This window comes from Dendrobates tinctorius, unplaced genomic scaffold (assembly GCF_039654945.1).
Source record: "Dendrobates tinctorius isolate UK_male_01 unplaced genomic scaffold, ASM3965494v1 ptg000214l, whole genome shotgun sequence".
Lineage (NCBI taxonomy): Eukaryota > Metazoa > Chordata > Amphibia > Anura > Dendrobatidae > Dendrobates > Dendrobates tinctorius.
Window position 1 is genome coordinate 5069267 of NW_027361881.1, and position 126169 is coordinate 5195435.

The 126169-nt window shown below is 45.8% G+C and overlaps 3 protein-coding genes and 1 pseudogene across 7 annotated transcripts in view; all 4 read left to right on the forward strand.

Annotated features, from left to right (window-relative positions):
- LOC141058733 (fatty acyl-CoA hydrolase precursor, medium chain-like) overlaps positions 1-6757 on the forward strand; it is a 51675-nt gene extending 44918 nt beyond the window's left edge. Inside the window, exons 11-13 of the mRNA XM_073554938.1 lie at positions 5697-5846; positions 6260-6332; positions 6432-6757. Of these exons, the coding sequence (XP_073411039.1) occupies positions 5697-5846; positions 6260-6332; positions 6432-6618 (410 nt within the window). The 3' untranslated portion in view covers positions 6619-6757. The remainder of the gene's footprint in view (positions 1-5696; positions 5847-6259; positions 6333-6431) is intronic.
- A 7195-nt stretch (positions 6758-13952) lies between these two features.
- Positions 13953-37454, forward strand: LOC141058753 (fatty acyl-CoA hydrolase precursor, medium chain-like; annotated as a pseudogene).
- Positions 37455-52292: 14838 nt separating this feature from the next.
- Positions 52293-76863, forward strand: LOC141058748 (fatty acyl-CoA hydrolase precursor, medium chain-like). 4 transcript variants are annotated; one of them, XM_073554953.1, is made up of 13 exons: positions 52314-52421; positions 66034-66238; positions 70968-71106; positions 71438-71571; positions 72586-72739; positions 72931-73044; positions 73300-73395; positions 74288-74428; positions 74539-74616; positions 74719-74866; positions 75825-75974; positions 76363-76435; positions 76532-76863. In XM_073554953.1, coding segments are annotated over exons 2-13 (1419 nt in total). In that variant the 5' UTR covers positions 52314-52421; positions 66034-66236; the 3' UTR covers positions 76722-76863. The 4 variants fall into 4 exon arrangements, with proteins under 4 accessions (XP_073411056.1, XP_073411054.1, XP_073411053.1 ...); XM_073554952.1 differs by lacking the exon at positions 52314-52421 and adding an exon at positions 52428-54400; XM_073554955.1 differs by lacking the exon at positions 66034-66238 and having other exon boundaries at positions 52293-52421.
- A 7917-nt stretch (positions 76864-84780) lies between these two features.
- Positions 84781-111451, forward strand: LOC141058747 (fatty acyl-CoA hydrolase precursor, medium chain-like). Of its 2 annotated transcripts, XM_073554950.1 has the most exons (13): positions 84781-84920; positions 85800-86004; positions 93042-93174; positions 93979-94112; positions 106231-106384; positions 106656-106769; positions 106913-107008; positions 108958-109098; positions 109192-109269; positions 109361-109508; positions 110424-110573; positions 110955-111027; positions 111127-111451. In XM_073554950.1, the coding sequence occupies exons 1-13, from the start codon at positions 84860-84862 to the stop codon at positions 111311-111313; spliced, it is 1674 nt and encodes a 557-aa protein (XP_073411051.1). In that variant the 5' UTR covers positions 84781-84859; the 3' UTR covers positions 111314-111451. The 2 variants fall into 2 exon arrangements, with proteins under 2 accessions (XP_073411051.1, XP_073411052.1); XM_073554951.1 differs by lacking the exon at positions 84781-84920 and having other exon boundaries at positions 85833-86004; positions 93032-93174.
- The last annotated feature ends 14718 nt before the right edge of the window (positions 111452-126169 follow it).

Below are 126169 nucleotides of genomic sequence, written 5' to 3' on the forward strand. Positions count from 1 at the left end.
ATGCGGTCTAGCGGTCCCCCGGCGTTTTCATCCTAAGGCGGTCGCCAGGGGACCACGGTAGGGCCTGCGCGCTCGCTTCTCCCCACGGTCGCCGCATCCATGAAGGCCCCTGTTCTTTCGGGCCTTGTTCTGCGCCCCCCCCCCCCCCCCCCCGTTTTTTCTTCATCCCGGCAGGGGTATACAGGGGTTGGGCTGTGGGAAGCAGGGACGCGGCCCGGGGTTGCGGCGCGTCTTCCGCGCCGACCCCCTGCTGACAGGCGGCCGGCGCTATTAATTTAGGTCCCGGCTTCATCTCGGGCCTACCGCTGCGTCGCGGCCACGCCCCCTGCCCCTTTCTTCTAAGCGGGCTTCTCTCCCGCCCGTCCTAGGCCTTCCCAGCCCCCTTGCCTCACACCAGCCTGCTATTGGACAGCGGGCGGTGCTAAGGGGATCTCTGCGGCGAGCTCCACCCTTCTTCTCCCTCTGGCAGCGCGCCCTTTCCCTGGTGGTCGCCATCTTCTCAGCCTGCCAGCCGGACCTCATTCCCTGCCGGATTTCGGTCGCTGGGCCTTTTTTCAGCCGGATTGGCCTGGCCTCATCCTGCAGCCAGATCAGAGAGCGTCGCCCTTGGGGACACCGGACCGTGAGTAGCTCTGCACCTGCAGACTGACACCCTTCTCTGCCTTCTGTCCCCCAATCGGCCGGCACTGCCTCTCTTTTCACTATGTCCAACGCTAAGTCTGATCGTACCCGCTCTGCGTCCAGCCCGACGCCGCTCAGGAGCCATCCATGGCCCCAGGGGCGAGTGAGCCCCCCATGCCGGGTTGGGCCTCCTCTCAATCACAGTCAGTGGCAGACCTCATCAAGGTGTCTCAGTCCCTAGTAGCCGTTCTGGACAAGTTGCCCTTGGGAGCTTCGGCGGGACCCAGCACGTCTCAGGACGTCCCATCTGAGCCAGCAAGAGGCCCAGGCAGGACCTCCAGGCGGAGTCCTCCCCTCGTCCTACCTCACCCCATAGTCCCCAGCAGTCTCCCTCTCGGGCCTCCTCCCCGAGTCAGGCGAAGCGCTTTCGGAATCGGAAGGGGTCTTAGAGCTGGATTCGGACCAGGATGCGAACATGAAGGTTACGGTGCAAAACCTCATTGCCGCGATTCACCATACCTTTGACATCGCTGACGCACCTGCGAAATCCTCAGATCAGGAGGTTTCGTCCAGACGGGCGGAAACACCATCCAGGGTGTTTCCCTTCCATTCTGAGTTTGGAAAGATTTTTACAAAGGAGAGAGAAGATCCGACCAGACGCTTTCAAAGAGGAAAACGTCTCGGCGTGCTGTACCCGTTTGCTAAAGAGCTCACGGACAACTGGGCCGCTTCTCCCTCGGTGGACCCTCCCGTGTCCAGACTTTCTAATAATACGGTCCTTCCGCTGTCAGGTGTGGCGTCGCTAAAAGATTCTAATGATAGGATCATAGAATCTCTAGCAAAATCTGCCTTCGAAGCGGCATCAGCAGCGGTATGTCCAGTCTTTGTTTCTTCTTGGGCAGCAAAGGCCATATCCACTTGGGCAGATGACCTTCGGCAGGGCATTCTGGATAAGGCACGACCAGAGCATTTGGCCGATCTCGCCAATCAGATTTCCCATGCGGGGGATTATCTGCTTTCTGCCTCCTTGGATGCCGCATCTTGCGCAGTTCAGGCGTCAAGTAACATCGTGGCAATCCGACGTACAATTTGGCTCAAGGCCTGGCAGGCGGACTTGTCCTCTAAAAAGTCTCTGACCAATCTGCCTTTTCAGGGAGTGCGTCTCTTCGGATCACAATTGGATCAGATTATTAAGGACGCTACCGGAGGTACGAGTTCTCTTCTCCCCTCCAAGCCTCGCAGACCACCTCCAAGGCGTCAGTTTCGGCCCTTTCGGACTTTCCGCCGTTTCAATACGGCGGAAAACCCTTCCAACCAGCAAAGGCCACAGGCACGTCAGGAAAGAAAGGAGGTTTCCTTCAGGCCCACTCCGTCCTGGCGGTCCCACTCTTCCCAGGGAAGACCGTCCAGATCTAGATCTGGACGGTCTACGTCCGCATGACTACCATCGGTCTCCCGTGGGTCCCTTCCAATTGGCAGGTTGACTTCTCTTCTTCAGCGACGTCTGGCTCGCCTCAGTAGAGGACGCTTGGGTCAGAGAGGTTGTATCAACAGGATACAAAATAGAGTTCATTTCTCTTCCACGGGATCGTTTCTTACAATCCCGTCCGCCGAGGGATCCGGCCTTGGTCCCGGGGTTCGGTTCGGCCATCGCCTCTCTTCTCAGTTCCGGGGTGATTGTGCCCGTTCCCGAATCGGAACGCTTCACAGGGTTTTATCCAGACCTGTTTGTGGTGCCGAAAAAGGACGGGACAGTTCGACCCATCTTGGATCTCAAGTTACTCAACAAGAGAGTTCGCCTTCGCCACTTCCGGATGGAGTCAGTTCGCTCGGTAATTGCTTCCATGGAGGAGCAGGAAATCATGGGTTCCATAGACATCCAAGATGCCTATCTACATGTGCCCATATTTCCCGGACATCAGAAGTTCCTGCGGTTTGCGATTCTTCACGAACATTACCAGTTCGTCGCGCTTCCTTTCGGGCTCGCCACCGCTCCCAGAGTCTTCACGAAGATTATGGCGGCGTTGATGGCCTTGTTGAGGATCAGAGGTCTCGTTCTTTTTCCGTACCTCGACGATATCCTGATCAAGGCCCCCTCCTTTCAACAGGCCCGCCTAAGTGTGGCGATCGTTCTAGACACCCTGTCCAGTTTTGGGTGGATCGTCAACCGGGAAAAGTCCTGTCTGGTCCCTACTCAACGCCTTGTGTTTCTGGGCCTTCTGTTCGACACTCGTCGGTCAAGGGTATTTCTCCCACAAGACAAGATTCTTTCCCTGCAGCAGGGCGTGCGATCATTACAGATCACACGATTTCCATCCCTCAGGACAGCCATGAGGGTCATGGGGAAGATGGTGGCGGCGATAGAGGCAGTTCCCTTTGCCCAATTTCACGCCAGGCCACTCCAGCAGGCCATTTTGTCCAGGTGGAACAGGTCGGCTCTGTCTCTGGATCGTCCGGTTCGCCTTTCCTGCCGGATCAGGCGGTCTCTCAACTGGTGGTTGACGTCTCCCCTCATTCTCTTGGGGCGGTCTTTTCTTCCCGTTCACTGGCAGATTGTCACTACGGACGCCAGCCTCATCGGCAATCACACTGTTCAGGGTCGATGGTCGACTCAGGAATCAGCTCTGCAGATCAATGTCCTAGAGATACGGGCGATCCATCTAGCTCTCGTCCACTGGGAAAGGCGCCTCAAGGGCCTGCCTGTTAGGATTCAGACAGACAATGCCACAGCGGTGGCGTATATCAACCGCCAAGGGGGGACACGGAGTGTCTCAGCCCTGGCGGAAGTGTCCAGAATTCTTCAATGGGCAGAGACCTTTGTTCCAACGATTTCCGCGGTTCACATTCCCGGCGTGGACAACTGGGCCGCCGATTTCCTCAGCTGCGAGGGTCTCGCGGCAGGGGAATGGTCCCTACATCCGGAGGTGTTTCATCTGCTCTGCCGTCGGTGGGGAACCCCGGATGTAGACCTCATGGCATCTCGCCTCAACAGGAAAGTCCCACAATTCGTGTCCAGGTCTCGGGACCCCCTGGCAGTGGGCGCCGACGCTCTGGCCGTCCCTTGGTCACAGTTCGTGCTCCCCTACCTGTTCCCTCCTCTGCCTCTTCTTCCCAAGTTGTTGAAGAAAATCAAAGCAGAGGGGATTCCAGTCATCCTCATCGCTCCGAATTGGCCCAGAAGGTCTTGATTCGCAGACATTGTCAACCTTCTCGCGGACGCCCCCTGGAAGCTTCCCGACGGGCAGATCTGCTGTCTCAAGACCCCAATTCTCGGTCGCTCAATTTAACGGCGTGGCTGTTGAGACCGAGGTTTTGAGACGGGCAGGATTCTCTGATTGGGTAATTCATACCATGATCCGCGCCAGAAAGCCTTCTTCTTCGAAGATGTATTACCGTACTTGGAAAAGCCTATTTCTCCTGGTGTGAGGCCAATGACATCGCGCCCTTGGTTTTTTCGCTCCCTTCTATTCTGGCGTTTCTTCAGGCAGGGCTGGATGCGGGGCTTGCTCTCAGTTCCTTGAAGGGTCAAGTTTCGGCACTGTCCATTTTATTTCAGAAAACGCTGGCCTCCCGGCCCCAGGTCAAAACCTTCCTCCAGGGTGTGGCTCACACGGTTCCTCCGTACCGAGCTCCCGTGGATCCTTGGGATCTTAATTTGGTTCTTCAGGTTCTGCAGGGTCCTCCTTTTGAACCTCTCAGGGACGTTTCCCTTTCCCTCCTTTCTTGGAAAGTGGCCTTTCTGGTGGCCATTACCTCCATCCGGCGCGTGTCGGAATTAGCGGTACTTTCTTGCCTCTCTCCTTTTTTGGTCCTTCATCAGGACAAGGTAGTTCTGCGGCCTCCGCCCTCTTTTCTTCCGAAGGTGGTATCTTCGTTTCACCTCAATGAGGACATTGTTCTGCCATCCTTCTGCCCGAGCCCAGCTCACCCTCGGGAGCGGTCTTTGAACAAGCTGGACCTAGTCAGGGCATTGAGAGTCTATCTAGCCCGGACGACTTCCTTGCGGAAGTCAGACTCTCTGTTCATCACCCAGCCTCAAAGGCCACTATTGCGCGCTGAATCAGATCGGCAATTTTGGAGGCATACCGGGTCAAGCATCGAGTGGCCCCTCCAGGGATCAGAGCGCACTCTACCCGGGCGGTGGGTGCCTCCTGGGCGGTGCGCCACAGAGCTTCCGCACTGCAGCTTTGCAAGGCTGCAACGTGGTCATCGGTTCACACCTTTGTGAAATCCTACAGGGTCCACACCTACGCTTCGGCGGACGCCAGCCTAGGTAGAAGGATTCTGCAGGCTGCGGTGGCGAGTCCACTGGCCTGATGGAAGTTTGTTTCCCACCCCAGGGACTGCTTTGGGACGTCCCATGGTCTCTGTGTCCCCCAATAAGGCGAACGAGAAAACAGGATTTTTTGGGTTGCTTACCGTAAAATCTGTTTCTCGGAGCCTTCATTGGGGGACACAGCACCCTCCCATGTTCTACAACTCCTGTTCTTATGTTTGTCGGTTTGTTACAGTTGAGTTGGTTGTTCTGTTTTCAATCTATTCTGTTACTTCTCCTACTGCTTTCTCACTAACTGAGGAACTTCCTGCCGGTCGGTGGGGTGTACACTGCGGAGGAGGAGCTAACCTTTTTTTGTGCATAGTGTCAGCCTCCTAGTGGCAGCAGCATACACCCATGGTCTCTGTGTCCCCCAATGAAGGCTCCGAGAAACAGATTTTACGGTAAGCAACCCAAAAAATCCTGTTTTAATTGATATGCAGGGGAGGTTGAAGAGCTATCTGTAGATCTGAAGGCTACGTTGCTCCAGCTCTGTTCCCCTTCCAGCGCTGCCGCCTCCTATTTGATTGACATAACTTTTGCCTAAAATCATACAACATAGAGAGGCGGCGGTGCTGGATAAATACCTGCCATTTTGCTCACTGCCTCAAAACCTTCAAGAGGTCCTGGAGATGACTGTCCCAATCTCAGGACACAGCACAGCAGCAGCTCATGGATGAGCATTATCCTTAGTAACATCTCAGAATGTACAATGTCATGGTGCAGACACACCACTCTTGGTCTTCTTATTTCTCAATAGATATGGGGCTCCCTGTGTATCTGTATGAGTTCCAGCACCCGCCAAGCATACTAGAACACTTAAGACCACGTTTTGTGAAGGCCGATCACGGCGACGAGCTGTTTTTTGTGTCTGGAGGAGCCTTCCAAAGAGATGGCGTCTTATATGCTGGTGAGTCAATGAGAATAAGTACCATACATTGCATTTCTGACCTAGATACAATGTATACGCGGGGAAAAGCACCTGAAGTGACATGATTGTTTCAAGTGACATGATTGTTTCCATAAGCCCCCTATGACCATACGGGTGTCTGCATACGGATATTCCACTACATAAGGAATTACAGCAGCTTTCATTGACAGTGGACCCATGCAAAAATGGTATGGTGCTCTTAAGTTTTTTTTTTTTCTTTCCATCATGGCCCTGTGTTGGTCCAATACCACAGTGTCCACCAAGTCAGCTCCACTATGAAATTTGTATCGCTGCTGGACCCATTATTATATTTTTGGGGCCAGTGTGTGAATGAAGTCTTTATACCCTCATGATCCTAGTCTCATTCACTGATGCTGTTTTTTCTTTCTCAGGTCCTGCAACCCAGGAAGAGAAACGCCTCGCCAGAACTACAATGAAATACTGGGCAAACTTCGCTCGCACTGGGTAAGACGATACCCAATACAAGAATGACCGCACATTCGCTGTACTGACATAACAACATAATTATCCTGCTCAATAATAATGTCACGTTGTGTTCTGCAGGAACCCCAATAGTCCTGGTCTGACAACGTGGCCGGAGTACGGCGCTGATGAGCTGTATCTGGAGATCAATTTGAAGCAGAAATCGTCTTCGAAGCTGAAAGAGGAAAAATTTAAGTTCTGGACCGAGATGCTTCCAAAGAAAATCCTCTCCAAGACCTTGGATGGCGGCGATCGAACAGAGCTGTAGAAGCTTACAAAGAAGTTTCTACACGTGAGAGAAGAAACGCACAACGTGAGGAGGCCAAGGCCCGGTATTCCCAGAATCAAAACCACGCAGTCGTTTTATTCCACTTTTTAATAAATTTTTACTTTTATCAAACTTTAAATCTTTTCATGTAGTTATTTTTTGCACATTTAGCCTTTGTACTCTAGATTATAATTGTCTGAGTCGACAGATCAGCGGTTCACAAATCTCACTATCCCTATATCTCCCTAATGGCTCAGCCTCATGGCTCGGATTCCTGCCTCATGGCTAAGCCTCCTCTATCTTGGCTTGGCTTTGGCTTCCTACCTCTTGGCTTGATTTTGGTCTCCTGCCTCTTTACTTTGGTCTACTGCCTCTTGGCTTGTCTTTTGCCTCCTGCAGCTTGGCTTGGCTTCGGCCTCCTGCATCTTGGATTGGCTTTGGCCTACTGAATCTTGGCTTGGCTTTGTCCTCCTGCCTTTTGGCTTGATTTTGGCCTCCCACCTCTTGGCTTGGCTTTGGGCCTCCTGCCTCTTGGCTTTACTTTGGCTTAGCCTTGGCCTCCTGCCTTTTGGCTTGTTTGGCCTCCAGCCTCTTGGCTTTGGCCTTCCACCTCTTGTCTTGACTTTGGCCTCCTGCATCCTGGCTTTGGTGTCCTGCCTTGTGGCTTGGCTTTGGCCTCCTGCTTCTCTGTGCCCGATTATTGCATCCTAGTGGATGAGCATACCAGGGTAGGATTATATGCAGAAAATCATTGCATCTGATGAACAATCATTTTGCTCTCTTGTCCGTTGCATATTTTAGAAGGGTCGATAGCCAGGATTGGGGCATAGCTATTGTTGCATGCAAGCCACTCCGTATATGAGGGTGATACAAAGGAAACATGTTTTTGTTGGAATCCTGGGGAAATCTTACTCAAGGAAACCAATAATTATAATTCTTCACAGTAAATGGTAAGTAACGGTTTACTGGCACACAGCTATGACACAGTTCTGAGCTGAAGTTGATCACAGGGATTTTATTCAAGCTTCCTTTCATCACACAGAATCCTTTCCCTTCATGCAATACTTCATCAACATATATGACAGTTCTTTACAAATCTCTTCACAAATAACGTTTCTTCACACACACTGTCTTAACCTAAGCAGAAGTATACTTGGGTGTGGGGGTGAGTCCGGTGCTGTACCGCTCTCACTTCTATCTCTTGAGGTCATGAAGATGATGCTCCTGACTGTCCTGACTGCTTCTATGATTGCAGCAATCGCTTCTCAGGAAGAACTGGTCTGATTTCAGTCTGACAGTAGACTCTCTGGCACGCACCTTGCTCTTGGATGTACAGGACACAATAGTCACTTTCCCAGCATACCATGAGGCTGAGCTCACCCCTCCCTGTTTGATATAACCATTTTAACCCATATAGATAATTGATTCCAAATCAACTGTGCAGCTTCTTTCTGTTACACTATGATAAATATTATCTTGCTTGCCCACTGTCCCCTCTGTAGCTGTGTACATGGATATCTGTCTGTCATTGAATATATTTTTGGGTTTGGTACCAGATGTAGAAGAGAACCGGAGCTCACGAAGGTCCTAATACATTACAACAAGAAGAGGAGATGGTCGGAAAGTTTCCTGGAGAGATGGAGACACATCAGAGAGCTGACTCTGCCCCCCATCTGAAACATGCTTTCATGTCCATGTCAGTAATTCCTGGCTCTTCAGTGGTTAATAAGCGACAATACAGATTGTTTTATATTGTGGGTTGTGGGGTGCACTCTATTGACCACATGACAAGTTCCATGGATGATGTTATCCAGATTCCGGAATAGCAGATTTTACCAACTCCTTTACCTCTGAATCACATTGCAGATTGTGGTAGAAATATTGTAATCTAATTGATCATGTCTTAGGAGGACGGCGGCATTTGTGACATCCTCTGGCAGACAGACAATGGACAGAAGAGCTATCGAGAGCTCTGCAGATACTGTGCTTACATAGGTATCAGTCAGATCCATCGATAAAGGTTCAGAGTGCTACATCTGCCCTGTGAGCGATGCATAGTTAATAAGGATTGTTCATTCCTTTCAGATCACCGAGATGACGATTTCTCAAATTGCCAAAGTGATGTCAAGGAGGAAGAATAATTGCTTATCTGTTTAATAATATACATATAGTTTTCACTCTTATCACACACGGAAATTGCACAGTACCACTCCTGTCCTGTATATATACACTGCACAGTACCACGTCTCCTGTCCTGTATATATACACTGCACAGTACCACTTCTGCCCTGTATATATACACTGCACAGTACCACTCCTCCTGTCCTGTATATATACACTGCACAGTACCACTTCTACTGCCCTGTATATACACACTGCACAGTACCACCACTCCTGTATATATACAGTGCACAGTACCACTTTTCCTGCCCTGTATATATACGCTGCACAGTACCACTCCTCCTGTATATATACACTGCACAGTACCGCTCCTGCTGTCCTGTATATATACACTGCACAGTACCACTCCTCCTGTATATATACCCTGCACAGTACCAGGTCTCCTGTCCTGTATATATACACTGCACAGTACCACTTCTGCCCTGTATATGTACACTGCACAGTACCACTCCTCCTGTCCTGTATATATACACTGCACAGTACCACGTCTCCTGTATATATACACTGCACAGTACCACTTCTACTGCCCTGTATATACACACTGCACAGTACCACCACTCCTGTATATATACAGTGCACAGTACCACTTTTCCTGCCCTGTATATATACGCTGCACAGTACCACTCCTCCTGTATATATACCCTGCACAGTACCACGTCTCCTGTCCTGTATATATACACTGCACAGTACCACTTCTCCTGCCCTGTATATGTACACTGCACAGTACCACTTATCCTGCCCTGTATATACACACTGCACAGTACCACTCCTCCTGTATATATACACTGCACAGTACCGCTCCTGCTGTCCTGTATATATACACTACACAGTACCACTTCTGCCCAGTATACACACTGCACAGTACCATTCCTCCTATCCTGTATATATACACTAAACAGTACCACTCCTCCTGTATATATACACTGCACAGTACCACTTCTGTATATATACAGTGCACAGTACCACTTTTCCTGCCCTGTATATATACGCTGCACAGTACCACTCCTCCTGTCCTGTATATATACACTGCAAAGTACCACTCCTCCTGTATATATACCCTGCACAGTACCATATCTTCTGTCCTGTATATATACACTGCACAGTACCACTTCTGCCCTGTATATATTCACTGCACAGTACCACGCCTGCCCTGTATATATACACTGCACAGTACCACTTCTGCCCTGTATATACACTGCACAGTACCACTTCTGCCCTGTATATATACACTGCACAGTACCACGCCTGCCCTGTATATATACACTGCACAGTACCACTTCTGCCCTGTATATATACACTGCACAGTACCACTTCTGCCCTGTATATATACACTGCACAGTACCACGTCTGCCCTGTATATATACACTGCACAGTACCACTTCTGCCCTGTATATATACACTGCACAGTACCACTTCTGCCCTGTGTATATACACTGCACAGTACCACTTTTCCTGCCCTGTATATATACACTGCACAGTACCACTCCTCCTGTCTTGTATATATACACTGCAAAGTACCACTCCTCCTGTATATATACCCTGCACAGTACCACGTCTTCTGCCCTGTATATATACACTGCACAGTACCACTTCTGCCCTGTATGTATACACTGCACAATACCACTTCTGCCCTGTATATATACACTACACAGTACCACTTCTGTGTATATATACAGTGCACAGTACCACTTTTCCTGCCCTGTATATATACACTGCACAGTACCACTCCTCCTGTCCTGTATATATACACTGCACAGTACCACTCCTCCTGTATTAATACCCTGCACAGTACCACATCTTCAGTCCTGTATATATACACTGCACAGTACAACTTCTGCCCTGTATATATACACTGCACAGTGCCACTTCTGCCCTGTATATATACTGCACAGTGCCACTTCTGCCCTGTATATATACACTGCACAGTACCACTTCTGCCCTGTGTATATACACTGCTCAGTACCACTCCTGTATATATACACTGCACAGTATCGCTCCTGCTGTCCTGTATATATACACTGCACAGTACCACTTCTGCCCTGTATATATACTGCACAGTACCACTCCTCCTGTATATATACACTGCACAGTACCGCTCCTGTATATATACACTGCACAGTACCACTCCTCCTATATATATATACACTGCACAGTACCACTCCTGTATATATACTGCACAGTACCACTCCTGTATATATACACTGCACAGTACCACTCCTCCTGTATATATACACTGCACAGTACCACTCCTGTATATATACCCTGCACAGTACCACTCCTGTATATATACCCTGCACAGTACCACTCCTCCTGTATATATACACTGTACAGTAAAAATAATAATAATCTTTATATAGCGCCAACATATTCCGCAGCGCTTTACAGTTGAACAGTTTCAAACACAACAGTCATAAGTAACAACGTTAACAGTACAATAATTAAAGCGAAATAAGACGACCCTGCTCGTGGGAGCTTACAATCTACAATGAGGTGGGGGAGATACAAAGCACAGGTTTGTGTTACAGTGATGTATTTGCAATGATGGTCCAGCCATCTTCAGAGGGTGGGGGATAGATGGAGATAGTAAATGGGCTACACACACACACAAGCATAACATGACTTTGATTACTGAATGTGATAGGCCGCTCTGAACAAATGTGTTTTGAGCGAGCGCCTAAAACTATGCAAATTGTGGATGGTCCTAATATCTTGGGGTAGAGCATTCCAGAGGATTGGCGCAGCACGGGAGAAGTCTTGGAGTCGGGAGTGGGAGGTACGGATTAGGGCAGAGGTTAGTCGAAAGTCATTTGCAGAGCGCAGCGGTCGGTTAGGCCGATAGACAGAAATGAGGGAGGAGATGTAAGGGGGTGCCGCACTGTGGAGAGCTTTGTGGGTGAGAACAAGTACTTTGAATTGTGTCCTGTAATGAATGGGCAGCCAGTGTAACGACTGGCAAAGAGTAACGATTAGCCAGATAGACAACCCTGGCTGCTGCATTAAGGATGGACTGGAGAGGGGAGAGTCGAGAGAGGGGGAGGCCAATTAATAGAGCGTTACAGTAGTCCAGGCGGGAGTGGATCAGGGCAACAGTGAGGGTTTTTGTTGTTTCCATGGTGAGAAAAGGGCAGATTCTAGAGATGTTCTTTAGGTGTAAGCGGCACGAGCGGGCAAGAGATTGTATATGGGAGGTGAAGGAGAGATCGGAGTCAAACATAACACCCAGACAGCGCGCCTGCTGTCGGGGTGTAATTATGGTGCCACCCACGGAGAGGGAGATGTCAGATTTAGGGAGGTTAGTAGATGGCGGGAGCAGAAGAAGTTCAGTTTTGGAGAGGTTGAGTTTCAGATAGAGAGCAGACATGATGTTGGAGACTGCAGACAGACAGTGGCGTTCTGTAGTACAGCGGGGGTAAGGTCAGGGCATAATGTGTATAGTTGTGTGTCATCAGCATAAAGATGGTACTGAAAGCCAAATCTGCTGATGGTTTGTCCAATTGGGGCCGTGTAGAGAGAGAAGAGAAGGGGGCCAAGGACTGAGCCCTGAGGTACCCCGACAGTGAGAGGAAGAGGAGATGAAGTGGAGCCAGAGAACAGAACACTGAAGGAGCGGTCAGAAAGATAGGAGGAGAACCAGGAGAGAGCAGTGTCCTTAATGCCTAGTGACTGGAGCCTAGAGAGTAGGAGATGGTGGTCAACTGTGTCGAACGCTGCAGAAAGGTCGAGAAGAATGAGCAGAGAGTGGTCACCGTTACGTTTTGCTGTCAGAAGGTCATTGGTCACTTTGATGAGTGCAGTACCACTCCTCCTGTATACTGTATATACACTGCACAGTACCACATCTCCTGCCCTGTGTACTGGGTGTAATTCTCAGTATTTGCTCTTACTTTGTATTTTATTTCTGTATATTCTGTTTTTAGCTTTCATTAACCATCCTTAATAATATTTGACAACAATACATGACTCTGCAGTATAACATTTGTTTCGGTCGTGATGCTATTTTGGTTTTATTACAGGCAGTAGCATTCATGTACTGTGACAATAAACAATAGATGGTAAAAATATATCAACTACTATCTTTAGCAAAAATCTCAGTCTACTTCAAATAAAATATTAGAGAATAACTGTAGTATCAGTTTCCTAACCTAACAATAATATCTATGGTTGTGTGAATTTTTGTGACTGTTTTCCTCTCTGCAGGCTCTCTAATTTTTAGTTGTCTCAGAGCTAGTGGGTAGGAATTAACTGCTGTTATGTCTCCATACATGGCAGACATAGACATAAGGGACTTCTACTTTCCTGTCTCTACACATTGCATGCTTAGAAGCCGCGGCAGCATGGAGAGCATTATCCAGCATTACTCATCAGTGCATCAGTAAATTCAACTCTGAGATGAGAAAATACCAGTATCGAAGATACAGAGTACTGAGCAATGTAGCTGTTAATGCAGCCCTGAAGGTGTGAGAGTCACTTTTTGGGAATCAGCAGCTTTAAAGGATGTTCTACATTCTAGCAGTACTAAGCAATGTAGTTGTGAATCCCTATCTGGGCCTGGAGACACACTGACTAGAAAGCAGCATCATGAGGGATGTTATATAGCAATATAGAGAAATGTAACTGTGAATCCAGCTCCAGGATGTAATAATAAATACAAAACAGAAGTAAAGAATGTCTTCTACTTGTCTCCATATTAGCTTTGGAAAAACAAATTCTATCCATGTCCTCTTCTCTCCTGTTAAAGAGAGAGGAGATAACGTGGAATTGTAATAACCCTGGCACAGGTTTATCCCACCATGAGTTGAGGTACGGTTCTCCGCTCTGGTTTATTGTTGTTTTACTGATACTTAAAAGCACAGAAAAAAAATCAGAATGACGTGAAACGTTCCTTCCAAAATAAGCAAAGGAAGAAATCTGCGGCTAGATAAGGGACGAAACAAAAAGGGAGGTAAAACTATTTCTGCAATGTTACTTTCATGCTAGAAAAATCATAAGCAAATGTTATAATGCAGAATTACAGAACTTTGCCCGTGGTTACCTTTACTCTCAAAACAAATGCTTATCCGCTCAGGGGTTAAAGAGCTGGTACTTTAGACTTACAGAATATGAGGCAGGTACCATCAGATCGGATTATAGACATGGGTGTTTCCTGGCTAATAATGCCAACTCTGGCAGAAAAACAATTATATCGTGATTTGTTAAACAGTAATGAGAAAGTTCTAATCTGCGGTCACTGCAACAAAAGACCCTGCGAGAGAAGCCGTGTCCACCTGTGACTGCAGCGTACGGGAGTCGGGACATGGAGAATCTGCCACAAATTCTGCTACTGATCCCTTTGATTCTAACAGCAATCGAAACAGGTGAGAATGAGGGAGCAGGATTCTGTAACAGAAATGGAGGAGGAATATAGAGATCTCAAATAACAGTGCGTATACACATGGAATTTCTTCTAATCATATCTATTATTTCTGTTGGCGTCAATCAAATATTATTTATAGGAAACAATCAATATTCATGCATCGCATCGAAAAAACTCCCCTGTAACCTCTTTAGCAACATGTCCTCCTCCGTAAAATATATTCTTGTATGTAAGAGGCAGTATTATAGTATGTTCTTGTATATAGGGGCAGTATTATAGTAGTTCTTGTAAATAGGAGCAGCATTATAGTAGTTATATTCTTGTACATAGGGGCAGTATTATAGTAGTTATATTCTTGTACATAGGAGGCAGTATTATAGTAGTTATATTCTTGTACATAGGGGCAGTATTATAGTAGTTATATTCTTGTACATAGGAGGCAGTATTATAGTAGTTATATTCTTGTACATAGGGGCAGTATTATAGTAGATATATTCTTGTACATAGGGGCAGTGTTATAGTAGTTATATTCTTGTACATAGGGGGCAGTATTATAGTAGTTATATTCTTGTACATAGGGGCAGTATTATAGTAGATATATTCTTGTACATAGGGGCAGTATTATAGTAGATATATTCTTGTACATAGGGGGCAGTATTATAGTAGTTATATTCTTGTACATAGGGGCAGTGTTATAGTAGTTATATTCTTGTACATAGGGGGCAGTATTATAGTAGTTATATTCTTGTACATAGGGGCAGTATTATAGTAGATATATTCTTGTACATAGGGGCAGTATTATAGTAGATATATTATTGTACATAGGGGGCAGTATTATAGTAGTTATATTCTTGTACATAGGGGCAGTGTTATAGTAGTTATATTCTTGTACATAGGGGGCAGTATTATAGTAGTTATATTCTTGTACATACGGGCAGTATTGTAGTTATATTCTTGTACATAGGAGGCAGTATTATAGTAGTTATATTCTTGTACATACGGGCAGTATTATAGTAGTTATATTCTTGTACATAGGGGCAGTATTATAGTAGTTATATTCTTGTTTATAGGGACAGTATTATAGTAGTTATATTCTTGTACATACGGGCAGTGTTATAGTAGTTATATTCTTGTTTATAGGGACAGTATTATAGTAGTTATATTTTTGTGCATAGGAGCAGTATTATAGTAGTTATATTCTTGTACATACGGGCAGTATTGTAGTTATATTCTTGTACATAGGAGGCAGTATTATAGTAGTTATATTCTTGCACATAGGGGGCGGTATTATAGTAGTTATATTCTTGTACATAGGGGGCAGTATTATAGTAGTTATATTCTTGTACATACGGGCAGTGTTATAGTAGTTATATTCTTGTTTATAGGGACAGTATTATAGTAGTTATATTTTTGTGCATAGGAGCAGTATTATAGTAGTTATATTCTTGTACATACGGGCAGTATTGTAGTTATATTCTTGTACATAGGAGGCAGTATTATAGTAGTTATATTCTTGTACATACGGGCAGTATTATAGTAGTTATATTCTTGTACATAGGAGGCAGTATTATAGTAGTTATATTCTTGTACATACGGGCAGTGTTATAGTAGTTATATTCTTGTTTATAGGGGCAGTATTATAGTAGTTATATTCTTGTGCATAGGAGCAGTATTATAGTAATTATATTCTTGTATATAGGGGGCAGTATTATAGTAGTTATATTCTTGTACATAGGAGCAGTAGTAGAGTAGTTATATTCTTGTACATAGGGGCAGTATTATAGTAATTATATTCTTGTACATAGGGGTCAGTATTGTAGTAGTTATATTCTTGTACATAGGAGCAGTATTATAGTAGTTATATTCTTGTACATAGGAGCAGTATTATAGTAGTTATATTCTTGTAGATAGGGGCCAGTATTATAGTAGTTATTTTCTTGTACATAGGGGGCAGTATTATAGTAGTTATATTCTTGTATATAGGGAGCAGTATTATAGTAGTTATATTCTTGTACATAAGGGACAGTATTGTAGTAGTTATATTCTTGTACGTAGGGGCAGTATTATAGTAGTTATATTCTTGCACATAGAAGCAGTATTATAGTAGTTATATTCTTGTACATAGGGGCAGTATTATAGTAGTTATATTCTTGTACATAGGAGCAGTATTATAGTAGTTATATTCTTGTACATAGGGACAGTATTATAGTAGTTATATTCTTGTACATAGGAAGCAGTATTATAGTAGTTACAGTATATTCTTGTACATAATGACAGTATTATAGCCAGGGCTGTGGAGTCGGTAAGCCAAACCTGCGACTCCGACTCCTCAATTTCCCTTACACCGACTCCAACTCCGACTCCGACTCCCACACATATTGCTTATATTTAAGTGAAAAATTTATTGTAGTACAATGTGAACCTCAGACATTTAATCATTTTTATGATCCAATAATCAAGATATTTAGATAGAACAGAATATATATTGGTGTACTACCCGGTTTTCATTCTTTTTGGTACAGATACGATATGGATAGACAGATATGGATAAATGGATAGAGCAGATTTCTAATCTGCTTTTGCTATTGAAAACATTATCTATGAGCTCAAAAACCTTTCAGGTGATGCAGTTTTTTAAAAAGATGATCAGCTTTTGCATCTGAAAAACGTATCGTCAAAAAACACAGGAAAAACGCTGTGTGTGAATGTAGCCTTAAATCAGGAATATAACAGCCATTTATAGGACATTTCATAACTTTGCCAAACTCCTATGAAAAAATATTCAGCACATCCTGCATTGAATTACTGTACCCAATTTATTATATATTTTAGGAGTCGGAGTCGGTCCATTTTATACCGACTCCACGACTCCGACTCCACAGCCCTGATTATAGCTGTGTGTAATATCAGGAGGAGCCACTAATGAGAATATAAAACATTAATACTATCATTAATTGTCTACAATAATATCTTTGATTATAGGTGTGAAAGCTGAAAGACCATTGGTATCCACTAAGTATGGAGACCTGCGGGGCGTCACGGTGCCAGTGAAGTAGACATCTAGAGTCATTGATGCATTTTTTGGAGTTCCTTTTGCGAGACCTCCTGTGGGACCACTGAGATTTGGTAACCCCGAACCTCCGGAGCCCTGGAAATCTGTAAGAGACGCCTCCGATCCTCCTCCCATGTGAGTCTCATGTATTTGTGGTGAGGCTGTAGTGACATTTTGTGTACATATATATGTATATAATATATTTTGTAGAGATTCCCGCTATCAAGTTATTGTTAGGTAGCGTTCCCAACAGCCACTGAATTTTTGGGGCATAACAATGTGACATTTATTTCCGTAGGTTGCACAGCAACGTAATAAAACCATAAACACAAAATTCCTAGCCTTGTCCATGTGCCTTGGTTGTGATTTTTTTAAATTGTATTTCTGGCTCGAAAAGGGTATGTTAGGGCCGAAACGTTGCAGTGTCTACCTTATTTTTGTAATTTCACAATGTGATTTTAAGGACGGAATAAAAGTTACATTTTATTCAAACTTTCTCCAGTGCCTTGGAATCTTAGGAACCCTCTAGGTCCTTGCCACTGGGTAAGGGGCTTGCTCTCTCCTGTGGGCACTAATACAAGTCCCCGATCACCAGGCTTAAATTGTCTCCCTCTATTCTACTGTCATACCACCTGGGATTTTCCTCTTGGACCTTGAGGAGGTGCTCTTTTACCAGTCACTTCACTTTGGTCTCATGACACAACAGATCATTATACCGGGCCAATTTCGGAAAGCAATTATTTGCTCCCAACTCCTGGGGAACACCATTTAGTACACGTTTTCAAAATTATCTTCTACCTTTAACTCCCTGACATGGGTAATTCGAAAGTTATCCTGGGACTTCTCGAGGTCAGGTATATTGGCTTCATGGGATGCTTCTTCCTCCTCTGTAAACAGAAATTTATCTTTACATCATGTGCCTTCGTTACCATAGCCGACTCCTGGCGGCATACTGGACTACTGGGTGCTACAGCTTCAGCCCATAAGTCCAAGAACAAAGGAAAATCTTGGCCGATAACAATAGCATGCAACAAGTCCTTGACCAAACCCACTTCTTGAGACACAGAACTGCAAGGTACGCATATGTCAGCTTGGGCAATGGGATAGTTCTTAGCCTCTCCATGGTTTCACCTTACCCCCACCCTCTTCCCAGAGACTGCCACATGCGGAAGTGGGGTCCATGCCAGGATCATCAAACTCCCTGAGTCCAAAAGTCCTTTCACTTGGACACTGTTCACAATCCCCTGGCACTCTTGAGGCCTCCTGCCAGGATGAGGAACGCAGGTAAAAAAAAAAAAAAAAAAAAAATTATATTATTGAGTCCGTATATTTCAGGTGTTTACAGGTAGAAGACGCCATGAAGGAGGCAGCAGAATATTACCAATCCTCTTTACAGCTGCCCCGTTCCTCAGAAGATTGCCTGTACCTGAATGTGTTTACTCCGGCCGACAGAAACAAGAAATCTAAGTTACCTGTAAGTAACATAGTAAGGCCAAAAAAGACATTAGTTCAGCCTATAAAATTCTGTCAGAATAAATCCCCAGATCTACGTCCTTCTAAAGAACCTAACAATAACTCTAAGATACAATATTGTTACGCTCCAGGAAGACATCCAGGCCTCTCTTGAACCTTTCGACTGAGTTCGCCATCACCACCTCCTCAGGCAGGGAATTCCAGATTCTCACTGCCCTAACAGTATAGAATCCTCTTCTATGTTGGTGGAAAAACCTTTTCTCCTCCAGACGCAGAGAATGCCCCCTTGTGACCGTCACCTTCCTTGGTATAAACAGATCCTCAGAGATATTTGTATTGTCCCCTTATATACTTATACATGGTCATTAGATCGCCCCTCAGTCGTCTTTTTTTCTAGACTAAATAATCCTAATTTTGTTAATCTCTCTGGGTATTGTAGTTCCCCCATCCCCTTTATTAATTTTGTTGCCCTCCTTTGTACCCGCTCTAGTTCCATTATATCCTTCTTGAGCACCGGTGCCCAAAACTGTACACAGTACTCCATGTGCGGTCTAACCAGGGATTTGTACAGAGGCAGTATAATGCTCTCATCATGTGTATCCAGACCTCTTTTAATGCACACTATGATCCTGTTTGCCTTGGCAGCCGCTGCCTGGCACTGGCTGCTCCAGGTAAGTTTATCATTAGCTAGGATCCCCAAGTCCTTCTCCATGTCAGATTTACCCAGTGGTTTACCGTTCAGTGTGTAATGGTGATATTGATTCCTTCTTCCCATGTGTATAACCTTACATTTATCATTGTTAAACTGCATCTGCCACTTTTCGGCCCAAGTTCCCAACTTATCCAGATCCATCTGTAGCAGAATACTGTCTTCTCTTGTATTGACTGCTTTACATAGTTTTGTATCATCTGCAAATATCGATATTTTACTGTGCAAACCTTCTACCAGGTCGTTAATAAATATGTTGAAGAGAAGAGGTCCCAACACCGACCCCTGTGGTCCCCACTGGTCACAGCCACCCAGTTAAAGAAAATACCATTTATAACCACCCTCTGCTTTCTATCACTAAGCCAGTTACTTACCCATTTACACACATTTTCCCCCAGACCCAGCATTCTTATTTTGTGTACCAACCTCTTGTGTGGCACGGTATCGAACGCTTTGGAAAAATCAAGATATACCACATCCAATGACTCACCTTGGTCCAGTCTATACCTTACCTCTTCATAAAAACTGATTAGATTGGTTTGACAGGAGCGATTCCTCATAAACCCATGCTGATATGGTGTTAAACAGTTATTCTCATTGAGATAATCCAGAATAACATCCCTCAGAAACCCTTCAAATATTTTACCAACAATAGAGGTTAGACTTACTGGCCTATAATTAACAGGTTCACTTTTAGAGCCCTTTTTGAATATTGGTACCACATTTGCTATGCGCCAGTCCTGTGGAACAGACCCCGTCGCTATAGAGTCTCTAAATATAAGAAATAATGGTTTGTCGATTACATTACTTAGTTCTCTTAGTACTCGTGGGTGTATGCCATCCGGACCCGGAGATATATCTATTTTAATCTTATTTAGCCGGTTTTGCACCTCTTCTTGGGTTAGATTGCTACCTGCAGTGTTTACCTACACTAATGCCCCGAGTGTCCTCACAACTGCGAGCGCCCTGCTGGGAGTATCGTTATGTTGTATGTTTGTTCTTAATGATAATGTTTCAGTCTTTGTTACTGTTAAATATTACAGTTTCATTCTGTGCTTTTCCATTAGTTTTCTACTTTTATTCTTTGTTGCATTTCTCCAGTAATATTAAGTATGTGTGCCATATCTACTGCACCATATAACACTATGTGCTGTTTTCTGAGAAGGGTACTAGTGGTAGGCCTGGAACAACAATGACTTTTACCATAAATTTTATTCTGTTCCCTTTTTCCTAGGTCATGGTTTTTATACATGGTGGAGGGCTGCTGTTAGGCCTTGCCAGTATGTATGATGGCTCTGCACTTAGTGCCTATGAGGACGTAGTGGTGGTGAGCATCCAGTACAGGCTGGGGATCCTGGGGTTCTTCAGGTAAATTTATTCTCAGTTATATCCTCCATTATTCATCATTTGCCATAAGAACAGGATCACCAATGTAATACATGTACACAGTGACTTCACCAGCAAAATAGTGAGTGCAGCTCTGGGGTATAATACAGGATGTAACTCAGGATCAGTAATGTATGTACACAGTGACTTCACCAGCAAAATAGTGAGTGCAGCTCTGGGGTATAATACAGGATGTAACTCAGGATCAGTAATGTAATGTATGTACACAGTGACTGCACCAGCAGAATAGTGAGTGCAGCTCTGGAGTATAATACAGGATGTATCTCAGGATCAGTAATGTATGTACACAGTGACTGCACCAGCAGAATAGTGAGTGCAGCTCTGGAGTATAATACCGGATGTAACTCAGGATCAGTAATGTATGTACACAGTGACTGCACCAGCAAAATAGTAAGTGCAGCTCTGGAGTATAATACAGGATGTAACTCAGGATCAGTAATGTATGTACACAGTGACTGCACCAGCAGAATAGTGAGTGCAGCTCTGGAGTATAATACAGGATGTAACTCAGGATCAGTAATGTAATGTATGTACACAGTGACTGCACCAGCAGAATAGTGAGTGCAGCTCTGAAGTATAATACAGGATGTAACTCGGGATCAGTAATGTAATGTATGTACACAGTGACTGCACCAGCAGAATAGTGAGTGTGGCTCTGGGGTATAATACAGGAAGTAACAATGAAAACAGGATTTTTAGTTGCTTGCTGTAAAATCTGTTTCTCTCAGCCTTCATTGGGTGACACAGAAACCATGGGTGTATGCTGCTGCCACTAGGAGGCGGACACTATGCAGAAAAAAAGTTAGCTCCTCTTCCGCAATGTACACCCCACCAACAGGACGTAGGATGTTCAGTTAGTGAGAAAGCAGTAGGAGAAGCAATCTGTAAATGAGATAAAAACCACAGAAACACAAATCCAAACTGTAACAATATTACACAGTAAACCGAGCTGTTCAACTTGGGAGGGTGCTATTACCCCCAATGAAGGCTCAGAGAAACAGATTTTACGGTAAGCAACTAAAAATCCTGTTTTCTCTATCGCTTTGTTGGGGGACACAGAAACCATGGGACGTCCCAAAGCAGTCCTCAAGGGGAGGGAACAGCAAATAACCTGTGAGGTCTTTTTTACCCCGATCGGCACTTGCTGAAGCTAGGCATGGGCTTTGAAAACCTTATGGACCTGTGGATGACACACCATCGCACTGCAAAGGTGCCCAGCGAAGGCCCCAAGAGTACCGTCAGGAGGACACACACTGTTCGGGCAGAGTGCATCGTACTCAAGGAATGCAGTCCTTCCTGAGCCGGCAACCCTACTAATGCCGACCAGTTTCCTCGAACAGAACTCTATCCTGAAGGCCAGAGGAACTCTACACTTCAAGCCTGAGCTTGAGAAGTACCGTTGCCGTGGCCAAGTAGCCTGATGAGAGGGCGTCACGAAGGAAAAGTCCGAGGCGGATGAAGGAAAGGGAATTCAGAATGATGGAGAGTGGACCGTTGATCCACAGGAAGTGCACCACAGCTGCTACAGACTCTGTAAGACCCCAGGAGTGGTTGAGAGTCTGAAAGAGAAAGATACCAACTAAAAAGGGAAATGAACCCGTTCGTTGCCGAAGCAGACATCGCCAAAGCCGTGAAGAATCAGGACCTGGATACGAGCTTCATTGAACAAGGAAAAAATCATGCGATTCACAGAAGGTAAACGTTGAACGAAGAGATTTCCTTCCTGAAAAAAAAACAAAGATGGACTCAAACCTAGATCCCCAAACGTCATGCTGAGTAAGAAGTCTTGAAGAACAACGAGGCTGAGCCTGAGGAAGGGGAGCGCTTGTCCTTCCTGTGAGCTCTTAATAATTTGGCCTATTGGAGCCATACGGAAGGAACGGAAAGTTGGTGAGGGACCTCGTTGTGCATAATTCCGCTCGTGAAACAGAAAGCCAAATGGACCTGTAGATGGGAACGATTAGGCGAAAATCCATGTCTTCCTACAAGAAAAATTTTTGGACGGTCAAAACTTCCGACCGGTCTCCAGAAGGAATGCTCTGAGAAAGCTAGGCCACACATCTATAGAACTTCACAACACGAGTGGGGGCTAAGGCAGGACACGCTATAGTGGCGGGTGCTTTGAAGGTTGACCCTGCTAACTACTGTGTGACTTCGACGTTGGTATCCTTGAGGGTTGAACGTCTGGCCGAGGAAAGACCATAGCGGAGAACTTGGAACCGGAGGGCAGCCGTTTCTGTGTTGCGGTGCGGTCTAGGCCTGGATACCTGACGACATTAGGCAGCATAACGGCTTCTGTGTTGCGGTCTGCGTCTGGATACCTGAAGACATTATGTAGAATAACGGCTTCACGTGTCGTAAGCCGTACCACGCAGTCTGTATTAAAGATCATTCTGACCAGTCAATTGTTTTGACAGTAGAACAGTAGGCCTGGAATCAGAGGCAGACTAAACTCTACTCTCTGTTGTGAGACAGGGTTGCAACTACTGGATCTGCGAGTTGTGGTCAGCTTCTTTATCCACTGAGCCACAGCAGAAAATTGTCGGGTCACACAGACTTGACTTCTATCCAGCTGGAAATCAGGCCCAAACACTGCAGACGGGAAGGGACAGAAGCAGCTCATTATTCTGCTTAGAGCAGTGTGATGCCAGCGTCCGGAGGGAGACTGCAGCAAAATGAAGGGCGAGTGCTTGTGAGCAGGAGATATGGAAGCATTTGCTATGCCGAGGTTCCCGCATCATTATGTGTCGAGTCCTGCACCGCCTAGAATCAAGGTACAGATCTGCGATAGCAGAAACCACAACCGCCGTGTGACAAAATCAGATATCCGAGGCAAATGTGCAAGTGAAAACTTCTACCAGGCAAACGCCATATGGCAAGTTTTATCATGTCCAATGTACGTGGGAAGACGTAGAGTGGATCTGTCACAGAAGACAGCCGCAAGGGGTAACTATTACATCATCGCCTGCATGGCTCTTGTGTGCTATGACACCGGACGTACTATTCCACTAGAGACTGAGCGGCAGAACCTTAGTATTACGCCAGTGAATGGACGGCTGTAGGTTACATTGCACTAGGTCTGCACGGCTCTAGAGTACTACCTGCTGTAAGTCACTATAACACCAGTGACTACACGGCGCCCAGGTACATTACGTTAGCGACTGTACGGCTCTGGAGCACTGTTGCGTTGGGGAACGCACGTTTCCACAGCACCCTTATGCCAGTGACTGCCCGGTCATATTGCCACTAATGATTGTGCGGCTGAGGAGTACTTATTACACTAATGACTGCGCTGCCTGCATGCGAGACTGCACTGCTATAGCGCAATTTCCATCAGTCTCCATAGGAAAGGTGGGTTCAATGCCCCATCACTGGACCTGCGGATAGTGTGGCCCTGCTTGATTTTACTATACGTGGAATATACTCCTCACCGTACCTGTTTAGGTCGAGCGGAGATGGGCAGGAAAAGGCTGGTCCTGCCAGGTGAAGGCACTAACAGGTCCCACGCTGGGAGCAAACGACCACCCCTTAAGCAGTGCCGGTCGGGGGACTGAGAAAATGGAGGCAGCCTGAGGGGAGCAGGGCAGAAAAACGTGCGCTTTCACTGGGAGGCCGAGGGCGGAGGAATGGTCGGAATTAACCGCACTGTTAGAAGGCCCAAGATGGCGCTGTCCGAAGACAATAGGCAGGCTAGGGGGAGTGGGCGGGGCTGTGCGCCGTCTCAGGGGCGCATAACGTAGAGGGAGAGAGCGGTAGGCTGGCCTGAAATGGGCGGGAGAGAAGCCCGCCTGAGGATGAAGGCGGGGGGCGTGGCCGCGACGCCGAACAAGGCCCAAATTGAAGCCGGGGCCTGGAGTAAATGTGGCGGCCGCCTGGAACGTGAGGCGGCGCGGAGGCGTCGCTGTACCGCCGCGGCGTCCACTCCCGACATGGATCTCTGCAGGAAGCCCGGCTACAGAGATGAATAAGATAGGTGACGCCGGGCTGGGGGAAGAAGCCCTTATTAAGGAAAGGCGTGGGGAGAGGAGGGGGGAGCCAGCTTGGAGGCCTTACACCTAAAGGGAGGCTTCCACAGGGAGCTGAATATTGATCCGTGATTCCTCTCCCTTTTCTGAAGAGGGAACCTGTGGAAAGAGAGGTACCTCATCGTCCAGGTGAAGTAAAGACGTCCGTGAATTTTCGTTGGACGTCCGCGCCTCCTGCAAACAGACAGGCTCTGGAGGGCGAGTGGGTGGGAGACGGGGGACCAGGACCATTCTGGAACGCCTGACACACATCCGTGTTAGGGGCTCTTGGTCCTGCTGAGGAGAACTATGAGGATACGGGGTGGCAGTACACGCCGTACTCAGTCTCTTTGTGGGACTACAGATGTGACTATTCACTCTGTATCCCTCCGGAAAACCTAAAAGGAAACGACACACACTGAGGTAGATATGGGTCTAATGAAAGACCCGTGTCCACCTCCTACTGACACTAAGCTAAACTGAACATCCTACTTCCTGTCGGTGAGGTGTACACTGTGGAGGAGGAGCTAACTTTTTTTTCTGCACAGTGTCAGCCTCCTAGTGGCAGCAGAATACTCCCATGGGTTCTGTGTCCCCCAATGAAGCGATAGAGAAATGTATGTACACAGTGACTGCACCAGCAGAATAGTGAGTGCAGCTCTGGGGTATAATACAGGATATTACTCAGGATCAGTTATGTAATGTATGTACACAGTGACTGCACCAGCAGAATAGTGAGTGCAGCTCTGGAGTATAATACAGGATGTAACTGAGGATCAGTAATGTATGTACACAGTGACTGCACCAGCAGAATAGTGAGTGCAGCTCTGGAGTATAATACAGGATGTAACTCAGGATCAGTAATGTAATGTATGTACACAGTGACTGCACCAGCAGAATAGTGAGTGCAGCTCTGGGGTATAATACAGGAGGTAACTCAGGATCAGTAATGTACACTCACTGGCCACTTTATTAGGTACGCCATGCTAGTAACGGGTTGGACCCCCTTTTGCCTTCAGAACTGCCTCAATTCTTCGTGGCAGAGATTCAACAAGGTGCTGGAAGCATTCCTCAGAGATTTTGGACCATATTGACATGATGGCATCACACAGTTGGCGCAGATTTGTCGGCTGCACATCCCTGATGCGAATCTCCCGTTCCACCACATCCCAAAGATGCTCTATTGGATTGAGATCTGGTGACTGAGGAGGCCATTTGAGTACAGTGAACTCATTGTCATGTTCAAGAAACCAATCTGAGATGATTCGAGCTTTATGACATGGCGCATTATCCTGCTGAAAGTAGCCATCAGATGTTGGGTACATTGTGGTCATAAAGGGATGGACATGGTCAGCAACAATACTCAGGTAGGCTGTGGCGTTGCAACGATGCTCAATTGGTACCAAGGGGCCCAAAGAGTGCCCAGAAAAAATTCCCCACACCATGACACCACCACCACCAGCCTGAACCGTTGATACAAGGCAGGATGGATCCATGCTTTCATGTTGTTTACGCCAAATTCTGACCCTACCATCCGAATGTCGCAGCAGAAATCGAGACTCATCAGACCAGGCAACGTTTTTCCAATCTTCTACTGTCCAATTTCGATGAGCTTGTGCAAATTGTAGCCTCAGTTTCCTGTTCTTAGCTGAGAGGAGTGGTACCCAGTGTGCTCTTCTGCTGCTGTAGCCCATCTGCCTCAAAGTTCGACGCACTGTGCGTTCAGAGATGCTCTTCTGCCTACCTTGGTTGTAACGGGTGGCAATTTGAGTCACTGTTGCCTTTCTATCAGCTCGAACCAGTCTGCCCATTCTCCTCTGACCTCTGGCATCAACATGGCATTTCCGGCCACAGAACTGCCGCTCACTGGATTTTTTTTCTTTTTCGGACCATTCTCTGTAAACCCTAGAGATGGTTGTGCGTGAAAATCCCAGTAGATCAGCAGTTTCTGAAATTCTCAGACCAGCCCTTCTGGCACCAACAATCATGCCACGTTCAAAGGCTCTCAAATCACCTTTCTTCCCCATACTGATGCTCGGTTTGAACTGCAGGAGATTGTCTTGACCATGTCTACATGCCTAAATGCACTGAGTTGCCGCCATGTGATTGGCTGATTAGAAATTAAGTCTTAACACACAGTTGGACAGGTGTACCTAATAAAGTGGCCAGTGAGTGTATGTACACAGTCACTGCACCAGCAGAATAGTGAGTGCAGCTCTGGAGTTTAATGAAGGATGTAATTCAGTATAGGTGATTTTTACTTACATTTATTTGATGTTTTCTGGTTTTCAGACTTTACTTTCCTATCAATTTATGTTTTTCTTTTTTTCAGTACTGGAGACGACGGATTACGTGGCAATTATGGGTTTCTGGACCAAGTTGCCGCTCTCCAATGGATACAGGAAAATATTGCAGATTTTGGGGGTGATCCCTCCTCTGTCACTATATTTGGTGTATCTGCTGGAGGAATCAGTGTTTCCGCTCTTGTAAGTTATGTCCAGTAATTGTGAACTTGTCATCCCTGGGAAATAACTTCTATTTCTGCTCTATGACTTCATGAACTTATTTTCTTCTTTATTTTTACAAATGCATGAGATAATGCTTACAGAGCCATTCACATTCAGTTCACACATTTTATTTACCATGATAATAAAGTACAGGTCGATGTTCAAAAATTGTCCAAAAAATATTTTGAAAAACTAACAAATGTGTTGAATCCATGGGATAAAGACCACGGTAACCCGGATAGTCTCTCCCCTTCTAGGTGGTGTCTCCTTTAGCAAAAGGTCTGTTCCACCGCGCTATCTCCGAAAGCGGAACCGTAGCTATGTCAGCCTTTGTGGTCAGCACGTCTGAAGAGCTCATCTACTTCCAAAATGTAATTATTGTCCCTCTATTTACCCCAATAGAAATAATACCTGTATCTGAGCAGTTGCATATTAATAGAGGTTGGCGAGGGGAGTGCTACCGAATAAAATTTACTCTTTGTGATTCTTGCCTCTGCCCCTTATTTTGCTGCTGCTTTCACCCCACCAAAAAAAAAACAAGAAAAAAAAAGTTAACAATAAAATGAGAAAAAAAGCAGTCCTAAAATGTCTGTATGCGATATCTGAATATAAGACCAACTTTCATTGCAGAAAGTATCAGAGTCATCGGGCTGTGATCTCGCCTCCATAGCAGACTGTCTGATGAAGAAATCTGAGAATGAAATGTACACAATTACCAAAAAAATGGTAGGTGCCATGTCACACTACAGCAGTCCTGCCACCCGAGGAACTACTTGGACAATGTTTAAGATCCAAATTCCATGAATTGATTGATTTCTTTAGTTTTCTATTTTTTTTCTGCTTATTAATGCTTTTTCTTTTGTTTTTGTTTTTTTTTTTGCTTTTAAATCTGTAAAAAAAATTTAAGTTTTGGAACAAACAAAAAAATAACATTACAAAATGACAAAAGTACAAATTTTTCATTATAAGAAAAAAATAACCATGCAAGAGAAAGGTTTAGGGGGGATAGCTAAAGAAAGAAGGGGAGGGGGAAATAGGGGGGTGAGTGGGAAGAGTGCCCAAAGTGTAAAGGAATCCTAGATAGCAGAAAAAGGATAATCGGAGGCTGTGGAAGCCTTTGTGCTTAGTGGTGGTAAAGGAAAGGGAGTGCGATTACGGTCGTCTGCCCAGGGAGCCCAAATTTATCAAGGCCTCCCAGAGATTTTATTTAAGATTTTGGCCTGGGACTGAGAGGATAAGGAAGTATACTGTGATTCAGAGTCTGCGCACTTTGGAGCAAAGCCACCATATGTGATAAATGTTGCACTCAGACTGGCATCCTCAGAAGTACCTAGGGGAATAGTTAGGGACCGCTCTGAAACCATTTTGGCTGGAGTCAAATACCATCTCATCATTTACATTATATATGGTTTCCAGAATCCGAATATTAAGCTCATACATGGGCTTCCATTCATATATTTACCAAGGTCTACAGGGTTCACACTCATGCTTGGTCTGATGTGAACCTTGGTAGGAAGGTCCTGCAAGCCGCAGTGGCCTGAGCTCAAACTTGAGGATATTATTTACAGTATTTTCCCACCCTTGGGACTGCTTTTGGACGTCCCATGGTTTCCTGTGTTCCCCAATGAAGCGAGAGAGAAATGAATATTTTGGGTACTCACTGTAAAATCTTTTACTCTGTCGCCTCATTGGGGGACACAGAACCATGGTGTTATGCTGCTGTCCACTAGGAGGCGACACTATGCATAATCTTAAAAAGATTAACTATGGCTACTCCTCTGCAGTATACACCCCTGGACGACGTCAGCCTTCTCCAGTTTTTGCTTAGTGTCGCAGGGAGGCACACCTGAAGATTTTTTTTTTTTTTATTTTCAACGAATACAGATGAAGAAAAGTGGGTCTCCAGCGAGACTCCCGGCATGGCTCCTTCCTTGGCCCCCCTATTATGGGGTGCCCAGTTGAAGTGGAGATGGCTATTCCCCATGTCGCTCCTTCCCCAGTCCCTCGGGTACTGGTTCGAAGTCGAGACCCCCCCCTCCTTCCCCAACCCCTTTGGGGTCTGGGTTGAGGTCGAGGCAAGGGTGAAGACCCCCTGATGGTGACAGATGCACCCTCCTTAATCCCCCTCTGGGGGCATTAAGTTGAGACACCTCAGGTAGGGTCTATATATGGCAGCATTCTGCAGCTTAACCAGCCGGGGACCCCAGCCCCGCTGCAGGCTCCTGTTGGGGCCTGGGGAGAGTGCAGGCAGATATGGCACATACAGAGACATGGCTCCCTGCGCCACTGTCTCTGCGACAGCACCGGCTCCATGGCGCCTCGGGGACCTCCCATACGTACACCGCTATAGCTACTGACCCCACCGCTATTCTGTATCTCAATCCAGGGGGGTCGGTTTCAGATCAGACCCCCTCCCGGACATTCGCGCCGCCCTAGAGCCCTCCTGGGCATCAGGACTCTAATTTATACCGCGGCTTCGGCCTAGCTGAAGCCGCCGCCTTCTCCCCGCCCCCCGGCCCGCCCCCCCGGATGATAGCCCTGCGCGCCCTTTTCAGCTCTCCGTCCCCTTCTTCTCCTCCTCAGCGTCCCAGTGGCCATCTTTGGACGCAAGCCATCTCTGTCAGGACGCCCACAGCAACGTCAGCAGTCTGCGGGGGGCACAGGACTGTGATTTGTCGGCGCTGGACCTAGGGGCACACTGGTGGGGTAAGGTCACAGCTGGGTTCTCTTTACTCAGCTGTGAATCCATATTACCTATAAGGCGCTCCTATAGGTTTCCTATGCGTAGCCACCCCTGTAGGGTCTGTGCACTATGCCGGGCTCAAGAAAGAGAACCAGGCAGGACTGTTTTTATGCATTGTGCACAGCCTGCAAAACCACCCTCCCCAGTGGCAGCACGTGCCCGCATTGCCGGGATTGCATCCAAAACACTGGGTCAGAAACCCAGGAATCCCCTACCAACGCTTCAGCGTCTGCTACTACGCCGGAATGGTCTACTCAGATGTCGCAGTCTATGACACAGTCCATAGATAACCTAACCTCCACACTGCTGCAGGCTCTACAGGGTCATGTCTCGGCTATGAACGTTACCCAGCAAAAGGACAGCTTGTCTCGGGAACATGCCGTTTCTGACACTCAGATGAAAGCGGACCCACAGGTCGCGATCACCTGCGTCATCCCATAGCACACGGTCATCCCCCTCCAGGGGGAGACACCATGATTCCAGGTCACCTAGACCGTCCCCTAGCAGAGACAGACAACGCAGATCCCCACAGCAATCTCCAAACACAGTCCTCCACCCCAGTTCGCCCACCAGGGAATGCCTTAGTGACACGCATGATTCGGAAGGCGTCTGTGACTCCGACTCAGACAACGAAACGGAGAGGTCTGCGGTACCTTGCCCCCCTAGCAATACAGCGCTAGTTGAGGACATAGTCTCTTCCATCCATCGGGTGCTGGAAATCTCTGATCCAGCCCCAGAAGTCCCAGAACACAAGATTTCCTTTGAAAGTGTCCTGAAACCACCTAAGGTCTTCCCTAATCACCCGGAGTTTCAGACGATACTTACTAAGCATTTTTCCCAGCCTGAGAAGAAATTTACCAATCGCAAATATTTGGAAGCGAGGTACCCCTTCCCACAGAAGGACACCAAGGGGTGGACAGATCCACCGAAGTGGACCCCCCAGTCTCTAGGCTAGCAGCACAGACCCTACTCTCACTATCAGATAGCTCGACCCTCAGGGACGCAGCAGACCGTCAGGTAGAACGCATGGCTCGTTCAGTTTTCGAAGCGGCAGGGGCCTCTCTGGCTCCCGCGTTCGCTTCAGTCTGGGCGGCCAAAGCCATTCTGGCCTGGGCCAAAACATTGCAAGATGGTCTTCAAGCTTCAATTCCTGGGCTTTTGGACCAAGCGGTTCAAATATCAGTGGTAGCAGATTACATGCTTCATGCAGCCCTGGACTCTGCAAGAGGGGTAGCGGGGATAGCAGCAAATGCTATCACGATCCGGTGTATCCTCTGGCTGAGGGAATGGAAAGCGGATGCAGCCTCAAAGAAGTCCCTCACGCATCTCCCGTACCTTGGTGGACGGCTTTTTGCTGAAAAGTTGGACACGATGATATCCAACGCCACCGGGGGTAAGACTACCTCTCTCCCTCAGCTGAAACCTAAACGCACGTTTAAATGTCGGAACCAAACACGATTCCGGTCGTTTCGGAATTCTTCGGGCTGGTCCGTCTCGCGCCCAGCACAAAATCATAACCGCTCTCCACGCAGGGACAACCCACGAGCGGCGCAGAGGCCGGACAGGACCTAGCAGTCGAAAGCAGGCCAAGCAAAACCCAAGGGAGTAAAACCTCAGAACTTCGCTTCATCATGACTCACGAACTCCGGGAGACACCCCACCAGTAGGCGGGTGACTTCTACTCTTTCAGCAAGTCTGGCTGCCTATTACAGAAGACAGGTGGGTCAGGGAAATAGTGTCTTCCGGATACAAGATAGAGTTCACTTCCAGTCCACCGAACCAGTTCTTCCTCTCTGTTCCACCAAAGCCACCAGACAAGGCTCGTACCTTCCACCAAGCGGTCTCCTCTCTCCTTCAAGCAGGAGTCGTAGTACCGGTTCTCGTGGACGAACGCTTCAGGGGGTTTTACTCCAATCTATTCGTAGTCCCCAAGAAAGGAGGCAGCGTCTTGCCCATACTAGACCTGAAACAGCTCAACAAATATGTTCAGGTCCGCCATTTTCGCATGGAGTCCCTTCGGTCCATCATTGCGTCCATGGAGCAGGGAGAATATCTCGCCTCCATAGATATACAAGACACATACCTGCACATACCAATTGCTTCCGCCCATCAACTGTTTCTCAGGTTCGCGATCAACCAGGACCACTACTAGTTCGTGGCTCTCCCGTTCGGACTTGCCACGGCCCCAAGAACGTTTACCAAGATCATGGCAGCTACCATGGACGTTCTACATTCCAGAGGCATTATTGTTCCATACCTGGACGACCTTCTCATCAAGGCTTCCCCCTTCAAGGACTGCGAAATCAGTGTCTCAATCACAATCGACACTCTGAGTCGCCTGGGCTGGTTAGTCAACCTACAAAAGTCATCTACTACCCAGAGTCAGACCCTGACCTACCTGGGGATGCTATTCAACACTTCCAGGGGTCTAGTGCTCCTCCCCAGGGACAAGACACCGGCTCTCCGTCTGGGAGTTCGCATACTCCTCCGCAATCCTCCCCGATCTCTCTGGTTTGCCATGAGAGTCCTCGGAAGGATGGCAGCAGCAATGGAGGCGGTACCATTTCCCCATTTTCACCTCAGGCCTCTTCAACTAGTCATCCTCAAGTCTTGGGACAGGAATCCCTTCTCCCTCGACAGGGAGTTCCGGCTGACATCGTCAACCAGGAGGTCCCTACACTGGTGGCTCAAGCCAACTTCACTTGCAAGGGGAAAATCCTTTCTGTCAGGTCAATGGAAGGTCCTGACCACCGATGCAAGCCTGACTGGTTGGGGTGCGGTGCACCTACATCACAGAGCACAAGGCAAGTGGTCACCAGTGGAAACGTCCTTGCCCATCAATATCCTGGAAATTCGGGCCATCTTCCTGGCACTGAGAACCTTTCAACACTTGCTGGCAGCCTCTCATATCAGGATACAGTCGGACAATGCCACGGCGGTGGCATATGTGAATCACCAAGGTGGGACCCGCAGCACCCAAGCGATGAGAGAAGTGGCACATATCCTCCACTGGGCGGAAGACACGAGGTCGGTACTCTCTGCGGTCGACATCCCAGGTGTGGACAACTGGGAAGCCGACTTCCTAAGCAGACAAGGAATGGACTCGGGAGAGTGGTCTCTCCATCCCGAAATCTTTCGACAGATCTGTCGTCGCTGGGGGACCCTGGACGTGGACCTAATGGCATCCCATCTCAATGCCAAGGTCTCCAATTTCATGGCCAGGACACGCGACCCGAGGTCGCTCGGAGCGGATGCCATGGTTCAGGACAGGACCCAGTTCTAGCTTCTGTACATTTTCCCACCCCTCCCCCTGATCTCCAGAGTCGTGGGGAAGATCAAACAAGAGGGAGTTCCAACCATCCTGATCGCGCCGGACTGACCCAGACGTACATGGTACGCCGATGTCGTACAACTTTCAGCAGACGCCCCCTGGCGTCTCCTCGACCGTCACGACCTTCTGTCACAAGGTCCGTTCTACCATCAGAACTCAGGGGCTCTCAATTTGATGGCGTGGCCCTTGAAACCTGGGTTCTAACCCAGGCAGGGCTCTCACCGGATGTCATTACCACCATGATCAGGGCAAGGAAGCCAGCCTCAGCCAAGATTTATTACCGTACCTGGAGAGCTTTCTTTATCTGGTGCGAATCTCGCGGACAGGTCCCACTCCCTTATTCATTCCCGAAGGTACTCGGTTTTCTTCAATCGGGCCTGGACGCCAGGCTATCCCTAGGCTCGCTTAAGAGCCAGGTGTCGGCGCTTTCAGTGCTCTTCCAAAGGCGTATTGCTAACAAGCCGCAAGTAAGGACCTTTCTGCAGGGAGTTTCCCGATTAGCTCCCCCCTACAGATGTCCACTGGAAACGTGGGACCTCAACCTGGTCCTGACAGCATTGCAGGCACCACCTTTCGAACCCCTTAAGGAAGTCCCACTCCGCGTTCTGTCACAGAAGGTGGATTTTCTGGTGGCAATCACCTCGCTACGCAGGGTGTCTGAATTGTCAGCGCTCTCATGCAGACGGACTTTCCTAGCCTTTCACCAGGACAAGGTGGTTTTCCGTACAGTACCATCCTTCCTTCCGAAGGTGGTGTCCAACTTCCACCTCAATGAGGAAATCTCACTGCCATCCCTTTGCCCGGTTCCGGTTCATAGAGTGGAGAAGGCTCTGCATACGCTTGACCTCGTCAGGGCATTGCGTATATACGTGTCTAGGACTGCACCATTCCGGAAGGCGTTCGCAAGGGTCTGCCGGCTTCCAAAGCTACCCTTGCCAGGTGGATCAAGTCCACCATACAAGACGCTTACCGACTTAACAATTCTCCCCTTCCGGCCGGTATCACGGCACACTCTACGCGGGCAGCATTCGGCACCAGGCTTCGGCACAACAAGTGTGTAAGGCGGCCACTTGGACTAGCCTACACACGTTTACGAAACACTACAGTGTCCATACCCAGTCCTCAGCGGATGCGAGCCTGGGTAGACGGGTTCTGCAAGTGGCAGTGCCCCAAGTTTAGGGACCCGCTAGCACAATATTCGTCCATTGCTTACCACCCAGGGACTGCTTTGGGACGTCCCATGGTTCTGTGTCCCCCAATGAGGCGACAGAGTAAAGGAGATTTTTGTGTACTCACCATAAAAAATCTCTTAGCCTCTAATTGGGGGACACAGCTCCCACCCTGGTGCCCTTACGGGCCATTGTTACGGTTGAGTTCTCATATTGTTCTTTGAGCTTGTACATAGTGGCCTGCTTACAGGCATGGTTATGTTAATTCTGTTATGTTCCTCCTAATGCTTTTGCACAAACTGGAGAAGGCTGACGCCGTCCAGGGGTGTATACTGCAGAGGAGGAGCCATAGTTAATCTTTTTCAGATAATGCATAGTGTCGCCTCCTAGTGGACAGCAGCATAACACCATGGTTCTGTGTCCCCCAATTAGAGGCTAAGAGAGATTTTACGGTGAGTACACAAAAATCTCCTTTTCTCAGAGCCTTCTTTGGGGAACACAGCACCCGTCCTTGTTTCCTGTTGTATTGGGTTCTGTTGTTTTATCTGTTACATTCATGTTGTTTATGTTCTTTGCTTCTCCTACTGCTTTCTCACTAACTGATTAGCTTTCTGCCAGTTGGTGGGTATATGCTGCTGGGGAGGAGCCAACCTGTTTTTGCATAGTGTCAACCTCCTAGTGGCAGCAGCATACACCCATGGTTTCCTGTGTCCCCCAATGAAGACTCCGAGAAAAAGGTTTTACGGTGAGTATCCAAGATCTTCATATTTCTTGTAACTCAGAAGAGGTGATTCATTTGAGGTGCAGCTATGAGACTCCACAAGATGGAAGCAAAGTACAAACAGTTTTGGCTTGTATGGTTGTCTGAGGGTTACAGCGCTAGGCGTGCTGGAAGATAACTGACCCTAATGGAGGATGGAGTCCAGGATGGTGACAGAAGCGGGCCACAGTAAGACCTCTCGCAGAGCAGAAGATCATCTCACAGGACAGCAGGAAAACCCACTATGTGAGGAAGCTCTGCTGGACTGCAATCCACCAAGGGGCTGGGAGTTGATAGGCAGAATACTGCGAGTACAGCTGTAAGGCTGGCAGGGGTTACGGTGAGGAGGCATAGGAAGCCTTGCTAGGGGTGAACACTAGGGTCAAAGGCACGTAAAGCCTCAGCTATGTTTCCGGCAGGATCATTTTGGAGATAATCCGGGCCATGTTGATTCGGTATAATGTATATTTTAAGTCCTGGCGGTCATGCAAGTGCATAGAGCAGACAGATGCCGGTTATGTTGTTCAGCCAGCATCTTCATCTAACAGCACAGATCAGAGCTCGCTCCGATCACTGCTGTTTAACTACTTAAATGCAGCGGCTAATTTCCGACAGTTGACATTTATGTCTTTGTGATCCTAGTGAGGAGCCTGACTTGGCGCTTGTTGACCCAATTCTTGCTAAATAATTTTCGGATGGATTGCCATAACAGCCTTGGGGTCTTCTGGCGGCCACGTCGCCCCCATGTTTATGCTCCTGTGAATCTGAGCAACAGGCGGGCTTCATAGGAGACCAAGATTTTCACTAAATACTGCTATACTGAAATCACTGCAATACATATACAAGTTCAAGACCCTCGTGGGAATCAAAAAAACATAGTGTAAACTACAAATAAAAAGTTTAAAAAGAATAAAACCTGAAAATTCAGATCGCCCACTTACCCCTTTTCCTAGTTAAAAATTAAAGAAATTAAACAACTATAATAAATATTGTCATCATTACATCTGCAAATGTCTGATTATATCAAAATATTTAATAAGTATTTTACCAGTTAAAAAAAAATCAATTGTAGATTTTTATTGCTGCTTCTCTTTAAAAAAAATTCAATAAAAAGTGATTAAAAGATTGTATGTACCAATAAAAGTACAGCTCACTATACACAAAAACCACAAGTTCTTACACGGCTCCATTGATTAAAAAATTAAAGAATTAAAAAATTATTGTTCTCTGAAATGGCGGCACAAACCAATTTTTTTTTCTTTACAAAGTTTAGAATTTTGTTCACTACTTAATTGAAAAAAACACTACAAGTTGGTATCGCTGTAATCTTACCAAACTGGAGAATAACATTATCAGGTCATTTCTACTGAACCGTGAACACCATAAAAATAGCAAAAGAATTAGGTTTTTTTTTACCACTTTTTAAACTTTTTTTCTCATTATTTTATATGATAAAATGAATGATGCCATTCAAAGCTACAACTTGTCCCACAAAAAAACGAGCCCTCATATGGCTATGGAGAAGGAGAAATAAAAAATTAAGGCTGTTGGAAGATGACGAGGAAAAGCAAAAGTGCAAGATTGTGAAGCGTAAAGGCAGTGTATGAGAGTACCAGCGATCCACTGTCAAATATTCTGTTCTGCTTTCATATAACCGGTATTTATCTGTTGTATATCAGGGTGCACATACCCACTGATCCATCACAATATTCTGTCTCTGCAGGGCATGGTGTTTCTTCCTGGTTGTGTGGACGGCGTTTTTCTACCGAAACCAGCAGTGACGATGTTTGCTAGCAAGGAGAGTAACAAGGTCCCATTCCTCCTGGGAATAAACAATCAGGAGTTGGGCTGGGCGTCTCTATCGGTAAGTGGCAGCTCATTCATGAACGTTTCTGGTGGCGTCTAGAAAGCGATTTCCATGTTATGATAAATGATATAAATTTGTATTTAGTCATTAAACTTATCAGACGTAACAGCCGGAATGACGCGGGCAACTGCGATCACGAAGCTTCAAAATCTTCCTTTACTGGTGAGATAAGTTGAACGCGATGCATTTATGTTCTTATTATCCAATTAGTTTTCTATGAAAAATTATTATTTTTTTGTATCTACACTGTCAATTTAGTCCATAACAAGAGAAACTGGAGTACGCGGTGACAGAAAAATACTTTTTTGTATAAAAATATAAATGTTTATTATGCATACAAAATATATAAATAATCATACATGGTAAGATAGTGCACCAAGGAGCATACAAGCAAAACACGAGGGCCACCCCTCTGGCAAAGCAATCCTATTGTAAGCAAATACTCAGGTCAAGTGACCAAAAGAGAAAATGTATAAAAAGCAGGTCAGGGAGTTCCCATCGTGGATCGCAATAGTACCGTGATATATCCTGAACAGCCAGGTTTAACAAATAAACAGTGCAGCTTACCGGGATCTGAGAAGCCAGAAGGGGAGCCCCAGATGCCTGATGTCCACCCCCTGACGCGCGTTTCGCGGGCTCTAAAGCCTGCTTTCTCAAGGGGATAGTGAGTGGTGAGGAATAGGACCTTAAAATAGCTCATGTGATGGGTCACGTGATGCAGAAGAGCCAATGGCGGTGGTTTGTAACGGCGCATGCGCGGTGTGCGCGCCAGGTCCTCCACACAGCCCGGGCGTCATGCCATCTCATGCACAGACGGGACAGAAACTATCCCGTTGCGCATGGAGGCATAAAGACGCCCTGCAGCCAGAGAACACAGGCGCCCACCACCGCGGACGCGCACAGCCACCTTGGCTCAGCAAAATCTGCCACCATAAATATAATAATAAATATGGGTGAACCCAAAGGTACATAATGCATATAAAGGCGGATAATCCGCCCCAATAATAATATAACAAAATAAACACCCAAAAATAAGAAAAAGGTACAAAAGAAACAAAGCAGAATAAAAGACAAATGTGAATAAATACACCAATCATGACAACAATACAATATAGACAATAGACAAATAATACAAAGTGATATAAAGCTCAAAAAATATATATAAATAAATAAAACAGGCTGCAGAGAAGGTAAGGAAGGAGTCATCACAATATATCCATCTGTTTTGGTTTTTTTCAAAATTTCTGCAGCCGTTTCAGGTTTTGAGAGTTCTAAATATATCACAAGAAGGGAGGTAAGGAATCCTATAATCACACAAAAAATTCAAGAAGTTTAAAAACAATAATAATAAAAACAAAAAATAAAAGGGACATATGGCAGTGATAGAACCAGCAGATGACAAGCATAGGCCATTTATACAGAAACTAGAACTCATAGGAAAGGTGCGAAACTGAGATGTTCATTTAGGCCCTTAGGGGCCATAGTGTCCAACAGAACAATCCAACGAGTCTCCATCTGGGCCAAAATCTTTTTATAATTACCCCCTCTAATCCCCAGATGGAGAATATCAATGCCACGTATTCTGAGGGACCCCGCATCACAATTGTGGTGGGTTTTAAAGTGGCGCGGGATTGTTTTGAGTTCCGAGGGGTCCATAACTGCCTTTGCAGCGCCAATATCACGGACGTGTTCGCGCACCCGTACACGCAGTTCCCTTGTTGTCAAACCAACGTATATTCTGGGGCAGCCACAAGTGGCATAGTAAACCACATTGGTGCTGCCGCAGGAAATACGATGGCGAATATCAAAGGTGCGCAGACCATCCGAAGCGGTGAAATTTATACTCCGTTGGACATTGGCGCATGCGAGGCAGTGACCACAGGGAAAAAAGCCCGGAGTTGGACCACGAGAGCCAAAAACATTACGAATTGCCGGAACATAATGGCTTTTGACCAATAAATCGCCCAGATTTTTGGAACGTCGAGATGTCATAGCGGGGAGGTCACCCAAAATGGACTCAAGGACCGGATCAGCTTTTAAGACATCCCAATGTTTAATGAGAATCTGACGCATGTTTGTCCATTGGTGATTGAAAGTAGTGATAAATCGAATGGGACCATCAGATCCAGCTTTATCTTGGCCCTTCTTGGAGTGCAATAAGGTATTACGTGGAGTTTTCCTGGCCCGATCATATCCTTGTTTAATGGATCTACCACTGTAACCCCGGGCCCGAAAGCGTTGTTTAAGGTCGGCAGCCTGGGCCTCAAAGAGGACATCAGAGGAGCAAATGCGCCTCACTCTTAGGAACTGTCCAACCGGGACGGCCCTAATGGTAGCTGGATGATGTGCAGATTCTGCATGAATCAAAGAGTTAACCGAGGTGGGCTTCCTGAACACATCTGTCCTGACCCGACGTAAGGGGTCAACCTCCAAGGATATGTCCAGGAAGTCCACTCTAGTACTACTATGATGGTAGGTTAACTTAATATTAAGGGAATTTTGATTAAGTTGATTCATGAAGTCTCCGAGCTGCTGCACCGTCCCGTCCCACAACATCAAGATGTCATCAATATAGCGAAGCCAGCACAGCACATGGGAAGCGGCCGGCACGCCCGCGTCGCCAAAGATATGTCTCTCCCAGGAACCCAGGAAGAGATTTGCATACGCGGGCGCACAGGCCGCGCCCATAGCTGTGCCCCGCCTCTGGAGGTAAAAGACATCTTTGAATACAAAAAAGTTGTGGGACAAGACATAGTGCAGCAGCTCGAGAACAAGATCGCACAGAGGGCCATCCAGGTCGGAGGCCCCCAAGAAGAGGCGCACCGCATCCAAGCCGTGAGTATGGTCGATGCAGGTGTAAAGTGACTCCACGTCAGCAACCACAAAAATGGTCTCATGTTCCACAAGGATGCCGTCAACCCGTGCCAGAACGTCCGTTGTGTCGCGAACAAAAGATGGCAGGGTCTCTACGATAGGTTTCAAATAGAAATCAATAAATTTACAGACCACATCACATAGGCCATCAATTCCCGACACAATGGGACGCCCTGGGGGGTTGAGGGCATCCTTGTGGATCTTAGGTAACAAGTAAAACGTCGGCACCTTTGGATTGGAAACAACCAAACCATCAAGAACCTTCTTGGAGATAATATTGGATTCATAAGCCTCAAATAAAATCTTTTGAAGCTCAATTGAGAAGGAGGCCATGGGATTTGATGTTAATTTAGTATAAGTACTTGAATCCCTAAGTTGCCGAAAGGCTTCACGTTCATACTTATCACAAGGCCAGACGACAATGTTCCCTCCCTTGTCTGCAGATTTAAAAACAACGTCAGGAAGAGCCTGCAACTGTTGGATTGCCTGACGCTGTTTAAAAGTTAAATTATCAAATCTCTTTCTAGTGGATAATTTCTTAAAATCATCCATGACGAGTTTTGTGAAAATCTCAATAGCTGGACTCAGAGACAAGGGAGGGAACTTAGCCGATCTGGGCAATAATGCAACAGGGAACCTACTTGTCTGGGGTGCTGCCTGTTCCTCAAGTAGATCTTCAAGATTACGTAAGGCTTCCATCTCAAGAGTATTCAAAGATGCCGACGTTTGACCACGATGATGTAATTTTCTCAATAATAATTTACGAGAAAATAATTGTAAATCTTTCAAAGCTGTAAAAAAATTAAACTGGTTAGTAGGTGAAAACGAAAGACCTCTGCTGAGTACATCAATCTGTGCCTCAGTCAGAACGTGTTGAGAAAGGTTCAATACCTGTGGTTTATTATGAGATCCATTTTGAGTAGACCTCCCACTCGACGTCTTGCTCTTTGTAAATTGGCGTGTGGCTATGCGTTGACTCAAAGAATCACTGGGCGACAATCCCTGATTGGAAGTAAATTTACCAGAAGATTCACCCTCAAATGACTTATTTGAACGTATCGAAGTAGACCTTGATCTAGAGAAAGATGTATTTCTATATCTTGATCTTGAACGTTCATAACCATGACGCCAATGATATACACGGGACTGCTGTTTATCCAAAATGTCCCGTTTGAACTTTTTAGATTTAATTACTTGTATGTCATGGGCCCATTTTTGTAATTCAATATCAGTTTCTTCATTGAATTTTTTTAGGGAATCACTTGTCATATTTTTACGCAAGCAAGCCTGTAATTGATCAATCTCTGCTTCCAAGGTTCCCAATGTATTGTGGTTCATTTCCTTTAATTAGATCATGAACCCTTTAGAACATATATTTGTTAATTCTTCCCACCTGTTTTTGAAATTTTCGTCAGATATAGGGAAAGAGGGGAATACCTGGACATGTAGTCCCCTTGGAATGAGATCAGACTGAATATATCTATCCAATGTTTAATGAGAATCTGACGCATGTTTGTCCATTGGTGATTGAAAGTAGTGATAAATCGAATGGGACCATCAGATCCAGCTTTATCTTGGCCCTTCTTGGAGTGCAATAAGGTATTACGTGGAGTTTTCCTGGCCCGATCATATCCTTGTTTAATGGATCTACCACTGTAACCCCGGGCCCGAAAGCGTTGTTTAAGGTCGGCAGCCTGGGCCTCAAAGAGGACATCAGAGGAGCAAATGCGCCTCACTCTTAGGAACTGTCCAACCGGGACGGCCCTAATGGTAGCTGGATGATGTGCAGGTTCTGCATGAATCAAAGAGTTAACCGAGGTGGGCTTCCTGAACACATCTGTCCTGACCCGACGTAAGGGGTCAACCTCCAAGGATATGTCCAGGAAGTCCACTCTAGTACTACTATGATGGTAGGTTAACTTAATATTAAGGGAATTTTGATTAAGTTGATTCATGAAGTCTCCGAGCTGCTGCACCGTCCCGTCCCACAACATCAAGATGTCATCAATATAGCGAAGCCAGCACAGCACATGGGGGTTGTCTTTATGGCCACTTGCTCATTCCCAAAAAATTATATAGGGAAGACGAGGAGAGAATTCAGAAGGAGAGTAGGAGAACATATGGGGGATATCAGAAATCAAAGAGACCCCACTTGCAGCTAAACATGTGGATATGTCATAGAGGTGACCCCGGTGAAATTAAATTCTGTATTATAGAAGTTGTGAATGTGAACCCCAGAGGAGGGAATGTGGATAAGAATATTCTGAAGAGAGAATGTGAATGGATATTCAGGATGGAGTCCTTGGAGCCGAGGGGGCTGAATGACCAATTGTCGTTTGCCTGTTTCTTAGAAGCCATAATTGAACAATGTGATCTCCTCTTTTGAGGATATTGACCTTCCAGATTTTGTTTTTTGTTTCCCGTTTATCTGGGATTCCCATGTATTGCCATGGATCATTATATATATATAAATGTTCCCTTTTTATTGCCCTACGCTAACTCACTCCCCACTGGACTCTGAGCCACTTCAGTTAATTTATAATACCAGTTGATATATACAAAAAAGCGTCTTTTGATTATATGTATCTGATAATAAAGACGCATTCTGACGCTTGTTCACACTAGTTAGCGTCAGTTGCGGTTTATTTGTATGCATATTTGAACTATTAGTGCACAGTGTATATATAAGACACAACTGCTATGCTACTGAAGAGTGCAACTTGGTCACTGAATATAATATATATACATAATGGTGAACTGTGGTATCATGTGTGGCGCATCTTTTCAAGATGGGGGAGTGTAACATTCTCTGTGGATCACATGTGCTTGCGCTGCACGTCAGACCTGGCAGGGCGTCTCAGCCGCAGCGATTGGAGAGAGCTGCGAGACTGCCTATTGGTTCTCTAGGAGTGACGCTGCGCACGTCAGACCATGTAGTTTGTCTCGGCTCCAGCGATTGGATAGTGCTGTGATGCTTGAAGAGACCCGATTGGTTGTCTTTGAGTGACGCTGTATGTGAGTCCTGACAGCCAATCGGAACACCTGGGTCTGGCTAGTGCTGCTTGACAATGTAGGAGGGACACCGTAATAGGCGCTTAGCGTTGCTATGTCACGCGAGTGGGCGGAGCATATGCGGTCTTAGCGGTGGATTTAAAAAGAGGAACTGGGATGAGCATCGGTTGGCTTCTGCACCGTTATGGGACACAAGATATTGTATTATCGGGCCTCCTGATGAGCCTACTCAGGCGAAACGCGTTGAGGCGTTAACCATTTGATGGCTGGTGGTGATGAACACAGATGAGTATCGCTGTGGCAGCTCTGTGTTTACTTTTCTATTGGGTTATTTTTCTATTGGGATGTTAATTGATTTAATAAGGGGACACTATCCTTTATTCCTTTATCGTGTGCTACACTGGTTAAATTGCCAGCTTTATGTATATCTTTTCTCTCTATATGAAGAGACCGTATAGCTGTGAGATTGTGGCAACATGGAGTGTATCTAAAGTGTCCGGTCTATGACTCCCATTAGTATATATATGATGCCTCACTGTTAATGTTGGTGGCATCATTATGCAATTGAGTAATTGATTACACCACCTGATGCCATGTGTGTTCTCTATTTTTTAACTTCTTTCTTTGGGACACAGGGCCCTCTTTAGAGCCGATTGGTCTCTGTCTAGCAGTAGAGGTCCCCTTTATTATCGGGTAGAGGTGACTACTAGTGGCTGTAGGGTATACTAGGGCCCCTAGGGACAGTCATCGTTGAGCGGGGGCGCCACAACGTTCCCCCCTAGGGTGCCAACCTCCGCGGACAGGTAGACTTTAGCTCAGGATCACATCAGGGACTCCTAGGTGTCACCTTAGAGTGGTTTTTGCTTGAACACTTTTCCTTTTTTCTTTGTTTAAATTTTTGTCACTTCGTTGGTGTTTACCACATTTGTGGTTTTTAATGAATAAAATATCATTTTTAAGGGATATATATACATGAGATTATAGCTCGTATAGAAACACACATAGCATCATTTTATTCAGCTTGTCGGTGGCGTTAATTCAAAACCAAACAGGAAGCATTGGGCTGCCCCGGCTGCGCAGGAATCCACTTCTCGGATTCTGCTGGCGCTGGAATCTGAAAAAAGGCGCTGAAGGGAAGCTCTATCGAAGCACGTCCCCATATGTCATTTTCATATTTCTGTCACTGATTGGGTCCGAGTTATGGCCTCTTTAATATCTCCTATATATATATATATATATATATATATATATATATATATATATATATATATATATACACTCACTGGCCACTTTATTAGGTACACCTGTCCAACTGTGTGTTAAGACTTAATTTCTAATCAGCCAATCACATGGCGGCAACTCAGTGCATTTAGGCATGTAGACATGGTCAAGACGGTTCCATGACAATTGTGTACAAGATAATTGTGTACGGACAATTGTGTACAGAAAATTGTGTACAGGCCAATTGTGTACAAGGACAATTGTGTACAGGGCAATTGTGTACAGGGCAATTGTGTACAGGGCAATTGTGTACAAGGACAATTGTGTACAAGGACAATTGTGTACAGGGCAATTGTGTCCAAGGACAATTGTGTACGGACAATTGTGTACAAGGACAATTGTGTACAAGGACAATTGTGTACAAGGACAATTGTGTACGGACAATTGTGTACGGACGATTATTTACAGACAAGTATAGGGAAAACAAAAAATTAAACGTCCAAAAAAAGAAAATACTATATTCATCATTGATTTTAACGTAAGATTGCTTATTGAATAACAGTTTCAAAGCTTCTTCTATTCTTATTCTACAAATATTGCTGGTCTTGTCTATCGTGCCTGCATGTTGCTGATCGCTCGTAGATACCGCAGCTTGTCTCCTTGATTGTGATAATCAGCCACTTTCACACGCAGTCGTTCAGCTAGCTGGACATACTTGCTTCGTGGATGCTCAACATTCAGTACCTCAGCATTCTGGGCTGTAAGTCTATGAATTGCCATGTCACTAATGAGTCCGTTGAACAGTTTCCACACGGTAGGATGAGCACAAAGAAAGAGTGCTTGTAAGGCGTTATGAAACCCCTCGCAGCAATTCGTGGTCTTGGGGGCAGAGGCCAAAGCGTCAGCATAATGATTCCAGACCTCTGGAGTAAACCTTGCGTTTCGAAAGCGTCCATCTACTCCTGGCCCCCTAACGTAGGTATGCTCAAAGTAGGAGAGGAGCTGATTGGTAGCATCATCATCAGGGAAGATTTGGGCTAGTTCGTCATACCTTGCACTTACTTCGGCTGGTGGGACAAACGCCAAGGAGGCCAAAGATTTTACCTTGAGATTGAACTCTCCATCCTCAGCCTCAAATTCAGCCTTTAGGCCCAGCTCATTGACCTTTCGAATAATGGACTGGCTCAGATGAAAGAAGCAGCCAGAAATCGCTGCAGCTGGAAACTCATCTTGGAAAGCTGACATTGCTGCCATCTCAAAGTCAAGAAGAATTTTCTGGGGATTTGCACCTGGCATCAACCCTTTGAGCGCCGTGATCATTCGACGATAGGTTGGACCAGTCTTGTTTGGCAGCAGGCAGTAGATCAGGGGAGGATAGGAGTTGCCGACTTTTGCATGGAGAGAATACAGCTGAAAGAACATGGTTGGCACCACCTTGAACGTTCCATCGCCAAACCATGTGTCTCCTCTTTCGAAATAAGGCAACAGTTCATTGCTACCAATGACAAGAATCCTTTGGGGGTCATCTCTTGCAGAGTCATATAAAATGATGTCGCTGTATTCCTGGGGGATAGCAAAATTGATGCTTTGAGGAGGAGCCAGCATGGTGTTTGCTCGCTGCCTGACCCGACGTGTATTTCGCTCAACGTCACTTCGCTTGGGCATTCGAGACAACACGTCATCAGACCTGTCTCGAAGAACCTGTCCAACAATGCTTCTAGTAGATGCTTGAGAGCTGATTGCTTCTTGCCTCAGAGCAGCCATTGTAGCTCTGGCTTCAGCTTGAACTGGATCTGCAGAGTGACTGTGCTCAGTCGGCTGTTTAACAATCGCGGCTCCAGATGTGTGCATGCGTGCGGGACACTTGAATTTGTTGACTTGCCTGCACCGCCATTCTTTGATGCTGTCATCACGTGTCCTGTGCAGGATATACTCGTGTCCCCCAAGCCTAAGGACATCTTTGTCTTTTTCAGACTTGCTCATAGTAAAAGTCATAGTGAAAGTTGCAAGGGGTGAGTAATGAAACCGAAAGTAAGCGTCAGTGTGAAAGTGGCCTGTACAATTATCTTTGTCTTTTTCAGACTTGCTCATAGTAAAAGTCATGGTGAAAGTTGCAAGGGGTGAGTAATGAAAGTGAAAGTAAGCGTCATTGTGAAAGTGGCCTGTACAAGTGGCCTGTACACAACAAGTAAAAGTCATGGTGAAAGTTGCAAGGGGTGAGTACTGAAACCGAAAGTAAGCGTCAGTGTGAAAGTGGCCTGTACAAGTGGCCTGTACACAAATAATTGCCTTGTACACAATTGTCCGTACACAATTGCCTCTTGTACACGGTTCCATGACCTTGTACACAAATAATTGCCTTTTACACAATTGTCCGTACACAATTGCCTCTTGTACACGGTTCCATGACCTTGTACACAATTGCCCGTACACAATTGCCTTGTACACAATTGCCTTGTACACAATTGTCCGTACACAATTGCCTTGTACACAATTGCCTTGTACACAATTGCCTTGTACACAATTGCCTTGTACACAATTGCCTTGTACACAATTGCCTTGTACACATTTGCCTTGTACACATTTGCCTTGTACACAATTGCCTTGTACACAATTGCCTTGTACACAATCGCCTTGTACACAATTGTCATTGTGCACAATTGGCCTGTACACAATTGTCTGTACACAATAGTCCGTACACAATTATCTTGTACACAATTGTCCTGTCACCGGTCAAGACAATCTCCTGCAGTTCAAACCGAGCATCAGTATGGGGAAGAAAGGTGATTTGAGTGCCTTTGAACGTGGCATGATTGTTGGTGCCAGAAGGGCTGGTCTGAGAATTTCAGAAACTGCTGATCTACTGGGATTTTCACGCACAACCATCTCTAGGGTTTACAGAGAATGGTCCGAAAAAGAAAAAAAATCCAGTGAGCGGCAGTTCTGTGGCCGGAAATGCCATGTTGATGCCAGAGGTCAGAGGAGAATGGGCAGACTGGTTCGAGCTGATAGAAAGGCAACAGTGACTCAAATTGCCACCCGTTACAACCAAGGTAGGCAGAAGAGCATCTCTGAACGCACAGTGCGTCGAACTTTGAGGCAGATGGGCTACAGCGGCAGAAGACCACACTGGGTACCACTCCTCTCAGCTAAGAACAGGAAACTGAGGCTACAATTTGCACAAGCTCATCGAAATTGGACAGTAGAAGATTGGAAAAACGTTGCCTGGTCTGATGAGTCTCGATTTCTGCTGCGACATTCGGATGGTAGGGTCAGAATTTGGCGTAAACAACATGAAAGCATGGATCCATCCTGCCTTGTATCAACGGTTCAGGCTGGTGGTGGTGGTGTCATGGTGTGGGGAATTTTTTCTGGGCACTCTTTGGGCCCCTTGGTACCAATTGAGCATCGTTGCAACGCCACAGCCTACCTGAGTATTGTTGCTGACCATGTCCATCCCTTTATGACCACAATGTACCCAACATCTGATGGCTACTTTCAGCAGGATAATGCGCCATGTCATAAAGCTCGAATCATCTCAGATTGGTTTCTTGAACAAGACAATGAGTTTACTGTACTCACATGGCCTCCTCAGTCACCAGATCTCAATCCAATAGAGCATCTTTGGGATGTGGTGGAACGGGAGATTCGCATCAGGGATGTGCAGCCGACAAATCTGCGCCAACTGTGTGATGCCATCATGTCAATATGGTCCAAAATCTCTGAGGAATGCTTCCAGCACCTTGTTGAATCTCTGCCACGAAGAATTGAGGCAGTTCTGAAGGCAAAAGGGGGTCCAACCCCTTACTAGCATGGTGTACCTAATAAAGTGGCCAGTGAGTGTGATATATATATATATATATATATATATATATATATATATATATATATATATATATATATATATTATGAGAAGCACATGGTCTATTTTGGACAAAGGACTGCTCTGGCTAATTAGCATTCCTTAGTGGGGAGGGGGAACAGGAAGGAGCGAGTAAGGGGAGAGTGTAGTGTTGCAAGCTGTGAGTGAAGATGCAGGCAGGGGGAAAGGAATGGTGGGTCAAACCTACAGCGTGTGTGAGTGTGAATAGAAGTGTTTGGAATGTTCCAGAAAATGTGATAATAGGAAAAACCATACATGATACTTTACATTATTGTTACACTAATCCTCGCCAACATATGATAGACTGAGTTCCACCTCGTGGGCAGGTGGCAAATGAGCCGTGAATTGGCAAATACAAGCGCTTTTGCATCAAGACCTTGTAAGACCAGCAAATGCAGTAGAGGAATAGCGGAAATCGGCACTAATACGTCGCACCTTCTCAATTAGGTACGGCAAGGTAACGTTTCAGAAATTTCTGAACCACATGGTTCAGCACGCGAGCCATGCATGGCACGTGTACCAGCTTTCTGACCATTAAAGCAGCCACCAGGTTAGGCCCAGTATCGCAGATGACCAGACCAGGTTGGAGGTGCAGTGGGGAGAGCCCACTGATGGTTCAGTTGTTTTAAAGCTTGCCACAGCTCTGCTGCAGGGTGTGGTTTGTGACCAAAACAGATCAGCTTCAGCAGAGCATGTTGCCGCTTTGCAAATGTGCTGCTGCACAGGTCCCAGCTTGGCAGTGATGGGGAGGGTACTTCAGCAGAGGAGAAGGGGGAGAGAGGAAGCAGAATATAAAGAGGTGGAAACGTTAGCAGAAGTTGGGCCCGTTATTCTTTGCGTGGTTAAGATGTTTGATGTTCCTGTTTGCGCCTTTGTCCCACTCTACACCAGATTCACCTAGTGTGCCATGAAAGAAATATATCATCTCTGTCCACAACAACTTGTCCAGGCGTCTGTTGTTAGGTGGACCTTCCCGGTTACGGCGTTGGTGAAAGCACGGTTCAGATTGCTTAATACATGCTTGTGTAACGCAGGGACTGCACACCAGAAAAAAAAATAGGGAAAATGGCCTGGTGCATGCTTGGTAGCAGGCAGTAGGAAATGTTTGGACTACTGCTTTGCGTAGGGCACTTAATGCCTTTTTAAGTGCAGCACGGTGGCTCAGTGGTTAGCTCAGTGGGTCCTGGGTTCAAATCCCACCAAGGACAACATCTGCAAGGAGTTTATATGTTCTCCCCGTGTTTGCGTGGGTTTCTTCCGGGCACTCCAGTTTCCTCCCACACTCCAAAGACATACTAATAGGGAATTTAGATTGTAAGCCCCATTGGGGACAGTGATGATAATGTGTGCAAACTGTAAAGCGCTGCGGAATATGTTAGCGCTATAAAAAAATAAAGATTATTATTATTATTATTAAGTGGACTAATGTGGACAGCAGAAGCCAGGCTGTGACCACAAAAACAGTGGGGAAAATAGACGAGTGCTTTAAATAAAAGGCAGCACAAAATGCTAGTACTCTGTGTGCTGGAAAAATATTGCTTTGCCTCTAACAAGAGCTGTTTTAAGATGGACACTGGAAGAACACGTTAACCTCCCCCTACTACACAATCTCTCCCTCCCTGTACTTTTACTTTGTTGTGTCTTCAGCTCTGAAAAGAGCTATTTTTTGGTGGTATTATGAAGCTAGTGACTGGCTCCTTTAAACTGTCCCTGCTAGAGTATCTCTTCCTACTCTACACTGACCTAGTATACACTGCAGGTAGCCCTGAAAAGGGCTTTAGTGTTATCAAGAGGCTTAAAGACTCTCCCTAGCAGCTGAGCGATCTCTCCTTATGCTTGTAGAATGCAGGCTTCGGATGCAAGGTGGGCAAAATGGCGGTGGCAGGGCTTTATGAAGGTGGGCGGACAGCCAATCACAGTAATGCCACAACCAAGTTGTCTGCGGCTTTACTGTGATTGGTTAAGAAGCCCTGCATGTTTAGTGGCTGCAAAGGAGGCGCCAAAACTGCACAGCGGGAAATCAGAGTATAGCGAGGCGAGTACACAAATTATTATTATTATTATTATTATTATTATTATTATTATTATTTATTGTTATAGCGCCATTTATTCCATGGCGCTTTACATGTGAGGGGGGTATACATAATAAAAGTACAATAATCTTAAACAATACAAGTCATAACTGGTACAGGAGGAGAGAGGACCCTGCCCGCGAGGGCTCACAATCTTCAAGGGATGGGTGATAATACAGTAGGCGAGGGTAGAGCTGGTCGTGCAGCGGTTTGGTCGATCGGTGGTTACTGCAGGTTATAGGCTTGTCGGAAGAGGTGGGTCTTCAGGCTCTTTTTGAAGGTTTCGATGGTAGGTGAGAGTCTGATATGTTGTGGTAGAGAGTTCCAGAGTAGGGGTGATGCGCGAGAGAAATCTTGTATGCGATTGTGGGAAGAGGAGATAAGAGGGGAGTAGAGAAGGAGATCTTGTGAGGATCGGAGGTTGCGTGCAGGAAAGTACCGGGAGACGAGGTCACAGATGTATGGAGGAGACAAGTTGTGGATGGCTTTGTATGTCATGGTTAGGGTTTTGTAATGGAGTCTCTGGGCAATTGGGAGCCAGTGAAGGGATTGACAGAGGGGAGAAGCTGGGGAATAGCGGGGGGACAGGTGGATTAGTCGGGCAGCAGAGTTTAGAATAGATTGGAGGGGTGCAAGAGTGTTTGAGGGGAGGCCACAGAGCATGAGGTTGCAGTAGTCAAGGCGAGAGATGATGAGGGCATGGACTAGGGTTTTTGCAGATTCTTGGGTGAGGAATGAACGGATGCGTGAAATATTTTTGAGTTGAAGTCGGCAGGAAGTGGAAAGGGTTTGGATATGTGGTTTGAAGGAGAGATCAGCGTCAAGGATTACTCCGAGGCAGCGAGCTTGTGGGACTGGGGAGAGTGGGCAGTCATTTACTGTAATTGATAGGTTCGTAGGGGGGGTCACGTGAGATGGGGGAAAGACGATGAATTCTGTTTTGTCCATGTTGAGTTTCAGATATCTAGTGGAGAAGAAGGATGAAATAGTGGACAGACATTGAGGGATTACAATGTAACGAGTAACCCGAATACCGTACTACCCGAGCGAATAGTAACGAATACACTCGCTCATCATTAACCATAAACTAATAATGTATGTTCCTCATTTTGGCCTCCATACAGTAATTAAGTCCCTCAACCTGGCCTCTCTAATTATGTCCCCCATTTTGGTACCCTATGTGCTGCCATTTTGGGCCTCTATTATCCCATCTTTGGCTCCTATGTCCCTTGTGATTGCCCCTTTGTCCCTGGTGCTGGCCTCTATGTCCCTGGTGCTGCCTGCCTACGCTCCCAGAGTCCTCTTCCTTCAGATCCAGCACGGTAATGTTATGACCATCGACCTATCAGAGGCCGACGGCTAATGTCAGTGCGCCTGTCGCAGGCAGCGCATTACTGTGATGTCATGCGTCGGCAACATCACTGGCTTAAGAGGTCACAGAAACACACGTAAGAGCTCAGCGGAGTTCGCAGGATAAATGAGAGACAAGACTTATTCCGATTTTCGGGAGACCGAATGAATAATATGTGATAATATGGCTTTATTTTTCAGATCCGTAAATTTACATCAATACTAGATTTAATCATTTTTTTATGTTTTGCTACTATCACACTTTTCTATTATTTGACGAACAGAGCTATATAAGGGTTTATTTTTTGCAGGACATGTTAAATATTTTGTTCCTACCATTTCGAAGTATGCAATATTTTTTTATGGCTTCTTATTATGATTTTTCAGGAGCAGAATGAACATAAAAAGCAGCAATTCAGTTATTGTTTTTATATTATTATTTTGCTTGCTTCACCGTACAGAAAAAGGTGAAAGGACCATTTTTTTCTTCTGCTCAGAACAAATATAACAATACCAGATTTATGGAGTTTTTTTTATGCTTTGCTACTTTTACGGACTAAAAACAATATTTTACAGAAAATTAATTCATTTTTTCATTGTTATATTCTAAGAACTGTAACTTTTTTTTTTTTTGTTTTACCAACTGAGCCATATTAGAGCTAGAGACAAAAGTGTGTATACAATATATGTGGCCTTGTTGTTTTCAGGGCTGAGGCGATCAGTGTGACAAGACGAGTCGTGGATGGGAGATGTCGCCATGAAGGTCTGACCAGATGGAGAAACAAAAGAAAACCACTCTCATCAGACTAGACATCAGTGGTCAGTGGATCTAAAGGTGATTTCATACTGCACTCGTTTAGTGGCTCTGTCAGGGCTTATGTCCGAACTCACAGCTAAATAGTTTTCGGATGTATGCACCGACAGCGACATAGACTATATTGGTGCCGACAGAGCTCTTCTCTATTTACACCTTCGGCCTGGGACACCTCATAGAATCTCATGGCTTGCAGTATCACCTCTATGCTGATGACACACAGATCTACCTCTCTGGATCTGATATCACCTCCCTCCTAACCAGAATCCACCAATGTCTGCCTGCTATTTCATCTTTCTCTACTGTTTCTTGTAATTTAATCAATCATTATGTTTAGATCCAAAGAATATATTTATTTACAGTTTAATTCCATAGTGAAATGAAAACTGAATAATTATTATTAAAATGTTCCTATAGATCTAGTACACTGCCTGACCAAATGATAATAATGTCATCGATGTAACGGTCATACCCGACCATGCCCCCCAACAAAGGCATAGCTAGAAAGAAAAACAAAATGGAACTCAAACTAAACCTTAAATATATTTCTCAAGGATGGCGATATCTTAGACCCCATTGAAGTGCTCGTCTTCTGTAATAAAAATTGTTGGTAAAATATAAAAAATGATGGGTTAATAGAAATTCCAAGGTTGGAGGATCCAATGTAAAGAATAGACTAAAAAACAGGAATAGCAGATGTGCTGCACAGCATCAAGGGGTCTTTGTGATTATGTACTTAATTCTCAATGCAGTTTTGCCCTGTCTCTTCTCTCACAGCACAAACATACAATAATCTCATCCTCACATCTTATCCTTTAGTGCCTAAAAACTTCCAGACACAGTAGGGTTGGATCTTTTCATCACTGTCAGGTCATTCATAGGGTCATTCATAGTGTATACTGACCGCCTGCTCTACATGGTTGCAAGGTCATACATAGCAGCATATACTGACCACCCGCTAGTGTGAGTGTAGGGTCAAACATGGTGTATACTGACCACCCCCTCTGTGTGAATGCGCAGACTCCTAGTTAAAGGCCCTGTTACACGCAACAATATTGTGAACGATATCGTTGCAACGTCACCAGTTTGCAGCGATGTCACAACGACATCATTGCGTGTGACACGTAGCAACGACCCCTTGGCTGATAGTTAATCGTTGCCTAATGGTGTGGGCCATAAATCCATCGGTGGTCTCCAGCTGGGCAGCGCACATCGCTGCGTGTGACAGCGAGAGGCCAACGATCAGCGAGCTCCCAGCGCCATACTGTCAGTTACCCTAGCTTTGCTATCACAGTTCTTCCGCAGTCTTCACAATGTGTGCCTCCTGACAAATACATCGCTGCTGTTCCAAGGTGCAGTCCGCACACTCGTCTTTGCTTTATCAAGGTGCCTGTTGGCAATCTGACCATGCTGTTCCCACACTCTGCTCTACTTCAGGTAGATGCCCGTCTGCTGTTCGCACACCCAGATCTGCTAACATGGTTCTGGTCCTCCATGGTGTTAGTTTTCACATCCTCTGTCACAGTTCTAAGTGCCTTCCAACATCTCCAGCTTTACCGATCCTCTGATCCGTACATCTAACTTTGGCCTATGGCGTAGAGAATCCATCTCACCTGGTGAGCCATGAAATAGCCGGAAGTGCCGATCCCTGGCATTGCTATAGAGCTGGCTCCCCTCCACTGGTGATGAGATCGGTTGTGGCTGCAGATATCATCCTATAAAAATCAAATAGTTGAATGTTAAATGAGAAATTACTAAACTTTTACTCCACAAAGCAAATTACTTCCAGTTTAAAGGTTAAAGAGCTGCTGCATCCACCCTATACTGTATGGGTAGGAATCGGAATTTTTACTGTGATTTGTTAAACAGTAATGAGACCTGAGGTCACAGTACAAGGAAACACGGAACAGTATCCTCCGGGTGACAGCAGCGCCGGGACATGGAAAGTCTGCGGCGTATTCTGCTTCTTACCCCCTTGTTTCTAACTGCAATCGGAACAGGTGAGAACTGGGGAGCTGGATGTTATTTTAGTTATATTCTTGTACATAGGGGCAGTATTATAGTAGTTGTACATAGCGGGCAGTATTATAGTAGATATATTCTTGTACATAGGGGCAGTATTATAGTAGTTATATTCTTGCACATAGGGGGCAGTATTACAGTTGATATATTCTTGTACATAGGGGGCAGTATTATAGTAGCTATATTCTTGTACATAGCGGGCAGTATTATAGTAGATATATTCTTGTACATAGGGGCAGTATTATAGTAGTTATATTCTTGTACATAGGGGCAGTATTATAGTAGTTATATTCTTGTACATAGGGGGGCAGTTGGGCAGTATTATAGTAGTTATATTCTTGTACATAGGGGCAGTATTATAGTAGCTATATTCTTGTACATAGGGGCAGTGTTATAGTAGTTATATTGTACATAGGGGCAGTATTATAGTAGTTATATTCTTGTGCATAGTAGCAGTATTATAGTAGTTATATTCTTGTACATAGGAGCAGTATTATAGTAGTTATATTATTGTACATAGGGAGCAATATTATAGTAGCTATATTCTTGCGCATAGGAGCAGTATTATAGTAGTTATATTCTTGTACACAGGAGCAGTATTAGAGTAGTTATATTCTTGTACATAGGGGCAATATTATAATAGTTATATTCTTGTACATAGTGGCAGTATTATAGTAGTTCTTGTACATAGGGGGCAGTATTATAGTAGTTATATTCTTGTACATAGGGGCAATATTATAGTAGTTATATTCTTGTACATAGGTGCAGTATTATAGTAGTTATTTTCTTATACATAGGGGCAGTATTATAGTAGTTTTATTCTTGTACATAGGGAGCAATATTATAGTAGCTATATTCTCGTACATAGAGGCAGTAATATAGTAGTTATATTCTCGTACCTAGGGGGCAGTATTATAGTAGATATATTCTCGTTCATAGGGGGCATTATTATAGTAGTTATATTCTTGTACATAGGGGGCAGTATTATAGTAGTTTTATTCTTGTACATAGGGGGCAGTATTATAGTAGTTATATTCTTGTACATAGTGGGCATTATTATAGTAGTTATATTCTTGTACATAGGGGGCAGTATTATAGTAGTTTTATTCTTGTACATAGGGGGCAGTATTATAGTAGTTATATTCTTGTACATAGGGGGCATTATTATAGTAGTTATATTCTTGTACATAAGGGGCAGTATTATAGTAGTTTTATTCTTGTACATAGGGGGCAGTATTATAGTAGTTTTATTGTTGTACATAGGGGGCATTATTATAGTAGTTATATTCTTGTACATAGTGGCAGTATTATAGTAGTTATATTCTTGTACATAGTGGCAGTATTATTGTAGTTATATTCTTGTACATAGGGGGAAGTATTATAGTAGTTATAGTGTTGTACATAGGGGGCAGTATTATAGTAGTTATATTCCTGTATATAGGAGCAGTATTATAGTAGTTATATTCTTGTACATAGGGGGCAGTATTATAGTAGTTATATTCTTGTACATAGGGGGCAGTATTATAGTAGTTATATTCTTGTACATAGTGGGCATTATTATAGTAGTTATATTCTTGTACATAGGGGGCAGTATTATAGTAGTTTTATTCTTGTACATAGGGGGCAGTATTATAGTAGTTATATTCTTGTACATAGGGGGCATTATTATAGTAGTTATATTCTTGTACATAAGGGGCAGTATTATAGTAGTTTTATTCTTGTACATAGGGGGCAGTATTATAGTAGTTTTATTCTTGTACATAGGGGGCAGTATTATAGTAGTTATATTCTTGTACATAGTGGGCATTATTATAGTAGTTATATTCTTGTACATAGGGGGCAGTATTATAGTAGTTTTATTCTTGTACATAGGGGGCAGTATTATAGTAGTTATATTCTTGTACATAGGGGGCATTATTATAGTAGTTATATTCTTGTACATAAGGGGCAGTATTATAGTAGTTTTATTCTTGTACATAGGGGGCAGTATTATAGTAGTTTTATTGTTGTACATAGGGGGCATTATTATAGTAGTTATATTCTTGTACATAGTGGCAGTATTATAGTAGTTATATTCTTGTACATAGTGGCAGTATTATTGTAGTTATATTCTTGTACATAGGGGGAAGTATTATAGTAGTTATAGTGTTGTACATAGGGGGCAGTATTATAGTAGTTATATTCCTGTATATAGGAGCAGTATTATAGTAGTTATATTCTTGTACATAGGGGGCAGTATTATAGTAGTTATATTCTTGTACATAGGGGCAGTATTATAGTAGTTATATTCTTGTACATAGGGGGCATTATTATAGTAGTTATATTATTGTACATAGGGGCAGTATTATAGTAGATATATTCTTGTTCATAGGGGCATTATTATAGTAGTTATATTCTTGTACATAGGGGCAGTATTATAGTAGTTATATTCTTGTACATAGGGGCAGTATTATAGTAGTTATATTCTTGTGCATAGGAGCAGTATTATAGTAGTTATATTCTTGTACATAGGGAGCAATATTATAGTAGTTATATTCTTGTACATAGGGGCAGTATTATAGTAGTTATATTCTTGTACATAGGGGGCATTATTATAGTAGTTATATTATTGTACATAGGGGCAGTATTATAGTAGATATATTCTTGTTCATAGGGGGCATTATTATAGTAGTTATATTCTTGTACATAGGGGCAGTATTATAGTAGTTATATTCTTGTACATGGGGCAGTATTATAGTAGTTATATTCTTGTACATAGTGGCAGTAGTATAGTAGTTATATTCTTGTACATAGGAGGCAGTATTATAGTAGTTATATTTTTGTACATAGGAGGCAGTATTATAGTAGTTATATTCTTGTACATAGGGGCAGTATTATAGTAGTTATATTCTTGTACATAGGGGCAGTATTATAGTAGTTTTATTCTTGTACAAAGGGAGCAATATTATAGTAGCTATATTCTTGTACATAGGGGCAGTATTATAGTATATTCTTGTACATAGGGGCAATATTATAGTAGTTATATTCTTGTACATAGGGGCAATTTTTATTATAAAACCCAAACATAAATACAATTATAATAAAACAAAAATCATCCAGTATTACAAAACACAAACCACTTAGGTAATATATACACAGCACTAATAATCAGATCATATTCATCAATAAATTAAAGTGTCCACACCTGGGGATGGAAAAAGAAAGTTAGAGGGAAAAAAACAAAAAAAAAAAAAAAAACCATCATATTTTCTAACTGAATTTTACATTTCTCCATAATGTAATGTTTCTTAGACTCCTTCCAACTTCTAGTGATTTTATCCACCGGAGTTCTGACATAACCTGATTGGCTGCAGCGGTGTGATCGAACAGCTCATTGTGCAGTGACACCCGGGTTCTCATGTGCCAGTGATAGTATTTGATGACACTGATTATAATGTAGATCGTCTCTCTGTTGATGTCACTAACAGTGGAGGGGACACCATAGATTATGTCAGGATACTTTAGAGTCCGCAGTCTGGGGATTTTTAGATTATCTGACACTTACTCCCAGATCTTCCTCCCTCCCCAGCAATCACATATAAAGTGCTCCATAGTTTCCTCCTGCTGACAACCAAGGGGACAATTCCGATCAGAGACACACAGATGTTTCAGGTTCCCTCTGACAAAGAACCGACTATGCAGTGAAAGCCAAGTGACATCAAACAGTTTAGGAGGAAGCCGTTTCCCGTTTAGGAACCTAAGGCTTTCCTGCAGGGTGGTGGTGACACAATCTCTCAGGGCCAGTGGAGAGTAGAAGAAAGTCCTACATACACGAGCATACAGGTCTCTTCTCGTACTGCTCTCAATGTAAGACCTCTCCAGTCCCCACCTCCTAACACACTTCAGACCATAGTCCAGATACTGGGGGAGGTGGTCACCTGTCCATCTCCTCCTCTTGAGACTGCCGCCTCGCACCCAAGATTCTGCAAAAGGCAATATCCAGTACCTGATACTATTTACCCACAGGGAGCTACTGTTTGAGTCCATGTTCCCAAAATTCACCTTTAGAAACAAGGAGTCAAAGAAAACCCTTGGATTCAACATATCCAGCCCACCCTCTCTCCGCCGTAGGTATGTTATTCCCCTCTTTATCAGGTTCATCCTATTCCCCCACAAGAGCTGGAAGAACAGGCTGAAGAGCCTCGCTGAGAAAGATTCTGGTAAAGGGAAAATGACAGAGACATACAAGAAAACGGGGACCAGGTAAGTCTTCAACATTGTGACCCTTTCTCTGTAGGTCAGCCTCCAGTTCTTCCATCGCTGAACCTTTGCATTTCCGGTTTCCAATTTCTCCTCCCATTTTAGCGTGGCATTATCATCCCTCCCAAATTTAACCCCTAGGATCTTAATATGGGTGGAGGCTTTGGAAAACTCCGGCAGATCAAAGCTGGGCTCAGTATCTAATGTCCACAGAGCTTGACTCTTTTCAAGGTTGACCAGAGACCCGGAGGCGTCTGAGTAGCTTCTGATGGACGCAGATAACATCTGCACCTCACGAGGATTGGAGATCACCAGCGTCACATCGTCCGCATAGGCAACAACATTCAGAGGCGGGCAGTGGGGGACCGGCACCCCCTGAAAATCGCACTCCTGCAGTGACCTCAGAAACGAGTCTAGGGCAAAAACATACAGGAGCGGACTCATTGGGCAACCCTGTCTCACCCCCGCCCCAACTCCAAAAGTGTCACCCTGCCAACCATTAATCAGAGGAAAGCTCACCGCCTCTCTGTACAACGTCTTCAACCAATCCACAAATTGTCCCGGAATACCGTACTTTGACAAAGTGGCCCACAGATAGTCATGATCAACCCTGTCAAAGGCTTTAGCCTGGTCCAGACTAACAACATATCTCCCACACCGCAGAGCTTTACATCTCTCAAACATCTCCCGTATCGAGATGACTGTTCCAGAGATGTTCCGCCCTTTTACTGTGCCAAACTGAGAGCCTGCCAACAGTGCTGGGGACAAACAGACTAATCTAGAAAATAGGATCTTTGCTAGAATCTTCCTGTCCACATTCAAGAGGGCAATAGGCCTCCAGTTCTTGATGTCACTCGGCTCTTTACCTTTAGACAGCAGAATTAACGAGGACACTCATGGATGGAGGCATCAGGTGATTTTCTAGACAATTTCTATACACATCCACGAGAATTGGAGCCAGGAGGTCTCTGAATTTCTTATAAAATTCTGCTGTTATACCATCTGGACCTGGTGCCTTCTTCAGATATAACTTATCAATGGCCTCCTTAACTTCCTCCACCGTTATTTCTGCTTTCAAAGGAGAGAAGTCCAGATCATTAGTATCAGGCGCTGGAGTTGCCTCCAAGAATTGAGCCATCTTATCTTTATCCAAAACTTTCCTCTGAAACAAGTCAGCATAGTAAGATCTCACCACCTCCAGGATACCCTCCCGTGAATCCTGCAATACACCCTGGGAGTCAATGAGACCCGTGACCATTTTTTTGGCCACCCTCTCCCTGCAATTCTCAAAGGGATCAGGGGCCCCTAAGGACCCATAATCCCGTTCAAGAACCAGGGAGGTATACCTGCTATACTGATACTGCTTTATCTCAGATTTCAGCCGGTCGATCTTCACTTTGTCATCCCCGCCCGCCGAATACAGTGACTCCAATTCTTTGCGCAGCTTTAGGTACTGGCTGTACATATTCCTCCCTTTATTAACTGACAGTCTCTTTAAGAGGGATCTGATATCCTCCTTGACGTCCTCCCACCAGTCGGTCATGTTGTCATAGAAGTCAACCCTGTCTAGATGAAGCTGGATAAGGGAGTGAACACGGCTCTGAACATAGGCATCATCCAGGAGACTGGAATTGAGCTTCCACAACCCTCTACCAATGTCCGGACGGTTAGAGGAACCCAAAGAGAAGCACAAGGCGAGGTGATCAGAGTAAGGGACGACCTTCTCACTCAGGGCGCCGACAGCCTCAGTAGGACTGACAAAAGCAAAATCTATCCTACTGCTTCTGTTGGAACATGAATACGTGAATTTTGGCTGTCGCCCACCCTGTGTGAAAACGTCGGTCAGTCCTGCCTGCATTATAACGTTATGTAGGACCTTACCGTCCCTGGTCACTGCCCTGCCCGAGGAGCTGTCACCTGATGTCATTATGGCATTAAAGTCCCCCGCCATCACCACTGGAAGAGAAGTGAAGAGGTAAGGCTTGACGTCATTAAACAGCTGGATCCTGTCCGTCACTGTCTGTGGCCCATAGATGTTAATAAGCCGGAGTCGCCTCCCATGGACAGTGACTTCCAGGACCAGACATCTTCCCATGACCACCTCCATCATCCTATGCACAGTCACATCATTGGTGTTAAACAGGACAGCGACCCCGGCGTAAGGCTCCACAGCCAGTGACCAGAAAGAAGGACCGGACCGCCATTCCCTCTCAGCCTCTCTCATAAGCCCCAGAGATGTCAGTCGTGTCTCCTGCAGGAAGATGACATCTGTGTCCAGATATTTGAGATGTTCATACACCGTGTGTCTAGTTCTCCTCAGCTTAATGCTATTCACATTGCTCGAGGTCACTGTCAATGAGAACCCCGCCATCACAACACAATATAGAAAGAGCAGAGTAATAGCCATCATCATGAGTCAGAGATGTTCTGTCCACCACTAGTGTCCATGTCAGACTCTACCTGAGGGACCACAGATAAGGGCTTCCGCTTTGGCGGGGGATGGTCCTCTATGTCCCTGTCACACTCAGCATCAACTTTCCTCAACTCTTCCTCATAATCGTCACCATTGGACTCAGATAAAACTCCATACTTGTTGGACACGACCATCACTCCTGCAGAATTCTGAACCTTCTTACTAGCACTCTGACCAGTGTCATATTCTGCCTCAGGTTTACGGGAGGATGTGTTCTTTTTCTTCCTTTTATTATTATTAATGTTCCAGTCATCAGATACAGACAGCGATGCTGAAGGGGGGGCTATCTGAGGCTGCTGGACCTGATGGACGACCTCCATGTTCCCCTCTGCACCCTGCTTCTCTGGTACTGCCTGAGTGGACTCCTGGTGGGCATCTGAGCTGGTCAGCATCTCTCCTGACATTAAACACTCCTCCTCATGTGTCCCTGCCACCACATCCTCATCCTCCTGAGCCTCTGCCCCTGCCATCACTAACTCATCAGGGAAGACTCTGCAGATGTTGTGCCAGGCATCTGGACAGTCCCTGTGAGGGTGGCCCATCCTACCACAGAGGTTGCACCTGACATCCCGGCAGTCTGCAGCGACATGGCCGATTGCCCCACACAGACTGCACTTCACCACAGTACAGGCGTTAGCCAGATGACCTTTCCCACCACATTTGAAGCACTTTCTGGGTTGCCCGGGATAATAACACCTTCCCTTCTCCCTCCCAATGAAGAAGGAGTTGGGTAAGTGGGCAGTGATGTTATTACATTGCCGTAATTTTACCAAGACCCGCCACCCCATTGTCCAGATACCATCCTCATCTCTGACCTTGGTGAGTCCAGAGACGAGGTCACAGTGTCTCCGGAGCCACACCTCGATGTCCTGTGGAGGAACGGCCTCATTCCAGAACATGATATTCACTGTGACAGTGTCCGGCCTGGAGATAGGAACCAATACAAACTTATTCCAGCCCTCAGCATCTCTGAACTTGGGGTAATTGGCCCAGAATCTATCCAGGTCAGACATGAGCTTGAAGCTGACCTCGTAGCCCTGCCTGTCCTGAAGATTAGACACCGCCAGTATCTCATTTGCCACAAACCCCATCTGGCCGCAGAGCAGCTCTCTCACCACATACAAGCGTTGTGGCAGATCCTCCTTGGCACCTATGTATTTAAACCGCACCACATTAATGCGCTTGAATGTCTGGCCGGTATACCTGGCGCTGGAAGTGAAGGATGGGGCGCCGCGGCTCCAGGCATTCCTGGGGGGCACCTGCCGGGTCACACTGGGCTGACTGACAGGGAGAGGGCCTGCAGCAGGGGGGGCTGTCACACCCTGTGGACTAGATGGCAAAGGAGGATAGTCACACATATCATGCACATTATCATAAGCAGCATCATTATCAGACAGTGCGACGTCCAATACAGAATGTGAAACCCCTCCAACCCCCGACCCCATGGGCACAGCATCCCCAGCCACAGTCTGTGCTTCAGCCTCAGCCTCATCAGCACAAACAGTCTCACATACACTGTCCTGCTCCTGTGTGGGGCATTCTGGGACCTGTGGTGCCTCTGCTGCAGTCTGCAGTGTATGCTCCTGTTCACACTGAGCTTCCTGCTGCTGCAGCTGTTTTCCCTCCTGGAAGCAGAAGCGGGCAGCCTGTAACACTGGCCGTGTCCGCTGCTGGGGGGTCCCGTCCTGAACATCAGGGGTCCTGGCCTCTACAGCACAGTCCTGCTTATAGGAGGCGAACCGCTCGCGGTTCCTGTAGGTCTCTGCCAGGGGCCCCATGCTCTCCAGCACAGATTCAGTGTCCTGCACAACACTCGCCAGCTGTACACCCAGTGTGTTCAGTCTCAGGTCATACGCGTCATTACTGGCAGGATTAGTGATCTTTAGGCTATAGATGAAGTCTACCTCCATTTGCAGCGCTTTTTTTTGCTGCTGTAACTCACCCAGTTTTCGGACAAGTCCCGGTATCTCATCCGCTAGCTGCAGCTCGGGTGCACGCGCGGGCCCCACAGGTTTAGTCTTGACCACGGGTACAGGGGTTTTGAACACAGTCTTGTGCGGGTCCACCACGGATGGTTTTGTGGCCCCTTGGCTGGATTCAGGCTCCGCAGCAGGTTTATCGCTGCCACCTGATTGTGACCGTGTGCGTCCTCACCGCGCCATACCGCCATGCTGCTGTAGGTTCTCCTGCATTGTCTGCCTTTCCAAAGACGTCCGTCTCTGCCTGGAAGCAGCAGAGGTGATCTGCACAGCTGGGGCCAATCTCACCTGTGCACCTGGCAGGAGCTGCTTACTGACTGGGGAGCTACAAGACCTCACATTCTGCTGGTTTCCATCACTCACTGACACATTGCCTTCTTGCTTCTTTCCTGGAACTGGAGAAGGTTTTCCTCCCAAAACTTTACTCACAACTGTTTCCTTCTTCATAGAACTGCTGCAGCTTTGACTCGCTGCATTCACTGGACTCACAGCGCCTTTGGGATTAACATTCCCATTAGTAGAAGCCTGGGAGGCTAGTCCCAGTGTAGGCCGGGAAGCCTGGGCCTTGCCAGGGGAGCTTCCCCGCCCAGGGTGGCCCCTCCCTGGGCTTGCTCCAGACATCAGGAGAACCACTGACACACAACCTCACAGCTAGGAGGCAGTATTATAGTAGTTATGTTCTCGTACATAGAGGCAGTAATATAGTAGTTATATTGTTGTACATAGGGGGCATTATTATAGTAGTTATATTTTTGTACAAAGGGGCAGTATTATAGTAGTTATATTCTTGTACATAGGGGCAGTATTATAGTAGTCATATTCTTGTACATAGGGGCAGTATTATAGTAGTTATATTCTTGTACATAGGGGCAGTATTATAGTAATTATATTATTGTACATAGGGGAAGTATTATAGTAGTTATATTCCTGTATATAGGAGCAGTATTATAGTAGTTATATTCTTGTTCATAGGGGTGGTATCATAGTAGTTATAGTCTTGTACATATGGGGCAGTATTATAGTAGCTATATTCTTGTACATAGGGGGCAGTATTATAGTAGTTATATTCTTGTTCATAGGGGCGGTATTGTAGTAGTTATATTCTTGTACATAGGGGCAGTATTATAGTAGTTATAGTCTTGTACATAGGGGCAGTATTATAGTAGTTATATTCCTGTATATAGGAGCGGTATTATAGTAGTTATATTCTTGTACATAGGGGCGGTATTATAGTAGTTATATTCTTGTTCATAGGGGCAGTATTATATTAGTTAAATTCTTGTAAATAGGGGCAGTATTATAGTAGTTATATTATTGTACATATGGGCAGTATTATAGTAGTTATATTCCTATATATAGGAGCAGTATTATAGTAGTTATATTCTTGTTCATAGGGGCGGTATTATAGTAGTTATATTCTTGTACATAGGGGCGGTATTATAGTAGTTATATTCTTGTACATAGGGGCAGTATTATAGTAGTTATATTCTTGTACATAGGGGGCAGTATTATAGTAGATATATTCTTGTACATAGGAGCAGTATTATAGTAGTTATATTCTTGTACATAGGGGCAGTATTATAGTAGTTATATTATTGTACATATGGGCAGTATTATAGTAGTTATATTCCTATATATAAGAGCAGTATTATAGTAGTTATATTCTTGTACATAGGGGCGGTATTATAGTAGTTATATTCTTGTTCATAGGGGCGGTATTATAGTAGTTATAGTCTTGTACATAGGGGCGGTATTATAGTAGTTATAGTCTTGTACATAGGGGGCAGTATTATAGTAGTTATATTCTTTATATAGGGGGCAGTATTATAGTAGCTATATTATTGTACATAGGAGCAGTATTATAGTAATTATATTCTTGTACATAGGGGGCAGTATTATAGTAGTTATATTCTTGTACATAGGGGCAGTATTATAGTAGTTATATTATTGTACATATGGGCAGTATTATAGTAGTTATATTCCTATATATAGGAGCAGTATTATAGTAGTTATATTCTTGTACATAGGGGCGGTATTATAGTAGTTATATTCTTGTTCATAGGGGCAGTATTATAGTAGTCATATTCTTGTACATAGGGGCAGTATTATAGTAGTTATAGTCTTGTACCTATGGGGCAGTATTATAGTAGTTATATTCTTGTACATAGGGGCGGTATTATAGTAGTTATATTCTTGTTCATAGGGGCGGTATTATAGTAGTTATATTCTTGTTCATAGGGGCGGTATTATAGTAGTTATAGTCTTGTACATAGGGGCGGTATTATAGTAGTTATAGTCTTGTACATAGGGGGCAGTATTATAGTAGTTATATTCTTGTATATAGGGGGCAGTATTATAGTAGCTATATTGTACATAGGGGGGCAGTATTATAGTAGATATATTCTTGTTCATAGGGAGCAGTATTATAGTAGTTATAGTCTTGTACATAGGGGGCAGTTTTATAGTAGTTATATTCTTGTACATAGGGGCGGTATTATAGTAGTTATATTCTTGTACATAGGGGGCATTATTATAGTAGTTATATTATTGTACATAGGGGCAGTATTATAGTAGTTATATTCTTGTACATAGGAGCAGTATTAGTAGTTATATGCTTGTTCATAGGGGCGGTATTATAGTAGTTATATTCTTGTTCATAGGGGCGGTATTATAGTAGTTATATTCTTGTACATAGGAGCAGTATTATAGTAATTATTTGCTCAGCCACAGGTATTAGTATTATAGCAGTTCTTGTCTGGTGGGGGGTGCAGTAATTATAATCATTAATTCTTGTACAGTAAAGATAAGTAAATATACAGTATATCAGCAGTACAAGGTGTACTAGCTGGAGGAGCCACTAATGAGAATATAAAACATTAATATTATCATTAATTGCCCCCAATAATATCTTTGGTTTTAGGTGTGAAAGCTGAAAGACCATTAGTAACGACTAAGTATGGAGACCTGCGGGGCGTCACAGTGCCAGTGAAGGAGACATCTAGGGCCATAGATGCATTTTTTGGAGTTCCTTTTGTGAAACCTCCAGTAGGACCACTGAGATTTGGTAACCCCGAACCTCCGGAGCCCTGGATATCTGTAAGAGATGCCTCTGATCCTCCTCCCATGTGAGTCTCATGTATTTGTGATGAGGCTGTGGAGGCATATTGTGTGTACATGTATACATTATGTATATAATATATTTTGTAGAATTTCACGTTGTCAGGTAGGTATTAGGTAGTGTTCCTAGAGGCACTGGATTCTTGTGTCAAAACAATTTGACGTTTATTTCTATAGGTTGCACAGCAACTAAACAAAACCAAAAACACAAAATCCCTAGCCTTCTCCAGGTGCCCTGGCTCTGATTTTTATTGTATTTCTGGCTTGAAAAAGGCTTGTTATGGCTGAAATGTTGCATTGTCTATCTTATTTTTGTAATTTCACCATGTGGTTTTAAGAATGGAATAAAATAGATATTTTATCCAAACTTTCAGTGGTGCTGTGAAGACGGGGGGGTGGTTTAATGGGTGCTCTAGTCTGCTAGCCGAAACCGCATGGACCAGGGCGCTTACCACTGAATGCCAGTTTTCTCTTTCCTTAGGCCGAACACTACACAGATAACACAGGGTGAGGGTAAAACAGTGTGGCAATAATTTATTGAACCACCATCAAAGAATAGCATGTAGAACAGTTCCAGCAAAATACCCAAAATGGTGTAAACTACAGAGTCTCACCCTTTCGCCGGCATTAGAGCAGCTACCAGGGTCGATTACCCCAACCAGTGGCACCCTGCTTTTGGCGGGCAACCAGAAAGAAGGTAATTACAAGATTAGAGAGCTAACCGAGAACAGTGAGATATTTGGCCAGGTGACCTGATTGTCCCAACCTGGATTCTTCAAGACGTCTTTAGGGATCAGTGATGATCCATGAGGCACATCTGTGTTCTTCCAGATGGGACCGTGGTCCCCTAAGATAACATTCTGTAGATTCCCCTGGTACAGAGGCAAAGTCTCCTTATATAGTTCACAACTGTCCTTCAAGTCAAAATCCAGAGGTCAAGAAAAAGATGATGAGGTCAACTCGCATTTTTTGATTATTTACAGTTTATCCTTCATTGTTTGCAAGCCAACAAACTGCATGGACGGTACAATGTGTAAACATCATTGCTCAGTGACCCTGCATGACTGTTTTGCAAAGATAACAATAGAACAAACTCTATGAGCTCATATAGCGTACAGATCACCTGAGTTTTTATATATAATTGCCTAATTGTATGTTTTGTTTTTTTTTGGCGTAAGTTGTACTTGCTTTACTTGTTGAATAAAAATTATCTGATAAAAAAAAAACTCTAGGAGCTGGTATAAGAGGTAAATATTCGTTCATTTACATATTCGTCCATTTAAAATTATCAATTCAACCTACAAGAAAGTCAGTACTTCGGACAACAGTTTATAATTTGGGGCCTACCAAATTTACATCTGGCATAATTAAGAAGAAAGTCTGTGTCATCACAGGTGCATTGGAATCTTAGGAACCCCATAGGTCCCTGCCAGTGGATAAGGAACTTGCACTCTCCAGTGGATTCCCTTTAAATTGACTCACTCAAGCCTACCTATTATACAACCTGGATTTTTCCTTTTGGGCCTTGAGAAGGCGCTCTTTTACCTGTCCCATGACATAATAGATCATTATGCCTGGCCAATTTTGGAAACCTATTATCGGCTCCCAACTCCTGGGGGACACCATTTAGCACACATAGTTTCAAAATTATCTTCTACCTTTAACTCCCTGACATCGTCAGTCCCAAAGTTGTCCTGGGACTCCTACAGGTCAGGGATATTGGCTTCAGGGGAGGCTTCCTAATGTTACTCTGTAGCCCGTAGGGTGAACAGAAATTTATCTTTACATCATGTTCATTTGTTACCATAGCCGACTCCTGGAGGCATGCTGGACTACTGGGTCCTACAGCTTCAGCCCATAAGTCTCAGAGTCAGAACAAAGGAAAATCTCGACCGATAACAATAGCACGCAATAAGTTCTTGACCAATTCCACTTGTAGAGCTAGCCATGGACAATTGCCTGATATTTTTCCCGGGCACAACATCTCTAACAGACAATGACGTAAGGTTTACCCTTTGAAAACCGGACTCTGACGCGCCTTGGGTCTTTGGGCGCCCCACCAGAAGTGATCTTGGGCCTCTTCTTTTGGGTATCCCAGAAAGGTGACCTCCATCTCCTTTGGATGCTCAGTGTAATACATGACCAAGTATCTTTCCACAAAGTCATCTGCACTCAAGTGATCTCCTTGGATAAACTAGCTTTGCATGGATTTTGGTAGTGCGTGGATAAATTGGTCCACCACCACTCTGTCCACCATATGTGCTATAGTCAATTTTGCATCAGGTGTAACAGGTCAAACAACTGAGACCAGGGAGGGAGGCGTTGTCCAATTAGTAGCTACAGTAGTGCACCTGTTACATCCAAACCATGAGGGTGACTCCCAAACTTGCCCTAATCTCCACCTTTAGCTTGCTGAACTCCTTGGCATACTGCAGATCACGGCCATAGTCTGCTTTCTGCTGTGGTAAGATGCCCAAGCGAGGTAGTTGTGGAGGAGGTTTGGTCCCCACTTGCTCTGGCATCCTATAGACAAGGTGTGTCCCCGTCCTGGTGTGCTGCTGTGTATGTGGTGCTTCCCAGTTACTTCTGGCCTGCAGGCCTCATCTGACTCCAGGAAACCTTCTGGAAACAGGACAGCAAATGATCCACGATAATGTGTGCAAGAACTGTACAGAGCTGCTGAATATGTTGGCGCTATATAAATAGAGATTATTATTATTATGAGACAAATGCTTCATAAGAACCAAACTTTTACTATGAGAATGGCGGTCTGTACAGTATTTACAAGCAGATACAAAGGATAAGGCCCTACGGGTTGTCATCTTTTCCACAGGTACTGGATACATCTTCATCCCTGATTCTCGGTATAGGTGGCATGTCCCTCGGTTTGGCTTTTCTAGCCCTAGGGAATATTCCTCATCTCTAGCAGTATATTTGGATTGCAATACTTTCTGCCTCATGTAACTGAAGTCCATCTTTTTCTGTAGCTTCACAAGCTGTGTGTGCCCTTGGCCCCCCAAAGTCCATCTCGAGGTTGCCCCTGGCCATTAGATGGAATCACATGGAAGGGTATTTACAGCAATCCACTTCTCCAAGTATTAGGCTCTCGTTGTCCCTAGCAGCCCAAGTTCTGCTGCTTACTCACTGCAGCCCTGGCATTGACTACTGGCCTCAGATTGCAAAGGAGAAAGTTTATGGATTAAACGTGCGCTGCTTGACAGATCACTCCTTCCAGATTATATTGATTGCACTTTTATTTCCCAACGCGTTTCGAAGTTTACACTTCTTCCTCAGGGGATGACATGTCCTGAGGAAGAAGTGTAAACTTCGAAACGCGTTGGGAAATAAAAGTACAATCAATATAATCTGGAAGGAGTGATCTGTCAAGCAGCGCACGTTTAATCCATAAACTTTCTCCTTTGCAATCTGATGATTTGGGGTCATGGAGTGGCCCTTTGGATGTGCAGCAGCCTGACCTTTCGTTCCTATATGTCTGTAACTCTCCTACATAAGGTGAGTATAATGATTTGATTTCATATAAATCCCTACTCGGGTAAGACCCTATTGCGCTTTTTTTCTTTCAGCTGTCTGACTATTGACTACTGGCCTGTCACTTTCTGCACTTGCCACTAACACTCAGTTCCCCTTTCCCAAACTGGACTGGCTGTTAACCCTCAACTAATTATATGCCTGTTGTGTTACTAGGCAAACTTCACCTGCATAACAGACAGTGACATCTTGTGACCATTAGTTATTGCTGCAGCCCACAGGGGAATTACAATTATTATAACAAGGAAACATATCAGGAACAAAACATTATTCACATTCCACATCACAGTAGCATTGATGTCTTCAGGGGGGACACAGCAGCTGGTCCATGTCCTTACACTGTTCCCCAGAAAGATATGGAGCGAGAACCTCTGCCCTTTGCTCCGGGGGCAGTTTCGCCCTAAGAAACGCCTCAACATCTTCCTCTAGAGTCCTTTTTGGGAAGGCCTCTGTTACAGTTAGCCTCGCACAGATACCTTCACTTTGGCTGGCGATAAGTGCTGTCTCCCTGACCCAGACAATTTCTGCCAAGAGAGTCTTCTGCTGCTGTTGCAACTGATGCTGAAACTGTTTCTGCTGCTGCTGATGCTACTGTTCGATCAAGAGTTTGTTGGTCCTGCTGCTTAGCCTGGACCAGTTGCTTAACAAGCTCCTCCATACTTTCAGACTGTGTTTTCAATGCTGTATCTGCCTTTACCCAGGACATTTACTGTACTCTTTTGGACTGTGCTGCTTATTGAAACACCAGTTTTAGGGATTCTCGCTGTCAGATAGGCATTAGGTAGCATTCACATAGGAACTGAATTCTTGTGTCAAAGCAATATGACGATTATTTCCACTGGTCACATAGCACCAAAAACAAAACCTTAAACCTGAAAATCCCTAGTCTTGGCCTTGTGCAGACGCTAACTAAAGAAATTATACCCTAGCTTCTCACACTCGACTGAGCTAGTCCCAGTTCGGTGAAACAAAACGGCTATCATATATAGCAGTCGCTGATACTTGCAGATTGGTGCACACGGTCTGTGCAGACTCTACTAAGAGAGCGGATTCTTGCTTCCCTCTCTTCAGCTCCAACACAAATCCACTCTGGTCAGTTTCCCCCAGCTGACACTGAGAACATCCAGCATTCAGTAACACAGGTGAATTTTATTTATATTTTCCTATTATTGATTCTGTATTTTTCAGGTGTTTACAGGTAGAAGACACCATGAAGGGGTCAGTAGTATATTACCAATCCTCTTTACAGCTGCCCCGTTCCTCAGAAGATTGCCTGTACCTGAATGTGTATACTCCGGCCGACAGAGACAAGAAATCTAAGTTACCCGTAAGTATCTGCTGTGTTTACCTACACTAATGCCCCGAGTGTCCTCACAGCTGCATGCGCCCTGTTGGGAGTATCGTTATGTTGTAAGTTTTTCTTAATGATATGTTATTTCAGTCTTTGTGACTGTTAAATATTAGAATTTCATTTGGTGCTTCTCCAATAGTTAACTACTTTTATTTTTTGTTACATTTTTCCTGTAATATTAAGTGTGTGAGTGATATCTACTGCACCATGTAACACTATGTGCTGTTTTCTGAGAAAGTTAGTAGTGGTAGGCCTGAAAGAACAATGACTTTTCCCATAAATTTTATTCTGTTCCCCTTTCCCCTAGGTCATGGTTTTTATACATGGTGGTGGGCTGCTGTTCGGGCTCGCCGGCATGTTTGATGGCTCCGCACTTAGTGCCTATGAGGATGTAGTGGTGGTGAGCATCCAGTACAGGCTGGGGATCCTGGGGTTCTTCAGGTAAATATATTCTACTTATATCCTCTATTATTCGTCATTTACCATCAGTAAAGGATCAGTAATGTATGTATACAGTGACTGCACCAGCAGAATAGTGAGTGCAGCTCTGGGGTATAATACAGGATGTAACTCAGGATCAGTAATGTAATGTATGTACACAGTGACTGCACCAGCAGAATAGTGAGTGCAGCTCTGGAGTATAATACAGGATGTAACTCAGGATCAGTAATGTATGTACACAGTGACTGCACCAGCAGAATAGTGAAAGTAGCTCTGGAGTATAATAGAGGGTGTAACTCAGGGTCAGTAATGTAATGTATGTACACAGTAACTGCACCAGCAGAATAGTGAGTGCAGCTCTGGGGTATAATACAGGATGTAACTCCGGTTCCTCTGGGGTATAATACAGGAGGTAACTCAGGATCAGTAATGTATGTACACAGTGACTGCACCAGCAGAATAGTGAAAGCAGCTCTGGAGTATAATACAGGAGGTTACTCAGGATCAGTAATGTATGTACACAGTGACTGCACCAGCAGAATAGTGAGTGCAGCTCTGGAGTATAATACAGGGTGTAACTCAGGGTCAGTAATGTAATGTATGTACACAGTGACTGCACCAGCAGAATAGTGAGCACAGCTCTGGGCTATAATACAGGATGTAACTCAGGATCAGTAATGTAATGTATGTACACAGTGACTGCACTAGCAGAATAGTGAGTGCAGCTCTGGGGTATAATACAGGATGTAACTCAGGATCAGGAATGTAATGTATGTACACAGTGACTGCACCAGCAGAATAGTGAGTGCAGCTCTGGGGTTTAATACAGGATGTAACTCAGGATCAGTAATGTAATGTATGTACACAGTGACTGCACCAGCAGAATAGTGAGTGCAGCTCTGGAGTATAATACAGGATGTACCCCAGTATAGGTGATTTTTATGTAGATTTATTTAATGTATTCTGGCTTTCAGACTTTACTTTCCTATCAATTTATCTTTTTCTTTTTTTCAGTTCTGGAGACAACCGATTACGTGGCAATTATGGGTTTCTGGACCAAGTTGCTGCTCTCCAATGGATACAGGAAAATATTGCAGATTTTGGGGGTGATCCCTCCTCTGTCACAATATTCGGTGAATCTGCTGGAGGAATCAGCGTTTCCGCTCTCGTAAGTTCTGTTCAGTAATTGTGAAGTTATCATCCCTTAACTTTCAGTTCACTCGTGTTTTTTTTCTTACCATGATAGTAGTTAATAAATTAGTGGTCGATGTTCAAAAACTGTGCAAAAAAAATTCTGAAAAAATAACAATGGATCCATGGAAGAAAGAGCATAATAACCTGGATTGTCTCTTCTTCAAGGTGGCCTCTCCTTTAGCAAAAGGTCTGTTCCACCGCGCCATCTCCGAGAGTGGAACCGTATCTATGTCAGCCTTGGTGGTCAGCAAATCTGAAGAGCTCATCTACTTCCAAAATGTAATTATTGTCCCCACTATTTACCCCAATAGAAATATCTCCAGTGTCTGAACAGTTACAGTTCATATTAATAGAGGTTGGCGAGGGGAGTGTGACTGAGTAAACTTTACACTCTTTGTACCTTAATTCTGGCGTCTGCCCCTCATTTTGATGCTGCTTTCACCCCACCGAAAAAAAGAAAGATAAAAATAAAATGAAGAAAAAAAAACATTCCTAAAATGTGATATCTGAATATAAGACCAATTTTCATTGCAGAAAGTATCGGAGTTATCGGGCTGTGATTTCGCCTCCATAGCCGACTGTCTGATGAAGAAATCAGAGGAAGAAATGTACACAATTACCAAAAAAATGGTAGGTGCCGTGTCACACTGCAGCAGTCCTGCCACCAGGGGAACTACTTGGACAATGTTTAAGATCCAAATTCCATGAATTGATCAATTTCTTTTAGTTTTCCATTTCTTTTGCTTCTTATTAATGTTTTTATTTTTTTTTTTTAATTGTAAGTTTTTGTAAAAATAATAACATTGCAAAACGCCAAAAGCACAAACTTTTGAGTGTAGGAAAAAAATCGCCATTCAAGAGAAAGGTGTAGGGGGATAGCTAAAGAAAGAAGAGGAAGGAGAGGGGAAATAGGAGTGAGGGGGAAGAATGTCCAGGAATCCTAGAAATCAGATAAAGGAGAACTGGAGGCTGTGGAAGCCTGGGTGCGTAGGAGTGGTAGAGGAAAAGGAGTACGATCTGCCTCGGCTTTGGTGGCCAGCCTCAAGGATGTTGTAATGGTAACGTCAGTCAGGGGTGGGCACGGTGGTTAAGTGCAGGATTGAGGATAATAGGGTCATTGGTGCCCTGAATGTTACTGGCTCTGTTTGAATGGCAAGTCAGGGCGTGCTGCCCCTTTTATGGCTGTCTGTCCCGGTTCTGTTTGTCAGCCAGCTGGGGATATCACAGTACTTGTGAATCAGAATGTACTAGCACTTCATCTGACTGCTACTGGGATTGTTCTAATCCTGTGATTTAAACAAAGCTGTGGCCTTTTTTGACAACCAAAATAATGTGTTTTGTGTATTTATTGCAGTGTCTAGGTTTACTGCAGTTGTGGTTGTTTTAAGATGGAGTGGGGGGTCCTTCCCATATCCAAAAGTCGTGTCAAATATTCTGTTCTGCTTTCATACAACCAGTATTTATCTGTCGTACATCAGGGTGCACATACCCACTGATCCATCACAATATTCTGTCTCTGCAGGGCATGCTATTTCTTCCTGGTTGTGTGGACGGCGTTTTTCTACCGAAACCAGCAATGACGTTGTTTGCTAACAAGGAAAGTAACAAGGTCCCATACCTGATGGGAATAAACAATCAGGAGTTCGGCTGGATATTCCTAACGGTAGGTGGCAACTCATTTATGAACGTTTCTGGTGGCGTTTTGGAAGTGATTTTTATGTTATGATATGTTATGATCTATGTTAAGATACACAATATATCTTTTGTATTTAGCTATTAAGGATAACAGACATAACAGAAGGAATGACACGGGAGTCTGCGATGATGAAGCTCCAAAATCTTCCTTTACTGGTGAGATAAGATGAACGCGGCGCATTTATGTTCTTATTATCCAATTAGTTTTCTGTGAAACATTCTTTCTATGTTTTTTTTGTATATTTACTGTCAATTTAGTCTCTGAGACCAGAAGCCATTCCTCACATCGTGGACGAGTATCTTGGGGATGCCACTGATCCAGTGGAGATTCGCAACCTCTTCCAGGATTTGTGCGGCGATCTTATGTTCGTTATACCGACTCTAAAAATTGCAAAATACCATCGAGGTACAAGCCGGTCACATTATAGCTTGTTTTCTGTTAGGAAATTGTGGGACTTGTAGCTTTAATATATTGCTAATGTTGTTAAAAGGAATCTGTCAGAAAGATTCCTTCCACCAGACTGTTTGTTAGCTCATGTAGCTCTCTATGACAATTCCAGCAATACACATTGTTCCTCTATCACTGAGAAATCAGGGTTTTAATTGATATGTTAGTATGAGCAAAAGTGGAGATAATAACACTTAATGTTTGATGTATCCTTAATAGTCGAAGACACAACAAAACATAATAAGAGACTTAAAGCAGGCCTGCCCTTCAACTTGCAGGTCAGATGAAGCTCCAAATTACTGTAATTGGCTACTTATGTCAGTACAACTGACTAAAATGAAAAGTGCGTGACAGGGTGTCATATATCACTTGTACATCAATAACCATCAAAATTCTTTGGAGTGATTTCACCCAATTCACGTAGACAAAGGATCTCTGGCATCCATTTTCAGGTATTCATATGTGGGCATCCAAGTGCTATTTAGCTGTCCACATCATAAACCGAAACCTTAATGACAGTAGTGAAAGATAACCGCCTTCCAACGCGTTTCATCCCTCCTGGGACTCATCAGGGGATATGGAAGCCAGGATGGAGGACTCTGACATATTGGGCAGTATAAAGATCCTCCTGTTGGGCATATGTCCCTAAAAAAAGATACATTTAAATAGGATTAAGTCTCCCAGGCAATGCATACACTTGGGTCACCTGTCCTGTCGGTTTCCAGTGGGTGCACTGTAAACAATATCAAAGTCGCTGCATCACCGGTCAGTCATAGCCGGCGTGACAGCGTAGTGAAGCCCCATTAGTGATTACTGTGGACAGCAGAGCGCGGTGAGCATTATCCTTAGTTACATCTCAGACTGATCAATGTCATGGTGCGGACCCACGACTATTGGTCTTCTTATTTCTCTACAGATATGGGGCTTCCTGTGTATCTGTATGAGTTCCAGCACTCGCCAAGCTTACTAGAACACGTAAGACCACGTTTTGTGAAGGCCGATCACGGCGACGAGCTATTTTTTGTGTCCGGAGGACCCTTCCTAAGAGATGGCACCTTATACTCTGGTGAGTCAATGAAAATAAGTACATTGTATTTCTGCCCTAGGTACAGTGTTTACTCAGGGGAAAAGCACCCGAAGTGACATGATTGTTTCCATAAGCCCCCTATAACTATACTGGTGTCTGCATACGGTTTATTTCACTAGATAATGAATCTCAGCAGCTTTCCTAGACAGAGGACCCATGCAAAAATGGTATGGTGCTCTTACATTTTTGTTTTTTTTCCATCATGGCCATAAGGTGGTCCAATGGCATAGCATTCAGCAAGCCAGCTCCACTATCAGATGTATCCCTGCTGAACCCACTATTATTTTTTTCGAGTGCCAGTGTGTGAAATAAGTCTTTTTACCCTCATGGTCCCGGTCTCATTCATTGATTCTGTTTTCTCTCTCAGGGCCTTCAACCCTGGAAGAGAAACGCCTGGCCAGAACCACAATGAAATACTGGGCAAACTTCGCTCGCACTGGGTAAGACCATGCCCCATACAAGAATGACCACACATTTGCTGCGCTGGTGTTACCTAATTATCCGGCACAACAATAATGCCACATTGTGTACTGCAGGAACCCCAATAGTCCCGGTCTGACAACAGCATGGCCGGAGTATGGCGCTGATGAACGCTACCTGGAGATCAGTTTGAAGCAGAAATCGTCTAAGAAGCTGAAAGAGGAAAAATTCCAGTTCTGGACCGAAATCCTTCCAAAGAAAATGCGCTCCAAGACCTTGGATGGCGGCGATCGCACCGAGCTGTAGAATGTTACAAAGAAGTTTCTACACGTGTAAGAAAAAAAAACCAACACAATGTGAAGAGGCTGAGGTGCGGTATACCCAAGAATCAAAACCACGGAGGTGTTTTTTCCACTGATAAATAAATTTTACTTTTGTCAGACTTCAATTTTTTTATGTACCGTATTTATTTTTGTACACATTTAATCTCTGTCCTTTAGATTATAATCGTCTGAGTCGACAGACCAGCGGTCCTCAAATCTCACTATCCCTCCAGCTGGTTAATGGTTCAATCTCCTGCCTCTTGGCTTGGCTTTGTCCTCCCGCCTGTTTGCTTGGCTTTGTCCTCCCGCCTGTTTGCTTGGCTTTGGCCCTCCTGCCTCTTGGCTTGGCTTTGGCCCTCCTGCCTCTTGGCATGGCTTTGGCCCTCCTGCCTCTTGGCATGGCTTTGGCCCTCCTGCCTCTTGGCATGGCTTTGGCCCTCCAGCCTCTTGGCATGGCTTTGGCCCTCCTGCCTCTTGGCATGGCTTTGGCCCTCCTGCCTCTTGGCATGGCTTTGGCCCTCCTGCCTCTTGGCATGGCTTTGGCCCTCCTGCCTCTTGACATGGCTTTGGCCCTCCTGCCTCTTGGCATGGCTTTGGCCCTCCTGCCTCTTGGCATGGCTTTGGCCCTCCTGCCTCTTGGCATGGCTTTGGCCCTCCTGCCTCTTGGCATGGCTTTGGCCCTCCTGCCTCTTGGCATGGCTTTGGCCCTCCTGCCTCTTGGCATGGCTTTGGCCCTCCTGCCTCTTGGCATGGCTTTGGCCCTCCTGCCTCTTGGCATGGCTTTGGCCTCCTACCTCTTGGCTTGGCTTTGGCCTCCCGCCTCGTGGCTTGGCTTGGCATTGGCCTCCTGCCTTTTGGCCTGGCATTGGCCTTCTGCCTCTCTATGTCCCTGCTTTCTGCACCCTGAATGCTTGTTTGGGTACCATCACTCTACCATGGAGAATTTCAGTGTCATGGGAAAGAAACCATCAAAATTCACTGCCTTTCTGCAGGTTTTCTCAGCTCCCTGGAAATTTGTCAGCTCTTTCATGATCTACAGGTCACAGACTGCGTATGTATGCTGGTATCTGCATACGGTCTATTTCAGTAGATAAGGAATCTCAGCAGCTTTCCTAGACAGATGACCTGTCCAAAAATGGTATTGTGCTCTTAAATTTTTGTTTTTTTTTCCATCATGGCCCTATGGTGGTCCAATGGCACAGCGTTCACCAAGCCAATACATGGTGTATAAAGACTGCCCGTATTTATGAGTTTCTGGACAGTACTTGGGCCCTTGTGCAGTATATATGGACTCCTGGACAGTATGTGGGCCCCTGTGCAGTATTTATGGGCTCCAGGGCTGTATTTGGGCCCCTGTGCAGTATATATGGGCTCCTGGACAGTATTTGGGCCCCTGTGCAGTATATATGGGCTCCTGGACAGTATTTGGGCCCCTGTGCAGTATATATGAGCTCCTGGACAGTATTTGGGACCCTGTGCAGTATATATGGGCTCCTGGATAGTATTTGGGCCCCTGTGCAGTATATATGAGTTCCAGGACAGTATTTGGGCCCCTGTGCCGTATATATGAGCTCCAGGACAGTATTTGGGCCCATGTGCAGTACATATAGGCTCTGGGCTCTTGGACAGTATTTGGGACCCTGTGCAGTATATATGAGTTCCTGGACAGTATTTGGGCCCCTGTGCAGTATATATGAGCTCCTGGACAGTATTTGGGCCCTTGTGCAGTATATATGGGCTCCTGGACAGTATTTGGGCCCATGTGCAGTGTATATATAGGCTCTGGTCTCTTGGACAGTATTTGGGCCCCTGTGCAGTATATATGGGCTCCTGGACAGTATTTGGGCCCTTGTGCAGTATATATGGGCTCCTGGACAGTATTTGGGCCCCTGTACAGTATATATGAGTTCCAGGACAGTATTTGGGCCCCTGTGCAGTATATATGGGCTCTGGGCTCTTGGACAGTATTTGGGACCCTGTGCAGTATATATGAGTTCCTGGACAGTATTTGGGCCCTTGTGCAGTATATATGAGTTCCTGGAAGGTATTTGGGCCCTTGTGCAGTATATATGGGCTCTGGGCTCTTGGACAGTATTTGGGACCCTGTGCAGTATATATGAGTTCCTGGACAGTATTTGGGCCCTTGTGCAGTATATATGAGTTCCTGGACAGTATTTGGGCCCCTGTGCAGTATATATGGGCTCTGGGCTCTTGGACAGTATTTGGGACCCTGTGCAGTATATATGAGTTCCTGGACAGTATTTGGGCCCTTGTGCAGTATATATGGGCTCCTGGACAGTATTTGGGCCCCTGTGCAGTATATATGGACTCCTGGACAGTATTTGGACCCTGTGCAGTATATATGAGTTCCTGGACAGTATTTGGGCCCCTGTGCAGTATATATGGGCTCCAGGACAGTATTTGGGCCCCTGTGCAGTATATATGGGCTCTGGGCTCTTGGACAGTATTTGGGACCCTGTGCAGTATATATGAGTTCCTGGACAGTATTTGGGCCCTTGTGCAGTATATATGGGCTCCTGGACAGTATTTGGGCCCCTGTGCAGTATATATGGGCTCTTGGACAGTATTTGGGACCCTGTGCAGTATATATGAGTTCCTGGACAGTATTTGGGACCCTGTGCAGTATATATGAGTTCCTGGACAGTATTTGGGCCCCTGTGCAGTATATATGAGTTCCTGGACAGTATTTGGGCCCTTGTGCAGTATTTGGACCCCTGTGCAGTTTATATAGGCTCCAGGACAGTATTTGGGCCCCTGTGCAGTATATATGGGCTCCTGGACAGTATTTGGGCCCCTATATATGAGTTCCAGGACAGTATTTGGGCCCCTGTGCAGTATATATGAGCTCCAGGACCGTATTTGGGCCCCTGTGCAGTATATATGGGCTCCTGGATAATATTTGGGCCCCTGTGCAGTATATTTGAGCTCCAGGAAAGTATTTGGGCCCCTGTGCAGTATATATGGGCTCCTGGACAGTATTTGAGCCCCTGTGCAGTATATATGAGCTCCTGGACAGTATTTGGGCCCCTGTGCAGTATATATGGGCTCCTGGACAGTATTTGGGCCCCTGTGCAGTATATATGGGCTCTGGGCTCTTGGACAGTATTTGGGACCCTGTGCAGTATATATGAGTTCCTGGACAGTATTTGGGCCCTTGTGCAGTATATATGGGCTCCTGGACAGTATTTGGGCCCCTGTGCAGTATATATGGGCTCTTGGACAGTATTTGGGACCCTGTGCAGTATATATGAGTTCCTGGACAGTATTTGGGACCCTGTGCAGTATATATGAGTTCCTGGACAGTATTTGGGCCCCTGTGCAGTATATATGAGTTCCTGGACAGTATTTGGGCCCTTGTGCAGTATTTGGGCCCCTGTGCAGTTTATATAGGCTCCAGGACAGTATTTGGGCCTCTGTGCAGTATATATGGGCTCCTGGACAGTATTTGGGCCCCTGTGCAAGTGTATATGAGCTCAAGGACAGTATTTGGGCCCCTGTGCAGTATATATGGGCTCCTGGACAGTATTTGGGCCCCTATATATGAGTTCCAGGACAGTATTTGGGCCCCTGTGCAGTATATATGAGCTCCAGGACCGTATTTGGTCCCCTGTGCAGTATATATGGGCTCCTGGATAATATTTGGGCCCCTGTGCAGTATATTTGAGCTCCAGGAAAGTATTTGGGCCCCTGTGCAGTATATATGGGCTCCTGGACAGTATTTGAGCCCCTGTGCAGTATATATGAGCTCCTGGACAGTATTTGGGCCCCTGTGCAGTATATATGGGCTCCTGGACAGTACTTGGGCCCCTGTGCAGTATATATAGGCTCCAGGACAGTATTTGGGCCCTTGTGCAGTATATATGAGCTCCTGGACAGTATTTGGGCCCTTTTGCAGTATATATGGGCTCCTGGACAGTATTTGGGCCCCTGTGCAGTATATATGGGCTCCTGGACAGTATTTGGGCCCCTGTGCAGTATATATGGGCTCCTGGACAGTATTTGGGTCCCTGTGCAGTATATATGGGCTCCTGGACAGTATTTGGGTCCCTGTGCAGTATATATGGGCTCCTGGACAGTATTTGGGCCCTTGTGCAGTATATATGGGCTCCTGGACAGTATTTGGGTCCCTGTGCAGTATATATGGGCTCCTGGACAGTATTTGGGCCCCTGTGTAGTATATATGGGCTCCTGGACAGTATGTGGGCCCCTGTGCAGTATATATGAGCTCCTGGACAGTATTTGGGTCCTTGTGCAGTATGTATGGGCTCCTGGACAGTAGTTGGGCCCCTGTGCAGTATATATGAGCTCCTGGACAGTATTTGGGCCCTTGTGCAGTATATATGGGATCCTGGACAGTAGTTGGGCCCCTGTGCAGTATATATGAGCTCCTGGACAGTATTTGGGCCCCTGTGCAATATATATGAGCTCCTGGACAGTATTTGGGCCCCTGTGCAGTATATATGGGCTCCTGGATAGTATTTGGGCCCCTGTGCAGTATATATGAGCTCCAGGACAGTATTTGGGTCCCTGTGCAGTATATATGGGCTCCTGGACAGTATTTGGGTCCCTGTGCAGTATATATGGGCTCCTGGACAGTATTTGGGCCCCTGTGCAGTATATATGAGCTCCAGGACAGTATTTAGGCCCCTGTGCAGTATATATGAGCTCCTGGACAGTATTTGGGCCCCTGTGCAGTATATATGGGCTCCTGGACAGTATTTGGGCCCTTGTGCAGTATATATGGGCTCCTGGACAGTATTTGGGCCCCTGTGCAGTATATATGAGCTCCAGGACAGTATTTAGGCCCCTGTGCGGTATATATGAGCTCCTGGACAGTATTTGGGCCCCTGTGCAGTATATATGGGCTCCTGGACAGTATTTGGGTCCCTGTGCAGTATATATGGGCTCCTGGACAGTATTTGGGTCCCTGTGCAGTATATATGGGCTCCTGGACAGTATTTGGGCCCTTGTGCAGTATATATGAGCTCCTGGACAGTATTTGGGTCCCTGTGCAGTATATATGGGCTCCTGGACAGTATTTGGGCCCTTATGCAGTATATATGGGCTCCTGGACAGTATGTGGGCCCCTGTGCAGTATATATGAGCTCCTGGACAGTATTTGGGTCCTTGTGCAGTATGTATGGGCTCCTGGACAGTAGTTGGGCCCCTGTGCAGTATATATGAGCTCCTGGACAGTATTTGGGCCCTTGTGCAGTATATATGGGATCCTGGACAGTAGTTGGGCCCCTGTGCAGTATATATGAGCTCCTGGACAGTATTTGGGCCCCTGTGCAATATATATGAGCTCCTGGACAGTATTTGGGCCCCTGTGCAGTATATATGGGCTCCTGGATAGTATTTGGGCCCCTGTGCAGTATATATGAGCTCCAGGACAGTATTTGGGTCCCTGTGCAGTATATATGGGCTCCTGGACAGTATTTGGGTCCCTGTGCAGTATATATGGGCTCCTGGACAGTATTTGGGCCCCTGTGCAGTATATATGAGCTCCAGGACAGTATTTAGGCCCCTGTGCAGTATATATGAGCTCCTGGACAGTATTTGGGCCCCTGTGCAGTATATATGGGCTCCTGGACAGTATTTGGGCCCTTGTGCAGTATATATGAGTTCCTGGACAGTATTTGGGCCCCTGTGCAGTATATATGAGCTCCTGGACAGTATTTGGGCCCCTGTGCGGTATATATGAGCTCCTGGACAGTATTTGGGCCCCTGTGCGGTATATATGAGCTCCTGGACAGTATTTGGGCCCCTGTGCAGTATATATGAGTTCCTGGACAATATTTGGGTCCCTGTGCAGTATATATGGGCTCCTGGACAGTATTTGGGCCCTTGTGCAGTATATATGAGCTCCTGGACAGTATTTGGGCCCCTGTGCAGTATATATGGGCTCCTGGACAGTATTTGGGCCCCTGTGCAGTATATATGGGCTCCTGGACAGTATTTGGGCCCCTGTGCAGTATATATGGGCTCCAGGACAGTATTTAGGCCCTTGTGCAGTATATATGAGCTCCTGGACAGTATTTGGGCCCCTGTGCAGTATATATGAGTTACTGGACAGTATTTGGGCCCCTGTGCAGTATATATGAGCTCCAGGACAGTATTTGGGCCACTGTGCAGTATATATGGGCTCTGGGCTCTTGGACAGTGTTTGGGCCCCTGTGCAGTATATATGGGCTCCAGGACAGTATTTGGGCCACTGTGCAGTATATATGAGCACCTGGACAGTATTTGGGCCCCTGTGCGGTATATATGAGCTCCTGGACAGTATTTGGGCCCCTGTGCGGTATATATGAGCTCCTGGACAGTATTTGGGCCCCTGTGCGGTATATATGAGCTCCAGGACAGAATTTGGGCCCCTGTGCGGTATATATGAGCTCCTGGACAGAATTTGGGCCCCTGTGCGGTATATATGAGCTCCTGGACAGTATTTGGGCCCCTGTGCGGTGTATATGAGCTCCTGGACAGTATTTGGGCCCCTGTGCGGTGTATATGGGCTCCTGGACAGTATTTGGGCCCCTGTGCAGTATATATGGGCTCCTGGACAGTATTTGGGCCCCTGTGCAGTATATATGGGCTCCTGGACAGTATTTGGGCCCCTGTGCAGTATATATGGGCTCCAGGACAGTATTTAGGCCCCTGTGCAGTATATATGAGCTCCTGGACAGTATTTGGGCCCCTGTGCAGTATATATGAGTTACTGGACAGTATTTGGGCCCCTGTGCAGTATATATGAGCTCCAGGACAGTATTTGGGCCACTGTGCAGTATATATGAGCACCTGGACAGTATTTGGGCCCCTGTGAGGTATATATGAGCTCCTGGACAGTATTTGGGCCCCTGTGCGGTATATATGAGCTCCTGGACAGTATTTGGGCCCCTGTGCGGTATATATGAGCTCCAGGACAGAATTTGGGCCCCTGTGCGGTATATATGAGCTCCTGGACAGAATTTGGGCCCCTGTGCGGTATATATGAGCTCCTGGACAGTATTTGGGCCCCTGTGCGGTGTATATGAGCTCCTGGACAGAATTTGGGCCCCTGTGCGGTATATATGAGCTCCTGGACAGTATTTGGGCCCCTGTACGGTATATATGAGTTCCTGGACAGAATTTGGGCACCTGTGCAGTAAATATGAGCTCCTGGACAGTATTTGGGGCCCCTGTGCAGTATATATGAGCTCCTGGACAGTATTTGGGCCCCTGTGCAGTATATATGGGCTCCTGGACAGTATTTGGGACCCTGTGCAGTATATATGAGCTCCTGGACAGTATTTGGGACCCTGTGCAGTATATATGAGCTCCTTCCATTTTGACTTTTACAAGGAATATATCAAATTGGATGTGAGTGTTTTACTTTATCTTTTACTCGATGAGAAAAAAATTAAAGACTAGCTATAAAATTAAATGTTTGACCTATAAAATGCATGCCTGGAGTTAAGAGCACCTGTTGATTTTTTCTTTTTTTTTTTTTTGGGGGGGGGGGGGGGGGGGCCATTCAGACTTTTGCTATGGGGCCCCATGATTTCTATGTAGGCCCCTGATTGTGCGGACTCCTAGTTAAGTTACTTAGTTACCCTAGCTTTGCTATCACTGGGTTCTTCCGCAGTCTTCACAATGTCTGCCGTTCGCACACCCATCTCTGCTCTGTCAATGGTTCTGGTCCTCCTTGGTGTTAGTCTGCACATCCTCTGTCACAGTTCTAAGTGCCTTCCAACATCTCCAGCTCTACCGATCCTCTGATCCCTCACTCTGACCTGTGGCTTAGAGAATCCATCTCACCTGGTGAGCCATGAAATAGCCGGAAGTGCCGATCCCTGGCATTGCTATTGAGCTGGCTCCCCTCCACTGGTGATGAGATTGGTCGTGCCTGCAGATATCATCCTATAAAAATCAAATAGTTGAATGTTAAATGAGAAATTACTAAACTTTTACTCCACAAAGCAAATTACTTCCTGCTCAAGGGTTAAAGAGCCGCCGCGTCCTCCCTATAATGCATGGGTAGGAAACGGAAATAATGCTGTGCACCTTGCACAGAAGAACAGAGAAACAGAGCAGAGTCCTCCGGGTGACAGCAGCGCACGGGACATGGAAAGTCTGCGGCGTATTCTGCTTCTTACCCCCTTGTTTCTAACTGCAATCGGAACAGGTGAGAACTGGGGAGCTGGATGCTATAGGACAGAGTGCAAATAACAGTGTGCATCAACATGCAAATCCAGAATTTATAATTATCATTAATGATATTCTTTGTTTTTGCAATATATTTATTAATCTTTACTATAGACAGTTACAGTATATTCTTGTACATAGGGGCAGTATTATAGTAGTTATATTCTTGTACATAGGGGCAGTATTATAGTAGTTATATTCTTGTACATAGGGGCAGTATTATAGTAGATGTACTCTTGTACATAGGGGGCAGTATTATAGTAGTTATATTCTTGTACATAGGCGCAGTATTATAGTAGTTATATTCTTGTATATAGGAGCAGTATTATAGTAGTTATATTCTTGTACATAGGAGCAGTATTATAGTAGTTATATTCTTGTACATAGGGGCAGTATTATAGTAATTATATTCTTGTACATAGGAGCAGTATTATAGTAGCTATATTCTTGTACATAGGGGGCAGTATTATAGTAGCTATATTCTTGTACATAGGGGGCAGTATTATAGTAGTTATATTCTTGTACATAGGGGCAGTATTATAGTAGCTATATTCTTGTACATAGGGGGCAGTATTATAGTGGTTATATTCTTGTACATAGGCGCAGTATTATAGTAGTTATATTCTTGTACAAAGGGGCAGTATTACAGTAGTTATATTCTTGTACAGCCACTGGTATTAGTATTATAGCAGTTCTTGTCTGGTGGGGGGGTGCAGTAATTAGAATCATTAATTCTTTACAGTAAAGATTAGTAAATATATATCAGTCGTACAAGGTGTACTAGTAGGAGGATCCACTAATGAGAATATAAAACATTAATACTATCATTAATTGTCCCCAATAATATCTTTGATCTTAGGTGTGAAAGCTGAAAGACCATTAGTAACGACAAAGTATGGAGACCTGCGGGGCATCACGGTGCCAGTAAAGGAGACATCTAGAGTCATTGATGCATTTTTTGGAGTTCCTTTTGCGAAACCTCCAGTGGGACCACTGAGATTTGGTAACCCTAAACCTCCGAAGCCCTGGAAATCTGTGAGAGATGCCTCCCATCCTGCTCCCATGTGAGTGTCATGTGTTTGTGCTGAGGTTATAGCGACATATTGTGTCTACATATATACTGTATGTATGTATGTATAGAATTTCACATTGTCAGGTAGTTATTGGGTAGCTTTCCCACAGGCACTGGATTCTTGTGTCAAAACAATTTGACGTTTATTTTCATAGGTTGCACAGCACCAAAATAAAACCATAAACACAAAATCCCTAGCCTTCTCCAGGTGCCCTGGCTGTGATTTTTGTGTTTCTGACTTGAAAAAGGCCTGTTAGGGCCGAAATGTTGCATTGTCTACCTCATTTTTTGTAATTGCACCATGCGTTTTAAAGGACTGAATAAAATCTACATTTTATCCAAACTTCCTGTGTTCTATGGAGACACGGGGGTCAGCGGATGTTCTTGTTTGCTAGCCGAAACCGAGTGGACCAGGGTACATACCACTGAACGCTTGCTCTCTTCCCGTGGGCAGAACACTGCTCAGACAACCAGGGTGAGGGTAAAACAGTGTGGCAATAATTTATTGAACCAACAACAAACAATTGCTTGTAGAAATACCAGCAAAATACCCAAGATGGTGTAGTTTACAGGATGCCGGGATTAGAGCTGCTTCCAGGGCTGATTGCCCCCACCAGTGGTACCCTGGTTTTCGTGTGCCCCCACAGAGAGTAGGTGATAACACACTAAGGAAGATAACCAAGATCAGTGAGATATGTGGCCAGGTGACCTGATTGTCCCAACCTGGATTCTTCAAGATGTCTCTGGGGATCAGTGATGGTCAATGAAGCAGATCTATGTTCTCCCAGTTGGGGCCATGGTCCCCTAAGCTAACATTCTGTAGACTCCCCTGGTACAGAGGCAAAGTCTCCTTATATAGTTCACAACTGTCCTTGCTTTGATTATTTATAGTTTATCCTTCAATGTTCGCAAGTCAACAAACTGCATGGACAGTACAATGTGTAATCGACATAACAGCAAACATCATTGTTCAGTGTCCCTGCATCCCTGTTTTGCAAAGATAAGAGTACAATAAACTGTAGGAGCTTATATAACAGGTAAATATTCATCCATTTACAAATTCATTCATTTACAAATAATAATTTAACCTACAAGAAGAGTCAAAACTTCAGACAACAGTTTATGGTTTTGGGCCTACTGAATTTACGCCTAGTATAATTAAGTAGAAAGGCTGTGTTGTCACAGGTGCCTTGGAATCTTAGCAACCCTATAGGTCCCTGCCACTGGGTAAGGGACTTGCACTTTCCTGTGGTCACTAACACAAGTCCCTGATACCCAGGCTGAAATTTTCTCCCTTTAGCTTACCGATTTTACCACCTGGATTTTTTGCGCTTTTTTAACTGTCCCGTGACACAAGAGATCATTATGCCTGGCTAATTTCAGAAGGCGATTATTGGCTCCCATCTCCTGAGGAACACCATTTCACACACATTTTCAAAATTATCTTCTACCTTTAACTCCCTGAGCAGTTGTCCTGGGACTACTCCAGGTCAGGGATATTGGCTTCATGGGATGCTTCCTCATTCTTCATTCACCTTTCTAGCCCTTAGAGTGAACAGAAATTTACCTTTACATCATGTGCCTTTGTTACCATAGCTGACTCCTGGCGGCATACTGGACTACTGGGTGCTGTCACTTCAGCCCATAAGTCTCAGATCAAAAGAAAATCTCGACTGATAATAGCATGTAACAAGTCCTTGACCAATCCCACTTGTTGAGACACGGAACCACAAGGTACACATATGTAAACTTGGGCCATGGGATAGTTCTTTGCGTCTCTCTGGATACACCTACCCCACCCTCTTCTCAGAGACTAGCACATGCGGAAGTGTGGACCTTGTCAGGGTCATCAAGCTCCCGGAGTCCAGAAGTCTTGTCACTTGGACACAGTTCACACTCACCTGGCACTCTTGAGGCACGGCAGGCAGGGTAGATGAAGGAGTAGTAGCACAGGCCACGGACAATTTGCTGATATTTACCTCGGAGCACGACGCCGCTAACAGATAATGACGTGAGGTTTAGTCTTTGAAAACCCTGCTCTGGCCCGTACTGGGTCTTTCGGCATCCCAACAGATGTGGTCTTGGGCCCTTTGTTTTCTGTATCCCAGACAGGTGATTAAAGCTCACTTGTTTGCATAGAGTTTTCTCCATGGCCAAGTATCTTACCACAAGACTCACAAAGTCATGTGTATTTTGGAGATCTCTGTCAGAAACACCGCACTGAACTTGCTCACTGAGCCAGTGCGCGTGTCCTGAGTAAAGCGAACTGTGCTCAAAGATACCTGTGGAGCGGGCAGCAGCCTAGTAGATGCGTACTTCAGAGCCGCAGGACCTGAAGCACGTGACTGCTAGGGGCGTGGCCTAAACTCCAGAGAGCTAGGAGCTGCAAGAGAACTCCTAGCAGGGTAACTGCGAGACAAAGTTACCAAGGGGCATAGACAGGGAGGATAGTCAGATCACAGGCAATGAGTCATACACAGAGAGGATAGCACAGTACAGAATCAACAGGCAAACTCACAACGGGAAACAGAACCGGATCAGAACCATATAAACAAGCTATAACAACGAACAGGCACACAGAGGTCAGCACACTTGGCCAAAGGCAAAAGTATAACTGGCAGGGATTGGAGCTTCCCAGGGGTTTAAGAAGCTCTCCCAGAACCAGAAAGAGGCCACTATCATTAACCCCAGGTGTGCAGGTCAAAACCTGCACTGAGCTCCAGACATTAACCCCTGACGTGCAGCTCAAAAACCTGCACTGGGAACATGACAATCTCCTTGGGCAAACCAGCTTTGCACAGATTTCGGTAGTGAGTGGATAAATCAGTCCACCACCACTCTGTCCACCATCTGTGCCGGAGAGCAGGTTTTGGGCTGCAGTCAAATTTGCACCAGGTGTAACAAATCAAACAGCTGAGACCAGGCAGGCTTGTCCAATTAGTAGCACTAGAGGTGCACCCGTTGCACCCAAAATGCCAGGTTGACTCCCAAACTGTCATGTCCGCCATGTCTGTCATGTCCGCCATGTCTGTCATGTCCGCCATGTCTGTCATGCCGCAAGATGCCTGGAGCAGTGTGCACGCGCGCCATACCTCTTGGCTGCACGCTGTTGCTGGGTTACCATCCGTCTCTGTCTGACTCTGCAATCCGCTGTATTCCTGGAAACCCCTGATCATGTGACCCTTCCTGTGTTCCAGTCCTGCTCTGATTCTGCAATCCGCTGTATTCCTGGAAACCCCTGATCATGTGACCCTTCCTGTGTTCCAGTCCTGCTCTGATCCTGCAATCTGCTGTATTCCTGGAAACCCCTGATCATGTGACCTTTCCTATGTTCCAGCTCTGCTCTGATTCTGCAATCCGCTGTATTCCTGGAAACCCCTGATCATGTGACCTCTATGGTTCTACCCAGGCTGTTCTAGTGGTGCTCTCTATGATCCTGGAGGATCTGAACCCAAAGTCCCTCCCTGGTCCTGACCCGGAAGTACTGATGCTATGGTGCTATATCAGACCGCCCCTCCCTATGGTCATGGCCTGAGTATTGTGTTGCTTCCCTGCATGGCTGCTTGGTCTGCTGGGTTGCTCCCTCTATTCTGTGCCCCTGCACTCTGCCCTGTTGTGCGTCTCTGCACACGCTCCATGCTTGTACTCCGTCTCTTGTCCCGTGCCTTGTCTTATGTTTGTCCATTGTGTCATGTTTCGCCCTTATCCTGCTTGGACTTGTGCTCCTTCCGTTGTTCTCTGCCTTGCCTGTTTCTGCCATGTCTTGCCTTCGCAAAACTCTGCCTTGTGTTCCTTCCTATGTTCTCGGTCTTTGCTTCTTCTGCCTCGCTCTCTTCCTATGGTGCTCTGTAGTGCCTCCTGGCACACACACCATTCCTCCTCTCTTACCTTTTGTGCTCTCTTGCACATTTGTATGTCTAGTCCCAAGGCTCCGCCTTGGCCCGGCTCTAGGCTTCGGCCTATGCTCCGCTGCTAGACTCTGTCCTCTGGTGCTCTCTAGCACACTCCCTGACTAGTCCCAAGGCTCTGTCTTGGTCCGGCTCTGGGCTTCGGCCTACTCTCCGCTGCTAGCTCTGTTCTCGCTCTGATCTGAATCTATGTTTCTGCCTAAGCTTCCGCTCCTTGTTCCGTATCTATCTATCTATCTAGCTTTGCCTTGTTTCTTGTTTTGCCTTGCTTTGTTGCTTCGTGTGCCCTTTGCATGCACCTGGCCTTCCTAGCCTCCTGTTTGTGTCTCAGCCGTGCCCGCCCCAGCTGTGCCTGCCTGCTTGTGCCTCAGCCGTGCTCGTCGGTCAGTGACAGCTGTGTCGCCTGCTATGCCTCAGCCGGGTTCGCTGGAGTCTTGCCCGCCTGTTAGTGCTGCAGACCGATCAGCTAGCCAGTTCCCCAGCCGTGCTCTCTGTGCTTCCTTGCACTTCACGCTGTTTCTGCACTGCGCCCTACGTCCTCTCTATAGCACGCGCAGGTCCTCGCTTGCCCTTGGCATACCTCCCCGTGCTTCTATAAAAGTACGCGCAGGTTTTGCCATGTACCCTGTTGTGCCCTCTAGCACGCACAGGTCCTAGTGTGTATCTTGTCTTGAACCCTGACCCTGGCGTGCCTCTCTGCATGCGCAGGACTCTGCTTTTAATCTCTGTCCCTGGCATGCCCCTCGGCATGCGCAGGCCTCCGTCCTTGAACTGACCCTGGCGTGTTCCTTTGCACGCGCAGGACTCTGCTCTGTACCTTTCCCTGGCGTGTCCCTCTACACGCGCAAGCCTCCGTCCTTGAACCTATCCCTGGCGTGCCCTTTGCACGCGCAGGCCTCCGTCCTTGAATGAACTCTAACATGTTTTCAAGCATGCACCCTGCCTTGAACCCTGGCGTGGCTCCAAGCACGCACCCTGCCTTGAACCCTGGCTTGCCTGCCGGATTCCCGAAACCTGCCGACCGCTGCTAGAGGTCCGGAACCAGATGACTGCGGCCTGATGTCCGGAGCTGATTTCCGCAGCCTGATGCCTGGATCCTGTTGGTGGTTGCCAGTAGTCCAGAGTCCGATGCCATCGCACCCTGTCTTAGATCCTGGCGTGTCTCCTTGCACGCACCCTGCCTTCGACTCTGGCGTGTTTCTCGGCCCGCACCTTGTCTTGGACTCTGGCGTGTCCTAGCACGCATCCCTCCTAGGAACTCTTGTGTGATCCCTAACACGTACCCTGCCCTGGACTCCGGTATGTTTTCTGCACGTGTTATGTCTGGAACATTTGGCGTGCCCTTGCACGCACCTTGCCGTGTTTCACCGTTTGTGCCCTGCATCTGATTCTCTGTTTTTGCCTTGTATCTGATTAAAGTGTGTAACCACGTTTGCTGAAGAAACCTTGTGACTTTGCTTTATGTTTCGTATCCTGTTCGTCCTGTTGCCTGACACTCAATAGGGTCTCCCTGAGCCGGCCGTCTGGTCCAGTTGCCGTGGTGGCTCACCCCCTTGGTCTTGTCCCTGACACTCCCTGTACACAGGGGGTGGGTTCTCACTAGGTCAACTCGCCCTAGGTGGGTGCCACGGCCCAGAGGGTCCACTCTAAGAAAAAAAACGACTCAGCTTAAGCTGACGCTCGTCACACAAACTTGCCATAATGTACACCTTTAGCTTGCTGAAGTCCTTGGCATACTGCAGAGCACGGCCATAGTCTGCTTTCTGCTGTTTCCCAATAAGATAAGGAGCCAGAACCTCTGCCCTTTGCTCTGGGTGCACTTTCTCCCTGTGTGCAACTCTTTCAAAGACACTAAGAAAAGCCTTAATAACATCCTCCAAAGTAATTTTTTACAAGGCATCCTGTACAGTTCGCCTCACCGCGATACCTTCATTTTGGTTGGCGGGAGGTGCCTTCTTCCTGGCCTGGACAGTTTCTGCCAAGAGAGTCTTCTGCTGCTCTTGCAGCTGCTGCTGAAACTGTTACTGCTGCTGTTGATACGGTTGGATCAGCAGTTTGTTGTTGGTCCTGCTGCTTTTGCAGCACATTATCCTGGTCCAGTTGCTTAACAAGCTCCTCCTTGGTTTCAGGCTGTGTTTTCAGTGCTGTTACTGCCTTTGCTCAGGACATTCAATCTTTACACCGTAATTGCCTGTACCCTTTTGGACTGTGCTATGCATTTAAACACCAATTTTAGGGATTCACGCTCTCAGGTAGGCATTAGGTAGTGTTCACACAGGAAATGGATTCTTGTGTCAAAGCAGTGTGACAATTATTTCCACAGATTGCATAGCACCAAAACCATATACTCAAAATCCCTAGCCTTAGGCTTGTGCAGAAGTAAACCAAATAAATTACACTTTTTCTACTCATAGCCGGCTGAGCTAATCCCAGTTAAGGCCTGCTTCACACATCCGTCTTTCAGATCAGTTGTTAACCGCCAAAATGGCGGAAAACGGATCCGTCAGCAGACTGACAGGAACGTGTGGCATCGGACCGTTGTTCAGATGGATCCGGCAAAGGTTGAATTTTAAAGGAACCCGTACCCGGAAAAAAGGAGAGAGAGGGAGGGAGGGAATTTTAGCGGCTCCCGGAGCGGTATTTATGGGTTAATGCTGAAATTAGCGGACCGTCAAAGCCAAAAAACGTTGCAGGGTTCGTTTCATCCGCCCGGGAGCCGCTAAAATCTTGGCTGATCCGTAAAAAAAAACGGGTGGGACGGACGACCGTTAGTCAACATCCGCCAATAATGTAAGTCTATGGAGGAAAAAACGGGTCTGCCCCCTTTTTTGGCGGATCCGTTTTTTTACAAATTTGGCGGATTTTGACTGAAGGGAAAAAACGGATATGTGAAACAGCCCTAAGTCAAACAAAACAGCCATCGTCCATATCAGCCACTTATTCTTGCAGATTGGTGCAAACAGTTTATGCAGACTCTTCTTAGAGAGATTCTGACTTGTCTCTCTTCAGCTCCAACACAAATCCACTCTGGTCAGCTTCCCGCAGCTGACACTAAGGAGAACAGCTAGCATTCAGAAATGCAGGTTATTTCTTTTTCTACTATGGATTCAGTGTGTTTCAGGTGTTTACAGTTAGAAGACCATTGGTTAGGAGTAAATTACCAAGCCTCTGTACAGACGCCCCATTGCTCAGAAGATTGCCTGTACCTGAATGTGTTCACTCCGGCTGACAGAGACAAGAAATCTAAGTTACCTGTAAGTATCTGCGGTGTTTACCTACACTAATGCCCCGAGTGTCCTCACAGCTGTGTGCGCCCTGTTGGGAGTGTCAGTATGTTGTAAGTTTGTTCTTAATGATATGTTGTTTCAGTCTTTGTTGATATTAAATATTAGAGTTTCATTCTGTGCTTTTCTATTAGTTTCCTACTTTTATTCTTCGTTACATATTGTTAAATCAAATTAATTTCTAATTTTACTTCTGCATTGATACATTGCTTTACCCTGATGTCAGGTTTAGCTGACATTACGTGTGTTATTTCTGTACACTTAGCTCATATGTAGACACAGGTGCTATGTGAGACGTATATATAATCACCTGAGACATGTGGAGAGGGGAGGACACTTTACACTGACACCAGGCAGAGAGTCAGGATGCTGAGCAGCTGGCATGTAGGGTAACTCATTCCTATTCCTGCAACATCTTCAGCCATAATATTGACACAAACACAAACTTCCATTCAGGATCCCAGGAAAGACGGAGAAAAAACTTTGATATGGACAAATTTTGCTGAAATTATTCTTTTTTTTTTGTAAGAAACATTGTGACATTTTCTTTGGAGTATCGCATCTGCTAGAGAGTCCTGAATAAATAAATATACAAATAAAATAAATATACAAAAAAAATATATTTAATACGTTTCTCCTGTAATATTAAGTGTATGACTGATATCTACTGCACCGTATAACACTATGTGCCGTTTTCTGAGAAGGTTAGTAATGGTAGGCCTGGAAGAAAAATGACTTTTTCCATGAACTTTATTCTGTTCCCCTTTCCCCTAGGTCATGGTTTTTATACATGGTGGTGGGCTGCGGCACGGGCATGCCAATATGTTTGATGGCTCCGCACTTAGTGCCTATGAGAACGTAGTGACTGTGAGCATCCAGTACAGGCTGGGGATCCTGGGGTTCTTCAGGTAAATATATTCTACTTATATCCTCCATTATTCATCATTTACCATCAGTACAGGATCAGTAATGTATGTACACAGTGATAGCACCAGCAGAATAGTGAGTGCAGCTCTGGGGTATAATACAGGATGTAACTCAGGATCAGTAATGTAATGTATGTACACAGTGACTGCACCAGGAGAATAGTGAGTGCAGCTCTGGAGTATAATACAGGATATAACTCAGGATCAGTAATGTATGTACACAGTGACTGCACCAGCAGAATAGTGAGTGCAGCTCTGGGGTATAATACAGGATGTAACTCAGGATCAGTAATGTAATGTATGTACACAGTGACTGCACCAGCAGAATAATGAGTGCAGCTCTGGAGTATAATACAGGATATAACTCAGGATCAGTAATGTATGTACACAGTGACTGCACCAGCAGAATAGTGAGTGCAGCTCTGGGGTATAATACAGGATGTAACTCAGGATCAGTAATGTAATGTATGTACACAGTGACTGCACCAGCAGAATAATGAGTGCAGCTCTGGAGTATAATACAGGAGGTAACTCCGGATCAGTAATGTACTATATGTACACAGTGACTGCACCAGCAGAATAGTGAGCGCAGCTCTGGAGTATAATACAGGATGTAACTCAGGATCAGTAATGTAATGTATGTACACAGTGACTGCACCAGCAGAATAGTGAGTGCTGCTCTGGAGTATAATACAGGATGTAACTCAGGATCAGTAATGTAATGTATGTACACAGTGACTGCACCAGCAGAATAGTGAGTGCAGCTCTGGGGTATATTACAGGATGTAACTCAGGATCAGTAATGTATGTACACAGTGACTGCACCAGCAGAATAGTGAGTGCAGCTCTGGAGGAGAATACAGGATGTAACTCAGGATCAGTAATGTATGTACACAGTGACTGCACCAGCAGAATAGTGAGTGCAGCTCTGGAGTATAATACAGGGTTTAACTCAGGATTAGTAATGTAATGTATGTACACAGTGACTGCACCATCAGAATAGTGAGTGCAGCTCTGGAGTATAATACAAGATATAACTCAGAATCAGTACAGGATCAGTAATGTAATGTATAAACACAATGACTGTGTAAGTTGCCAGGGCGAGTTAGTCGCGGACAAGCTGCTGCTCCTGCACCATCTGACACCCATCTCGTGTCCCTGTCCCGGTGTGCTGCTATGTGTGGGATGTACCATGTTTACTTGTGGCCCATAGACCTCCACTGGCTTTATTCTTCCAGAACCTTCGCAGCAAACGATCCAGGGGACTCTGATTTCATTAACACAGTCAATTTTTTACTTGGCAACTTTTGGTCATTACAATCAGGTATATAGGATAGGGCCCAACTGGTTAGTCTTTCGCACAGGTACCCAACTTAACTTCAGCCCTAGTTCTCGGTATGTGTAGAGCATCATCCCTCCTGTTAACTTCTCTAGCATTAGGAATTATTCACCACCACAAGCAGTGCACCGGGATTCCATCACCTCCCACCTGTGAGTCCATCTTTCTCTGCAACTCTGCAGTCTTAGTGCGCAAAGACCCCGACGTACATCTTGGGCAGTGCCTGTCGTCCAGTGAATCCCCGCTGTGGCAACGGGGTGATGCTTATAGGAATCTCGCCTACCTCTGTCTCCTACTCACTAACTTCCTTGGAGCAGTCAGGAGATTGGCTTGGGCCTCAGTCACTTCTCACCATCACTGCTTAGAGCTCACCTCTATGTTCCTCACTCCTCCTGCATTGAGGACAAAATGGCTTTGAATCATAGAATCGCAGAGTTGGAAGGGACCTCCTGGGCCATCTTGTCCAACCCCCTGCTCAAAGCAGGATTCGCTAAATCATCCCAGTCAGATGTCTGTCCAGCCTCTATTTGAAGACTTCCATTGGAGGAGAACTGACCACTTCTCGTGGCAGCCTATTCCACTCATTGATCACTCTAACTGTCAAAAAGTTTTTTCTAATATCTAATCTGTGTCTCCTTCCATTCAGTTTCATCCCACTGCTTCTAGTCTTTCCTTGTGCAAATGAGAATAAAGTTGATCCTTCTACAATGTGACAGCCCTTTAGATATTTGTAGACAGCTATTAAGTCTCCTCTCAGTCTTCTCTTTTGCAAACTAAACATTCCCAAATCCTGCAACCTTTCCTCATAAGACAGGGTTTGCAGACCGGTCACCATTCTGGTCGCTCTTTTCTGAACTTGCTCCAGTTTGTTGATATCTTTTTTAAAATGTGGTGCCCAAAACAGGACACAATATTCCAGATGAGGTCTGACCAAAGAGGAGTAGAGGGAAATAATGACGTCACATGATCTAGACTGTATGCTTCTGTTAATACATCCTAGAATTGCATTTGCCTTTTTTGCTGCTGCATCACACTGTTGACTCATATTCAGTCTGTGATCTATTAGTATACCCAAGTCTTTTTCACATGTGCTGTTGCTTAGCCCTATTCCTCCCATTCTGTATATGCTTTTTTCATTTTTATTGCCCAGAAGAAGCTAGAAGCCATAGTGAGTAGCAAGGGTTGATTTCATATTGAGTATGTGACACTATACTTGAACTATGGGCCCATTTACATTGATCTAATATAGGATAGGACCCAACAGGTTACATTATTTCCCACAGACTTAACGTCAGCCACAATTCTCAGTATGGGTAGAGCATCCCTCCTGCCAACTTCTCTAGCACTAGGAATTCTTCTCCATCACAAGCAGTGCACCTGTATTCCATCATCTTCCGCCTCTGAGAGTTTGAATCCATCTTTTCCTGCAGCTCCGAAGGCTTAGTACCCCTAAAGACCCGTGCGTCCATCTCAAGGTTCCTAGACCAACAGATGGATTCGCACTGAAGGGTTCTTTGAGTAGCAGGTTCATGCTGTCCCTAGCAGCCTATCGCCTGTGACCGCTGCTGTCACCTCACCACGCTTTCTCTACCTGAACTTGACACTTCTTGGTTTTCAATGTTTTATTTATTGAGAATCACTGGTTAAATGATATCAGCGTAAACCGTTTCATCAGGGCAAACATGAAAGACAAAGGGAGCAAATAGTACATTATTCAAAAAGCCACACAGGCCTCAGGTATAAATGATATCCAGTAATTTTCCCAAGTTTACAAGAATGAAAATGCAAACGCTTCTGCCGAAATATCATTAATGTGGAAAATGAATGATTCTTGATTACTATTAACAGACAAACATAGTAGTGAAACTAAAGCTCTGAAGCTCAAGAAAAAAAAACACCATTGGTGAGACAGTACACCAACTGGAAACCGAACAAGAGCTCATAGGGGAGGTGGGTAAACCGAAGGGAGGTATCAAGGGAATGGGGGGGGGAGAGGTGGAAGAAAAGTCCGCTGGCATATTGGTCATGTCCAAATTCAAGGCGCGGATTCAGGCACACATAGTGATATGAATTTATGTGATTTCCTATACATTACCCAGAGACTCCAGACACGCGAAAAGGAGGAAAGGCTATGTGTAGAAAGTGCTGCTAATTCTTCAGTATGATGCAGTTGGTCGATCTTAAGTAATAGCTGATTTGTGTTTGGAATATTAGATGAGTGCCATAACGTAGGTATAAGGCGCTTACCAGCTGTTAGAATGAAGGACACCAGCTTAGATATAAATTTGTTATTTGGAACTTTTGGGAGATTGAGGAAAACATGTTCCGGTGTTAATTTTATATGGATACGCACCACTTCATCTAAAGTTTGAGATACAATGGTCCAAAATTTTTGTATGATGTGGCAGGACCACCAGGTATAAAGGTATGAGCCTCTGTCCTTTTCGCATCTCCAGCATATATCTGGCGTAGTAGGGAACCACTTACCTAACAGGAGAGGTGTTGTATACCAGTGAGTTTATTATTTTGTGACTGTTTTCTTGGGCTCTCACACATTGTGAAGGGCCATATGAAGATTTGTAAATTAGATTAATTTGGGAGTCAGAAAAGGAGTGGCCTAATTCTTTTTCCTATCTCAGCAAAAAGGCTCTTTTCGGAGGTATTTGTTTTAAGATTAGCATATTATAGAGGGCAAAAAGCACTTTTTTTTCAGGGTTTTTGTTTGGGAGCATAATGTTTCAAAAGTAGTTAAGGGTCATGTTAGGTCACCATTGATCATGACTTGGCGTAGTGTCTTCCTAAGAGATTCATAATGTATAAGGCTGTGTGCCCACGATGCGATTTTTAAGCGTTTTTGCCGCGATTTTCGGCGCGAAAACGCTGCAAAAACGTTTAAAAATCGTGTACAGAACGCCCCCCATGCATTCCTACGGCATTCCGCACATGCTGTGCTTTTTTACGCTATGGAATCGCATCGCGGAAAAAATCGCAGCATGCTCATTCTTTTGTGTGGAATCGCAAAGAATTGCCGCGATTCCGCACCCATAGGAATGCATGAGAATCGCTTACTTCCCACATGTGGCTATGCCCACCATGCGGGAAGTTAAGCGTGTCATGTGCGGTTGGTACCCACGGTGTGGAGGAGAGGAGACTCCTCCAGGCCCTGGGTTCCATACCCCTGTAAAAAAAAGAATAAAAAGTAAAAAATCGGGGTATATTTACCTTCCGACGTCCCGCGTTGCATTCCCGGCCTCAGCGTTCCCAGTAATGCCTTGCGGCAAGGTCCTGTGATGACGTAGTCTCGCGTGACTCTAGTGGTCTCGCGAGATCGCTATAGTAACGCGAGACCAACGTCATCACAGGTCTCGCAAGGCATCGCTGGGAACGCTGAGGCCCGGGATGGCAGCGCGGGACGTCGGAAGGTAAATATACCCCGATTTTTTTATTTTTTTTATTATTTTTAACATTCTATCTCTTACTATTGATGCCGCCTAGGCGGCCTCAATAGTAAAAAGCTGCTCACACTTGTCAAACACTATGTTTGACGAGTGTGACCAACCTGTCAATCACTTTCCAAGCCATGCTTCAAATCGCTTGGAAAGTGCTTGAGAAAATCGCGAACAGAATCGGGGTAAAATCGCGCGGAAAAAAATGCACGATTTCTGGGAAGGAGTCCGGTTTTCACTGTGTGTATTAAAACGCTACGTGGGCACATAGCCTAAAGGTGTAATTAGACATTGTTGGTAGCTCCTTCATATCTTGAAAGGATATAATGGTCCCCTCCTTATATAACTGATCCAATAGGGGTGATTGATCATTTGATACAGGTTTCAATAAATCAAAAGCCATGACGTCTGATACCCTAGTTAGTGGTGAGGGAGTTGGGGACAAATAAGGTGCCACAGACTTCCACTCTTGACCGCCACCCGAGTAAGGAGGTTTGGAAAGGTAATATTAAGTGACGTTGTGGGAGATAGGATAATAGAACGTAATTGAGTTGGGATCATCTGTTCTTCTATAGTGAGCCAGGGTTTCTCTCCAGCCTTCCTGACCCAATCAACAGTCCTTGATAGCATAGCGGCTAAATAATAAGTATGAATATTGGGCGCTCCCATGCCACCTTTTCTCCTAGGCAGTGATAGTGTGTGGGAGCTAAGTCTTGATCGATGCTTATTCCATATGTATTTAAAGAAGGAGCAATTGACCTGGGTCAGGAGCGTCCTGAGCAGTTCTGTAGGTAGCATTTGAAATAGATAAATTAGTTTAGGTAAAATAATACTTTTGACTAGGTTTTTTATGGGGAGATATGGGGCTCTCCACTTTTTGGTATGATCGGCAATTAAATTGAGAAGTGGTTTATAATTTAGGCTAAATAGATCCTTATAGGATGGGCTAATTTTAATACCAAGATACTGTATATAGTTACCCGGACCAATGAAAGGGAAATTGTGACTTGAAGCCGTTTATAGTGCTAGTGTTATGGAAATTTGGTTAGGATAAATCCATCCCTGTGTGTGCTGCGGCCATACCCAATTAAACTGAGTATTTTGAGTGCTCAAAGAAATGACACTGTACACATGGTTACAGGATAGCATTCCCTCAATACTCTGCAGGTTTATTGCACATACATGGTTTTATAATTACTTATAGAAAGGGGTGGTTAGTTAATTAACATAAGGTCAAGCTTCTATGTTATTGGCTGTTTGAGTATATGGAGGATTCTTTTCCAATATTTTTATTGACAAATTTTAAAACCATACAGTAATGACAAAAGTGTTTCACAGCTGGATATTAATAGGAGGGGGGGAGGGGGACAGGAAAGGGGGAGGGGGATGAGAAAAGGGTAAGGGAGGAGGGGGAAAAACACACAGAGAACTTATGCTTTAATAAATATTACCATATTAGAAAACCGTGAGATATTGAGATCTACAATAATGTGGCAATGCTCTTAAGACATTGTTATGGTTCAAAATATTACATTAACAAAAAGACTATCAAAGCCTAAAGAATAAAACAAAAGCAATAATAGCACAAAGGTTTCCTAACCAAAGAGGTAAAGGTTAGTCTATAGACGCAGGAAATGTCAGGTCTCATCTAGACCTTTTTTTATAGAATTTTGCAAAAGAGTGTATGGAGGATTCTAACAAAAAGGCTGATTTAGCAAGATATGATTAACTGTCCCTTTTCCTGCTATTCGGCAAAAATCGAGACATCAGCTTGGACATTTGGTGCTAGTTCCTGTTTCTCGATGTCTGGAAAATGCCAAGAAGTTGTCTATTTTGGACTGGCTGGTTCACGGGGTCACTAGGTCATTCTGAGCAATTTATTTATTTAAACTTTTTTTTTATTAGTTTTAAACAAGAAGGAAAAAACAATACATGCGACAGATAAAATGCTTTGTCAAAAGTTACATCGCTTTCCTAGCCCATCTTCATTCTGCGCAATTTATTATAGGGAACATGTTAGCAGTGAGATCTGTATGAATTGTATACATTTCCATCACACTAAGAAAACCAAAAACAAAAATATCCTGGAATAAAAAAGTAAAAAATATATTGCAAAAATTGCACGAAGGTAGTAATAATAGTAATAATAAGGGTATTTAATTAACATAATTTTGATCAAAATAATGTAGAAGCCATCCCGCCACGTCAAGGCAACCCCCATGGGACAGTCCTAACTCTTGTATTTAAAACCTTTCCACTTGTCAATTGACGTAAATGTGAACAAGGACCGAGGGACTGAGCCACCAGTAAAGCATAGGCCAGACAGGATGGATTTTCCAACTCCGAAACAGGGTGGTCACACCCTTATATGCACAGAATGCACAATGAAACAAATGTTTCCACTTCTAATAGCAGAGTTCTCAATAGCATTTGTCAGGTGTATGGCTTTTTCTGGTCTTTTGCTTCCCTTCCCATGTTGTTCTAGTTTAAAGCTCTCCTTGCAAGTGTAGCAAGGCGACTTCCAGATACATGTTTTCCAGTCTTCGTAAGGTGCACCCCATCTCTAGCAAGTAGTCCATCGTAAAGGTAATTATTATTATTATTATTATTATTATTATTATTTATTGTTATAGCGCCATTTATTCCATGGCGCTTTACATGTAAGGAGGAGTATACATAAAAACAAGTACAATAATCTTGTCGGAAGAGGTGGGTCTTCAGGCTCTTTTTGAAGGTTTCGATGGTAGGTGAGAGTCTGATATGTTGTGGTAGAGAGTTCCAGAGTAGGGGTGATGCGCGAGAGGAATCTTGTATGCGATTGTGGGAAGAGGAGATAAGAGGGGAGTAGAGAAGGAGATCTTGTGAGGATCGGAGGTTGCGTGCGGGAAGGTACCGGGAGACGAGGTCACAGATGTATGGAGGAGACAGGTTGTGGATGGCTTTGTATGTCATGGTTAGGGTTTTGTAATGGAGTCTCTGGGCAATTGGGAGCCAGTGAAGGGATTGACAGAGGGGAGAAGCTGGGGAATAGCGGGGGGACAGGTGGATTAGTCGGGCAGCAGAGTTTAGAATAGATTGGAGGGGTGCGAGAGTGTTTGAGGGGAGGCCACAGAGCATGAGGTTGCAGTAGTCAAGGCGAGAGATGATGAGGGCATGGACTAGGGTTTTTGCAGATTCTTGGGTGAGGAATGAACGGATTCGTGAAATATTTTTGAGTTGAAGTCGGCAGGAAGTGGAAAGGGCTTGGATATGTGGTTTGAAGGAGAGATCAGCGTCAAGGATTACTCCGAGGCAGCGAGCTTGTGGGACTGGGGAGAGTGGGCAGTCATTTACTGTAATTGATAGGTTCGTAGGGGGGGTCACGTGAGATGGGGGAAAGATGATGAATTCTGTTTTGTCCATGTTGAGTTTCAGAAATCTAGCGGAGAAGAAGGATGAAATAGTGGACAGACATTGAGGGATTCTGTTTAGTAGGGAGGTGATATCTGGTCCAGAGATGTAGATCTGTGTGTCATCAGCGTAAAGATGATACTGAAAGCCATGAGATTCTATGAGCTGTCCCAGGCCAAAGGTGTAAATAGAGAACAGCAGGGGCCCAAGGACTGAACCTTGTGGGACTCCGACAGATAGGGGGCGAGGTGAGGAGGTGGTGTGTGAGTGGGAGACGCTGAATGTCCGGTCTGTTAGGTATGATGAGATCCAGGATAGGGCCAAGTCTGTGATGCCAAGGGATGAGAGGGTCTGTAATAATAGGGAATGGTCCACTGTGTCAAAGGCAGCCGACAGGTCCAGGAGGAGGAGGACAGAGTAGTGTCGCTTGCTCTTGGCGGTTAAGAGGTCATTGGTGACCTTAGTAAGGGCAGTTTCAGTGGAGTGGTGTGACCGGAAGCCAGATTGTAAGCGGTCGAAGAGGGAGCAAGAAGAGAGATGGGAGGACAGTTCAAGGTAGACGTGTTGTTCCAGTAGCTTGGAGGCGTATGGGAGAAGTGATATAGGGCGATAGCTAGATACAGAGGATGGGTCAAGAGAGGGCTTTTTGAGGATAGGTATGATGGAGGCATGTTTAAAGCTTGAGGGGAAAACACCAGTTGTTAGTGATAGGTTGAAGAGATGGGTTAGGGTTGGGATGAAGACTGTGGTGAGGTTTGGTATGAAGTGAGATGGGATTGGGTCGAGTGCACAGGTGGTGAGATGTGATCTTGAGAGTAGAGTGGAGAGTCGATCTTCTGTAATGGTGGAGAAGTTGGTTTTGAAGGTGGAGGGCTGGGAAGTCAGGAGGAAGGGCTCTGGGGGTTGTTGACCAAAACTGTCCCTAATGTTATCAATTTTCTGCTTAAAAAATGAGGCAAAGTCTTCAGCTGAGATGAGTGGGGAGGGAGGAGGTGCTGGGGGGCAGAGGAGAGAATTGAAGATGTTGAATAACTGTTTAGGGTTGTGAGACAGGGAGGATATGAGAGATGAGAAGTAGGTTTGTTTAGCTGTGGCGAGTGTGGTCTTGAAAGTAGTGAGGGACTGTTTGAATGCGATGAAGTGCTCGTTGGAGTGGGATCTTTTCCATCTGCGCTCAGCAGCCCTGGAAGCTCGCCTCAGCTCTTTGGTCAGGCTGGTGTGCCAGGGCTGTCTGTTGATTTTGCGAGTTTTGGTATGTGTAAGTGGGGCAGCGGATTCCAAAGCTACAGCTATTGTGGTGTTATATAGAGCAGCAGCGTCATCCGCATTGTGTAAGGAACTTATATCTGTGAGAGGGAGGAGGGATTCAGAGAATGAGTGTAGGTCAAGGTGTTTAAGATTCCTGCGAGGGTGTGAAAGTTTGTGGGGTGGGGATTGTAGACATGGAGTGAAGAGGGAAGAGAATGTGAGCAGGTTGTGGTCAGAGAGATGGAGAGGTGAGTTAGATAGGGAGCAGAGGCGGGTGAAGATGAGGTCCAGTGTGTGGCCATCTTTATGGGTGGATGTAGAAGACCATTGAGTGAGGCCGAAGGAGGAAGTGAGAGATAGAAGTTCAGTGGCAGCTGAGAGGGAAGTGTCAATGGGGATGTTGAAGTCACCCATGATGATAGCAGGGATGTCCGCGGAAAGGAAATGAAGAATCCAGGTGGTGAAGTGGTCAAAGAAGGTGGTGGCTGGCCCTGGGGGGCGGTAGATGACAGCCAGTTGGAGGTTGGAGGGGGAGTAGATGCGCACAGAGTGCACCTCAAAGGAAGGGAGGGTAACAGAGGGTGGCAGTGGGATTGGGGTGAAGGAGCAGGTATCTGACAGGAGAAAACCAACTCCTCCGCCATGTTTGCTGCTGGGGCGGGGGGTGTGAGAAAGGTGGAAGCCGCCATACGAAAGTGCAGCAGGAGAGGCTGTGTCAGAAGGGGTGAGCCAGGTTTCGGTGATGGCGAGGAAGGAAAGTTTGGTAGTGACAAAAAGATCATGGATGTAGGAAAGCTTGTTGCAGACAGAGCGAGCGTTCCACAGAGCTCCTGTTAGTGGGACTGGGGAAGCGGGGGCTGGGTGAATGGGTATAAGGTTGGAGAGGTTACGGAAGGTTGTGATAGAGCGTGGATGGGAGGTAGAAATGACTGTGGGAATGTGGTGAGGAGGACCAGGATTTGGAGAGATATCACCAGCAGTGATAAGGAGCAGAGAAAGTGTTAGCAGGTGGGAGCAGGAGAGGGCATGAGGGGGCTGTCTGTGTTTGGAGACAGAGGATTGTATGTTAAGGAACAGTTTTGAGGCGGAGGTGAGGTGGATGGGGAGGATTGAAGAAGAGATGAACAGTTCCTTACTAGGAGTAGGGATTAGGGGAATTAGCAGAAAGTGAAGGATTATTGGGGTGAAAATGAAAACAAACAGAAACATTGTTTACAGTGACTGTACAGTTACCTTCAGTTCCCTTCTGGTTCAATTCTGGTTTTAATTCTTAAATTAATCTTCACACTTCTAGAACACACTTATAATTCATTCCGTTATCCAGAAATCCAAATCCTTGCTGACGGCACCATCGACGTAGCCAGTTGTTCACCTGCAGAATCTTATTCCACCTCCTTGTTCCATGGCCATCCACTGGGAGGATGGAAGAGAAGACCACCTGCGCTCCCAGTTCTTTCACTTTCTTGCCTAAGTCTTCAAAGTCTCTGCAGATGGTTTCCAGGTCGTTTCTTGCGGTGTCATTTGTCCCCACATGTAGTAGCAGGAATGGGTTAGTCATCTGTAGGTCTGGAGAGTTCTGATATCCTGTCAGACACATCTTTAATTTTTGCACCTGGAAGACAGCACATTTCTCTTGAAGTTATATCCGGTCTGCAGATAGCGGCCTCTGTTCCTCTCAACAGGGAATCCCCCATGACCACCACTCTCCGCTTCTTCTTCACAACAGTTTTCTTTCTCCATCCAGGAGGACTCTGATGGAATTGTTAAGTTTAATTTTAGCTGATGGGTGGGAGTACATTTGTAGTATGGCCGCTATTAGTAGGGAGGGAAAAACTATTGAGGGTTCCCTGTAGGAAGATCCAATCCATTCTTTCAAATGCTTTCTCTGCGTCAGTGCCTAGAAGCACCAGAGGTGTCTTCTGAAATTTAGAATATTGCATTAAATGAAGGACTCGCCAAGCATTTTCCTTACCCTCTCTGCCCCTAATGAAGCCGGTCTGATCTGGAGAGATCAATTTTGGCAAATAATCCGCTATGCGTTTTGCAAACATGCTAGCATGACTTTTCAGATCCACATTCAGAAGGGAGATGGGCCTATAGTTGCTACAAAGTTTTGGATCTTTGTCCTCCTTGTGTATTAGAGAGATATGGGCTTCCAAGGATTGAGGGGGGGACTGCCCCTGAGCACCTCATTACACAAATCGAGAAAGTGAGGTTCGAGGGTCTCGGAGAAAGCTTTATAGTATAGTCCATCGGGGCCAGGAGCTTTCCCCGTGGGGCTGTTTGCCAGAGTGGATCGGATCTCATCCGGAGTAGAAGGTTTAGAAAGGGGAACTTGACACTTCATGAACTTGGCATTTACTCTCAGTTCTCCTTCGTTAATCAGGGCCGGTCGTTACAGTTAACCCTGTTTAGGATAAACTGCAGCCCCAGAGGGTTTTACCTGTTAGATAAATTACTCTTAAACACATTTACCCTCTTGGGGAGTCAGAGTACAACATCATCTCCTCCTCTCCTACAACTGCAACAGCAGAATAGTGAGTGCAGCTCTGAAGTATAATACAGGCTGTAACCCAGTATAGGTTGTTTCTATGTAGATTTATTTGATGTCTTCTGTAAGGGATAGATATTACTTTCTGGTTTTTTATTTTCAGATTTTTGTCATTCTTTTTTTCAGTACTGGAGACAACCGGTTACGTGGCAATTATGGGTTTCTGGACCAACTTGCTGCTCTCCGATGGGTACAGGAAAATATTGCAGATTTTGGGGGTGATCCCTCCACTGTCGCTATATTCGGTGAATCTGCTAGAGACGTCAGCGTTTCCGCTCTCGTAAGTTCTGTCCAATAATTGAGAACTTATCATCACTCGTAAATCTTCTGCTCATTCACTTCATGAACTGATCTTTTTTTATTCTTACAAATGCATGAGTAAATGCTTATAGAGTTGATAACTTTCCGTTCACACATCTTTTTTCCTTGATAGTTAATAAAGTACAGGTCGATGTTCAAAAACTGTGCAACAAAAATTATAAGAAAGAATAACGAAAGTGTCGAAGTCATGGGATAGAAAGCACAATAACCTGGATTGTCTCCTCTTCTAGCTGGCATCTCCTTTAGCAAAAGGTCTTTTCCACCGCGCCATCTCCGAGAGCGGAATCGTGTCTTCATCAGGCTTAGTGGTCAGCACGTCTGAAGAGCTCATCTATTTCCAAAATGTAATTATTGCCCCTCTATTTACCCCAATAGAAATAATACCGGTATCTGAGCCGTTACATATTAATAGAGGTCGGCGAGGGGAGTGCGACCGAATAAACTTTTTGTAAGCGATATCTGAACATAAGACCATTTTCCTCTGCAGATAATATCGGAGTTATCCGGCTGTGATTTCGCCTCCATAGACGACTGTCTGATGAAGAAATCAGAGGAAGAAATTTACATTATTACCTATGGAATGGTAGGTGCCATGTCACACTACAACAGTACCGCCGACCGGGGAACTACGTTGACAGTGTTTAAGATCCAAACTCCTTTAATTGATCAATTTCTTTTAGTTTTCCATTTCTTTTTCTGCTTATTAAGGTTTTTTTTTTTCCCCAGACCAGTCAGTCCTCTTTCCACATTACATAATTTGCACTGGCCGGCTTCATCACCAAGTCATGAAAATCTTGCGCATGCGCTGCTCATTTCAGCAGCATCGCTGCACCTCTGTAGCCGGGTGTACGCTTCCCGGCTTCAGAGGCGCACTGCACATGATGGGAAGCCATCTTCTGATTTCCTGGTCATGAGCAGTGCGCATCTGAAGTGACGCTGCCGAAAAGAGCGCCGCATGCGCGAGATTTGCAAGAGCGGCGAAGTCGCCAAATGATGTTATCACACACACAGAGACGTGATAACATGGAAAGAAGGCTGACTAGTCTGGGAAAACGGACATCCCATGGACTAGTCGTAGCCCTCATTAGCATAGGAAACGGGGACAATATAAATTCTTTTTTAAAACATTTATTAACTGAATAACGTTATACAGGGCAGGTTAGGCAGGGAGTTTTAGTAATACATAAGTGAATGCTGCTAGGTTGGATGGCTCGGGGGACCAAATGGCTTCCCATTAATAAAATGGTGTTGGTAGCGGCGCAGGTTGAGATTTTTACTAGTCTTTTACTAGGCATTGCTCCTACTAGCCAGTTTCCTACTCCACACTGATGAGGGGCAATACCCCGAAACAGCTGTCTGTGGATGGATACCATGTTTTGGCACAGGTGGTTTCCTTCATTGGAGACTGCCCTTCCCGTGGTTGTTCCTTCCCGGGGAAAGACCTGGCTAGTCATTGCTTGCGTTGAGAAACATGTCATGGTGTCTCCGCGGCTTGTGTTTTGCATATACTCAAGTATATACGGTGTATATATATTATTTTTTCCTGTAACTCTCAACTGAGATGCAGTTATGAGAGACTCCACAAGATGGCAACAAAGTACAAAAAGTCTTAGCTTTTATGGTTGTTTATGAGGGTTACAGTGCAAGCCGTGCTGGAGGATAACTGACCACAATGGAGGATGGAGGCCAGGATGGTCACAGAAGAGGGCCACAGCAAGACCTCTCGCAGAGCAGAAGAGCATCTCACAGGACAGCAGCAGAGCCCAATAAGTATTTGATACACTGACTATTTTACAAGTTTTCCCACCTACAAAAAATGGAGAGGTCTGTAATTTTTATCGTAGGTAGCTCTGCAAAATGGCCTCCAGCACGCCACTAACATCCATGTGTCTGCTCAATCTGTGAGAAATGGACTCCATGAGGGTGGTATGAGGGCCTGACGCCCACAACTGGGTGTTGTGTTTACAGCCCAACTCCTTGCAGGGCGATTGTGTCACGAGTGTCCCGTCCCCCTGGAAGACCTGGAGACAGATGGTCACGTCATGTAATGAATCGCAGATCTTCTTTAGAGATGGTGTGATTTGTGTCCCATATTGAATGGAGGCTCAAAATATAAGGTCATTTCTACCGAACTGTGAACACCATAAAAACAATGGCATTTTTGCTTTTTTTTTCACCGCCTTTTAAGCTTCTTTTTTTTTAATCGTTTTTCTTATATGATAACATGAATGGTGCCATTAAAAGCTACAACTTGTCCTGCAAAAAAACGAGCCTTCATACAGCTACGGGGCTAGAAAAATATAAAAATAAGGCTCTTGGAAGACGAGGAAGAAAAAATGAAAGCGCAAAATCTTGAGGCATGATGGGGGTTATTCCTAAATTCTTATTTTGGTGGAAGTCAGACATCGGTGTATGAGAATATCAGCAATCCAGTGTCAAATATTCTGTTCTGCTTTCATATAACCAGTATTTATCTGTCGTATATTGGGGTGCACCTACCCACTGATCCATCACAATATTCTCTCTCTGCAGGGCAAGATGTTTATTCCTGGTTTTGTGGACGGCGTTTTTCTACCAAAACCACCATTGACCATGTTTGCTAACAAGGAAAGTAACAAGGTCCCGTTCCTCCTGGGAATGAACAATAAGGAGTTCATCCTGACAACTCTATCAGTAGGTAGCAGCTCATTCATGAACGTTTATCAGTTTTGTGGCTTTTTGAAAGCGATTTCCATGTTATGATAAATGATATATCTTTGTATTTAGTCATTAGACTTCTCAAATGTAACAGCCGGGATGACACTGGAGTCTGTGAGGATGAAGCTTCAAAATTTTTCTATACTGGTGAGATAAGATGAACGTGGCGCATTTATGTTCTGATGATCCAATTAGTTTTCTCTGAAAAATTATTTCTATGTTTTTGTCAATTTTTTAGCCTCTGAGCAAAGAAGTCATTCCTCACATCATGGACGAATATTTTGCTTACATTACTGATCCAGTGGAGATTCGCGACCTCTACCGGGATTTGTTAAGCGATATTGTGTTCGTTATACCGACTCTAAAAATGGCAAAATACCATCGAGGTACAAGCCGGTCACATTGTAGCTTGTTTGCTGTTAGGACATGCTGGGACTTGTAGTCTAAATATATTGCTAATGTTGTTATAGGGAATCTATCAACGATATTCTTTCCACCAAACTATTTACAGTATATGCTCAATAAGACAATTCCAGCAATACACATTGTTCACCTGTTACTGAGAAATTAGGGTTTTAATTAATATTCAAGTGAGAATGATGAGCTATTCGTAGATCTGAAGCCTCGGTCACTCCAGCTCTATTCCCCGCCCAGTGCCACCTCCTCCTAATTGATTGAAGGCTCCTTTGCCTGAAGTCACGCAACATAGAGGCGCTGAGTAGAGTTGAAGACCTATTTGTAAATCTGAAGCCTCTGTAACTCCAGCTCTATTCCCCGCCCAGTGCATCCTCCTCCTTGGCTGTTTAACTTCAGACAAAGGAGTTGTCATTCAAGCAGCAAAATTAAATTTCTTACTATTTGTGTCACTTTTTAAAAGATAAGGACACTTTGAGGGTTTTTTCCCCTTAATCCATATCTGAGCTCCTTCTGCTGAGAGAGTTTATAACTTTTATTTTCGTTTTTATGAGCTGCTCTCAGAATAAACTCCATCAACTCATTTTGCAGCCATCAAATACATGCATGTAAGTAAATAAATACATAATAAAATGACCCCAAAGGTGTCCATATAATCTAATAACAGGTAGGGGTGTACTAAACAAGCCATACCGGTGGCTGAGGACGCCCACAGATACCTCCCATTTTGCTCACTGCCTCAACACCTTCAAGATGCCGAGGAGATGACAGTCCCAGTCTCATACAGGCGCAGCAGCTTGTGGATGAGCATTATCTTTAGTAACATCTCAGACTGTACAATGTCATGATGCAGACACACGAGTCTTGGTCTTCTTGTTTCTCTACAGATATGGGGGTCCCTGTGTATCTGTATGAGTTCCAGCACTCGTCAAGCTTACTACAACATATAAGACCACTTTTTGTGAATTCCGCTCATGGCGACGAGTTATTTTTTGTGTCCGGAGGACCCTTCCTAAGAGATGGAGCCTTATACTCTGGTGAGTCAATGAGAATAAGTACATTGCATTTCTGCCCTAGATACAATGTATAATCAGAGGAAAAGCACCCGAAGTGACATGATTGTTTCCATAAGCCCCCAATAACCCGACAGGTGTCTGCACACGGTTTATTCCACTAGATAATGAATCGCAGCAGCTTTCCTAGACAGAGGACCCATGCAAAAATGGTATGGTGCTCTTACATTTTTGTTTATTTTCCATTATGACCCTATGGTGGTCCAAGGCCACAGATTCCACCAAGTCAGGTCCACTATCAGATGTATCCCTGCTGGACCCACTATTATATTTTTGGGGCCAGTGTGTGGATGAAGTCTTTATTCCCTCATGTGGACCATTCACTGCTGCTGTTTTCTTTCTCAGGACCTGCAACCCAGGAAGAGAAACGCCTGGCCAGAACCACAATGAAATACTGGGCAAACTTCGCTCGCACTGGGTAAGACCATGCCCCATACAAGAATCACCGCACGTTCGCTGCGCTGTCGTCACCTAATTATCGTGCCCAATAGTAATAATGCCACGTTGTGTACTGCAGGAACCCCAATAGTCCTGGTCTGACAATGTGGCCGGAGTACGGCGCAGATGAGCGCTATCTTGAGATTAATTTGAAGCAGAAATTGTCTTCGAAGCTGAAAGAGGAAAAATTCAAATTCTGGAACGAGATCCTTCCAAACAAAATGAGCACGAAGACCTTTAATGTTGGCAATCGCATCGAGCTGTAAAATCTTACAAAGAAGTTTCTACAAGTGAGAAGAAAACGCACAATATGAGGAGGCTGAGATGCGGTATACTTGGAAATCAAAACCACACAGTTGTTTTTTTCCCTACTTTTTAATAAATTTTGCTTTTATCAAACTTGACTTATTTTTATGTATTTATTTTTTTTTTGCATATTTAGCCTCTGTCCTCTAGATTATAATTGTCTGAGTCGATAGATGAGTGGTCCACAAATCTCACTATCCCTCCATCTGCCTAATGGCTCAGCCTCCTGCCTCTTTGCTTGGCTTTGGCCTTCTGCCTCTTTGCTTGGCTTTGGCCTTATGCCTTTTTGCTTGGTTTTGGTCTTCTGACTCATGGCTTGGCTTTGGCCTCTTGGCTTGGCTTTGACCTCCCGCCTCTTGGCTTGGCTTTGGCCTCCCGCCTCTTGGCTTGGCTTTGGCCTCCCGCCTCTTGGCTTGGCTTTGGCCTCCCGCCTGTTGGCTTGGCTTTTGGCCTCCCGCCTCTTTGCTTGGCTTTGGCCTCCCGCCTCTTGGCTTGGCTTTGGCCTCCCGCCTCTTGGCTTGGCTTTGGCCTCCCGCCTCTTGGCTTGGCTTTGGCCTCCCGCCTCTTGGCTTGGCTTTGGCCTCCCGCCTCTTGGCTTGGCTTTGGCCTCCCGCCTCTTTGCTTGGCTTTGGCCTCCCGCCTCTTTGCTTGGCTTTGGCCTCCCGCCTCTTGGCTTGGCTTTGGCCTCCCGCCTGTTGCCTTGGCTTTGGCCTCCCGCCTCTTGGCTTGGCTTTGGCCTCCCACATCTTGGCTTGGTTTTGGCCTCCCGCCTCTTTGCCTGGCTTTGGCCTCCCACGTCTTGGCTTGGCTTTGGCCTCCCGCCGCTTGGCTTTGGCCTCCCGCATCTTGGCTTGGTTTTGGCCTCTTGGCTTGGCTTTGGCCTCCCGCCTGTTGCCTTGGCTTTGGTCTCCCGCCTCTTGGCTTGGCTTTGGCCTCCCGCCTGTTGGCTTGGCTTTGGCCTCCCGCCTCTTGGCTTGGCTTTGGCCTCCCGCCTCTTGGCTTGGCTTTGGCCTCCCGCCTCTTGGCTTGGCTTTGGCCTCCCGCCTCTTGGCTTGGCTTTGGCCTCCCGCCTCTTTGCTTGGCTTTGGCCTCCCGCCTCTTGGCTTGGCTTTGGCCTCCCGCCTGTTGCCTTGGCTTTGGCCTCCCGCCTCTTGGCTTGGCTTTGGCCTCCCACATCTTGGCTTGGTTTTGGCCTCCCGCCTCTTGGCTTGGCTTTGGCCTCCCGCCTCTTGGCTTGGCTTTGGCCTCCCGCCTCTTTGCCTGGCTTTGGCCTCCCACGTCTTGGCTTGGCTTTGGCCTCCCGCCGCTTGGCTTTGGCCTCCCGCATCTTGGCTTGGTTTTGGCCTCTTGGCTTGGCTTTGGCCTCCCGCCTGTTGCCTTGGCTTTGGTCTCCCGCCTCTTCGCTTGGCTTTGGCTTCCTCCGCCTCTTGGCTTGGCTTTGGCCTCCTGCCTTCTGGCCTGGTTTTGACCTCTTGCACTGTGGCTTGGCTTTGGCCTCCTGCCTCTTTGCTTGGTTTTGGTCTGCTGCATTGTGGATTGGCCTTAGCCGCTTAGCTTTGGCTTCCTTCCTCTTGGCTTGGTCGTGGCTCCCTGCCTCTTGCCTTGGCTGTGGTCTCCTGTCTCTCTATGCCCCTGGTTTCTGCATTCTGAATGCTTGTTTGGGTACCATCACTCCACGATGGAGCATTTCAGTGCCATGCGCAAGATATCTTCTAGATTTATTGCCTTTTTGTAGGTTTTCTCAGCTCCCTGTAGATTTTTCAGCTCTTTAATGATCTACAGATCAGAGTCTGTGTATGTTTTCTGGTGAGTGACAGTTTCCATGCCTGTCATTTTGGCTAACTGGCTGGAGCTTCCTGCCTCAAGTTACAGTAGCAGTGAAAGCTTTGGAGCACAAACCTTTCCAGTGAATGAAATGTTATGAACATATGTAAAGACTTAGGAACATGCCTCTTGATTTGGCCTTGGCCTCCTGGCTTGGCAGTGACCTCCTGCCCCTTGGCTTGGCTGTGGCATCCTGTCCCTTGGCTTGGCTTTGGCCTCCTACCTCTTGGCATGGCTGTGGACTACAGCTTGCCGTTTCGGGGCTTGGCATACAAAGTTAGGGCTTGGGAAAGAGACCCAGCAAACCTATACCCTTTGATATAAGATTAAGTTCTCATTGGATTAGAAGATCTGCTCATTTGCACTTTCTGGAACCCGCCTGTCCCTGACAGTCTTGTGTGGACAGTATGCTGCTTGTTGTCTTGGGTGGGTATGTGCTGGTACTAGGGCTGCAGCTTTCCATGTAGAAAGTCTCTGCTACATGATCGTGGTGAGTGTTTTAGTGTAAACCAGCAGGGTGTCCCACCAATGGCACTGGTGATGAAGTTGCCGCTCATGCTTGGATGAATCAAACTTCCTTGTTAGGGAGTAGAAAGTTATCCTAAGTGAGTTCCCTTTTGGAAAGACCAAGATTAGACTGTTCTGATCGTTACACAGGAATAGTATGAGTGGTCCATGAGATGGTCTCCCTGTTGTTGCCTATGACATCTTGGAGTCAGTAAAGTTTAATTTTGATCACTTTCATGTTCTCGGATGGTTCCAAGGGTATTGTAATCCACTTGTAATCTGTCAATCCCCAGACGAAATTATCACTAATAGATCTTAAAGTATAGCCTATGTATAAATGGCTATCTCTACCATTGCTTGTTGGCTGTGTGAGACTGTTAACCAGGATTACAGTGTATATACCCTCTGTACCAATAAAGATAAGATATATTTTAGAGTTAATGTGGTGCATAGTGGCTAAACTGGTAATGTCTCAGCCTATTTCTATTTGTAACATGGCGCGGGGCGGTAGCCATGGGCGAAGTATTCACCTCGCACGTTACATGAAGGTAGGAGTTTTGGCTGGGTGTGTGGACTTGTGCTGTGAGGACGCTACGCCCGTGTAGGCCGCATATAATCGATGAAGCTGGTTTTTCAGTACCAGATGTTTCAGAGTTCAATGAGGAAGACCACCATTCAAAAATTAACTTCTTACTGAATGGGAGCTTGGCAGGGAACATTTATGGGAGATAGCGGGTACACAACCTTACGAACGTTTCCTTCACAACTCTGAGCAACCTGGTAGGGTTCCAGAAGGTTCCAGTCCCCAGGAGGAGCTCCAGTGACAGGAGGACTGTGACAGTCTGTGCGCTGTGAGGAGAATCTAAACCAGGGTTGACTGAGGAGAGAGAGAACGTCAGGGGGGTGGTCCTGACAGGAAGAACCGCAGAAGGGACGAGGCACTGGGTGTGAGACACCGTATTTGACACGACGACTGATCAGTGGAAGTGCTGTTGGTTTACGGGCCTAAGGCAGCCACAGTGACGGACATGTCAGGAACGTCGACGAGCGAAGAGGGGACGGTGTATGCAACGGTGAGTTGAAGGAAGTGCGGTGTGCTGTTGAGGCCGTCAGGCAGACGGCGAGCGAAAATAAACTTGGACCTGTTGCACCCAGAAACTGCCTCCATTTTGTCTCTGTTTCGTCTCTGCGCGGTAAGATGAGGGACCACCCCCCCCAGCTCTGCCCACCGACCCTACATTTGGCGTAGTCGGCAGGATCGCCGCCGCTAATACATCATCTTCTGCGACAGGCCTGCCTTAAAGGATGGAGAAGGACTTGGACTGTGCTGCTTGGATTATAAATACCTGTGGATTACAAATTGGGAGCACTGTGTTGTCTCAGTGGTGCTGACAGAAGATTCGGGGCGGTACCAGGTGCTGCGCAAGATGGCGGCATTGCTACAACGCAGGGGAGAGGTCCGAGTGTTTACAGTCGTGTTGAATGGACTGGGGCCCCTCCAGCGTACCCCCGTGGACAGCAGTATGTGCCCAGAGGCCGACGCTCCCATGTACTGGACCCTGGTAGATGGGTGGAAAGGCCTGCCGACGCCCCACCCCACAGAGGGAGTGACCCCAAGGGAAAGCTGGGGTGCGGCTGCTTGGCGCCATTGGATTGCTGCCCACCGGTCGGTATGAGACGCTGCGGGTGTCGGGGCATCGGCCGCCTGGAGTGGCGATGGCGGCGAGAGAATGGATTGCGCCAGAACAAGTCATCCTCGGGTCCCTGGACAAGAAGCGGAGCCTGTGCGGAGCCAGAAGGAGCGGCCGCCATTGATACCGACGGAGAACTTCCCCATGGAGCTCCTGAGCCTGGAGGCTAGGCCCGCTGAACACCGAGTTGGAGAGCGGAGACTGCGGGAGGAGCCGCGTGGTGACGTGATGGAGACCGCGGCGCCGGGGAAGGTGAGAATTCCCCCGGCTCGGCCGGCGGCTTAACAAGTGGCCCCTTTCATTCCGCCACAGCAAGCAGTCTCTAGCGTACCGGAAGGTCTGGCTGCAGAGGGCCCTATGGTATATGCGGAGTTGAGCGAAGCCCCTGCCCCCGTCCCTGAGCCATCCCGCCCAGAGTCATCAGGGCGGAGCTCGTTTGCAGAAGACACGGCTGTGCTCCCTCGGCCGGAAAAAGCTCCATCACCAGAACCGGCCGTCATTCCGGCTCTGCTAGAAGTTTTGGATGCGGCCTACCCTGTGGCCGCGGTTATGCCAGCGTTAGAACCGGCTGCGGCCTGTTTGACAGGTCCTGTGACTCCAGCCCTCAAGGACCCGGCTGTCCCCATTTGCCACCTGGCCCCAGCGGCTGCTGGGCCGCAGATATCATCGGCCGCCTCTGCCCCACGCGCTTTTACAGCGAAGTTCCGCCCACCGGACTCTGAGACTGGCACGGCACCCTCCGTTTGGGTCGCGGAGGTGATCAAACAGAAGAAAGGTCGGGAGCAGGAGGTATGGAGCCTGCTCCACTCAAAGGGGGAGGCTGGCATGGCGGTGCAGAGATCACGGGGACGGCTGGTATACACCAACGTCAACAGGGGTGCGGCTTCATCCGTGACACGACCGGCCAGAAGGTATATGTGAATGTGGCCTCCATACGGCATGGTCGGGCGCTTAAGGAAGGGGACTTGGTTTCCTACTATAAAGAATACTGCCCCCGCGGGTATTATGCGGTGGCAGTGCTAGCGGAGCCCGAAGGAAGCGAACCCCCGTAAAGAGGACTTGAATGGACACCCTCAGTATTCCCAGTACTCCACGGCTGTGGGGTCCCTCGCTACTGACCGCTAGAAGGCGGATTGAACTGTCAGGAGTTTGCAGCAGCGTTGTGCAGGTTATAAGGACAGTTGCGTTTGAAAAAAAAAAAAGTTTTGTTGTTGTTTATCTGATGCAACTATTTTTTCTCTTTCTTTCTATGTTCCTTGTATGGAAAGTATACGTAAATATGTTTGCCTGACAGAACGGGGATACAGAAAAGCGGAGAAGTGTCCAGGTCCAAGGAAGGGGGGAGGACGAAAGGGGATCTGCAATGTTATATTGTTATATGTTGGTTTTAAAAGCAAAGGAAAATGAAAAAAAATATATAAAAATGGGTACTTGTGCTATTATAAAGTTGTTTAATGTATAATATGCCAAAGTAAAATGCAACAGGTCCGGGTAAGGGAAGGTCTGCGGGACCAAAGGAAAGTGTGAGATCCGGTAAGGATCTAAGAGTTGAGGAGGCCTGGGAGACCGGGACGCCGACCATGACATGTAATTGAAAGAAGGGTAAATGAGTTGGAAGAGGTGAGAAAGACAGCCGTCCTAGGTCAGGTCCCCAACACCACGGACACCCCTGAAGGAGGAAGGCGGGCGCTGGTAATGATCTGGTAGGTGTGATACCTCGATCATGGCGTACCGAACAGTGGAAGGTGACAGTAGGGGAGAGTAGGGGAAGGTACACGCCATAGAGAGAATATGGGTGTACCTAGCCCAATTTGAAAGACGTTGTCATGAGGCGTGCGCGCTGGTGAATAGCAGTAGGCTGCTCAGAGCATAGTGCTCCCAGTATGGTTCGGCCCCCGCAGATAGTGGGTTTGGCTCAACAGCTGGTCCGACAACAGAATGTAGGTGTAGCTTCAGAATGACGAAGGCAGGGATGACGATTGTCGAGGACGACAATGGACAAAGGAAGGGGGAGTGTAGGGAAGGTGACCTGACGGACGGATGGACTAGTCAGAGTGAAGAAGGAAAGGTTTGCACAGTGTAGGTAGGTGTCAGTTATTACAGTGGTGAAACAGCTAGGAAAGTGTAGTGGACGTGGAGTACCTTGGGTTGACCATTAGATGGCAGGGAGGAGTGTGAGCAAAGGACTTGACAACAGCTTAGGGCTTTATAAACCGTTGGTCATGGGGGGCGGGGTAACAGTGACAGGGGACCGGGAGAGCTATAAATACTGAGGGAGGGTTCCAGAAGGTTCCAGTCCCCAGGGGGAGCTCCAGTGACAGGAGGACTGTGGCAGTCTGTGCGCTGTGAGGAGAATCTAAACCAGGAGGACTGAGTAGAGAGAACGTCAGGGGGTGGTCCTGACATGAAGAACCGCAGAAGGGACGAGGCACTGGGTGTGAGACACCGTTGTTATGATGAGTCACCGAAGGAGGAAAAAACAAAATACAAGCTAAGTCCAGAAAAACCAGAGAGGTTGGCAGCTATCGGATTGCAGACCCCTGAACCTATCCACAACAACTAGCAGTAGCCGTGGGGGGTTCCTACGGTGCCCTAGACCCCTCGATCACAGCCGGAGAACTATATAGCTTAAAGACAGAAAGGGGAAAAACTAAACTGCCCCAGAGCAGACCCCAAAGCAATAGGCAGCCCCCAACATATAATGACGGTGAAGCAAGATGAAGACACTAACACAGATAGAAAGATAGGTTGAGCAAATGATGGGGCCCAAGCTAACTACATAGGACAGGATAGGAAAGCTGCTGTCTGCCATCCGCAAAAACCCTATGAAAATGAGCCAACCGACTGATAGGAAAAACAGACCCTGAAGACGCTAGGCTTCAAAAGACTATATCAGCACTCAGGTATATTCAGAAGACAGAGCAAAAGAACAACAGATCAGAGACAAAAAATGGAATTCAGCTCACCCCCGGCAGGGAATGGCAGAACTCCCAAAAAACAAGGCAAAACAAAAACAAAACTGAAAAGTACAAAGTAGAGCAGAAAAACTTAGCTTTGAGATGCAGGAATCAGACTGGTCTCCAAGAATCCAGCAGGAAAATCACCAGCCAGGAAGAAGGGCGTCGGCAGCCTTATATCCAGTCCTCAATTCCAGCCACCCAGTCATCATCTAGCTGCCCATGTGTTTGGTAATCAGCCTCACTACCTTCCTTCACCAGAGGAGGGAGTTCATCAGACCTCAATGGTGAAGGGAAAAATGAACTCACAACACACCGTATTTGACACGACGACTGATCAGTGGAAGTGCTGTTGGTTTACGGGCCTAAGGCAGCCACAGTGACGGACCTGTCAGGAGCGTCGATGAGCGAAGAGGGGACGGTGTATGCATACACGTCCCCAGTGTAACGTACGGTGTGTGAGAAGCGGCCCTGGAAACGGAGGGCCGTGAGTTGAAGGAAGTGCGGTGTGCTGTTGAGGCCGTCAGGCGGACGGCGAGCGAAAATAAACTTGGACCTGTTGCACCCAGAAACTGCCTCCATTTTGTCTCTGTTTCGTCTCTGCGCGGTAAGAAGAGGGCCAACCGACCCTACATTAACACCCTCACCCATCCAATCTGGGCTAGTCCCAATCATTAACTCTCACTATCTCTAAGGTCAAACTACACTTTTTGTCATCATAATTAATACAAGTCACAATTCACATTACGCATTACAACAATATACTTGTTCCTTCAAGGGGGAATGTGGGCATTATGTCTATTTCCTTACACATTCTAAAAAAAAAAAAAAACAATTGAATTGGTCACTACTTCTAGTAGTGATGTATGATACTTGAAAAAGTAGAATCTCATCTTGTACTCTAGTCAGGGTTCTATAATTTCGCGCTAATAAGAATCCCATTTATGTACTCTTAGTTGGAGTTGTATGATGGATAAAATAGTAAGAATGGCAATCAGTGATGGACTGGGATGTCTGAGGCCCACCCTACAGCTGTATGCAAATACCTATTAGCCGTTATCTCCGATATAGTGCAGCATCGACTGTAAAACACAGGCGGCTCCTGCACAACTACTGTGCGCCACCATATCTGGAATGTACAATTACGGTAATTTGCATTAAAGGGTTATTTGGTTAAAACACACCGATTCACAGGTTAGGTAGATGATAACTTATTGATCGGTTGTATCTGACCATTGGAAACCGCACCAATAGGAAGCATGGAGAACTTTTATCCCTGACAGGACACATTTATGCCCATTTTAAAATGGGATGCAGATGGGATGTCTAGTATTTAATCGCTAATGAAAATAAAGGATCTAAGTAATATCAGAAAATAAATGACAGCCATACTGTCATGATCCAGTGTTGGATCTGGCGGTATTAAAAGCACAAAGTGAACTTTTTTTACTTTGGTTGAGTTCAAAGGTGTTTTGACTGTCCCCGGTGGTGGTTAGCGGTATCGCACCATAGGTTTAGGTTAATGTTCACTTAATTAGGGATCAGGTGTGACTCCCTATAAAGGTGTGCTTAGGGGGTTCACTCACCGCTGGTGATATTTCTTTCTGAGTTGTTGGAGAGCCTGGTGGAAGGATGGAGCGGGATAGGAGTCCTGCGCAGTCAGCCAGAGAGGATGAGTGCCAGCTAATGGTGTCTGCAGGAAGGACTGGCATGGCTTGGTGGAGTCGCAGTTTGTGGTGTCGGCGGGAAGTGCGGGCATGGCTTAGAGGAGTGGCGACTAGGAAGAGAGTTGCACTCAGCATGTTCGACTTGGTTGCTGAGAACTGGACTCGAGCATGCTTGGATTCTTGGCAGAGGCTGGACTCATCTTGGGACTCTGTGTACTGGACTGCTGCAAGTGGTGATGGACTCTGCTCCCAGGCTGCACGATGGTGACGGATCCAGTTATGTGATGGATCAGGGTGGAGGAGAAGATGCACGCAGGTGGTGGGCTCTGTTGCTAGGAGCGCACGCAACAGAGCAAAGATAAGTGGTGTTTCCCCTGTATTGTCTCTTTCCTCATGTGTGTTATTAGTGCAGTGGTGGGATTAGTCTCCGCACCGACCCATTCCCTAGTGAGGGTTTAGGCTCAGGGCGAGCAAGGGCGTTAAGGTACGCGTGCGGCGACCGGTGCGGAGCCTGTTTAGGGAATGTGAGGAGTGTAGGGACACTGGCTCAGGGGAGTGCAGGAGGTCTCCTTTTCCCCATTCCCTATCGCAGGGCCCACCATTGTTAAAGTTTCCCAGGTTCCCCCTTTATTATTTAAATTCGCCTTTCTGGAGGCGGGGTTTCCAGATTGTATGTATAACGTGTAATTCCCAAATTCGCCAGGTGGAGGCGCCGTATCCACCTGCACGTTTTATTATTTAAATGCGCCCCACTGGAGGCGGTGTATCCAGGGTCACGTGTGTCACATGGGTTCGCCTTGCGGAAACATCTGCGTCCTGACACACGTGATCATGACATTATCACCAGCCCTACTTTTTTTTTTCTGGTGAGCTTTGGCCATGTGGAGACCTGTGGTAATTGCTGCCGGTCCTCACTGAAGTGCTGTGGGGAGCGGCAAGGTGTGTTTAAGCCGCTGCAGCAGCAGTTATCAGGGTCTGGGGCCTCTGCTCAGATAACCAGAGAATCAAAAATGGCGGCTGCGGTCTGGCAAAAGCCCCTAGAGTCGCTGCTGGGGAGCGGGACTTGCTCTTACAGGGGACGCTCCCAGGCAGGTGGGAGGAATGGTGCCCCACGGAGCTGCCTGGTATTCCCCGAGGTGAAGGGGTACGTCCCTGTAGTGAGCAGATTGGTGAATAGTCCGCGGGGCTCATGCCAAATCTTCGATGCCGCCCCTCCTGGTCGTGTGGAGGCGACCAGTGAGTATATATATTTTCCTCCATATTCCTGCGGCTATGGTACTAAAACCCCCTAGAGTCGCTGCTGGGGAGCAGGACTGGTTCATGCAGGCGGGCGCACCCAGGCAGGTGGGAGGAATGGTGTCCCACGGAGCTGCCTGGTATTCCCCGAGGTGAAGGGGTATGCCCCTGTGGTGAGCTGACTGGTGAGTCCGCGGGGTTTTACTCCAAATCTTCATACCATCGAAGAAGCCGCCCCTCCTGGTCGTGTGGAGGCGACCAGCGAGAGTATTTTTCCTCCATTTCCCGGTCCCCTTCTCCTCCTGGTGTGTGCAGCAGGTGTGCTGCGGGGGAGTAGGGACAAATCTCTACCCTCGCCATTAACCAACCCTAGGAGGCGCAGTCCTCATGGTGAAAGGGTTGGAGGGTGGTGTCCCTTGGTGAATAGTGGGGGTGTGAGTGTGGTGACACAGGGGGACGCCTCTGAGTCCAGAGTGAGTTCACGAAGTTATGACATATGTATGTGTGCAATAAACGTTCAGGTCCGGACCTGTGTGTGAACGAGCATGTATGGGTGCCACCAAAAAACATCTTGGAAATGTGTTGTGGAGTCTGATCAGCTCTTAGCATACATACACATACATAATCTCGTTCCCCAGGTCGGTGCTGTGGAGATGAGTGGTGCCTCCAAAATGAACATGTATTGCCAATACCAGCGGTGTTTGTCATGAACCTGAAGTGTCAGGTAATGGTGGGGTGAACTCAGGATCTGGGCGTCCCCGCTGTAGGTGTTTCCCTATTGAGGGGTGGTCTTGAGGGTCCAGAGGCCCCTCATTAAGGAGGGGGTACTGTCATGATCCAGTGTTGGATCTGGCGGTATTAAAAGTACAAAGTGAACTTTTTTTACTTTGGTTGAGTTCAAAGGTGTTTTGACTGTCCCCGGTGGTGATTAGCGGTATCGCACCATAGGTTTAGGTTAATGTTCACTTAATTAGGGATCAGGTGTGACTCCCTATAAAGGTGTGCTTAGGGGGTTCACTCACAGCTGGTGATATTTCTTTCTGAGTTGTTGGAGAGCCTGGTGGAAGGATGGAGCGGGATAGGAGTCCTGCGCAGTCAGCCAGAGAGGATGAGTGCCAGCTAATGGTGTCTGCAGGAAGGACTGGCATGGCTTGGTGGAGTCGCAGTTTGTGGTGTCGGCGGGAAGTGCGGGCATGGCTTAGAGCAGTGGCGACTAGGAAGAGAGTTGCACTCAGCATGTTCGACTTGGTTGCTGAGAACTGGACTCGAGCATGCTTGGATTCTTGGCAGAGGCTGGACTCATCTTGGGACTCTGTGTACTGGACTGCTGCAAGTGGTGATGGACTCTGCTCCCAGGCTGCACGATGGTGACGGATCCAGTTATGTGATGGATCAGGGTGGAGGAGAAGATGCACACAGGTGGTGGGCTCTGTTGCTAGGAGCGCACGCAACAGAGCAAAGATAAGTGGTGTTTCCCCTGTATTGTCTCTTTCCTCATGTGTGTTATTAGTGCAGTGGTGGGATTAGTCTCCGCACCGACCCATTCCCTAGTGAGGGTTTAGGCTCAGGGCGAGCAAGGGCGTTAAGGTACGCGTGCGGCGACAGGTGCGGAGCCTGTTTAGGGAATGTGAGGAGTGTAGGGACACTGGCTCAGGGGAGTGCAGGAGGTCTCCTTTTCCCCATTCCCTATCGCAGGGCCCACCATTGTTAAAGTTTCCCAGGTTCCCCCTTTATTATTTAAATTCGCCTTTCTGGAGGCGGGGTTTCCAGATTGTATGTATAACGTGTAATTCCCAAATTCGCCAGGTGGAGGCGGCGTATCCACCTGCACGTTTTATTATTTAAATGCGCCCCACTGGAGGCGGTGTATCCAGGGTCACGTGTGTCACATGGGTTCGCCTTGCGGAAACATCTGCGTCCTGACACACGTGATCATGACACATACACAGCACAATTCACTATGCCAAGACCAATAATACCATAAACAAAGGAGTAATACAGCCACATCGTGACCTGACCACATATTTCCAGCATAAAGCTACCAAATAATTCCATATTCAAGAGAGAACTACCGCTACATCGTGACTAGACCACATAGTGACTGAATAATACCACATACAGGGATAAATTCCACTACACCGTGACCGGACTACATATTATCACATAGTGACCGAATATATTATAATACTGCTCATTAATAAAAACCACAATACTAACAACACTGTCATTACCACTGGTTATATTATACCCAGAAGCTCTGTATATAGTGTCAGTGTACATGAAATTCAATTACCAGTGATATTATAAACAAGAGCTCTGTATATATTGTACAGGTAATACATTGGTCACCAGTGACAATATGGACTGGAGCTTTGTGTATAATGTAAGTGTATAGGTAATACACCGACTCACCGGTGACCTTTGACGGTGAAGTCTTTCATCTTTCTTTTTCATCCAGTGTAGACCGCCATCACTTCTTCCAGCCAGAACTCATCTTTGCAGAAAATAACACACAGTTATCAATAGCTGATCACTTTTAGAGCACGTTCTCTGACTTATACACTATTCCAGATGACGAAAAAGTGACAGTGCTGCCCTGCACAGTAACAGTGACCTCCATTTTTTTTAACCCCTATGAAAAACAGTATTCTAAAAAGAAAATTAAATGACCGCAGTAATAATGTCCCCTGATTGGCCCCAACAGTAATTATTTCCCCCACTTGCTACTAATGTATGTTCCTCATTTTGGCCTCCAGTCACTCAATCTGGCACCTTTAATTAATAATATCCTCCATACTGGAACCCTAGGTTCTCCTATCTTCAGCCCTGATGTCCCCTGTGCTGGCCCCTGTGCTGGCCCCTGTGTCCCCTGTGCTGGCCCCTGTGTCCCCTGTACTGTGCGGTCGGATCAGAAGCTCTTCATCTTTTTAAGTATGGAGTTGTGTCGGGTCACAACTCAGGCAGTTGAGCATATACAATCCCTTGCTCACTGTGTTTTACATTGAGGGTAACACACTAGAAGCTCCTTTTCTCTTTTTCTTTTATTTACCATAGAACTATAGAATTAGTAATGGATAGGTGTCTTACAGATCCCTCTCCATTACTAAGCCCTGGGCTCGATGTCACTGGACAATACAAAGGTGACATCAACCTCATAAACATGAACCCCACTTGCCATCGCTACAGGGCAAGTTGGAAAAGCTGGGCGCATATATCTGTGCGACTGCAGGCTGATATTTTTAGGGGGCCAATATCCATGATCCCTTACCAGCCTGAGCATACAAGCCCCCAGCTGTCTATTTTAGCTTGGCTGGTTGTCAAAAATGGGGGAACCCCACGTGTTTTTTTTTTTTTTTACTATAGAAAAGGAATGTAAGTGAAAATGAATCTGATCTTAACATTTCTATTGTTTTTGTTCTTATTTTGATACAGGAGTTGGCTTTGATGGGTGATCCTTGCCCTTTTATAATCTTGTATAACCCCTTTTCCACCTTAGATGTATACTTTAGTCCCTGTCACCTGGGTATATTGACCTGAGACGTATGGATACATCCCAGCAATTTTGCGCACACAAGGGCTGTGCACGTGCGATCGTCGCCGGGTGTCAGTTAATTCTGACAGCTGACACCTGGCACTCAGTGCTAGGAGCGGTCCCGCACCGCTCCCAGCATTTTAACCACAGGTTCGATCGCAGCATTTTGGGAGATGACAGAGGGATGACAGACCCTCTACCCTTGGATCGTAGACCCCACAATGTCACACGGGGTCCCAATCGTTACCATGGTGACCTGATGTCGTCATGTTGACATTCCGGGTAACCAGACCTAGCAAAGTTGCTGATCATGCTCAAAGCATGATGTAGCGACTTTGTCAGTGCAGCACTGACCGTTTGCATAGCATAGGGATGCTGCTGCATCTCCATGCTATACAAGTGGTCAGCCTACAAAAAATGAAAGTCCCATAGTGGTACCAAGTCAAAAAAGTTTAAAAGAAAGTTTGTATAAAATTGTAAAAATATAAAAATAATAAATCTAAATATATTGTACCCATAAATAAATATTTTTATGAAAAAAATATATTAAAAGTACGCTTATTTAGTATCGTCGCGTCCACTATGACTTGACCTATGAAACTGTCCCACTAATTCACTAAAGGGGGTAACACCATAAAAAAATTAAAAAACAAGGCAATAAAAAATGCTTTCTCATCATACCGCCAAACAAAAAGTGGAATAAAACGAGATCAGAAAGACTGATATAAATAAACACGGTACCACTGAAAATGTCATCTTGTCCCGGAAAAAAACAAGCCGCCATACAGCTCCATCAGCGAAAAAATAAAGTTACAGCTGCAGTTTATAGCTCTCAGAATAAAGTGATTCAAAAATTTTCTCTATCAGGCCAAAGCTATAAGTAAGTGGATGCCCGATAATCATCTCCCTAATTGGAACACCACCTGTTCCATGCCACGTGAACTGATTGCCCACTGGGATTCTTGGAATTGGGGAAAATAAATGTCCCCCCGTCTGCTGCCCCTACTTCATCTGGCGCGCTCAGTGTGACGACAGATTAAGAGGGTGATTGGAGTTGGGGATATTGTAGCTGAAATGCCCTTGTGGAATAATAGTTACCTTCCGACACTACTAGAGAACCCATCCACTGAATTCTGGATTCAACATAATGTCTCCTCCTATAGGTGATTTGCATGATAATGGAACCCTATTATCTTTTGAACAAAAATTTTCTCTATAAAATAGTTTTATTATGTAAAAGCACCAAAATATGAAAAAACTATATAACTGTACTACTTAATCTGAATCATATCACTCGGAGATTTAGCTGGAAACCCCAAAGTAAGTGGTCAGCGTAGAACGCCGGATAAATGTGATCTTAAATTTTATGTAAAATGTCCTAACAAAAGCTTCAAATCAATCC

What these genes read in the sequence shown, in the direction of transcription:
- LOC141058748 (XM_073554952.1), top strand. Translation starts at nt 54,340, where the DNA reads ATGGAAAGTCTGCGGCGTATTCTGCTTCTTACCCCCTTGTTTCTAACT. An exon ending in AATTGCAAAATACCATCGAG is followed by an intron (nt 74,867 to 75,824) that starts GTACAAGCCGGT and finishes ATTTCTCTACAG; the next exon opens with ATATGGGGCTTCCTGTGTAT. An exon ending in GCAAACTTCGCTCGCACTGG is followed by an intron (nt 76,436 to 76,531) that starts GTAAGACCATGC and finishes TGTGTACTGCAG; the next exon opens with GAACCCCAATAGTCCCGGTC.
- LOC141058747 (XM_073554950.1), top strand. Translation starts at nt 84,860, where the DNA reads ATGGAAAGTCTGCGGCGTATTCTGCTTCTTACCCCCTTGTTTCTAACT. An exon ending in GCCTCCCATCCTGCTCCCAT is followed by an intron (nt 86,005 to 93,041) that starts GTGAGTGTCATG and finishes AGTGTGTTTCAG; the next exon opens with GTGTTTACAGTTAGAAGACC. An exon ending in GCAAACTTCGCTCGCACTGG is followed by an intron (nt 111,028 to 111,126) that starts GTAAGACCATGC and finishes TGTGTACTGCAG; the next exon opens with GAACCCCAATAGTCCTGGTC.